A 144,179-nucleotide genomic window follows, 5' to 3' on the forward strand; every position below is an offset into this window, starting at 1 on the left:
AATTCATAAAACTTTGTTAGCATGACCAGGAAGGATTCAGGATTCACACTCATGGCAGAGGAAATTCAAAAACATAACAAAACAATTTTTTTTACATGTGACATTTCATCAGTTTTCCAGTTGGTATTAGCTGCATTTGTTTCTGTAGGTACACTTTTCTTCATAAATAAGAGAGATTTTTCGATGAATTATGCACAGCATACAAACCATGCTTACAGGTGTATGAAACTCTAGAATTTCCCAAATCTGTTAAAAACTGTGGTAAAAATTGAGATTTTTACATAAAATTCGAGTTTTCTCTAAACATAAAATTTAAAATGTAACAGCTCATTCATTTTTTCATAAATTAAATAAATTCTAGAGTTTCACACACCTGTAAATATGGTTTGTAAGCTGTGCAAAATTTATCGAAGACTCTCTCTTACTTATGAAGAAAAGTGTACCTATAGCAACAAATGCAGCCAACAGTAAGTGAAAAAAAATCATGAAATTTCACATTCAAAAAAATTTTTTTTCGTGTTTTTGAACTTCCTCTGCTATGAGTGTGAAACCTGAATCCTTCCTGGTCATGCTGACAAAGTTTTATCGATTTATTTGTAAAAGTATAGACAGAGCAAATTAAAATGTCCTGTGGTGCATCTCCTTCTCGAAGTCGGCTCGTTTGACGCCCTACCCCCCCCCCCCCCCCCCTTAAGTGATTCACATAGTATTATAACCCATTGCTTCCCTCTCTCTGAGGTCCTTAATAGCCTTCTAGTCTTAACATCTCAATATGTCCGGTCTCCGATCCATTTCATCCCATTACAATTAATGATCCAGTCCTGATTTTGTATGATCTCCATGTGCTACACTTACATCGACCTGTCACATTATCGCGAACACGTGCCAAAAGCCTGAATAACCACATTTTGCAATGTCGACTGCTGCGAGACGTGCACGAAGTCAGTTAGGTTCTGGAATGTGCCGACAGGTATGTGGAACCGTTCCGACTCCAGTGCCGTGGTCGACTGCGCTAGCTTTCTCGTTTGAGGACCCATGACGTGAACTGCCCGATCGAGATGGTCTCACAAGTTCTCGACTTTGTTTAAATCCGGGGATTCAAAATGGTTCAAATGGCTCTAAGCACTATGGAACTTAACATCTGGGCTCATCAGTCCCCCAGACTTAGAACTACTTAAATCTAACTAACCTAAGGACATCACACACATCCATGCTCGAGGCAGGATTCGAATCTGCGACAGTAGCAGCTGCGTGGTTCCGGACTGAGGCGCCTAAAACCGCTCGACCACTGCGGCCGGCCTTAAATCCGGGAAGTACGGTAAATTTGTATTGGGACCACGCATGCACACTGAGAGCTGAGTGACATGTTGCATGGTCCTGCCGGTAGATGCCATTGTGCCAAGGAAAAACAAACTGCATGGACGTGGTCCCCAAAGATAGATGCACACTTGAGTTGATCCATTGTATCTTCCAGAATGACAAGATCACCCAGGAAATGTCACGAAGATGTTCCCCAGACCATAAGATGTACACGGTGTTTGCTTCCAGACATTTCACACCGTACACGACAAAGGTCATGTGTCCCATGGAGCAAAAAACGTGATTCATCTGAAAAATTCACATGTCTCCACATAGTTGACGTCCAGTTGCGGTTTTGGAGTGCAAATTCCAGCCTTCTTTGCCGATGAACAGCTATCAGCATGCGTGCATGAACCAGCCGCATGCTGCGGAGGCCCATACACATCAACGTTTCCTTAACTGCCGTTGATGAGACTGTTTGTAGCCGCTTGGTTCATCTGGGCGGTTGCCTGTCTATTCGACCTTATATATCTTTGTAGCCGTAGTTTACCTCCGTCATCTACGGCCCATGTTGCACCACAGTCACCTAAGCACAGGTTTGGACAGTGTCATTTTGCCATACGTACTTCAACCATGGCGGCAGGCGAAAAGTTTATAGACTCAGCCGTTTCGGAAATGCCTCCACACTGCGGCAACGACTGCACTGTTTATCACTAAAAAAAAACGGAAAAAATAAAAAAGATGTGGAGCCCCTCCACACCCACACAGGCATGATGGCCAACTCAAAAGGTCTACTGCCATCTCTGCATAAGGGTTAGTTTTCACTAAAGTGCGGTGTCGCAGGATGTGGGTACTGCGATGTTTGCTTACGTCTGGTTAAGGTTAACCTCTGAAAGGCGCTCATCTGGAGATAGATTGGGTCGAAAGTCGAACGAAGAGTAGCTGTTTGAAGAGCAGAGGAAAAAAAGTGCCAAGACAAGAGCCAAGAGGAAAAAAACCTGTGTGGTAGTTAGACCGGGTGGTAAGAGCAGTAGCGGATGGTTCAAATGGTTCAAATGGCTCTGAGCACTATGGGACTTAACTTTTGAGGTCATCGGTCCCCTAGAAAGTAGAACTACTTAAACCTAACTAACCTAAGGACATCACACACATCCATGCGCGTGGCAGGATTCGAACCTGCGACCGTAGCGGTTGCGCGGTTCCAGACTGTAGCGCCTAGAAACGCTCGACCACTCCGGCCGGCAGTAGCGGAAGTCTTGCTGCCTGCGACAGGTCATGCGAGGATAGGCTTTGTTAGTAGTGGGTTGGTTTCCATTCAAACTGTTTACCGCGTTCCACAGACACGCTTTATACTGGTATACTCTCCACTGTCAGTGCAGCCACCTTCCGTCTGAGTGGTCATTGCCCGTTGACGTCGAACTTAGGCGGTCTTCCCATTAATGTGTCAGGACCTTGTCATAACTGTTGTTTTTTTGTCGTCCTGTGCTGCCTTATCGAGAATGTAAATATAGTCCCTAAATTTTAATACCATCTAGTGTTTCTTCAGTTGCCTATGTACAAAAGAGAACGAAAAACTAATCTAATCTAATCTAAAGTACAAATATCAACCAGGGTAACGTATAAATGCAACAATATACAACAAAATCAAATTTTCAAAGGTGCATGAAGTCAAGTTATTTACCATTCTTCTTGGCTCTGAGCACTATGGGACTTAACATCTATAGTCATCAGTACCCTAGAACTTAGAATTACTTAAACCTAACTAACCAAAGGACATCAAACAACACCCAGTCATCACGAGGCAGAGAAATCCCTGACCCCGCCGGGAATCGAACCCGGGAACCCGGGCGTGGGAAGCGAGAACGCTACTGTCACTTTAAAAAGATGTAAAGTGCCAAAGACTGTTGTCGATGACGCCCTATGCTTGTACTGAAATGACATTTTTCTCTATCTTCCTTGTTAGTGTTTGAACATCCACCATGAATTTACATAATGAAGAGCGAACGGCACAGAATAAGCAAGGCAGAGATTGTTGTACCATTTAGAATATCGCCGAATAATCCACAAACGATTTGGAAGCCTATCTCGTTTTGTTTTAAAATGGAATTCGAACCAAGCTGCATAAAAGCTCTCTTTTCTCGGCACAATACTATACCTTTTGTGACAAGGTAATTGTGGTAAATGGAATATTGTAGCACTGTGTTGAGAGACAGTAACAGAAATTCAAAAGTATTATAACATAAAATATTTTAATAACAAGCATCAACAAATTCAAAACAGTCTCTAACAAAATAAAAAGGGTCCAGGTGATTTGCTTACGACATTGTGCTTCTGGAGTTAACACATACTTGCAGTCAGCCACACAGTGTCTGAAGAAACTGTGACTGTCACATGTTAAGATTACAATCCCAAAACGCAAAATAACTGTAAATATTTGCTGATAAAACGCTTTGAAAACAGGTACAGGATAAGCACGTGTCACAATGACGCATGGGCTTTAGGTGCTTTGCGTAGTGACTAGACCTCGTAGCAGACAGATTATTTCAGCAAATAACAGTGCGCACACATTTCTGTCGCGAGGGCCTCGATACATAATGATGACTTTTGTGTGATAGCTACAACCCTTGTTCGTTAACTACGTTAGTGATTTCCATCACTGTTCGTGGTGTATCGTATTTTAGCATGTTATAGAATGTACCTCAGCAGCAGCAGCAAAACTCATCTTACAGAAGCCGCATACTATTATAGAGCACCATAATTTCTGTTTCTCGTGGTTCCGTTTGACCGTTAGTACGAGCATGTTTGTTTGTTATTGTTCTGTTCTTCAGTTCGCAGAATTACTCGATGCAGCTGTCCATATTAATGCATCCTACGCAAGTCGCTTCATCTCTGCATAACTACTACAACCTACATCCGGACCGTTAGTCTCCCCTAACAATTCTAAAATATTCTTCCTCTTCACCCTCACACTTCGCAAACGATTAAAAAGCCTATCTCATTTTGTTTTAAAACGGAATTCGAACCAAGTTGCATCCATTACCAAAAAGAGTATTCCTTGATGCCTAAGGAAGCGGTTTAACCTTTCCATTCCTTTAGTCAAGTTGTACCATAAAGCTTTTTCCTCGTCAATTTGATCCAGTCCTACTTCGTTATTTACTCGATCCATCCGGATCTATTATAATAGTTATATACTACATTTATGTTTGATACATAACATATGGCTGAAAGCTATTGTGGCATTACTTCAGCTTTTTGTATGCCTCGTACATATATGAAATGCATATCCACCCCACCAAAACTTTTTTCAGAATTTACAAAATACTTTTGTTTTATTTCTACATTTCTATTAGGGTACTGAGAGAAAAAATGGAAGTTTTATTTGTATCCATAGGTCATTATATTTATGCTGTAGGTTGCCCGTATAACCTCACTGAGCAGGGAAACAGTATCTTTTCTATACTCATTACTGTTAAGTGGTCTTGTGGCTAATTATAAGGTTGAAAATTCTCACTTCCTTGCGTAGCAACCAAACGGCTACTGAAAGTGAGGTCAGCCGTTTTCTCGTGATTATTTTGCAAGCGGTTATTGTGTATCCTTCCTATAAACAATTTATTTTATTTTAACGATAACCTATTTACCAAAGGAAGACAATAAGGTGCAGCCTGTAACTACAATGGCTTTCACACATGAAGTAAAGTCACGAAATTAATAATGACACGAATTATGGATAACGAGCAGCGATATATTTCCTTAGACCATCCCAAACATGCCTAATGGGATTCAGATTGGGAGAGCAAATTGTCCGCTCCATACAGCGACTTATTTAGTCCTGGAAATTCCCACACACAAGGCGACTCTAATCATTCGAGATTTGTATAAAGATATGGGTGTCTGTGGTGTCAAATAAAGATATGTTGCCGCTGAGAAGACATGTTTCAACTCTTCAGGGTCTACCGACCCATTCAAAGAGATTAGCTAGTTCGATGGCGTCTCTTGGATGGACGTTTGACTGATTTATAAGGGCTTACTACTTCGCAGAAAATTATAGCACTTCTGTCACCACCTGTGTACACAAGAACTTATTTTCAAGAGAACTGTCGTCCATTCATCTGCTGTTCAGTGTGCATTTTGACGTGCCAATTCCCAAATATCACTGCCTGTAGCGAGGATTGGCTTGAGTATGAGCAATCATTTTCAGGCCTGCCAGCTGTTGGCAGCCGTCCGTCGCTCTCTCGTCTGTGTCAACTGTTCGCGATTCGAGGTGCAACTCGTGTTGCCAGCGTCATCAGATGAGTAGAAGGAATTTAGTATCTTTATGAGCCAGTTTTTCGGAAACTTTTAAACAAAAAATTAGAAAACTAATTCAAAAACAACTATTTTCATCGGCTAAGATAGTGACCTATTACTAAAAGTAGCTTTTAGATTTCTAAGACTGGATTTCATAACTTCCCAAACATATTTTAAAATGGAAGTTCTAGTAGTGTAGTAGTCTTGCGTGCAAATATATACAGACGGACCTAAACTTCTTGACCATCTGCTGAACAGTGTGTTGGTCCACCTTTGGAACACAATACGGCAACTATTCTGCGTAGCTTGGATTAGACAAATCCTTGGTAGATTCCCGAAGGTAACTGCCGCCAGAAGACACGAAATTCCCGCAAATTACAGGATGGTGGTTTGTGGGCACGGAGCTGACGCCTGATAACGTCCCAGATAGATTCCATCGAGTTCAGGTCAGGCAAATTTGGTGGCAAAGACATCGTGAGTTGATTTCATGTTCCTCAGACTACTGTTCTGGCATTGTGACACGAACAGTTATCCTGATCGAAGACGCCTTCCCTGCCGGCGAAGACATCAAGCATAAAGGTATACAGGTGTTCCGCAATGATGTTCACGTTGTCTGCAGCTGTTGTGGTGCCTTCGATAAGTACAACAGATCCCATGAAAGCTCAGATGAATGTCGTCCGTCCAGTCGGAGTGGCCGAGCGGTTCTAGGCACTACAGCCTGGAACCGCGCGACCGCTACGGTCACAGCTTCGAATCCTGCCTGGGGCATGGATGTGTGTGATGTCCTTATGTTAGTTAAGTTTAAGTAGTTCTAAGTTCTAGGGGACTGATGACCTTAGAAGTTAAGTCCCATAGTGCTCAGAGCCATTTGAACCATTTTTTTTTAATGTCGTCCTACTATTCCAGTCGGCCTGCGTTCGTGGGGCATGTTTCAAACAGCCATTTGCTTGGATGATGGCGTGCCGAGACACGGATATCGACCTGGTGTTAAAAAAAGTGATTCATCCAATCAAGCGATTCGTATCCATTGAGCTATAGTCGAATCTCGATAACCTCGACCCCACTGCAATCACAAGCCCATCAGGCAAAAAATTAGTCACCCTGGTGCACACGCACAGATGAATCGTCAAGCCTTGACAGATGACATACTGCCTCTACATGAGCATAAGGAGATAGTGATCAGTGAGACAGCTATATTTCAAACGGACATTGTACGTAAAAAAAGGGTAGTGTAAGGACATGACAGAGTGACAAAAAGGCGCAGTCGTACTTGGCTGTGAGGGTTTTCTGGTGTTTCACGGCAGATTGTTCAACGTATCTACAGGCAGTGGTGTAACACACGTGACCACGAAACGCGAAAGCAGAAGGTGATCTGACGAATCACCTTTTTGCCTATATTCAAATGACGCACGTAGTCGAGTCCACTGAAGGTCAATTGAATCATTGCAAATTGAAAGTTTGCAAAGTCAGGTTGAAGCTGAAGGTGGGTCCTTGGTGTTCTGAGGGTGTTTTTTCTTATCATTATTGGATCCGATCACTGAGGTAACCACTAGCATGAACCACCATGTTTCTTTAAACATTCTTAGTGACAAATTATACTATTGATACCCCTATTTTTCAAGGCGATAAAAGCAGATTTCATAGGACTGGAAGTATATGTGACTGGTTTCCTGAACACTCCCTCATCCTATTACATATTAACTGACCTATCTCGAACCCCATAAACAGGGGGACATGTCGGAGCAGGGCGTAAAACGCTACCGACATCAGCAACCCCGATTATTGGTGGCACTGCGCCATCAAATTCTCGCCTGAGATCCTGGATGCCACGGACCTGCCCAACCTTGTGGACTCACGTACTTACCGAATGCCCGCTTTTATTATGTCCTGGCGCGGAGTTACACGGTATTAAATGATGCATGAAATGATTTTTCTAAGAGCTACTAATTTCTTTGTTCGGTGAACTTAACTGACCACGTCATTCAGTCAACATGGGAACATGTTTGTCGTCTGCTGCGGAGTCCCATGTTCAGGAATATGCGTGAAAGATATCCTCCGAACACTTGCGTTTGCGCCGGCCGGGGTGGCCGAGCTGTTCTAGGCGCTACAGTCTGGGACCGCGCGACCGCTACGATCGCAGGTTCGAATCCTGCCTCGGGCATGGATTTGTGTGATGTCCCTAGGTTAGTTAGGTTTAAGTAGTTCTAAGTTCTAGGGGACTGATGACCTCAGAAGTTAAAGTCCCACGGTGCTCAGAGCCATTTTTTTGAACTTGCGTTTGCACCAGTTTCTACTCTGTTGTAAGATGTGCCACTGATCGCCACAGGTCCTGCATTACGGAGATTGCAAACCTCCGAACTCCACGTCCTCTGCTGAGGGTAACGTCGAACACCTTGTTGCGTAGTCGTGGCTTCATCTCCATCGACCATTTTCCAGATCGTCACACAACACCCGACTGTCTTCGAAGTTCGCAGCATGGTCGTTCATTGACGCCGGATCATAACAGTCTGCCCAAAGTCGCTTATATCAAACTATTTAACCTGATTCATTGATTGTGATTATGACCATGGATAAAGTCACTGATGAGCCAGAACATTATGACCACCTACCTGATAGCCCGTATGTCCACATTTGACACGGATAACAGTAGCAACACATCGTGGCATGAGGCCTCAGTAGGTCGCTGGGGGGGGGGGGGGGGGGGGTTGGGGTGGCTTCACATCTGTAGACATGAGTCACTTAATTCCCGTAAATTCTGGGGAGGGGGCGATGAGCTCTGATGGCACGTTCAGTCGCATCCCAAATGTGTTCGATCGGGTTCGAACCTGACGAGATAGGGTGCCAGCACATCTATTGTAACCCCCCCACTGTGTTCCTCGAGCCATTCCATCATACTCCTGGAATTGTGACATGGCGTGTTATCTTGTTGAAAAATGCCACTACATTGTGAAACGCGATCGTCATGAAGAGGTATACGTGATCTGCAACTAGTGTACTATACTCCTTGGCTGCCATGGTGTTTTGCACGAGCTCCACTTGATCCATGAATTCCCACGTGAATGTTCCCCAGAGCATAATGGAGCCGCCGCCAGATTGTCTCTGTCCCACAGTAGAGGTGTTAAGGAGCTGTTCCCCTGGAAGACACCGCATTCGCGCCCTCCCACTGACATGATGAAGAAAGTATTGGGGTTCATCAGACCATGCAACGTTCTGCCACTGCGCCAGTGTCCAACGCCTATGGTCACGTGCTTGTTTAAGTCGTAGTTGCCGAAGTCGTGGAGTTAACATTGGAACATGCGTAAACATGCGTAAGTCGTCGGCTGTGTGGGCCTGTCGTTATTAGTGTTTGGGGCACTGTGTGCTCAGATACACTTTAACTCTGCCCATGTTTAATGTCTGATGTTAGTTCCGCCGCAGTTCGCCATCTGTCCTGTTTTACTAGTCTACCTCGCCTACGGTGTCCTACGTTTGTACTGAGGGATAGGCGCCTACGATGTCTGTACGTGGTTTACCTTGGTTTCAATACGTGTTGAAGACACTCACCACAGCAACCCTCAGACATCCGGCAAGTCGTGCAGTTTCCGAAATGCTCGTGCCGAGCCTCCGGGCCATCACAATCCGTCCTCGGTCAAACTCAAGATAGATCGCGCGCCTTCCCCATTCTACACATACTGATACTACATGCACCGTACATGTAGCTGACTAGCGGACATTCCTCTCTAGATGACGCTGCTATCGCCTTGACGGGTTCATATCGATAGTAGGTCGAGGGTCATAATGTTCTGGCTGATCAGTGTATTTTTTATTCCTCTCACTGTTTATGTCCTGCAGATCTCCAGATAAGAGCTATGTCGTAGTTTTTCAAAGGCGTTGTGAAATATTTATAATTACCTAGTGTCCAGCATAAATGACTCGTATAATACAAGAAGTGTAATCAATATCTGGCAAGAGAATTGATTTGATAATTAGGACCACCCAAGCTTCAACGGCATAATTTCTAATCATTTTTATCTGAAAATAAAATTGTACATTTACTCATCTTTTTGAGTTTCATTTCTAAATGAACCTGTAATTTTAAAGCACGCTTGTCGGTCAAGGGAGTTATATACGCTCCTCTAGTGTGGTGTTAGTATTCGGTGGTCCAATTGCCTACCCGAAAAGGTCAGATCAAAAAAAGTGATTGGCCATTTCCGTGTAACGGCCTGATATAAAGGGTATTTTAAGTGTCACATATTCATACAGGAGGGAGTATTGGCCTAGCAGAAATTCCTTGTAACGATATATCCGGAATATCTATTGAGGAATGGGCCGCTTTGCTTGTGATGAGTAATGCCTAGTATTTAATGGAGCAGACATGATTCTCAAGAGAGGGCATGGCAGGTCATTAGTCTACGCACGTCTTTTCTTGACCAGTACTACGTTCTGCAGGAATGTGTGACACTTTTTTTTTTAAAAAAAAAAAAAGCATCCGGTATATGATGCTGAACACAATTTTCGTGTACACTATCCGATTAAACGTATGCAGACAACTGTTAGTGGACATTAATGTGGGGTGTGTCCATACTTTGCCTTTATGAGGGCTTGAATTCTGCTGGGGACACTTTCAGTGAGGTGTCCTAATATCTGTGGAGGAATGACAGCCCATTATTCCTCAAGATCCGGGAGCCAGAGAAGGTAGTGATGTTGGGTGCCAGGATCTGGAATGAGGTCGACGTTCTAAGTCATTCCAAATATTATTCCATTGGGTTCGAGTGAGGAATCTGGGCAGGTCAGTCCATTTTAGGAATTTTATTGCCCACAAACCATCGTCTCATAGATAGTTTAAGGACACGATGTGTTGTCATATTGGTATGAATAATCGTGGTCTCCAAACTCTTTCTATGCTGTATGCAGCGCAATGCACAGTAAAATATGTTCATATGCTCCCGCATTTCGCGCAAGAGGATCACACCTTGACTACGAAAAAACCTCCTTATCATAACACCAACTCCTCTGTATTTCACTGTTGGCATTACAGTCAACGTTCTCCCGGCATTTGCCAAACCCAAGCCACTCCACGGGATTGCCGTAGGGTATGATTCATCGTTCCAAATCACTTGTTTCCCGTCATACACTGGCTAGTGGCATCGCTCTTTACATCAACTCAGGTGTCGCTTGGCAATGGCTACAGAAATATGTGGCTTATGAGGAGCTGCTCGACTACTGAACTCCATTCTTTTTAAATCCCATGCACACTTATTGTGGTAGCTCGACTGCAGGCAGCAAGAATCAGGAGTGACGCTTTCCGCTGATCATCCTCCACAATGCTCCTCCACAGTGCTCGATGATCCCTCACTCCCAGTGCACAAACTTTCCTTGTCTTTGTTTAGTTGCGGTTGTGCCTTCGCGTTTCCACTTTACAGTCACCAGCATTTGACTTGGGGATCCTTAGAACTTTTGATCAAATATTGTATGTCAAATGTTGAACACAAACTACTGGTGCCACAAATATTCCGATTGATTCCTATCTGTTCACCAGTGAAGTGGAATATTTGCCTGACGTTAGGAAATCTTTATGCTGTTTTCTTGCGTTCCTTGGTACTAATTATGGCTTTAGGAATTTAGGGACCTTTCGAAGGGTCTCCCTAGTTTGGCTGCGCTTGACCCTTTGCAGAGTTGCTTGTCTCTTTGCCTGTAGCTAATGACGGACCAACATTTTTCAATTAATCAAGGTGCATACTTTATTTTAAGATCACCAACAAGTTGTGACCAATCAGACATGCATTACAATTATGCCTCTGGCTGACACACGGACTGTAGGAACGTTCCCCTACTGATTTGATTCATATTGACAGAATGTGAAGAGAATGACTAGAATTGAAACATGTGTAAACAGGAACACGCAGCTCTCAACCGTTATCGAGAAAATAATGTTTGAATGTTTTAGGCGTCGTTGTATGGTTTGTATGGTCCCTAGGACTCAAGGAGTCCGCAGCCGAATGAGGCCGGCACGGTAGCTCAGCATGTTCGGTCAGAGTGTTAGGTGCCCTCTGTAATAATAATAAAAAAAACTGAGTCACTGGATCAATGATGAACTTGAACAATCGTCATGGGACGTCCGCCCCGAACAAACAGATCGAACAAAAAGAGATAAAAAAAAGAAAAAAAGAGAGTAAGCACTTGGTTTCATAAGTGCGAGGTCTCTGGATCGGCGTAATGCCAACAACAGATTTATTCCAGAATGAGATTTTCACTCTGCAGCGGAGTGTGTGCTGATATGAAACTTCCTGGCAGATTTAAAATGTGTACCGGCCCGATACTCGAACTCGGGACCTTTGCAAAGGTCCTGAGTTCGAGTCTCGGTCCGGCACACAGTTTTAATCTGCCAGGAAGTTTCAACAGATATATTATTTTCATAATCTTTACCCTGAAAAAGAGAAAAAAATTTTTGTAAGGCTATTGGGAACAAAAACATGATTCCCAAGAACTTTCAATCAAATCTGTATATTCATTTTATTTACACACGTCAAAAAAACTTTTGCATCACCTCGGTTCCGAGAGTTCCGTAACCTGTACAGAAAACTGGAATAGAGATCAACATAAATATCATTTCCGCCCTTTTTATTGCTCATGAAAACCACACATTGATTGTTGTACCACCATACAGCGAGACCTTCAGAGGTGGTGGTCCAGATTGTTGTACACACTGGTACCTCTAATACTCGTAGAACGTCCTCATGCATTGATGAATGCCTGCATTCGTCCTGGCATAATATCTACATGTTCATCAAGGCACTGTTGGTCCAGATTGTCCCACTTCTCAACGGCGATTCGGCATAGATCAGTCAGAGTGGTTGGTGGGTCACATCATCCATAAACAGCCCATTTCAATAAATCCCAGGCATGTTCGATAGGGTTCATGTCTGGAGAACATGCTGGCCACTCTAGTCGAGTGATGTCGTTATCCTGAAGGCAGTCATTCACAAGATGTGGGCGATGGTGGCGTGAATTGTCGTCCATGAAGACGAATGCCTTGCCAGCATGCTGCCGATATGGTTGCTCTATCGGTCGGAGGATGACATTCACGTATCGTACAGCCGTGACCACCAGTGGCGTACATCGGCGTCACATCATGCCACCCCAAAACAGCAGGGAACCTCCACCTTGCTGCACTCGCTATACCATGTATCATAGGCGTCCAGCCTCACCGGTTGCCTCCAAACACGTCTCTGACTATTGACTGGTTGTAGGCATATGCCACACTCATCAGTGAAGAGAACGTGATGCCAATCCTGAGCGGTCCATTTGGCTTGTTGTTGGGCTCATCTGTACCGCGCTGCATGGTGTAGTGGTTGCAAAGATTGATCTCACCATGGACGTCAGGAGTGAAGTTGCGCATCATGCAGCCTATTGTGCACAGTTTGAGTCGTAACACGAGGTCCTGTGATTGCACAAGAAGCATTATTCAACATGGTGGCGTTGCTGTCAGGGTTCCTCCGAGCCATAATCGGTAGGCAGCGGTTAGCCACTGCCGTAGTAGCCCTGGGCGACCTGAGCGAGGCATGCCATAAACAGTTCCTGTCTCTCTGTATATCCTCCATGTCCAAATAACATCGCTTTGGTTCACTCTGAGACGCCTGGACACTTCCCTTGTTGAGAGCCCTTCCTGGCACATAGTAACAATGCGGACGCGATCGAACCGCGGTATTGACCGTCTAGGCATGGTTGAACTACAGACAGCACGAGCTGTATACCTCCTTCCTGGTGGAATGACTGGAACTAATCGGCTGTCGGACCCCCTCCGTCTAAAAGGCGCTGCTCAAGCATAATTGTTTACATCTTTGGGCTAGTTTAGTGACATCTCTGAACAGCCAAAGGAACTGTGTCTGTGATACAATATCCACAGTCAACGCCCATCTTCACGAGTTCTGGGAACCGGGGTGATGCAAAACTTTTTTTGATGTGTTTATATTATTGAAGCTATTTTTTTGATAGCTATAATGCGTAACCTACAGAGCAGTAAACGAATCAGGATGGTAGTGTTCGTAGAACATGGAACCTAATACTTGCTGCGATAGTGCACATATAGTGAATGGTGAGTTTTTGCGTATGTATGGTCCTTTCAATGTGTTTATTGCAAAACAAATCTTATTTACATTCGTAAACAGTTCTGTCATCAAACTATTCTGTGGCGTACCACGCACATGTGTTGTTAGATTTAGGTGAGAATGAAAAAAAAAGAAAAAAAAAGGAAAGTAGGAACAGCGATATTCAAGCCAGAGACCTCACTCTTATGAAACTGTGCAGTTACTCGCTCGGCAGTGGACTCCTTGAACACAAGTGACAATTGTATGTATTGTATTGTATGTTAACCGAGGACCTAGTAACGATGGAGAGGCTCCGTCTCCGCCACAGTGGTCCACAACCCCACGACAACTACCACAGTCCAGGTGGCGCAGTGGTTAGCACACTGGACTCGCATTCGGGAGGACGACGGTTCAATCCCGTCTCCAGCCATCCTGATTTAGATTTTCCGTGATTTCCCTAAATCGTTTCAGGCAAATGCCGGGATGATTCCTTTGAAAGGGCACGGCCGATTTCCTTCCCAATCCTTCCCTAACCCGAGCTTGCGCTCCTTCTCTAATGACCTCGTTGTTGACGGGACGTTAAACACTAACCACAACCACAACTACCGCAGTCCACTTCACCCCTCCACCGCCCCACACCGAACCCAGGGTTATTGTGCGGTTCGGCCCCCAATGGACCCCCCAGGGAACGTCTCACACCAGACGAGTGTAACCTCTATGTTTGTGTGGTAGAGTAATCGTGGTGTACGCGTACGTGGAGAACTTGTTTGCGCAACAATCGCCGACATAGTGTAACTGAAGCGGAATAAGGGGAACCAGCCCGCATTTGCCGAGGCAGATGGAAAAAGGCCTAAAAACCATCCACAGAATGGCTGGTTCACCGGTCCCTGGCACGAATCCTTCCCACATGGAAAGCCGTGCGTTAGACCGCACGGCCAACCGGGCGGGCCAAAGTGACCATACAAAGCATACAATCATGCCAACAATTATCAAACTAGATTTTCTCGAAAACGGCTGGGAGTTGCGTCTTCCTGTTTACATATGTTGAAGTCCTAGTCATGCCCTAAACACCCTGTCAATATGAATTAGATCGGTGAGGGGACGTTCGCATGGTCCCCTAGTGTGTGAGAGAAGAGGTGGCATAATTTTAGGTAGAAGCACAGGTCGAACTCCGGAATGAGGCTCACCATACCCACACTTCTTCCTCGTCAACCCGCAGTGGTTTTCTTGGTGTCCTTACAATCTCCCCAACAAGCTAATCCCACCACGTGCTGCTCAACACATTTCCTCGCTAGGTACATGGGCTACATGCAGTAACCACAATCACTGCAAATCTTGCCCCACCGAGCAGTTCTATAACTAATTACTTCATTCTTTTCAATCGTAATACAAGTATAATAATTGAAGAGTCAATTGCAAATCAAACTCTTACTGTCGCATCCAAGTCACTTACTATTTTCACGGCAGAGTCACAAAAACAGTATAAATACAACACATGGTTGCCGCAGTGTAAGAAACAGCACTGAATATGAAGCAAAGCGGTGGCCCAGGACGTCATGTTGTACCTCTTTACTATTGTAGTATTTGGCGTAATGCCTGAGAAGAAATGAGAACCTATGTCGTTGCAGTAAAACTGGACTGTCGAAGCGCTCTGTGCAGATGCTGAGAAGAAGGCAGAGAGGTTCATATCTGTAGACACGTCGAATTAAGCAAAAACTATCATAATCCAAACTACCTAACGTCCAAGGAATTGCAATTTAAAAAAAAATTGAAAAGTATACATCGAAAAATTTGAGAAGAAGTTATGTCGCACAATTAACTTAAGACTTACAGCGGCAGCGAACTCTCATAACTTTGATGACGCCATAATTTACACAATTTAAAATCGGTGTGTGCACTAGCAATCATCAGTATTTCATGAAGCACTACGATTGTGAACACCGTTCTGTAAACTATGGCTTTACTAGTCTATAAGTGAGGAGAATGTTGTTTCTTCCAGTAGTTCCTGACTACGCACAGGAGGTTAACGTTTAAGTTGGTTATTTTTCTTACACGGGGAAGGTCTCAGACAGGGACAACCTATTTAGCTCATTATTGGAATCTCGCTTGTGCACAACGTAATGAATGACTTTTTCCATCAACAGGGTCACACTGAAAGTAGTAAGCCACAATTTTTAAATCTCTTAATATTTACTTTTTAGAGAAACCGAGTTCATCACCATCATCTATACAATTTTCTCTCACTTTTCAACATAGTCACATTTTCTATGCACACTTTTTTCCATCGTTCTGAAAGTCTGATGACAGAACTCCGTACCAGCTGCTTGAAGACACTGTCGCATTGCTCTCGGAATATCCTCCACAATATTGTAATGTTATCCTCGCATCTGTTCGTTTACAGCTTTCATTGCCTATCACAATACTCGTCAAAATATCATCACCTTCATTCCGAGGTCTCTGAAGAAGATTTTGGCTGGTGGTTCTTCTCTAAAGTTTGTGGTCATCGGTCAATAAACGTCGGACCCAACTGGCACAAACGTTTCGATCACCTAAGTTTTGAATCATTTCTTGCACTGTGCTGTGTCCTGCTGCAGGCTTAGCAGTTATTTCATCCACAGTGACAGGCCTGTCTTCTCTAATGAGTTCACCAACTCTTTCCTTGTTGCGTTCAGTGGAGGCAGTTAGCGGGCGATTGCTACGAAGCTCAGCTTGGATACTCGTTTTCCCATCATTGAAATGTTTCACCAATCTCCTTACACTGCTGATATCTGCTTAGATATCTGCATTGGTACGCTGAGGTATGAGGTGAATTTAACCATCAGAGTTTTCCTCTTTAACGATAAATTCAATAGCACGTCGTCGAAACGAAACATCGATGTCAGCCATTTTGTAAGTACTTCCTGTTATCACATAAGAGACACTAGTGACACCACAATATGGCAACATGTGACGTTAAGTCTGTAGATTACGATACCCTACTGCAGTCACTTTTGTTACGTTGCTGGAATTAGAATTTTAACAATGGGTTGCGCATGACTTTCAGTACATGGGCTGCACAAAGGCGTATTTTCCTAGAAATCGAGCAAAGAAACTCCTTCGACCGCCGCTTTGTGCCCATAAGGTACGCGCTGATAAACGGAAGCGCCACTGGCGTAGTGAACAAGGAATCTGCAGTTTTTTTTCACTTTTTCGCGCATCTAAACTGGTAGGAATGGGGAGGTTAATAAGGAGGTAAATCAATAAGGAATAATAACCAAGTAAGCAGGTAAATTTATCAAAAGACTTGGATTAGTAAAGAATTAAATTTTTCTTGCTGTAGCTAGTCTGCATTTTATATCCTTTACGTCATCCACCGTCTAGTTTTTTCTCAAACAGTATCGATTACCAACTTTGAGTGGCTCATTTACCAGCCTAGTTCTAGTACTATCACTTGACTTAATTCGACTGCATTCCATTACGTTCGTTCTACTTTTTTGATATTCATCTTATAACCTATTTCCGATATCACTCACTCTGTTCAGCTGCTCTTCCAAGTCCTTTGCCGTTTCTGACAATTACCCTACAATCTCATCTTCAAACCTCAAGGTTTTCATTTCCTCTTCTTGAACTTTAATTCCTTTTCCAAATTATTCCTTGGTTTCCTTCGCTGCTTGCTAAATGTACAAATTCAGTAACTTGGGGCGGAGGCCACAGCCATGTCTCACTCACTACACAGTTACTTTACTGATTCTCTTTCATGCCCGGCTACTTTTATAACTGATCTGCTTTCTGTACAAACTGTACGTAACTTTTAGCTCCATGTACTTTACCCCTGCTGCCTTCAGAATTTCAATGTGTGTATTCCAGTTAATATTGTCAAAAGCGTTCCTTAAATCTACAGATGCTGTAAACATCGTCTACCTTTTTTCAGTCTACCATCTAACGTAGCTTGTAGGGTCAGTATTGTCTCACATGTTCCTACATTTCTTTGAAACCCAAGCTGATCTTCCTTGAGACCAGTTTCTCCAATCTTTTGTAAATAATTTGTGTCCAGAACCAACTACATTACAAATCGACAACCGGAGTGCAATCAAGTTGTCGAAAAACCATGAATATCACAAATGCACCAAACATACAGAAGTACGTTATCATTTCTTACGTGAAAAAGTGCAGTGTAAAGAAATGAAGTTGTTTATGTGTGTATCAAAGAACAACCTGCAGATTTGTTGACCAGAGAATTAACCAAAGAAAAATTTGTATACTTGAGTTCAAAGCTCAATGTTGTTAACTGGTAAATGCAATCACTTAAACAGTGGGAGTTTTGGAAAGATTTTGCACAACTGCATTTCCGTGTGTTTGCAGTTCTTGTTTATGCTCACATTCTGACAACTAGTGCATAGAATTTATTTATGTGAGCGCAGCTATTTATCTTTGTCTTCTTTGCAGTAGTAATATGCTTTGTATTTTTTGTTGCATGTGAAAAGTCAGCCATTGTTAAGGAAGCCAGTTATTTTTACTCATAAAATAAGTTCATACATAGCTTTATTAATCTCTCTTAGTAAACCTCCACTGTCCGCATCAACATCAGTTATATTTATACAGGGTGTTACAAAAAGGTACGGCCAAACTTTCAGGAAACATTCCTCACACACGGAGAAAGAAAATATGTTATGTGGACATGTGTCCGGAAACACTTACTTTCCATGTTAGAGCTCATTTTATTACTTCTCTTCAAATCACATTAATCATGGAATGGAAACACACAGCAATAGAACGTACCAGCGTGACTTCAAACACTTTGTTACAGGAAATGTTCAAAATGTCCTCCGTTAGCGAGGATACATACATACACCCTCCGTCGCATGGAATCCTTGATGCGCTGATGCAGCCCTGGAGAATGGCGTATTGTATCATAGCCGTCCACAATACTAGCACGAAGAGTCTCTACATTTGGTACCGGGGTTGCGTAGACAAGAGCTTTCAAATGCCCCCATAAAAGAAAGGCAAGAGGATTGAGGTCAGGAGAGCGTGGAGGCCATGGAATTGGTCCGCCTCTACCAATCCATCGGTCACCGAATCTGTTGTTGAGAAGCGTACGAACACTTCGACTGAAATGTGCAGGAGCTCCATCGTGCATGAACCACATGTTGTGTCGTACTTGTAAAGGCATATGTTCTGGCAGCACAGGTAGAGTATCCCGTATGAAATCATGGCGGTGAATCGAGGAAGTGTACATGCTGCCGAAATTAAAATTAGCTCTAACATGGAAATTAAGCGTTTCCGGACACATGTCCACATAACATCTTTTCTTTATTTGTGTGTGAGGAATGTTTCCTGAAAGTTTGGCCGTACCTTTTTGTAACACCCTGTATGTGTTAATATGACATAGTGTTATGACTTGGAGAAACCTGTGGCACTATTTCCAATGGTCGCAGGGTCGTTTCTCTGTCGTAATACATCACATATAAACTGTCACATTTTGTAGACACTGTGTAAACATAGAATACTGTTAGCGATTTTTTTCTAATCAACTAATAAATTTGTTATTTCGCCCTTTTCTTTACTGGTGTGTGACCTATTAGAAGCTCTGAGTTACTCTCAATACAACTACACAATACTTTTCTTTCTCCTGGAATTATCGCAGTATCAGGCAAGCTTCTGTTTGAAGCTTGGATAGTATGAGACAGGTACTTACAGAACAGAAGTTGTGAGTCAAGGTTCTATTGCCCAGCCAGCAAGAGTATTGCCTGCCATCAAACCCTCAGCCCATCTCCCACTTTGGCACAAGCTATAATTATGTACATTTAGTCCTAAACCCCTCACCTGATCTATCTCCTACAAAGGCATTGCCTTATTGTATAGCCCTAACCTTCAGTCTCACACTAAAACTTCATCACATTGTCCTGTAGTGTGGTCTGATTGAAAGGCAGATGGTGAAGAGAAGAGTTTCGTGTGCTTTCTGAGAAGCAGAAAGGCCCCTCTGATACAAACTGCCTTAGGTCAAGTACAGCAGTAGTGCAACCTTTGTCCCCATGCAAAATAAAGATAGGGCAATATGCCTTCAGACAGCAGAGATGGCTTGGGACTCAGTTGTTGCAGGTTTCTGAGATATATTTTAGAAAGATTTGGGAAAAACTGGTGGAATTGAGGAATTCCTGAAATGATTGGAGATGAATTGATTGGGAAAGGAAAGGCAGATGTCATTCGTATTTGGATCAGAACTGTTCCAGTCACTCTAATGAAGTGAAATTTCTAGCTACAGTTACAGGTGAATGAGAAGAAACCATACTTATGTCAGCATGACTAAATGGGAAGTGTTGAATTCCTGAATGCCTGGAGGGGAAGTGTTTGAGGAAGAGGAGGAGGATCCCTTCCATATTTGGGTCAGAACTGTTCCAGTCCCTCTATTGAAGTGGAATTCATCTGGGACTACAGACGACGAGAAGATATCGTACTTACAAGGGAACCTCCCCATCGCGCCCCCCTCAGATTTAGTTATGAGTTGGCACAGTGGATAGGCCTTGAAAAACTGAACACAGATCAATCGAGAAAACTGGAAGGAGTTGTGTGAAACTATGAAAAAAATTAATAAAATATACAAACTGAGTTGTCCGTGTGAACATTGGCAACATGAAAGAGAATATGAGCTCAGGTGTGTCGTGGTCCAGTGGTTAGCGTGAGTAGAGGAGGTCCTCGGTTCAAGTCCTCCCTCGACTGAAAATTTCACTTTCTTTATTTTCGCAAAGTTATGATCTGTCCGTTCGTTCACTGACGTCTCTGTTCACTGTAATAAGTTTAGTGTCTGTGTTTTGCGACCGCACAGCAAAACCGTGCGATTAGTAGACGAAAGGACGTGCCTTTTCAATGGGAACCGAAAACATTTGATCGCAAGGTCGTAGGTCAACCGATTCCTCCATAGGAAAACTCGTCTGATATATTCTATACGACACTGGTGACGTCATGTGCGTCACATGACAGGAATATGTAGTCGGCCCACCTAACTTGTACACTTAGCGAATGGGTAAAAAGATGCTTCTACCTTGCCCGATTTAGTTTTTCTTGTGGATGTGGTAATCACTCCCAAAAAAGTGATGAAAACATAAGGGTTTGTCACATAAACTGAAAATAAAAAAATAAGCTTTTCACTAGAGGCAAGACTTGAACCTAGGACCTCTTGTTCCATAACTGCTCTCGCTTACCACGGGACCACATCGCTCCTTGCCTCCCAGTGTCCTTGTTGTTGCCTATCTTCGCATGGACTACTCTGTTTGTATATTTTACTAATTTTTTTCATAGTTTCACACAACTCCTTCCAGTTTTCTCGATTGATCTGTGTTCAGTTTTTCAAGGCCTATCCACTGTGCCAACTCATAACTAAATCTGAGGGGGGCGCGATGGGGAGGTTCCCTTGTAAGTACGATATCTTCTCGTCGTCTGTAGTCCCAGATGAATTCCACTTCAATAGAGGGACTGGAACAGTTCTGACCCAAATATGGAAGGGATCCTCCTCCTCTTCCTCAAACACTTCCCCTCCAGGCATTCAGGAATTCAACACTTCCCATTTAGTCATGCTGACATAAGTATGGTTTCTTCTCATTCACCTGTAACTGTAGCTAGAAATTTCACTTCATTAGAGTGACTGGAACAGTTCTGATCCAAATACGAATGACATCTGCCATTCCTTTCCCAATCAATTCATCTCCAATCATTTCAGGAATTCCTCAATTCCACCAGTTTTTCCCAAATCTTTCTAAAATATATCTCAGAAACCTGCAACAACTGAGTCCCAAGCCATCTCTGCTGTCTGAAGGCATATTGCCCTATCTTTATTTTGCATGGGGACAAAGGTTGCACTACTGCTGTACTTGACCTAAGGCAGTTTGTATCAGAGGGGCCTTTCTGCTTCTCAGAAAGCACACGAAACTCTTCTCTTCACCATCTGCCTTTCAATCAGACCACACTACTCACAAGGTCACAAATCTATGTTCATGGAACTCCTTGCCACTTATTATCTGTGCACCCTCTACATACTGTGGTGAACAATGACCATGATGGAGGGAGAGAGGGTGGTTTGAACAACCCTACTCTTCAGATTACCAGGATGGCATGCATCTCTCCCACCTGATTGCTGTTGCTTTGATGGGTTGGCTGAAGGAGACCATCAGAGGATTGATGTGACTGCAGCAAGACAAATGGTACACATCTTAATCCTGTATTCCTTCAACAAGCTAAACTAAAGGTAGATGCCCTCATCTGCTGGCACAGCCTGACATCTGTCCACAGTATCTATGTTCTGTGATGTGGCCAGGTATAATCTCTCTGCCCTTGGAAATGAATGTTGTCGGTAGCTACTATGTTCAGTGCAGCCTGAATGCAGAGTGAGCTTGTGTGCTAAGATACACCTGGTGCTGCTGTGCTATGTCAGCGGCAGCTGCAGGTGAATGGTGTTGTTCTGCTGCTAACAAGGTGACCAGTGATGCTGTCCCAGCCGGTGTTGCCGAGAGGTTCTAGGCGCTTCAGTCTGGAACCGCGTGAACTCTACGGTCGCAGGTTCGAATCCTGCCTCGGACATGGATGTTCGTGTGTCCTTAGGTTAGTTAGGTTTAATTAGTTATAAGTTCTAGGCGACTGATGACCTCAGCAGTTAAGTCACATATTGCTCAAAGTGATTTGAACCATTTGATGCTGTCTCAATCATGGGGCGGAGTGGCATGAACTGGCTCAAGTGCAAGAGAGACTTACTTGTTGGCAGTCGACCTGATGTGAAGTGACAGGGGCATCCAGAGCATCAAATGGCAGCTGGACTCCCTTGGTAGGAGGTCCTGTAGGATGAAAGCAGAGCAACCGCAATCTTGTGGCGGAGCCCATCATTATGACTTCACAACTCAATGACTCGTTCATTTAATTAATGACCAGCCTGGCTGGAACGACAGTGTTTATATTTGCCTATTTGCCAGAGTGGGTCTGTTGTGTTGTGGCTGCTAAAGTCATGTAAACCACATCACAAAGTGATTCTTGGTTTGGTTTTCATCTGAGCAGGCATCACCTGAAAGTTTTGGAGCAACTGCGGGTCAACATGTTGGCACAAAGTCTCCTGATTCACGGCATTGAGCCCATCTACTTATGTCTGTATCTCTACACTCTTCCCGTCTTTGAAGAATTTGGCCCACCAAATTCTGACCATTACTTAATGTCTGGTTATCTTTGGCTCACAACATCTATGAGTCCTTCTGGAACATTTTAACAGCTGACCAAGACATATTTCAAATCTCTCCACAGCTCATGTATATGGCTCGACGTCAAAGTCCAATAACTTCTCATAGATGGAAGGTAGCAACACTAGCGGTGAAGGGTGTGTTGGGGAAACATGGAAAACAGTGCAGTCACTGTCAAATGCAGAAATGGAGCAATTTACCTGATGTCCAAAAGAGCATGATCATTGGCTTTTGGGACAAGGATGGAAGCATTTCTGGAAGGCTAAGTTTGTAAACTGTTCATGTGCCACTATGGTTTAAGTATACTATAAGTGGAAAAATGACATTATCCAAAACCGGTGCTAAGGCACTGTGGTGCACCATGCGCCCTAGGAAACAGGGGTGAATGACAGCTGTGGAAATGTGTTTGGTAAGAACAGACGTACAGATTTTGAGCAACTGACCATCCAGATCAAACAAGCGCTACCAACAGCGTCTCTTCAATGGGTCAGCAAAAGTTGCTGCATATGCAGGTGCCTGTTTCATGCAACCATGTTGACTTTGTTCATCAACGACGAAGACTAGAATTTACATGCCAGTGGCGACAGGTGGCCTTTTCAGTTGATTCACGTTTTATGCTCCATCAGACTGATGGGCATTGGCATGTGCAGAACTGCAACAACTGTCGTAAGGATCCAGGATGGAGGAGAGAGTGTTATGGACTGGGGAATGTATTCATGGCATTCCCCGGGTGAAACTGTCGTTCTTGAAGACACAGTGGATCAACACAAGTGTAGATCTACCCTTGCAGACTATATCCACCCCTACATGCAGTCTGTTTTATCCTCGCATGAAGACATCTACCAGTAGAACAATACATGTTACACAGCTCACAGCGTACATTCGTTGTCTGAAGACACCAGGATGAGTTTACGATAGCACACAACCGTCAGACTCTCCGGATTTAAGCCCAGTCGAGAGTCTGGAAGACCACTTCGATCTGGCTGTTCACGCCATGCATCCTCAATCAAGAAATTTAGCGGAACTGGCCACAGAACTTGAGCCAGCATGGCTCCAGATCCCTGCCTATACCTTCCAGTACCTTATCGACTCTCTTCCGACACATCCTTAATGCAAAATATGGTTATTCATGCTTTTGACAAGAAGTCACATTAATGTGACTGGTCTGTGTAGTTCCAGTCACAAGCACTAGTTATGTGAACAACTAGCAGGGATATGTTAACAAGCTTGCACTACCAATGTTTAAGATTCCTTACATGGTTCAATCGCTGCTTCATGCACCACTCTCTGCATCACTGAGGAGTCCACAATTCCCTTTCAGTCTGTGTTGGCAGTTGCATCATAACGTCTAACAGGAACAGGATTGTGAGTATCCAGGAGGCATCCTACGATAGTACTTCCACTAACATTAAATCCTTCTCAGCCACATTTTTCCTCTTTGATTCTAAGCTCAACATTAAAAGAGTTCACTCATCTTCTTCGTTCCAATTACCTCATCTTCACATGACACGCTACCCTAACGACCTATTATGCCTTATCACTATCTTATCACTAGGTCGTAGAAATAAGAAACCGTGCCCAGAAAGAACAGCTCATGAACTATTTACAAAAATAAATCCGTGAGAAAGTCACTATAGCCACGTTTATGGTTGTAATGATCGAAAAACTGTCACTGATACCCAAACTTTTCCTCTCATCTCCGAGAGAGCCATCCAGAGTATCCAGCTTCATAAGCTCCGCAATACCACTGACGTATTTACTAAGCCACAAGATCTTGTCTGCGAAACTGATCGATGTTTTACTTTGTCAGAATTGTACCACAATTTATAAGTATGTCACTGGAAAGTGAAGGCAAGGGGAAGGGGTGCGGCACAGAAATCGGAAGTATGAAACAAGCTTCACAAGCGACTTAGGCACTCTATGGACGTTAAACCACATATCAGGCACTCTATGGACGTTAAACCACATATCTACTAGCGTAGATCGCTGGAGAACCATTAAATTCATAATTCACATATCAACACTATTTAGAAAAGAACTACGCTTACAGTCACCTAGTACCTGCATTAGCCTAACTTTCCTGGTATGCAAGGCCTTCTTTGTTTCAAGCAAGCTCTCTTCTACTCTGTATGGTGTAATGCCATTTATTCCAGCATATCCAGCGTACCCCATTGTGCGATTCTTTGCATGGGGCCACAAGGTCTGGTGTATTCACAATTTATTTACAGTGTGTATTCACAAATGATGTTATTGGTTGATCTCTTGGGTACTTCCCATGTACCATAACCGAGTCTATATCTGACATAATGATGAACAGGACGGTAGGAAGAGGACAAATGCAAGGAACAGCCATCAGTGGCTATAAAATACTCATGCTGCTAGTTATCTGCATTGCCAAAACTGTAATACCTTTGCCAATCCATCTTCTGATACCAAAATATATTAGGTTGGTGAGAAGTGATGGCTTTGGCATGGGAGGGGAGGCAGGGGAGGGGGAGGGAGTGGGGAGTGGGACAGCCTTCTTTGAGGTATCAGGATACCATGCAGAACTAATATCTGGGTTTGACGGCTTGGTGGCAGCTACCAAAGACTGTCGGATGAGTGCTGGCCGGAGTGGCCTAGTGGTTCTAGGCGCTACAGTCTGGAAACTCATGACCGCTACAGTCGCAGGTTCGAATCCTGCCTCAGGCATGGATGTGTGTGATGTCCTTAGGTTGGTTAGGTTTAAGTATTTATAAGTTCTAGGGGACTGATGACCTTAGAAGTTAAGTCCCATAGTGCCCAGAGCCATTTGAACTATCGGATATGTGAGGTGGCAGCAGCAAGACAGACAGTGTGGATCTAAACTCTTTATTCTTTCAAAAATCTTAGTGCAACTACAGGGATGTGCACTCATCCTGGTGTCAATCCACAGGGTCTGTGTTCCATGGCATCGCCAGGTGTTGATCGTGGGGCCCTCAGCAATGAGTGTTCTCAGAAGTTGCTATGGTTAGGGTGGTCTGTGTGTGGAGCATTGTTGTGTTCTAAGCATTCCCTGTGGTGCTCTGCTGCATCACAGGCTGCTGCAGGTGACTCGTATCATTATGCTGTTTGAAAGATAACCAGTTCAGTGATGCTGGTGCACCTGTAGGGTGGCATTGGGTGACTGAATTTTGCTGTGAGTGAGGCTTGCTGATGGTCAGCTGACTGGACACAAAACCTAGACCTGCATCTGGCTGGCGGCAGCTATGATGGTGGATACCTCAATGGACTGGTGGCTGGAAAGCCTCAGTTCAATCCTTGGTCCATCAGGTAGAAGCAGGAACACTTAGTAGGCTGTCCTGTCAGGTGATGACAGAGGAGCAGTGCTCTCACAGTGGAAGCCATCATTATGGTGATGACTACTGATTTAATTAATGACCAGTTTGGCCAGACAGCCAGTATTTATACATGCCCGAGTTGGTGTGTTGTGTTTTGGCTGCTAAAGTCATGTACCTTACAAGCCTTCTGGTTTTGGTCATTGTCTGGGTCAGTGCACTACTGAAAGTGATGCGCTTTATGACATTAAGCCCAGATCAGCTTGTGTCTCTTCAATACTACCCAAAATACACATCCTGACTGTTTCACTGAATCAGAGTTCCAACCAAACAGCTCAGCTCTGGTAGACAGACTCTCATCTTAGCTAAAACATACCATGCACTTGCTTGTGTGTCTCAATCCGATCTCACCCCTCTTGAAACTGAAACCTTACTTGTCACTCTTGATGTAGTTCCTTTGTATACTAACATCATACTTCCATTTGACCCTCAGCCACTGAAGAACTTACTGCATTGGGGTCAAATAGTTCAAGTCTTATCTCTCTGACAGACAACAGAAAGTACAAATATGTCATGAAGGCAAAGCGCATCTTTCAGATTAAAAAAAAAAAAAAACAAAAAAAAAAAAAAAAAAAAACACTAGCTATGGATTGCTCCAGGGTTCTGTGTGAGGCCCTCTGCTGTTCTTGGTGTACATAAACAATTTGCCAACCCATCTAAACAGTTGCAGAAACAGTACAGTGATGTTTGCTGATGACACTAGCATTTTTATAAAAGGATACACTGAGGATAATCTACAGCAGTGTGTCTCTAGGACAATAAATTAGACAGTAAAATGGTTTAGTGATAATGTTTTGATCATAAATAAGGATAAAACGGCATTGATGAATTTCAGTAATATTAAAAGTAAAGCTAGAAGAAGAGTAAAAGCAGAGTTAGAGAACTATGTCATTGCACAAGCTCCATACACAAAATTCCTCTGTATATGGGTGGATGCGCACTTGAGATGGGAAAAGCATCTAGAAGTTTTGAGTAAAAAATTAAGTAAATGTGGCTATGTGCTAAGAATGCTTCAGGAATGTTGCAACATTGAATTATTGCTGTGTGCCTATTATGCTTACATGAACAGTTTGCTTAGATGTGGTATGATCTTCTGGCGAAATACAGGTATGGCAAAACAAACTTTCAGTCTTCCAAAAAAAGGGCTATTAGAATGATGAAAGGGGTTCCCTGCATAGTGTCATGCAGGGAAATATTTAAAGAATTTAAAATAATGACTCTTCCTAGTTTATACATCTATGAATGTGTATGCTTTCTGAAAACTCACTAGGAATTTTCGACGTTAAATAATCAGCTTCATAACCGTGAAACAAGGAACAGGGATGATTTTCACAGAGACACCCACAAAGGAACACTCTGGCAAAAAAAGTGTAAACTAACAGCCCAAAATACTTTTTAGTGCATTGCCTTCTACAATAAAGAAAATTAAAGAATTTCATAAATTTGAGGTAGATCTTAAACAATTTTTACTAACACAGTTTTTATAACATTGAAGAATATCTAAATATGAAAAAGTAATATTATTTATGTGTATTAATATAAAATATTTGTATTTATTATCCAAGTTTTTGAAACAAATTAAATATAAGAATCTATAATCTACTTGACTACATCCATACAACGTATATTGTTAACAGATGAATAAAGAGATTGATTGATTGGTTATGTGCAGTATACTGCTGCTAAGCATGCTCTACAGCACGACTGAGTTGATCTCAGTGCCTGCTATACCACAGAGCCCATTTCAATTGTCTGCCATATATTACTTATATCAACTGGTTTGATCTCAGAGTAAAACCACATTAGAGTTTTGCCATCTACAACATCCTCTAGTATCAAGGAAGTTTGATGTTTCAAAACATGTACTACCTTCCTATCCCTTCTACTAATTTGGATTTTCAATACATTCCTTTCCTTGCCAATCCTCCAGCCAACCTCCTCACTTCTTAATTTACCTGCCCACTTAATTTTCAGAGTTCTTCTGCAATACTACATTTCAATGATGTGATTCTTTTTTTTTTTTTTTTACATTTTTGCCACAGTCCACAATTCACTTCAAAACATACATGCTAATGTGCTTCTTACATTCTCCTTGCTTCTTCTGTCATGTATCATTATGCATCCAAGGTAACACAATTTCTTTACTTGCTCTACTATGTGGCCACAATTTCACATTTATCACTGATTCATTTTTGATACTTCTTAATACTTTGACCTTTCTTTGGTTGACTCTCATTCCCACTCTAATCTCAACTGACTATCCATCCCATTTTGTGGGACCTGTGTTTCTTCCTCATTTTAATAGAGGCCAGGAATGTCATCAGTGACTCTTGTCATTGATATTCTTTCACCCTGAATTTTAATCCCACTTCTCAAAATTTCTTTTCATTCCAGAAAAAAACCCTAAGTGTTTGTATTTTCATCTTGGTCCATGTTCAAAAGCACATGATGTTGTCACACTGTAGTATTATCATCTAGAAATGATTGCTACCAAATAGATATCTATCACTAACATAGTTTGTGCTTTGTTCACAGAGCTGAGAACTACAGAGCTTGCTCATTTTCAGCAAGTGTGTTCTTCCTACTACTGTGCTACTATATTGTAGTATCTCGAAAGTATATGATTGGGTTCTGAGGCAAAAATTCTATTTCTCTAAATGCATCTTATTTTTTGTTGACTAAGGACTGGAAGAAGACATGGTGGTGGAGGGAGCAAACAAAAAGTTTGGGTGGGATACGTGATTTGCTTGCCCCTCCAACCACTACATTTGCTGCTTACGATTTGACTGATATGATTTGCCTTGTAAATTAAAAATAGTTTAAGAATAACCTTGAATGCCTGATTAATAATATTAAAGGAGTTGATACTTATTGTGCCTCTAGACAGCTCTGTTCTGTTCATCTATGTTGAATCCTTATGTAAATCTATGGTCTGCTAGTAGTCATTGGCTGCATTTCTCAAGCTGTTAAGCTTGATTTTGGACTTCAGTGACATAATCAGTGAGTTTGATTCACTCAGAACAAGGGAATAAAAGTAAAATTGTAATAAAAATACAATGCCTCATAGTTAAAGCAGTTTTATTCCTAATTAATGATTTTTGCAGTATTAATAATTTATGAGGATTGCATTATAATCTTTTTTTGTATCTTATTTATATAATAGTTTCCATAAATAACAGTATATAAATTTTGTTTTAATTTCACTTTCTCTAGGAAATTTGGCCAGTTTGTAATTTATTTAATACAATGCTATGTTTAATACGATGTGTGCAATATTTTTCATCAACATTGTTTCTTTAAGTATTATATTTAATAACACTTCATTTCTCTTTAACTTAATAATAATATTTGCTATATCTGCTAAAAAATAATTGCAAAATGGTCATTTTATGGTGGAGGAGCAGCTTTGACATTTATCATAGTGGCTCAGGATCATCTTGGTAATGCTCTGCCTTATGCCCTTTGTAATTCAAGCACATATTTCCATGTTCATTATTCCTTCTTGGCTCTCATACACATTGCATATTACATGCCCTTTGCTGTAGTGTGTGCCCCTAGGTATTTTCTGGTTATTTCAAACATCTTTCACCACTTGATATTGTCATAAGCTTTGTCTAGGACAATATGTTCTACAAAAGTGTCTATATTTTTCTCAGATCTTGCCCCCATTATAAAGTATATCAAGTATAATATGAGAACTGCCTCTCTGATGCCCTTACATTTCCCAAAGCTAATTTAATTGTCCTCAATTTAATTTTCCATTCGTCTGTACAATTTTTTTGTCAGCAATTTGAAAGCATGAGCTGTGAAGATCTGTGTATGATGATTCTCAAATTTCTCTGCCATTGTTATCTTTGGATTTTCTATAAGTCATATGGCATTTCTCCAGACCTATAGATCCTACATATTAAATTTAAACATTTGGCTGCCACTTTCCACAATGATTACTGAAATTCTGGAAGTATGCTATTTATGTATCCTGTATTATTTGACTGTAAGTCTTCCAGGCTCTTTCATTCTCTGACTCTACTCCTGTACATACTCCAAATAGACTCTCATTTCATCTTCTACTGTGCCATTAGATTATGTATGTCTCCTTCTCACTGTAGGTACTTTTTCCACTTATCTTCAAACTCCTTTTTGTTTAAGATGGAAATCACTTTTGCACTCTCATCGTTGGCACATTTGCCTTTATATTCTCCAAAAGCTGTAGTTGTAATGACGGAACAGAAATACCCTCAGGAATCTCGAGAAGTTAATTTGGCTTTTCTATATCCAGGATTTGTTCTTCTGACTACCATTTCCTTGTCAATTTAACATGTTTTTAGCACTCATTTTGCTTTGACAGCCTCACTCTTCCAATTGCTTTTTCTTCCTAAGTGATGTATATTGCTGTATTAGTTTCTGTTCCTGAGTATTTGTGTAATTCCTCCTTTCTCTGATCAGTTGAAGTATTTTTCCTAAGCTCAACTACTTAGTGTGATATTCAACATTGTGATAAGCACAGTGTCAGAACTTTATGCACACATCATTACTTCGTACTTTAGTTCAACACACAAGCTGCCAAAGTGGCATCAACTAAAAGCACTTGCATCAGGACACTGATCTACCCAATGGGAGTTTCTAGCCACAAACATGTAAGTATGGCAATATCCCACTTCATCATATATTGATTATTCAGATGATTCTCTTAAACTTCACCCTACTCTTCGTCATTACTAAATTGTTATATGCTCTTGATAAGCCTAACAACTGAGAATCTGGTTTTTTAATCTCTGCCTTACCATGGAGTAAGCCAGCTGGTTTCTTGCAGTACCACTTGGCCTTTTTCAGTTACACTGCTTCCTCTCATGAACACGATATTTTATATTGTAACTAAAATTTATTACAGAACTCAAGGGATCTTATTACTCTGTCATTCCTGTCACTGAGCCAATATTCTTCTATAACTTTGCTTTCTGTTCATTCCTCTACTACAATGATGCTACCCCTCACAATTATTAGACTTTTATCTCCCTTTATATTTGAAGCACTAGTGTCCCCAAACCATTGAGATGTGAACTTTTCCTCCAACATATCCTCTCATTCTGCACTGTCCCTCCTCCTTTCCCAGTTTCTGTTAGCAGTTATCCCACCTAACTTTTATATATGGTGCCTGTTGAAATGATTACAATTACTTGTTTATATACCTTTCTTTCTACCTTTTTTATGTTTCTCTTTCACGTCTCTTTCTATTCCTTAATTACATTATTTATTTCCACGTTTTATTTGCCCTTCCTCTTTAACACTGCTTTACTTTTAATTCTGCCTGTTCTATCACCTACAAACTGAAGCTGACACAGTGCTTTTATCTCCTTATTCTTACAGATACTTTTTCATTCATTCTTGCCTCTCTGCCTCCACATAACCTCCCCTGAATCACATGACCTCTCATCCCATTGCAACCTACACCAAACAATGCCTTTTACCTCTCTGAAGAAAGACAATACTGTTCTGACATTTAGAGCAGTTCTGTATTTGAAGTGTTTCTACTGGAAGTTGTTCCTACTGAAAACAATTTTTTGTAGGTTTCTAGAAATATAATTTGCAAGATATGGGCTGGATGTTATCTTTTAAAAATCAGCTTTGTGTAACTGAAATGTCAAGGAAGTCCAAGTATTCTTAACTGTATAATTTTATTTTACTTTGGGAAAATGCAGAAAACAGTTGAAAATTATTGATTAAATATAAAATATGGCTATTTTTAGGGAGCCTTCCATCATTTTCTAAGGAAAACCTATCATGTTACAGTGCTGCTAATGTGAGTACAAATGTAGGTTGATAGCCATGCTTTCCTTGTGCAGATTTTATAGTAGTCACGTGAATTAATTTGTTTTCTTCCGATGTTGTTTTCATTTTACTATTATGTACACTTGTTTTCTAGTTATACTAGAGGTAAATTTCTACCAGTGTCACAAATTGTTGCTGAAAATGAATTGAAGATAATGGAAATTGAAGTTAGTTCCTTATAGTATGATCTTTAAATACAATCTGTTTTTGTGTTCAGATGGTACTTAACAAAAACTGAGTACAGAGTGTGCATGTACCATGATAATGTAGAGCTCATCAACCATTTGTCAGCATTAAATTTCACATTTTCCTTATCTTAATCCTCTTAAATGCAAGGCAGAAAAGAATGGGTCTTATCTGAAGGACAAATCTGCTGTTGCCCTATCAGCAGGCACTATTTCTGCAACTGGGCAGTAGCTGCTCAGCTGTTGTGTAGAGCAGTCAGTTCTGTTGCCAGCACACAGCGATCCACTCCTTCCCACCATGGAGTGCACAATACCACCCCCAGACAGGCTCCGCAAACCACTGATTATCCCATACAAGTATATGATGAGTGCTGGCCCTGCAAACTGCACTCCACGTGTTCTTCATGCTCTCTCTCAGGCTACAATTGGTCCTCTTCATAAGGAAGCATATGAGGTAAGTGTAATGTACAAGACAGTAAAATTAGGCAATAGAACTGCTTATTATAGAGTAGAGTTCATGCAAATAGTATATTGTAGCTTTTTGATATATGTAACTGATAAGCAATTTAAAACTGCATCACTTTTGCTCAGTATGTCTTTTTCCATGTGTTTGACTCATTTTTAAAATGATGATAATAATCTTCATTTTCCCATAATAACATGTACAATCTTGCACTTTATCATCTTTTTTGTATATTTATGTTACTTAAATGTAAAAAATACCACATTACATACCATTAAATAAATATTTACTACCACTAATGTACTGTAACTGAATAAAATGCAAAATTAGTACTTTAGAAATGAAATTTAGAAATCTTGGAGAAATTATAAAAACCTGTCAATTAATAACTATTTCAATTTGTCCTTAAATACTTCTCTGGTCTTGCTTTCTATCATTAGGCCACCTGTTAAAGAAATGTCTTACAGAAACAAATGGGCTGTGATTTCTAGCTTTTTCATAACTCAGATATATTATGATAATCATATCTTGTTCATGTATTGTGATATTTAATGATACTATTCATTTTTTATGTGATACATTCTCTTTTATAAACATATTTATCCTAAAAACATACAAATAGTACACAGTTTGTAAATTACACTTAATCAAATAGTTCTTAGCAATTCTAACAACCATCTTTTGGGGCTTGAGACAGTAGACTGCCAGTGCCCTACCTCAAATCTTAGTCTCAAATTGCAAATGTAAGTGTGTTCTTTGGCAGTAGATTTGTTTTTGGGCAGGAAGAATTATTATGGTTGTCAGACATTTTAATAAGTAAATATTGCAGCTAATATTTTTACAGGTGCTCTGTTCATTTACTTCCTCATATGACCACACTTTCAATAACAAGTTGGAAACTGAGAAATATAGCATCTACTTGTTTGTCTTGGTCCATGGTATTCAGGTTGTAATGAGAAAAATATGCATTGTGTGTCACAAGATCTCTGTTTTTGTAATCTATGCTGGCAGGTATGAAGGGCATCATTTTGTTCAAGATATCTCATGACATCTGACCTCAGAATTTGTTCTAAGATTCTACAACAAATGGATGTCAAGGACAATGTTCAGTAGTTTTGTCTTCATAATGATGTCCTCCTGAGTAATCACCACCCAGAGGTCCGAATGAGCGACTATTTTACCTCTGGAATATTTTACTCAAGAAGATGCCATCATCATTTAACATACAGTAAAGCTGCATGCCCTTGGGAAAAATTATGGCTGTAGTTTCCCTTACTTTGAGCTGTTTGCAATAACAGCATAGCAAACCTGTTTTGGTTAATGTTACAAGGCCAGATCAGTCAACCATCCAGACTATTGCCCCTGCAACTGCTGAAAAGGCTGCTGTCCCTCTTCAGGAACCACATGTTTGTCTGGTGTCTCAACAGATACCCTTCAATTATGGTTGCACCTACAGTACTGCTATCTGTATCATTCCACTTGGGACCTGTGGAAGGTAAATTAGCTTATTTGTTTCAGTTGTAAGTATTTGTCATGTATTGTTATTTTTCTGACATGTTCTACATCATGGAGGCCTCCTCACTATGGATCAATTGGAATGAAAGTAAATCTAATCTAATATAATCTAGTCCTTTGTACACCGGTACATGTTCTACGTCCTGGAGGACCTCCTCACTACGGATCAATTGGAATGAAAGTAAATTTAATTTAATCTAATCTAGTCCTTTGGACACTGGTAAACTCTGCTGCCAGAACTGCATCATATCACTGATATCATTTTCATTGTGGGTGTCCTCAAAGAGATTATATCTTTCTGTTGCCATTAGATCTAATGTAGCTCCACGTGAGTGGGGTTCATAACTGTTCTAGGTAGTTTTCAGAGAAGGTATTTAGTAAAGTTTCGCATGATGTCTTATCACGCCTGCCACTAACAAAACTGATTTCCCCAATTAACTATTGGATGGTTAAAGTTTCTACCAATGATTACAGTATTATTGGGAAACTTTCATACAAGTGAACTGAGGTTTTCTCTAAAGTTTTTGGTTACATCAGGAGATGAGTCTGGTGGGCGATAGAAAGATCAAATTATAATTTTATGCCCACCTCTGATACTGAGTTTTGCCAAAACAATCTCATATGCAGCTTCAATCTGTACCTTGGTGGATCTGAGTTTCTGTCTACTGTGACAAATGCACCCATTTGCCTGTCCATTTGATATACACTTAAATTTCCCCAAAAAGGTCACTTGTATCAATTTCATGTTTCAGTCACCTTTCTATACCTAGATTTATGTGTATACTTTAAAGTATGCTAAAAACCAATCACAAATAGTGCTAATCTACTCACTTTGATAATTATATGTCTTTCTTGCAGATTACTTAATTAACATATGAATTACTTCAAACTAAGCATTTATCTAATTTTACATAAAACACAATCACTGTTAAACACTAACATTACTTTTAATCAGAATTTACATCCCTGAGTCCAAATAGTCTGATACATTACAAAAGGAATGATATAAAAATACTCTTTTACTTTAGTTTTGAATGACTGGTGATTTCCCACTTCCCGTTTAATTTCATGTAGCAGCTTCTTAATGACTTTTGTGCTAGAATATAGAATTTCCTTCTGGATCCAAGAGAAGAATGTATAGTTCATATGGAAATTATTTTTATTTCTAGTCTTGTGTGCTGGTGAATACGGCAGTTCATCCTAAATTCACCCTTAATGCTAACTACTGATACCATTATGGAGTAAATTATTGATATATTAGCATAAGATTCAAAAGTTCCTATAAAAGACTTCTGCAAGATGTTCCTGCCTTGCACTTTTGTAGAATAAATACTACTATGACCTGCATTGCATCAGAAGAGTATGTCATAACACTGTACTGAGTGAGAAAAATGTAAATTATGCCAACAGTTCTGCTGTAACTTAACATTTAGATTGCTAACTAGTGCAAAGCAGGCAGAACTGAGATGTTCGGTTAACTTACCTACCTTCTCTGCCCCTCAGCATGTTAACTATCCATGTAAATGACTAGAAACTTCTCATGTGAAATCTCATAAAATATTTGCTCATTGGCTGCTTGTGATACATATAAGTTATTTTCGTTTGTCTGGAATTGCATATTATGAGTCGTTATAAGAAGAGTAAGAGTTAAGCTGTTTTGGTGTGAACTTATTTCAGTCTGTCCCTGATCATATCTGGTGTGAATTCATTTTGGTCCTTTACCAATATATTTCCAGAATTAGAAAATATCACTGTCTTTTAGAGAATTATTCAATACATTTGATAATCATTTGTGTAGTTTATAAGATAATGTGAATGCTGGTGAGTTGTCAGCTGAAGCAGAATTACTGAAATACAAGTGTCACCATAGCTGGGGTTGAGATGAGGCAGGCTATGCTGGAAACTATTCAAGGGCTGGGCAGCTGCAGTTGCTGGTGAGAGGCAAGTGGAAATGAATGGTCTGAAAGCACAGATAGAGTGAGAAAATATATGTTGTATTTGTGAACTGTGTATATTTTTAATGGTGGTCACTTTCTATATTTTGTGATCCTTCTAAAAATGTGGTGGCATACAAGGGTGTGCAAAGGGCAGCTCCTGATAATTCTGCTCCAGGCTGTCATTCTATTCCAGGCAGTCATTGGGGAAATTTGAATGTTGGAGAAGGACTTGGAACTTGTAAAGTGATAGGTTCTAGGTAGCAAGTACCATGCAAATACTTTAACTTTTGTTCAAACTTAGGAGAAAAGCAAGCTAAGTTGAACTTATAATCTGTGAGCTTGTTGGGGCTTTAACATTTCAAAAGTGTCTGGCGACATGCAGCTTTGGACAGCGAGTTCTTTTTTTTCTTTTTGGTTGCATTTTAGTATCATTACTGGTTAGACTATTAATATATGTGTGATTACATGCATTTAGATATGTTAGTTGCTATATGTCCGCAGCTCGTGGTCTCGCGGTAGCGTTCTCGCTTCCCGAGCACGGGGTCCCGGGTTCGATTCCCGGCGGGGTCAGGGATTTTTCACCTGCCTCGTGATGACTGGGTGTTTGTGTCGTCTTCATCATCATCATCAATCATCCCCATTACGGTCGGAGGAAGGCAATGGCAAACCACCTCCACTAGGACCTTGCCTAGTATGGCGGCGCGGGTCTCCCGCGTCGCTCCCCTACGCTCGGTAAACGGAGTATGGGACTCATCATCATCATCATCATCAGTTGCTATATTGAAATCTAATTATTTCTGGCTCGTGAACTGTTTAGTGAAATGGGACTTAGTATTTGAGGACCACAGATGTTTCATTAACTTCTGGATGTGCATGTATCCAATCTTTTCTACTACTATTTATTATTGTTATTTTGTTTCATGGTCGCACACATATTTGCAGGACCACCATTTCCATTGTTTATGCATTTTAACTAATGAATAAATCATCCGTTAGTTAAATCTGAATTCTTTGGTGTTGCCTCCTGTCAGTTATCTGAAAGGATACAACATTTAATCAATTATTTTCTCCGTTTGTTTCACCCTACTTTTGGGTACAAAGAATCAATCAATTTTTGGTGTTCTGTACTTTTCTATTAATGCATTATTGTTTCATTCTTTCTGATATTGCTTTCCTTTCCTCTTCAGAGATTTAGATTGTTTGTTTGGTTTTCATTTTGAATTGGAACCTCTCTTTCTTGTCTTAAGTTTTTTTTTCCCCAGTTTTATCTATGAGCTTGGGGCTTTCTTAAGTCCTTCTCCATTGCCTTAAACTGATTTGATTTTTTCCCCTAAGAGGGAGTAGTCAAAATTATTTACTGATCTATCTGGGTTCATACCAAGGATGTACCCATGAAAATCAGTTCTTCTTTTCCTCAATGCATCTAAGAGTTTATTGGTCATGTGGTAAGGGCTTCATATTTGGCAACTTGGAAGGCCAGTTCAGTTTAACTTTTGCTAGATACATTGCTTTTTCTTAAGGGTATTCCAGCTGATCCATTCTCCAAGATATTTGAATTCTTTGACAATGTTTGTTGTTTGTTCTCCCACTTTACAATGTTTTGGTGTTTTTTTATGTTTTTCATCTTTTGATGCGAGATTTTGAGACCTATTGTTACAGCTTGTTTTTGAAGTTTGAGTATCTGTTCTTTGGCTTCGTCTCAGGTCTTGGCTAGAAGGGTGCAATGCCCCACTAGCTACCTTACATGGATCAGTTTTTGCCTATAAATCACTGTGGTTGGCAATCGGACTTGTAATTATAATCGGCAGACACTTGCATGCAATAGGACCTCAGTGTTCACTAATCACTCTAAGCACTGCAGAGCTAAACTCTTACCACAATCTCTAATTTTGAATAATTTGAACTGATATAATAACTTAATGAGGAAACAAGGGGGAGGAGAGCACACAATATAAGTCATAATCACTTTAAAATAGCAACATACCCTGGATATGGGCAGTATGGATCATACACATGTATTACTTTCTTTACCACACCAAAAGACACTTTCATCAGAACAGAATAAATCTATTTTAAACTTGATAAACTTTCATTCAAAATAACACTGAAATGTTGAGTGAAAAGACCCTTCTAAGCTTTGAAGACACATAGCTACTGTGGTGTTATTATTTGTGATTTTTGTAACTAGTAAACATCTTTCTTCAACACTGACTGAAAATGAGTTTTTAGACTGACGTTTCCTGATAAGTTTCAATGTGAAGAATTTTTGAACTGATAGTACCTCAATGCAACATAACAAAAACACTTTCCTCCACTTTTGTTGATACATAATTTAGTTTGTCACATGCCATGAATCAGTAAAATCATATGTCCTGAACACCACAGTAATAACCTTATTTGTAGTACTGAAAATGTGTTCAATACCCTTTGTTGTCTTCTTCCGCAACTGCTTTCACAATATGATGCTTTGCCTGATATGGCAATAATAATTTTAAGCAGTTTATATATAGGCCTACATATAACCAGCTTATGATCTGAAAATTTTGCTGATTAAATATCACAGTATGTGAAAAGGACACACTAAGTATGTACAGAAATAACAACAGTGTGATAAAGTTTGTTGCTTTTAAACACATAACTTGTACAAGAAGACAAAGAGGACAATGAGTCATGACTCTCACACTTTGAGAAATAGAATATAATGAACTTCACCATGGAAATAAATACTTCAGTCCTTTTGTGGTGCTGAGCAGCATACTGCGGCCTCTTGTGAGATTTTGCTACTGATGGATGATTTAGCAGCTTTTACAAAGTGGCTTCAAAGTTGTAATTCCCATCGTAATATTTGGCCAGGGCAGTGGATAATGCTGCAATATAATGTCTGCCTCCTTCCCAGCAAACAATTACTTCCCTCCAGCCCTTGTAATAACATTGCCACTTCTATATCTTGCTTTGTTGACAAATAGCTTCATAATACTGTAGAATTATGTTTAGCATTAATATCCCATCCATACAAGGCTGTTTAACAATGATCATGCTCATTATAATCACCACACAATACAGTATGTGGGCATTGCACCACACACTACTTCACCACCCCTCTGACTCACAAAGAGAACTGTTCTGGAACTTCCTGTTGCAATGATTCTTCCACCTTCCCCCCCCCCCCTCCCCCCCCCCCCTCCCGCCCCACGGGGAAGACCCTTTACATTTTAACTTGAGCCTAAAGCCATGACTCCTTACAGCTTGAATTATGAAGGTTCATAATACTTTTAAAACTAAGATCTGCTTAACAATATATAGAGATTAATACAAAGAACATTATTTACAGCTATACATTTAAAATACAGTTAGAGATTATTGGTTGCATACTTCACAGCATGATGGCAGCACCTTGCAGTTGCAGGCTGTCTTACTTTACCCTGTTGCCATTAGATGGCATATGGGCCCTCAGTGTTCTATCATCTCACTGCTTGCTTTATACATGTTCTTTATAACTACACTGCCACTGATCATCTTCTATGAAATGAAATAGAACAATTCCTACACTGTGTGATGTATACTTGTGTTGTCACAAGGACCATATCATCTGCAAAGCCTAGACAACTGGCTTTGATGCCTTTGTCTTTTGGTCTCAACAAGATTCCACAACAGATCTTCATGTTCCACTCTCTGACTACTTTTTCTAGGGCACAGTTAAATAGCAGTGGAGAGAATCCATCGCCTTCATACACACTAGTTTTTATCTAAAAGGGTTGGAGAATTCTCCTGTGAATATGACTCTGGAGGAGCATTTGTGCTACAGCAGCACACTGGCAAAATATTATTTCTTTATTGAACATGTAATTTTCATAGCCATTAAAGAGTGAAACCCCCTAGGGGAGACTGTAAGTAGTTATAAGAACATATGAGGCTATGGCATAGCCATTTCACAGAGTTTAGAGTCACTAATGAGTAAATACAATATCTCATTGCTTGGCATGCTCTACACCATGACAGAAATGATCTTGGTGTCTGCTTCAATGTTCTGGTATGTGGGCAGATCCTCATAGGTGGCCATTGGCACTTTTTTTCCACCACTAATATGGTCTTAACTTATATTTATCACCACTGTTGCTATCTAAATTATTTTCACTCTCATCCCTTCCTTTCATTTCTCACATAATTTCACTTTCTACTGTTCATTTGTTTATTTGGTGCTCTCTTTTACCTCTTATTACCTTGGAAGCATATTCACCAGTATCTTATTCTTTCACTTTTCTCTGATTCTGCTCGTTTTCCATCATTTTTGCATCTATTTCCCATATGGTCTAATTTATGCCCGATTTTTTGACTAAACTCTACTTAATTTCTTGTTTCCCTTATCTTCAAATTGTGCTTTTCATTGTTGACTCTGCTCTATTATGATCTGTTGTATCTTCTCTGCCATAATATCCTGCATGACTATCCTACTTATTTTCTGAACAGACTTATTTATTTCAGATACTTTCTATCTTTTGTCTGGTATATGAAAACTTGTTCTGAAGTTAATGGTTGTGTCAACTTTTGTATGTGATTCTACCCTCAATGACTTTATTTTATTATGGTGGTCATTTCTTTACAGGCATTTTAACAAAAATGCAGACAGTATATTTACTGTAATTTATCCTCATTTTAGTATGAACAGTACCCATTATACTAAAATAATTTTTCACCATCTCAAAGAGCAGATTTTTTTTAGTACAGAATTACGTACATTTCTGAGCATGACATATAATTTAATAGATCTGTTGTTCTAATTTAGGTGCTGGATGATATAAAGGCTGGTTTGCAGTATGTCTTCCAGACAAAAAATGAGATGACTTTTGCAATGTGTGGGTCAGGTACTCTGGGAATGGAGGCAGCTTTATTAAATTTGTATGAACCAGGAGATACAGTTCTTGTTGCCTGTAATGGTATATGGAGTGAAAGGGCAGCACAAGCTTCTGAAAGACATGGTAAGAATAATAATTATTCCTAGCTTATAACATACTTCTCAAAATATTCCTTCAATCTGGTCATTGCCTTCCCAATGGTAAACTATTTTTGCTAAACTAAATGACTCCGATTCCCCCTTTAGTAGAAACAGATAAGTCCAGTTTATTACAGCAGCTATTTTTTGAGAAGTTACTGAAAGATTTGGAAATTAAAAACCCATTCAGTATTCTCTACCATATCCTCATTAATTTCTTGATTAAATGAGTGCTGATATTCATTTGTAGTCATAATAACCACTCTCTACAGGTTTTAATGTTAGTAACTAACATTTTTAATTCTAGTCTCAAAAGCTTAAATATTACATGCACATAAAATTACATGGTCATGCTATGGTAAGTGGGGGGGGGATTTCAGCTTGCTAGCTATAGAGAGAAAGCCTTACATGATTAAAACAGATTCCAAGAATAGTCATTCATGTGAGAGTGTTCTACACAGATTTTTCTGAAAATTGCCTTGAGCAATTATCAAGGGAACCAACTCATGAGAGTAAAGTCTCATTGTATTCTGGTGATTAACAGACCCAAAGGGAATCTGTAGTCATAAAGCTGCTTTAAAATCAATAATCTCAAGCCACAACTGGAATGTTAAGGAAGATAGGCAAATATCCTGCTTAAGAAATGCGATAGGAAACAGACTGTAGATTACCTGAGCAGTAAACATTTAACACTCATCTCCTGAGATGAAGATATAGAGTATCAATGGACACACTTCAGGGCAATTGTGCAGTACACCTTAGACATTAAGGAACTCAGATAAGGACGGGTGTAGGATACACAATAGACAAACCATATGTAGATTAATAAAAATTTTATTGACAAAAAATTGTACAAATCATCTGGACATGACAAAGGCACAACAAGCACTGAACAGTCAGAGTCTGCACAGTCACTCCAGCTGATCAGCATGTTGTTGATCCCACAGACATGTATCATGCTGAGCGATGTGGTGTGTCACTAGAAAGCTCCACCATGCTACAAAAACAAAAAGGGATTCTTCACAGACTTAAATAAAGTAAAGACATTATTGACAAACAAAAACTGGTTGAGAGCAAAATGAACATAATAAGGGCAATACAAAAAGCAGTTCAGTAAATTCCATAAAAAAATTTATCCTACAAACCTAATGAAAAATCCTAATTAGTTTGGTTTTACATAAGCATACAACAACAGATCAGAGGCACCTACACAGTCATGCAGTGATTGAGATGACAATGAAATGAATGATAGACAGAAGGCTGAAATATTGAATTACATTTTTCAAAATATTTTCACAATAGAAGATCATAACATAGATCCTCCTTACAATCAATGCATGAATTTTAAATAGATAGATATTGAGATAATTGATTGTGGAACAGAAGATTAACTAAATTCACTCAATACAGGAAATGTAATTGCACATGATGAGGCATGTGAATGTGGTATATAGATTATGTTTAAGAACATGTTTCACTTCCAGCAACAGTTTATCATAGGCTGCTGGAGCAATAATGTAATAAACTGATATCTGTTTTGTCCCATTTAATTACAGTATGTGCAATGTATGTACTTGTACTATACAACAAGTCATCTGAATCTAACAGCTTAATATTTAGTCTATATGTGACAATTTCAATCCAAAAATTGGGAATACTGTAAAATTATTTTCACACTAAATAATCTCTAAGGACTTTTTGGATTGTCTCCTCTCTCACACTGCCTCACATTCTCTTTGGCAGCCACTTCCGTAACTGTAAACCTGAGTATTGAGGACCTTCTTCAACACCTATATGTGTGGTTGCAACTGATTTTTACTTCTTATATCTTGTTTAAGGACATTAAAATTTTTACTAGTAATGTCCTATCTTTTACTAATGAAGCTATTGTTCTGTATGTCAGCATAGATGGAAATATCATTCCTTTTGGGTTTAGGAAGAGAGCACTGCATGAAACAGTGTGTTTCTTATTCAGAGTGATTGTAAAGTCCTTCTGGTGATACAAAAATTATTTTTCCATTGTTGCTGTTGGTGTTTCCTTAATCTGTAGTTTCATAGTGTCAGTATGATTCAAGCACCCAGCACACTGAACACTTAATATGTTTGTTGGCACAATGTACCAGCTGTTTCATAATAAATAGCACAGTGTTTCACAGTGTCTATATGTTGTCTCCTTTGCAGCTTATTTTCAAACACAATTTCCCAAAAATTTGCTGATTCAACTCCTTCCAGTCTTCTTTCTTTTTTAAATTTACCTATGTGTTCTTTCTTTTCTTTGTTAGTGAACACCATGAAGATCACCATTTTTTTGACTTATAATTAAGTTTCTTTGTATGAACCACTGCATACTGTTATTTGTTGAAATAATTTCACTTCTTTTAAGAGTTTCCAGACTTTTTTCTATGTATAATAATGTACCATTATCAGCATAGAGCATTTTTTTGCTCCTTCTCATCGACTTTGATATTATTAGAAAGAAATTGAACAAATACAGATCCCTGAGATACACCACATTTAATGATTTTAATTTCAAATCTGCCTTTTGTTGCCAACATACCATATGATTTTACCCATTCCACAGCATGTCTACATAGGCCACTCCTTTGAAGTTTTTTTCCATTACAGCTGCATAGGTGATTGTGTCAGAAGCTTTAAACAGACCCAGAAACATAGTGATGCCAAATTTCTTTTGCCTAATGCAGCTATAACAGATTCTGTTGGATTAGAGATAGAAGCATATCTAGGTTTCCCTTTGAATATATGTTATGCTGGACTCAAAATACTGCAGTTCTCTGCTGTTTAAATCAGTCTTTTGTGAATTAGCATCTGTAATATTTTTGATACAGCAGATACTACTTTGAATTATTTACATGATATTTGTCACTTTTCTTGCACATGTGCATTACTTCCTTTATTTTTAATTTTCTGGAAATACTTCTTCTCTAAATGAGGTATTTCCTATATCCAACAGTGGTTCAGTAATTTCCTAAATCACATGCTTTATTAGTTGATTTTATATTGCATCATACCCTGAAGATATCTTGGATTTTATACTTTAAATGATTTTTATGAGCTTCTTTTTGTGTCCCTAGTTCCAGGAGCATTAAATGGGATTATTGTCCATGTGTTCTAGAATGCTTAGGCCCCTGATTATTTCTTTCAATATATTCAATTTTGAGTGAATTAATCTACAGTATTGAAACTGTGGTAGAAAATATTAGCAGTCTTAAGTCTGTGTGTAATAATAATAATAATAATAATAATAATCCCCGTGGAGGTCCGGGAAAAGAATAGGCCTCCGGTATGTTCTGCCAGTCGTAAAAGGCGACGAAAAGAACAAACCACTGATAGGGCTAACCCCCCTTTTAGTGTGATTACTTGGTTCAGGACACAACTAAAGAAGCCTTGGACAAGCGCCGTCATGAACCCTATGCCCGCCTACAATGGTAATGACACTGCTAGCCAAATGGAAAATGATTTAAATCCAAATAGAGGTGTTTTGCAGGATATGCTTCCTGCAACCACCCTAGAAGGAAAACAAAAACAGAAGATGAGATGGTCAGATGAAGTTAATCGACACCTCATGTTCTGTTATTACCAAGCAACAAACCTAGGAACCAACACAACTGGATACAGATCACACGTATACACACCATTATTACTAGATACCCAGAATTAAAATTTTTAACAGAACAACGACTAGCTGATCAGACCCGTGTAATAATCAAAATAAAAAATAACAGGATACCCCAGTCAGAATTAGAAAACATCAAACAACAAGTACAACAAATACTGGAACAAAATAATGTGCAATCAGAAGAAGAAGAAAATAAAGTGATGGACTCACACATCCCAGAGCAAACAAACAAAGAACAACACACATCAGTTAAACAATCAGAGGAAAACGAAATCTTAAGACTGCCACCAGAACAAGTACAAATAGAACACGAAGTGACACACATGTTAGATATAGAAGAAAAATTTCAGCTGACATATATAGAATACAAAGACACAAATACAGACATTAGACCATTCTTGCATAGACCGCCAAATAACCCACAAGTCGAAACAACAATAAAAACTATCAACACAATCATACACAACAAAATAAATGAAAACACAACTATGGAAGAGTTACAACTACTGATTTATATAGGAGCACTCACTACTCTAAATATACACACCAGGCAGAGATCAGAACCAACCAACACAGAGAAGAAACCCACAAAACCAGCATGGCAACACAGGTTACAGATCAGAATAGAAAAACTGATAAAAGACATTTGACAGCTAACACAATTTATGAGACATCAAATGTCAGAAAAAAAACTAAAAAGGTTAGGTAATATCTCACAACAAGAAGCGATAGAGCAATTAGATGAAAAGAAGCAGAAATTACAAGCATTGGCCAAACGACTTAGAAGATACAAAAAAAGTGGAAATAGAACACAAACCAAAAGAAATTCTACCAGACAATAGATAACACACACATTAAAATAGACAATCCACCAAACATAACAGACATGGAACACTTCTGGAGCAACATATGGTCAAAGCCAGTACAACATAACAGGCATGCACGGTGGATAGAAGCAGAAACAGACACATACAAGATGATACCACAAATGCCTGAAGTGATAATTTTGCAACATGAAGTCACCAAAGCAATTAATTCTACTCACAATTGGAAAGCCCCTGGAAAAGATAAAATAGCAAATTTCTGGCTAAAGAAGTTCACCTCAACACATTCACATCTAACTAAATTATTTAACATGATGTAAATAAAATAGAAAGATACTTCCACATGGGAAAAATATATTAAAAACAAAGATTCCAAGACTTACCAAGCGGGAAAGCGCCAGTAGACAGATACAGTAAATAAAACACACAAACACACACACAGAATTTCTAGCTTTCGCAACACTCTGACATTGGCCATTCACTAGGGCAGACAATTTGTTGATCATGCCCACAGAAAAGGTTGTTCAAAAGTTACATCAGATCTGGAAATGAGTATCTTACCTGCAGTCCTTCCTCTCACAAAGTGGCATGTCACTGCTGACCCAATGTACAAAATTCCCATGTCCGTCTGTACACCCAACACCCCCATTCTCTCAATCCCCAACCATGTGTACGATACACCCGTGGAAGCTCAGATGCAATACCTGTCCTATGCATCCACCAGCTCATCCTATTCCAGCCCATCAAAAAGAGCTACATGTGAAAGCAAGAATATTGTGTACCTGAACTACTGTACTTGATCTATAATTTAGTGCAATTTCGGGACACAGAGTTGTGAATTGTGCTAATACTAATGTTCATTAAACTGGTGTTTAACTTTTCCTGGATGTAGACAAATGCTAATGGTTTGTGAAATAAGTTAATTTACAAAAATGCTTAATAAGGAGTAGTTTATAAAAACAGCAGCAGTATGTTGTAACAGGAGAAGCAGCAGCTTACTTGAAAATATGTGATTTTCTTGTATTGCACATATACACATCAGTCTACAAGTAATCCCTATAATTATCAACTTGATTAGCACTAATCATAACTGTTTGTTAGTATGCCTTAAAGCAGTAATCTCCTATAGCTGCTTCCATGTGCTGATGTACAATGTGGATACTTTAAGAAGAGTAAAGGAGAAGACTCACCAAGTAGCAAAAGTATTGAGTCATCAACAAGCACCCAAAAAGGACAAAGAATATTTGCTAGCTTTCAGAAGAAATCCTTTGTCAAGTTAGAGTACAAATATACACACCATGGCAGATGGGGTGCGTTGGGCAGAGGAAGAGAGAGGCAGAAGGCAAGAAAAGGGGTTGGGAGTGGGTAACTTTCAGCTCAGAGGAGGGAGCAGGTTTGCTGAGTAGGAATGAAGGACAGGGGGATGGTAGGTGCACAGGCTGGCTTGTGATGCATGGGTCCCACAGCTAGTGGGGTGTGGTACACTATGAAAGTGAGATGGAGATGAGGACTGAGAGGAAGTGGCAAGGGAGAGGAAGGAGAACCTGTTGTGTGGAGAATGTAGGGTGAGTGAGTTAATGGAGACTGAAGCCAGAATGGTTACAGTAGTCAAGGATGTATTGCAAGGATAACCCCTGTTTGTTTAGTCAGAAAAGTTGCTTGGAGAGAAGAATACAGATGGCCTGGGTTGTGAAGCAACCACTGAAATTGAGGATGTTGTGCCACAGGTTGGTCACGTCTGTTGTTGGCCACTGTTTGGTGGTGGTCATTCATTCTGCTACAAAGCTGATTATTTGTCATATTGACACAAAAAGCTGAGCAGTAATTTGCAGCAGAGTTGGTTTATGACATGACTGTTTTCGCAGGTGGCCCTGCTTCTGATGGTGTAGGATAAAACTGTGACAGGAAAGGACTAAGAAATACTGGGTGGATGAACTGGGCAGGTCTTCCATGTAGGTCTTCCACAGGGATATGATCCCTGTGACAAGGGATTGGGAGATGGAGTGGCATGGGACTGGACCAAGATTTACAGTGGGTGGACAATAGAATACTACTTTAGACTGTGTGGGAAGGATTTTAGATAGCGTGTCCCTCATTTCTGAGTATGATAAGAGATAATGAAAGTTCTGGTGAAGGGTATGGTTCATTTTTCCAGTCCAGTGTGACATCTGATGATAAGGCAGCACACCTTTGTAACTGATTCTTGTAGGTAGTGGGAGGATTAAGTTTGTGAGTATATGGCACAGAAAATCTGTTTGTGGCCTAGGTTTCTCTATGAAGGCCTTTGCAAGACTTTCAGCATTCTGGGCCATGAAGTTCTTGTCACTGCAGACAAACTGATCATGGGTGGTCAGGCTATATGGGAGCTACTTTTTTGGTGTGGAAGGAATGACAGCTTTTGAAATGCAGGTACTGTTGGTGGGTAGTGGTTAAAGAGGAGTATGTCAAAATTCAAGAAAATGGCACATTTGGTTGAGGAGGGTCAGGCGAAGCAGGTGGGGGAGAAGATGACGAGGTTGTGGTAGAATGAGGATAGGTTGTCTGGGCCTTGGGTCTGCATTGTGAAGATACCATCATTAAACCTGAACCAGACAAAGATTTGAGATTTTGAGAGATTAGGAAGGTTTTTCTAATGGCCCATAAAAAGGCTGGCATACGAGGGTAGCATGTGGGTGCCCATGTTGTTTATATACCTTCCTCTCAAAGGAGAAGTAGGTGCATATCAGGAGCTTGATTCATTCCTCATCCTTCAAGGCTCTTCTTTATGGTGAGATTTACAGAACACAATGTGTAAATTATTAAAATGAATTAATGAATGAATACTAGCACATAGTGGCTGTATTATTACTCTGATTGATCCACTTTACATTGCCTGGCAAGTTTTAATTTGTATTCAGTATCTTAAAAACTTTCTTGTTTTCCTGTAAAATGTTTCTGTTGCTCACAGTCGTGATTCATCATTTATGAATGAGTGAACATGACTGTAGTTTCAGCAAGGTTACTCACTTCTGATTCAACATAGTTTGTAGCATTAAAGTTTCAAATTCATTTAGAATTTTCAGTGTTTTTAAATATAATTTTAACTGTAAAATTATTATAATTATTTTAAGTTTTTCCATTTTAAAAAGATTTGTTACTGGCTGTATTTTGCAGGGGCAACTGTACATGTAATAGAAACAACTCATGGGAAGACATTCACTTTGAATGAGATTGAGGAAGCATTACAAAAGTATAAACCACAGATATTTTTCATAGTACAGGCAGAGAGCTCAATTGGAGTTCTTCAGGATGTGCAGCATATTGGACCACTGTGTCATAAGTATGTGCCTGATACGTCCATTTCTTTCAGTTATATGAAATACACAAGAAGCTAAAAACAAGAGTAATGGTGAATACTAAAATAAGTATTTATTACTCCTGTCATTGTTACTGTTCCACTACAGGTGTATCATTTCAATTGCTAACTGTGGCATATATGTTTTGAAGACTGCTGTTGATTTATTTTAATATGAAATTGCTATTCAGAGAATCTGTAACAATCATGTTGACTTACACACTTTTGACACATTACTTGATTTGTGGTAACTGTACAGGAAAACAGGACAGAAGGATGGAGTGTATTCTCTATATGGTAGTTAATAATTAAAATAAATTTACAGCAGTCTTTGAGAAAGTTACAGAAATGTATGATAAGGTACACAACTTGATGACACAAATAATATGTTTCTTCATAGGGACATAACAGTAACATTTGGTGTAACACATATGGAAAAACAAGGATACAACCATGGTGTTCTGAGGTGTAGACTACAATTTCAATGTTTTTTCTGACATTGCATATATGTTTATACACTGCATCACTTAATTCTCATCTTGCATCCTTCACAATCTCACAAAAAAAGCTTCATTAGAGGGCATCTGATTTTGGGAGTCACTCATTTACACCCTCTCAGAGCTACTTTACATGAGCAAGATTGTGTTCTCAGTTCTGTACTAAGTCATGACTTTGCTAACAATCCTGCACTTCGCAGTAAGATGGAATGGGTTGACAAGGAGGAGGTAGCAACAGTGCCACCATTCTCAGCTCATCACACTTGTGGAATTGTAGTGGTTAAGAAGGAGGCCAGTATAACACTGGCATAAAAGTGGCTCCTTGATTTCAAATGAATGCAAACCTCAGACATGACTCACACTTGCTCCATTTCTGATCTCTAATGTCTGCTCTTTTCTTCCATCATCCCTTTAACTATGGCTACAGCTTTCAGCAAGCACTGGTGATATTACGTATGTCCTATCCTTCCTTCTCTTTGATACATAATGTTCTTTATTAGGCACTGTTTTTTGTTGACCTGTTGCAGAATGTATTCACTTCTTACACACTCAACCCATCTGACCATCAAGGGTCTCTGGTAAAACTACATTTTGAAGGTACTAATTGTGTAATTTCTGTCCACTTTATGCACACACAATCATGCTACAAAAACAGCTTTTCATTTATCTTTTCCTGATATCTTGGATTATGTTTCATTTTACAGAAAGCCTTTACTCTTATGCCTCTGTGCTGCTACAATTTTCTTGGATCTTATTTCTTCACTATTCAATTTCCAAGACAGCACTATTCAAACTCCTCTTTTATAGCCTCTAGCCTAAGTTCAATATTTGGCCATCCACCACACCCATCTGCAGAACACTCTTAATTTTTTTTTTAAATTTATACACATATTACACCCATAAGGTAGCACATATTTCATTTCATAAAATAATTCACTCAGTTCCTGTCCATTAGCAACTGCTACTGTGTTATGAGCAGACCATATCATGCTGATTTCCTGTCTGTGACAAACAGCTCCTGCTATGAGATAATCCTTTACATCCCTCACAGGCTCTTCAAATGCCAATCAAATACTAATGGTGACACTGGGAAAACAAATCCCACAACTTACCTGGTTTTGACATCATTTGTCATTCTATCGGTGCTGACTGCTCCAGTTTCCTATGCTTAAAGAAAATATATTACTATTCTATCCTTGTAGTTGATTCCTCATTTACAAACAATGGAAAACATTTTGAGAAGGCATTTGTTAATGTGGATAAAAAAGATTCCATTCACATTAACAAAAACCTTCTCAAAATCCACGAATGCATTGTACGCCCTAACCTTCCTTTTTTTTTAATATACACTTTTCCTTCTGTTTTCAGCCACAAAGGTAAATTTCTCCCATCAGTCTCCCATCGTTACTGAAACAAAAATGATCCTCTCATATTGTATTTACAATTCTCCCTATTGTTCTTCAATAAATTAGTTGTATGGTTATTTCTGAAGACACATAATAGTAGACTGATTGTGTATTAATTTTTTCATGCATTAATCCTTGCTTGCCTTGAAAGTATAAAAGCTACATTCTTTTCAAAATTTCATGAAACTTTCCTAGTTTCTTTTATTTCACTCTTTGATCTGATGGCTTTAGAGTTATTGTGCCTTATTTTCAACTACCTCATTTCCATACAGGTTCTCCAAGTATTGTTCCCATCTGCTTCTTATTTATGCTGCCCAGTCACCTCCTTCATCTCTTATCACTGAGCCCCTTGTCCAGTACTTCCAAAGTTATTTTTTGTTAGCCTGTGTGCAGGATTTAAATTACTGTGTAAAGTTTTGTGTACATTCTTCTCTAAATATCCTACATTCTTGGGTACTTTTACATAGAATAGAATATAATAGAATAGAATAGAGACTTTATTGTCACATAACCTGTCATATACAAACAGATGATTGGGACATAGGTGACTTGTCAGTTTAAAGCTATTTCTAATTGTAAGTATACAGAATAATTACAGGTATTTTGTAATTCTAAGTACCACAAAATGATTTAAAATAATCATGTTGAAAATAAAGTAAAATTAAGAATGAGTATTTACTTAAAGTACTTTTTTAGCATGACAGAATAAAATGTAACATCAGGCACAGTTACTTGTGACAGTCAGTCATAACTTCTTCTACACTGTAATAATATTTACTTGCTAGGTATTTTTAAATGATGTCCAAATTCTTCTGGTTCATAATTTTTAAATAATTCCCTGCCTCATGCCCATATAGTATGTTTTAGCAATTTTAGCCTTTGAATTGGTAACTTATACTGATATTTGTTTCTTGTTCCATAATCATGCTTAAACAGGTTATCCTCAAAACGTTGTGTCTTGTTTAGAACACTTAATTGTCTCATAGCTATAGAGGCCAGGAACAGTCATAAGATCAAGGGTCTTGAACAGAGGTCTGCACGATTATCTTTTTTCTGCACATGCCATGACTCTAATGATTTTTTTCTGTAGCCTAAAGATGTGAGGACAATCATGGTATAATTTTTAGGGATCAAAGTGAATGATTTGTGTCTTTCTTAGATTTAATTTCAGGCCATTATTTCTCAACCAGGTCTCACTTTCAGCCAGAGACTGCTGAAGATGACTAATTAAATTTCATATGGATGAGCCTTATTTCTGCTGTTCACTTTCAACAGTTTTACATGTTTGATGTTGCTTTATGATTTCAGTGTATCATCTATTATCCATGCCTGTCACTTTTCTGCTACTTTCAGTCCTATTATTTTTCTGCTGCCTGTACTAAATCTCTTTTAAAGTCATTACATTGCTTTCCCATACAAGTGACTATATTAAGTAACAATATTTTTTGTTATATACTCTTTCAAGGCAGTCTGAGTTTTTAGTTTCTTCACTTTTTAGGTTACAATGTTTCAGTTGATTTCACTGTAATTTCTTGGTTTTTAGTTGGCATTTCGTATGGCCATTAACAATAAATTATAGGTATTTGGAACTTGAAACTTCCTGGCAGATTAAAACTGTGTGCTGGACTGAGACTCGAACTCCGGACCTTTGCCTTTTTGCGGGCAAGTGCTCTACCAACTAAGCTACCCAAGCACGACTCACGCCCCATCCACACAGCTTTATATCTGCCAGTATCTCATCTCCTACTTCTTTGTCTAACTAATATATATATTTCTGCAATCTGTTATCCACATAATTACTTGTCAGCTACTTTCTCAGATTCCATTTTTCACTGTGTTTATGAAGCAATGCACAATACACATTGATCTAATTTTCAGATACAACTGCCTTTTGATTGTGGATGCAGTAGTAGGATTAGGTGGAGTTCCAATATTTGTTGACAAATGGGACATTGATGTTGCTTTTGCTGGGTCGCAGAAAGCACTTGGAGCACCAACTGGTACTGCACCAATTACGTTTGGTCCTCGTGCAGTGTAAGTGATTTCTGTATTTTCTTTATATTTCCTTTTTCTTTTTATTTCAGTAGACATGTACAATGAACGCAGAAAACCTCATCTGGAATCTTAAAATCAACATTGTTGGAGATGGACACAAACTGTTCTTCTTGTATGAGAATGCAAGGGAAACTGGCTGTTGTCAGGAAACAGCTAAAAGTTGCGTTGGCCACACCCAGCCTCATAACATGGAGGGCAACTGCAATGGGAGGAGGGGGCACCTACATTTAAAGATGTGGCACCTCTGGTATCTTCTATTTATAGCTTAAAATATGAAACTCACTAGAAATGAGACTGGTGACAGTTGTACTCACACTTTGTTATGTAATATCTGCTGCTGTTTAGGGGCAACATTCAAAAATCCTTGAGCACCATGGGTCTTCTGCAACTTGCAGGTCTTGCTTCTGGCTATGTTGTAGTGCTCTCCACAGCAGATGTAGGTGAGGCTGGATCACCAGCTGCCAGCAAAGGGTCTCCTTCTACTGCTGGTGACTAATCTCTGACTTCCAGTGCAAGGTCCTCAGCTGTCGGTGAAGAGTCTCCCACTGTCAGCGAACTGAGCCCGCACAAATGGTAAAATATTCTCTGTTGATGGTGAGATGTCCTCCAAAGCAGATACAAGATCCTCCACTGCCAATGTAAAGTGCATTGATGCAAATGGCTTTGATGATGAAAGCAAAGGAAAAAATTACTCCTTGATCAGGCCCAAATGTCCACAAGATGCTGACCAGCAGCCATGCCATCCTCTGCCTTATGGTGGTGTCTTGATGCTGCAGGGAGAGGCCTGCGATCAGTATACCACTCTTTCAGTTATTGCCAGGGTTTCAAATCTTGGAGTCACTAGTTTTCATTCATGTAGCACCTCACATTGTCTCATGAGGTTGAGTACACATAATTTCACTCTTCCCACTAAGAAAACATCTCATGCAGTACCGTAACTAAACGTAAGTCGCCCACATGGCAGCCAGACATGCTGACCACTAAGCTTTGGAGGTGGAGTAATGGCTAGAGCAATTTCAGTATTCTTAAGAGGTGTTCTTGGAGTCCATTCAGCAACTGAACTATGAACTCTTTGGCTGTAGACATTGTTTAATCATGAACATTAAACTCAATAAAGTCTAAATACAGTTTTCAAAAGACAGAGAAAATGATATATTTAAACAGAGGAAAACCTTCATTTCTACAGTTCATTCTATTTATTCCGAAATTACATCTTCTTTCTTCAATTTTATGTTCCCCTTATGGACTCTGCAGTGTTTGTTAAATGTACATGGATAGTGACATAATCTGTTTGTTCATTTCAGGCAGCTTCTTCATCTAAGTTATTAAGGACCTGCAGTGCCCTTTGTCTCTTTGGTTTTTCATCTAAATAATGAAAACAAAGAACTACTATGCATATTCTGCATGTACACATAACAATGGATCCTGAATAGGATTGCATCAGCTATGATTCCCTTGGCGTCAGCCTCTCAAACCTACAAAAATAATATATATCAGCAGTTCATCAATGATAGTTACCTTTGTTATTGGTATCACCATTCTGTCAGTGCCCCCAACCTACAGTCTGCATGTTCCCATTATACAGCTGATGCTTCCAATGTTTTACCCTTGTGATGGTCAACTGCAGCTACCTCATCCCCTGCACTATTCTGCCCCAATGCTCTGGCAGTTATAATTTGTTGATGACTTCCTCTCTTCATGGGGATGGATTCTGTGACTACAGACACTGGGGGCATGTTCATGTGACACTACTAACCATCTGAAGACGCTGCTTCAATGCAGTGAAAGCAGTCATTAACAAACCATCACTTAGCAGCTATTTGCAATTTATTCAAGTTCAATTTACCATGAATTCCAATGGCTGTGACTTTCCATATTATAAAGTTGTATGTTTTTATTATAAATATGAGCTGAAATCAATTGAGGAGTGGATGTCTATATCACATTCAGAACTGTAAAAATTGGATGTTTGAAGCCTTGGGGAAAAAAAAAAAAAAAAAAAAAAAAAAAAAAAAAAAAAAAAAAAAAAAAAAACTCGGCTGGTATCTATGGGGCAACCCTGAGAACTCACAATACTGAGAACTCACAAGTATTTCAGAGTACATTATTTGTCACATGACATCATTGTAACTTTATGATACATGATTAATCAGTGTACCTCTGAGTCAATAACATGAGTAAAAACGAAAACAGTGCTTGTCTGTACAGAAAATGAAACTTTTTCCCACTTTTAAAAGAAAGTTTACATTAATTAGAGCAAAAACTCCAAAACAGTTTCAATGTGTGAAGTTCCAGAACTCAACTAATACATTTCCTGTGAGACATGAACAACATAAATGTGTAATTAGACAGTAATTCAAACACACCCAACTGTGGGTGCATACCGTATGAAAAGTGCTAAAAGACTATATGTTTCTTTTTCAGAAAGAAGATGATGAATCGTAAGACCAAAGTCCAGTGTTTCTATATGGATGCTTTGGAGCATGCTAGGAACTGGAAGAGCTTGGGGCCTGAAGTTCCCAGGGGGTATGTAATTAATTTGAAATATTTTACTTTTATTTTATTCCAATTTGTTAAGGTTTTACTCAAGAATGTTTTGAGCAATGAAATGCAATTACTTCATGATTGTGTCACAGACATATGCTATGTTTATTCAGCTTAAAAAATTCCCTTTTTTCGCTACTTTCTGCCACATATGCATTGTTGACAAGTGTCTTGGAATGACATTTCAGTATAATATATTTCTACACAAATGATTAGTAAATTCAATGAAAGCACGATTTTTCACACCGAGTTCTCAGCAGAAACGACAATTTTTCCTCCCCCTTCCCTCTCCCTCCACCCACAGCCTCCCCCTCCCCCCACCCCCATCTTTCTCTTACAATTACTGAGTATGGTACCTCCTTCCACAACATGAAAACACTTTCCAGTTTTTAATGTTGTGATTTGAGAGAGTTACTTGCTCGTAAGAGCTACAGTCCATGAGCTAACAGGTATCAGATTTAAAGAACGCCACTAAGTATAAAAAAAAAATCCCCTTGTTAAAGAATGAACTGCTGACTGCCTAAAAGTTCAGTTCCTCAAAAGTATATACTGTACAGTGAGGTCTGCTTGATATTACTTGCAGTTTATGTTCAAAACTTGTGCCTATGACAGCATCCATGTCAACTAAAATACAGCAGAAATTTTATAGTGAATATATGGCTAAGATGCTATAATTAAATGAGTACAAACACACTCCTTTTCCACTTATAGTCTGTCCTTTCTGCAGTCACAAAAAGGTGGGTATTAACAAGTTGAGTGTACAGAAAGCTTCATGAAAGTGGTGAATATTTAAGGTAACCACCCACATAGGTACTCAACATTTGCAGTGAAAATGTGTACACTGTGCTGTAGATCAATGGAGAAGTCATAGCTTAGCTTGAAAAGTGACAGCAGATATGTAATGTTTCATTAATAAGTCAGAACTGAAAGGAACATTGATGGCAACAAATGATATATTTGTGTGTGAGGTGCACATGTAGATCACCATGTCATTCACTGTGTTGTGTGGAGGTGACATTCTTAATGAGTTTATTTATTTATTGATAATTTGTTGATCATCCATTTCATCATGCACAATGATATAGGACTTGTCATATGTTAACACAAAAAAACTTAAATAATAGTGTCTGTTTACAACTCGTGCAGGTAATTGTGAGGGGTGTTTGAGAAGTCTGTTCAAAGTTCAAGAGACGGCACCACTGGCATGTATCAAGGTCATGTTTAGTTGGTAGCCTCTTTGGAAAGAATGCTCACCAAAACTTTCAGCAATATTGGTCTATTTCTTTGTGTTTTCATTTGTTTGAATCAAGGAAGTTATATGACTGTCAAAAAAAGGACAAAAAAGAATTTCGTGTAGTGATTAAACATTACTTTACGAAAAGCAAAACGCCTCAGGAGACTAAAGAGAAGTTTGATAAACATTACAGTGACTCTCCACCTTTGATTTCAAAATTTTTGGAGTGTCCATATGGGCACAAGTAATGCTGAATGTTCTAGATACCCTGTGGAGATTACGACTCCAGAAATCATTGATAAATCTATGGTATAGTGATGGATGACAGAAGAGTTAAGGTGTGTGAGATTGATAGTGCTGTGGGCATCTCGAATGAATAGGTACATTATATTTTGCATAAACGTTTGGATATGAGAAAGCTATCCACAAGATGGGTTCTGCAATTGCTCATGCTTGACCAAAAACAGAATCTTGTGAAGTGTTGCAAGGATGGTTTGCAGCTGTTCAGGAAGAATCCACAGGACTTGAAGCTTCACCATTTGCACCAGAAAAGGTGAAGACCATTCCTTCATCAGGAAAGGTTATGGTGACTGTCCTTTGGGATTCACAAGGGATAGTCCTCATCGATTATCTGGAAAAGGGTAAAACTATTATAGGTGCTTTTATTAATTGTTATTGGACCGTTTGAAAACTGAGCTGCAAGAAACTACCAGTGATTGGACCCCAGAAAAGTCCTTTTCCATCATGACAATGCACCAGCACACACCTCAGCATTTGTGGTCGCAAAATTAATCGAAGTAGGATTCCAACTCACTTCGCATCCCCCCTATTCTCCAGACTTGGCTCCCTCGGACTACTATTTGTTCCCCAATTTGAAGAAATGGCTGGCAGGACAAAGATTTTATTCAAAAGAGGATGTGATTGCAGCAACTAATAGCTATTTTGCAGACTTGGACAGTTCCTATTATTCGGAAGGGATCAACAAATTAGAACAGCTTCTTCCACTTAAAGAGAGTATACCTGCATTGGCCATGTCCAGTACAGATTCTGTTGAGAGTAGTCCACCTGAGAAGGTGTTATGCAGGCTCCAATCTGTCACTGCTTCCCACCTACCTTAAAGGGGTTTGAAATCCTATGCAACCATGTCAGCAGCATCGCACAGAGTTGGATGGCATGATTTCAGTCTCCTACAATTTAAAAGTGGCAGGTTGCTATGCACAGGTAGATTAGAATTCCTGGAGATCTTGCGGAATTCCCTCATAAGGGCAGTGCATCTGCATAGATCAAGAGGCATTATACCAGTTAACAGTGGAAGCCAATAAATTAGAGTAGATCTGATTGCGCCAGATATTATGCGCATTGTCGTATTCATCTGGGTGTCAGCAAGCCTTGTGTGATGACTGTTCATCCAAACAGGTGCACATTACTCAGCACTTGAGTACACGAAGCCCAGAGAGGAAGATCGTAGGGTGGTTGCTGAAGATCGGCAGGTAGTTCCCCATAGCTTATGGAGGATGTTGTTTCAAGTCCTCAACTTTTGAACCAAGTTAAGAAGGTGTTATTTGAAGCATAGTGTACGGTCCAGGATGACACCAAGATAATTTGGGTTCCAATTATGATGAAGAATTCTGCCTCTGAAACTTACTTCCAGTTTTACATTCAACAACCGATTATTTAAATGGAAGCAACACACTTCTGTTTTACTCACACTGGATTGGAGTCTTCAGATTTTGAAGTAATTATCTAATACAGACAAGTCATTGGTTAGAATCTCTTCTGTTGTCTTCATTTCTTGGTGTTGTATGGCTAGAGCCAGGTCATCGGTATAGTAGAATTTTCTGGATGAAGTGTTAGGTAGATCAGATAGATATAGATTGAACAGTAATGGTGAGAGTACTGACCCTTGTGGCAATCCATTGTTTAGCTTCCTCTCCTTACTTATGTTGCTTCCAATGATTACCTGGAACTTCCGATTGCTTAGCATGCTGTTAATCAGTCCAGCCATTGTTCTGCAGGGTATGATGCAGAGAAATTTGTAGATAAGGCCTTCCCTCCATACAGTGTCGAAGACAGCAGTTAGATCAACAAATGCCACAGATGTTTTCTGCTTCATTTGGTATCCTGACTCTATGAAGGATGTGAGAGACAATACTTGGTTGCAGCAGTTACACCCTGGTCTGATGCCTGCTTGATCAACTGGAACATTCTCTAGGATAGCACTATATATTCTGTTATATACTAGCCTTTGAAAAAGTTTGTAGCAGCAGCTAAGTAGGGTAATGGGGCGATAGCTTTCTACCATGTTGCTGGGTTTACCAGCTTTCAGAACAGATATTATCTTTGCCTTTTTAAATTCCAATGGAAGTTGACCAGTCAGCATAATGTCAGTGAAGAATTCATAGTCATGGTAATCACTGTTCAAAGAAAAGAGCTGGGGATGGGGTTTAAAAAGCCAACTACTAAGTGGAGCATGAATTTTTAATGCTTAGGACTACCACAAGCCATGTTTACAAATATGTATGGAACAGATTGACATACCAAAAACAGCCTTGATCACCTCCTTTGGCGGTGTCAATTGCCGGCATCAGACAGTTTCACTTCAGGGTATTAAACTAGAGAATGATCAAAGAATACATCCCACAACCTCTGAAGATGAGTTCTGCACCATCATGGGATGACCCTGGACCTACACATACCACACCTCCACCTGTGCACCAACCAGATCTTGTGTGCTTTGAGCATATGCACATCAGTCACTAATTGGTTGTGTGTGATGACCCCCCTCCCTTGTCTCACTCAGGCTCTGTGTGTGATGATCTCCTGCCTCAGGTTCAGCCACACATTGCTGTGACATTACAGCATTGCAAGTGCTATTACCTGCTGTTACCCCAGTGTGTACTTGTGTTTCTCCTAAACTACAATATCCCTCTCCCCCCCATCTCCTACAATGCCAGTTATGACTACTGTTGATGAGCTCAGTTTTTCTGTCAACACTTCTGGGCATCCTTGCAATGAGCTTTCCTTCACTCTTTGTCCTTCATGCGAGGAAGGATCTGCACAAGGCCACATCCACTTCTCATGTAACCATCCTGGGCACAGTCCCCATTCCAGATGAGATGGATGCAGCTGGAATAACAGTGACACTCGGCATCAACGATATGCTCAAGATGCATGTCCCCATCTTCTGCCATTCCCCCAACATTGCCACCTTCTGTGCTGGTCCTGTTTACACATGTAGGTTGACCTGTCCATCCTCCTTACTGGATGGTGGACTATATCTTTCCCTTTCCTCTTCCCACTGTTGCGCACTCCCGGGAGTGGGGGGGCTGAGCTTTGGTTTGTTGTTTCAGATTATGTTCTATATTTTCATGTGATCATGCATGAATAAAGAGTGGTTTACTGTAAATTTTGGTTATTTCTGTCCAGTGACTTGACAGCATCAATAGAAAACTCACAATGCTAATACATCAGTTTTGCACTTTAAAACATAGTTTGTATGAAATTGTGTTTCCATGTCTTATTTTACTCACTTTTGAACACATTCTACACCCAGTGAGTAATAATCTAGTTATTATTTTTGTAAGTCATACTTGAGTCTCCCCCCCCCCCCCCCCCCCCCCTCTCATGAACCATGGACCTTGCCGTTGGTGGGGAGGGCTTACGTGCTTCAGCAATACAGATGGCCGTTCTGTAGGTGCCACCACAATGGAGGGGTATCTGTTGAGAGGCCTGACAAATGTGTGGTTCCTGAAGAGGGCAGCAGCCTTTTCAGTAGTTGCAGGGGAAACAGTCTGGATGATTGACTGATCTGGCCCTGTAACAATAACCAAAATGGCCTTGCTGTGCTGGTACTGTGAACGGCTGAAAGCAAGGGGAAACGACAGGCGTAATTTTTCCCAAGAGCATTCAGCTTTACTGTATGGCTAAATGATGATGTCGTCCTCTTGGGTAAAATATTCCGGAAGTAAAATAGTCCCCCATTTGGATCTCTGTGCGGGGACTACTCAAGAGGACGTTGTTATCAGGAGAAATAAAACTGGCGTTCTATGGATTACAGCATGGAATGTCAGATCCCTTAATCGAGCAGGTAGGTTAGAAAATTTAAAAAGGGAAATGGATATGTTAAAGTTAGATATAGTGGGAATTAGTGAAGATCGGTGGCAGGAGGAACAAGACTTTTGGTCAGGTGAATACAGGGTTATAAATACAATATCAAATAGGGATAATGCATGAGTAGGTTTAATAATGAATAGAAAAATAGGAATGCGGGTAAGCATTATTGTGGCCAAGATAGATATGAAGCCCACACCTACTACAGTAGTACAAGTTTATATGCCAACTAGCTCTGCAGATGACGAAGAAATTGTAGAAATGTGTGATCAAATAAAAGAAATTATTCAGATAGTGAAGGGAGATGAAAATTTAATAGTCATGGGTGACTGGAATTCGATAGTAGGATAAGGAAGAAAATGAAATGTAGTAAGTGAATACGGATTGGGGGTAAGAAATGAAAGAGGAAGCCATCTGGGAGAATTTAGCACAGAGCATAACTTAATCATAGCTAACACTTGATTCAAGAATCATAAAAGAAGGTTGTATACATGGAAGAATCCCGAAGATACTAAAAGGTATGAGATAGATTATGTAATGGTAAGACAGAAATTTAAGAACCAGGTTTTAAATTATAAGACATTTCCAGGGGCAGATGTGGACTCTGACCACAATCTATTGGTTATGAACTGTAGATTAAAATTAAAGAAACTGCAAAAAAAGTGGGAATTTAAGGAGATGGGACATGGATAAACTGACTAAACCAGTGGTTGTACAGAGTTTCAGGGAGAGCATAAGGGAACAATTGACAGCAATGGGGGAAAGAAGTACAGTAGAAGAAGAATGGGTAGCTCTGAGGGATGAAGTAGTGAAGGCAGAAGCGGAAGAAGTAGATAAAAAGACGAGGGCTAGTAGAAATCCTTGGGTAACAGAAGACATATTGAATTTAATTGATGAAAGGAGAAAATATAAAAATGCAGTAAATGGAGGAGGCAAAAAGGAATACAAACGTCTCAAAAATGAGGTCGAGAGGAAATGCAAAATGGCTAAGCAGGGATGGCTAGAAGACAAATGTAAGGATGTAGAGGTTTATCTCACTAGGGGTAAAGGAAAATTAAAGAGGCCTATGGAGAAAAGACAACCACTTGTATGAATATCAAGAGCTCAGATGGAAACCCAGTTCTAAGCAAAGAAGGGAAAGCAGAAAGGTGGAAAGAGTATATACAGGGTCTATACAAGGGTGGTGTACTTGAGGACAATATTATAGGAATGGAAGAGAATGTAGATGAAGATGAAATGGGAGATACGATACTGCGTGAAGAGTTTGACAGAGCACTGAAAGACCTGAGCTGAAACAAGGCTCCGGGAGTAGACAACATTCCATTAGCAGTAGTGATGGCCTAGGGGGGAGCCAGTCCTGACAAAAGTCTAGCATTTGGTGAGCAAGATGTATGAGACAGGTGAACTACCATTAGACTTCAAGAAGAATATAATAATTCCAATCCCAAAGAAAGCAGGTGTTGACAGATGTGAAAATTACCGAAATATCAGTTTAATAAGTTACAGCTGCAAAATACTAATACGAATTATTTACAGGCGAATGGAAAAACTTTTAAAAGCCAACCTTGGGGAAGATCAGTTTGGATTCTGTAGAAATATTGGAACACATGTGGCAATACTGACCTTACAACTTATCTTAGAAGAAAGGTTAAGGAAAGGCAAACTTACGTTTCTAGCATTTGTAGACTTAGAGAAAGCTTTTGACAATGTTGACTGGAATATTCTCTTTCAAATTCTGAAGGAGGCAGGGGTAAAATACAGGGAGCGAAAGGCTATTTACAAATTTGTACAGAAACCAGATGGCAGTTATAATAGTCGAGGGACATGAAAGGGAAGCAGTGGTTGGGAAGGGAGTGAGACAGGGTTGGAGCCTCTCCTCAATGTTATTCAATCTGTATATGGAGTAAGCAGTAAAGGAAACAAAAGAAAAATTCGGAGTAGGTACTAAAATCCATGGAGAAGAAATAAAAACTTTGAGGTTCACCGATGACATTATAATTCTGTCAGAGACAGCAAAGGACTTGGAAGAGCAGTTGAACAGAATGGACAGTGTCTCGAAAGGAAGATATAAGATGAACATCAACAAAAGCAAAATGAGTATAATGGAATGTAGTCAAATTAAGTCGTGTGATACTGAGGGAATTAGATTAGGAAATAAGACACTTAAAGTAGTAAATGAGTTTTGCTATTTGGGGAGTAAAATAACTGATGATGTTCGAAGTAGAGAAGATATAATATGTAGACTGGCAATGGCGAGAAAAGCGTTTCTGAAGAAGAGATATTTATTAACATCAAGTATAGATTTAAGTGTCAGAAAGTCGTTTCTGAAAGTATTTATATGGAGTGTAGCCATGTATGGAAGTGAAACATGGATGATAAATAGTTTGGACAGGAATAGAATAGAAGCTTTCGAAATATGGTGCTACAGAATAATGCTGAAGATTAGATGTGAGGGAATATCAAATAGTTGTAGGTAAACAACTAGAATTCTCTCAAATACAGATTTATTCACACTTAGCTTCTACACAGATACAAGTCCTGAGGCTAACTGCCGTTAGCGTCCAACATCCTGCCCCAAAGCCATCTCCTCAAAGATAGCCCACTTACGCACTGAACGAATATCGATTTTTATGGTGCTATACGCCGACGGCGAAGTCAGCAAGTGACGCCGGCGGCTGAAGACGACGTCCCGTCCTGGAGTGGAGGTGTAGCACTTCGTCAGCCGGCAGGTGGAGAATCACCTTGCCAGAAAGCCTAATAAAGGCACACACACCGTATCTCCATCTACGACAACCAATAATTTATGTATGTCATCAGGGTGTACAGGTGTTGTGAATTCTTGGGTGGCACCTGTACGCACAATGGTAGGGAGGCAGAGAGGTGTGGGAAAGCCATGACAGGGGGAAGCATCTGCTAAGTGGGGGGTGGCAGGTTCACTGGACTGTGCAGGAGACAACCTCGGGCGATCAGCTGACAGACGAGGGAGCGTGACCGAAGGCAACGAGGAGCCAGCGTGGATTGAATGGTGTGACAAAGAGCTGTCACACGAAGATGGTAACACTATGGTAGAATCTGAGTGGTTGGCAGTTCGACTGCGAGGACTGTGAGGAGTGAAGCCCCGAAAAGATTGGCCACTTGAATTAGGTGAATGAGGAGAAGGAGCAGTGCTCGGCAGAGAAGCATGCTGTGGAGAATCAATACCAGAATGCATGGTATGGGAAGATGGATGGCCGCTCAAAGCAGGAGTGGGAGAAATAGGGGCAGAATTAGGGAGGTTCACCTGAGGCTCAATGAAAGCTGGTTTCAATCGGTTGAGTGAGACTGTGGTTACAGAGTCTTTTATGAGGAGATCCATGTTATTCTCAGAGCGTTTGACTACCTTGTAAGGACCTGTGTAGGGCGACTGAAGTGGGGCTTTGATTGAGTCGTCTCTGAGAAACACGTACTCACAAGAGTCTAGCGTGTGTGGTACGTACATGCGCAGAGGTGTATGAGCAGCCGGAGATGGAGGCTGAATTTTGCTGCAGTGCAAGCCCACCCGCTCGAGAAGTGAAGGGAGCTCAGAGGACCATGGAAGTGGGGTGGGAGTGACTAATTCTCCAGGCAAAACCAAAGGTTGGCCATACACAAACTCGTCTACGGAACCCTTGAGGTCTTCCTTGAAAGTCGCACGGAGGCCAAGAAGCACGAAGGGCAGTGCCTCTGTCCATAGTGAGTCATGGCAACGCAGGGCAGACTTTAAGGTGTGATGCCATCGCTCAACAAGCCCATTGCTTTGGGGGTTGTATGCAGCAGTATGAATTTTGAGAATACCACACATTTTACGTAAGCCAGAGAAAACTGAAGACTCGAATTGTCGCCCCTGGTCAGTGGTGAGGTAAACAGGTGAGCCAAATCTAGAGATCCACAAATCTAAGAATGCTCGACTTACTGTCTCAGAGGTAATGTTCAGAATAGGCACAGCCTCAGCCCACCAAGTCATCCTGTCAATAGCTGTAAACAAGTAACGGAAACCCTCGGAGGGGGGCAAAGGGCCTAGGAGGTCAACATGAACATGGTGAAACCGGCCTGGCGGTTGGGCAAAACAGCCAAGGGGTGAGGAAGTGTGCCTGGAAACTTTGTTCTGTTGACACAACATGCATGCCCTTGCCCAAGACTGACAGTTGCAGCGCATGTCTCTCCAGACAAACCGTTCAGCTACCAGACGGGTGAAAGCTTTGACACCGGAGTGTGCTAATGTGTGTAGTTTGTCAGAGACCTGGCGTTGAAGGGGCTTAGGAATGAATGGCCACAATGTACCAGTCGATTCATCACACCACACTAAGTCAGATATGCCAGGGAAAGTAGAGCGTACCGGTTGGAGAGTGGAGCTGTGGTCCGAAATTAACTGCATGGTATCGGGGTCTGCCGATTGCAACCGAGGTAGGTCCGTTAAGTCAATTAAGGTTGTGACAGCACCAACACGCGAGAGAAAATCAGCAACCACAATGTCCGCTCCTCAGATGTAGCGAATGTCATTTGTAAATTGTAAGATGTAATCGATGTGACGAAAGCGTCATGGGGGCGGATCAGCCGCAGGATTTTTTATGGCAGGAAACAACGGCTTGTGATCAGTGAGCACAAAGAAATCTCGTCTCTCAACATCAGTTCTGAAGTGCCTTATGGCCTCATAAACTGCAAGCAATTCTCTGTCGAATGCTGAGTATTTCTTCTGCGCGTTGTTTAGTTTTTTGAGAAAAACTGCAGGGGGGTCGTAACATCATTGTATGTCTGACTCAGTACTGTGCCAATAGCATTGTCACTAGCATCAGTAGTGATAAACATTGTGGCGTCCGCACGTGGATGAGCAATAGTGACAGTGGAGGCCAACAGCTGTTTGAGTTTGTTAAATGCCTTGTCCATGTCTGGTGTCCATGGGACCTGGCGGGTGCCAGAAGTTAGTGAGCCAGCAAGAGCATCTGTGAGAGGAGCCTGCACCGCAGAAGTGGCTGGCAAATGTTTTCGGTAATAATTAACTGTTCCAATGAACCTGCGTAATTCCCTATAGGTCTGAGGGCATAGCATCTCGAGAACAGGCTTGATCTTGTCCTGCGGTGGTGTCAGACCGTCCGATGACACAACATAACTTAGGAATGTGACGGATGACTGGTGCAATTGAGTCTTTTTATTGTTCAGTTCAATACCAGCGGCTGCTAAAATATCTGTCATGGCTTGAACATGCTCCTCACTCTATTCCAAAGTAGAAGCAAAAACCAATATGTCGTCCATGTATACGAAACAAAAGTCTAGATGGGATAAAGTTTGATTGATGAAGTGCTTCCACGTTTGGGGGGCATTTTTTAACCCAAATGGCATAAATTTCTATTGGAACAGCCCGAAGGGGGTGGTTATGGCAGTCTTTTCAATATCCTCCAGAGCCATGGGAATCTGATGAAATGCGTGCTTACAGTCCAAAACAGAGAAGTACTTTGCACCTGCGAGCACATGATTGAAGTCTGCAATGTGTGGGACCAGATATTTATCAATGATGGTGCGGGCATTTATACGCCTATAGTCTCTGACCATATGCCAAGTACCGTCTTTCTTTTGGTCAAACAGGATAGGACTAGCGCAGCAACCGGAAGGAGGTTCAATTATTCCCTTTTATAATAGATCATCCAATTGTTCTTTTGCAATTTTCATAAATTCCGGCTTGAGGTGGCATGGGCATTGCAATATGGGTGGCCCATCGGTTAGACATAACCGATGAGCTGTGCCATTAGTGACTACCGCAATACATGACACGGAACGACAGTCACATGTCCATGAAGAGGAGCAGGCAGTGGCGGATGGGCAAAGCTGTGGCACTGAGGGCACAGAAGTACAGGTGTGCCAACCACTCGAAGGCTGCATAAAGGCCGCACTCGTGTTAACATGGGCGAGGTTGGTACACTGGTTCTTGGTAACAGGACATGCCGCTAAGAACACTGTCAGCATGAGTAGGCGTGGCCGAACAGCAGATGACCGTAGTTCATTGCCACGAGCTTGGAAAGTTAATTTTCCATTCGGAATGCAAGGAGCATGAGCACTTGGGTGTACACTACCATTACAGAACGGGGTGCTGACACAGTTTACAGAGTTCACAACTCGTGGTGTATGTCGTGGAGATGCAGCAGCATTTCCGTACGTTCCATCTGCAACTTCGAAGACTTGGCGCACTCCACTAGCCACTTGTTTGTCCAAGATTGCAGCTCCAAGAATAGGTTTACACACTTCTTAGCACAGCACACATGTTTGGTGTTAGCCGAACTGTCACTCGGCGGAGTGAAAGGAATGTGTTTGTTAAGGGGTGGGTAGAACACAGTATTTTGCACAAAATCTAGTGACAACTGATAGTGCTTGAGGAAATCAATTCCGAGAATAGGGTCTTCAATTGTTGACACTAGATACGTCCTCTCCAGCTTCCACTCGGGCGAAAGTTTCACTGTATACAAAGTGGAACCCGAACACTGTAGGGTAGACAAGTTCACTGCACGAAGTACTGTTTTGTGTGGTTGCACTTTATTGGTTGCTAGGCAAACTGGCAACAAAGAGACATCTGCGCCAGTGTCTATGAGAAAACATACACCTGATCGTAAATTGTGAACATAGACTCGACCACACTTACTGTTGTTGTCCGAAACGGAGTGCAACGTGGGATGGTGCCAGTTGCTTACATCACAGGAGGTGGCACTGTAGCCTACCTGCGGTTGGAGTTTGGTTAAGAACATGGTGGCTGGCATTTGCGAGCTTGCTCCCTGAATCTCGCTTGGAAGAAACAGTAAGGTTGGGGGGGCCTGTGCTCCTGTGGGTAGTTGCTAGGTGACAGAGTATGTGCCCCAGAGTCTTCCACAGAGGCCGATGCACTGTCATTGCAGGGGATTGAAGGTGCAGGTCGGGAGGCTAGTTTAACAAACTTGTTATTAGCAGCACCAGATAAGAGCGTGGCATCAGAAAGAAGCGTCCTAGTGCGGTCACGTCCAGAATGCAGTGCACAGAGCTCACATTGCCAGGCAGAGTATGCTCTGTCGGAGGTGTGTAAACGTTCATTTACTGGCCTATCTTCATATGCAGAGATTGCAGTCTGGACAGGCAAAGGCAGCTTTTCAGTCCAGATTTCTGCGAGCGTGTCATCAGGCATAAGTTGTTCATCGACGAGAAGACGGATGCACCGCCACAGCTGGGACGGACACCTGTCGCTGAGACGCTCTTCGTAGATGAGCTGTCGCACATTCTCTCTCTCCGGTTTTAGAGACGCGATCCAGTATCATCTGTTTCGCCACAACATACTTCCCTGCAAGGAGGGGTGCTTTGACCAGATCGTAAATTAAATCGACGCGATCGTGAAGATGGTTCATGAGGCAGGCGAAGCATGCATCATCATCCAAAGCACAGACATTGAATGTTTGTTCAACCAGGTTAAACCAGAACTCCGGGTGAGCGGGTTTGAAGTCTGGTAGTTTCGGCAGATTCGGCACTGCAATCACTGAGGAGGTGCACCTATTACTTCGGATGGAAGTAGAGCATGCAGAAGATAGCGAGTCCGAATTATTGGCGTCCCGTATTGCGGGAATCGCGAAATTCACTTGACGCCGGGGGGGCAGCTGAGAAGCAACGGACGCTCGAACGGTGTGAGGATCATAGCTCGGAGAGAAGCCCCAAGTACTTAAGTACGTCGGTGAATGTCCGTTATGCACACAGTATTCACTCGACCGTGAATGGTGGGGCTGGTTGTAGATGTCGGAGTAATTACTGTTCAGCACAAAATTGTTGAATTGATTAGAAGCAACAAAAGGATCCCACACACGTCCACTAGGATGCACACTCGGTGTGATATTTGCTGTTTGGCGAGCATTGAACACCTGTTGACTAGCTGGCGCGGAAGGATACACACTTGGCGGTAACTGATTAGAGTTTGAATTTACTACTGGACTTTCCAAAGTAGCAAAACCTCTCTCAACGCCACGAACTGTATTGAATTGTACGTTCGATACAGGAGTAGGAATGTTCTGACCAACTCTCTGTGGAGAACACGTGGGAAGGTCTAGACTAACAAAGCCAGTGTCCACGACCGTTGGCAGTTGGAAGAAACTGGCGGCACTCGATGAATTCCACTGCATGTTCTGACTGAAGGATTCCGAAGATTCTTACAGCATGTCTACTATGACGGCAGGAGTGCTGGAGAGATGTTGCTGAAATCTGGGTGGCGGTGAGTGCTGAAAAGCCATTGTCTGGAGCTGAACAAAGGCCCTCGCGGAGAAACCCGACGCGGTAGGCACGTAAATAACCGTCGGGCGGTAACTCGGACACGTATTACACAAAAAACGGGGTCACCAGTGAGGGAATATCAAATAGTTGTAGGTAAACAACTAGAATTCTCTCAAACAGAGATTTATTCACACTTAGCTTCTACACAGATACAAGTCCTGAGGCTAACTGCCGTTAGCGTCCAACATCCTGCCCCAAAGCCATCTCCTCAAAGATAGCCCACTTATGCACTGAACGAATATCGATTTTTATGGCGCTCTACACCACTAGATGAGTAGATCACATAACTAATGAGGAGGTATTGAATAGAATTGGGGAGAAGAGGAGTTTATGGCACAACTTGACAAGAAGAAGGGACAGGTTGGTAGGACATCAAGGGATCACAAATTTAGCATTGGAGGGCAGTGTGGAGGGTAAAAATTGTAGAGGGAGACCAAGAGATGAATACACTAAGCAGATTCAGAAGGATGTAGGTTGCAGTAGGTACTGGGAGATGAAGAAACTTGCACAGGATAGGGTAGAATGGAGAGCTGCATCAAACCAGTCTCAGGACTGAAGACCACAACAACAACAACAACAACATCTCGATTTATAAATCAGTTAATAAATGGGATATTAACACACTTTGCTGCAACATGCAGAAAGGTACAACATTTTATATTTGAATATTTGCTTTTCATATCACAATATAAAGGAGTGGAATATGGGAACTGTTTTTCTTTGTATATATGTTTATAATTTGATGTTGTGTTTCAGAGTATATTAGGTTCAGGGGAAGGAGGGAGTTAGACCCTCTGGATCTGTAGCAATTTCTGGTTAAAGATATGAAAGCTGTAGCTGTACGGATGATATGGGACTTTCATCAGTAGCACTAAAATAAGATATTGGATCTCTGACAGATCAAGTTGATGTGAACCTGAAATTTTGTGTATTTCATTCTGAAATTTCATTTGATCCAATCTATTGCTGTGCATATTTGGTAAATATTCACTCTTAGTTTTTGTTTCAGGTATCACTATACTTTGGCTATGAATCTTCTTTTTGGATTACGTGAAGCTCTAGCTGAAATTGTAGAGGAAGGGTTAGAAAACAGATGGAAGAGGCATCATGAAAATGCTGAGAGAGTCCGTGCTGGTGTTCGTAAGCTTGGTCTGGAATTTTTTCCTTGTGAGGGAGAAACGCTCCTAGACAGTGTGACAACTGTCCGTGCAAAGCCAGGAATTGACTGGAGGAAAGTAAGACACTATGCAATGGATGTGTGAGTATTCATTTTCTATTCTAGCATTATTATCAGAAAGGGAAGAGGAACTGTGATTATTACCTTTAAAGATGACATGTAAAATGTTTCCCTGTACCCACACACCTGATTACACATATTGAAATATTACCTCATTACAGGGTTCCAGTCTCATACTGACAACTAATAATTCTCCATTTAAATTTCGTTAATTAATATATATTTGAGAACAATCCTCAAGCTTAGGCTTAATTGAAGGAAAACTACCTTTATTGAAAATGAAGCAAATGAAGATAATTTTCTCCTTCCTCAGACTTTCTAAGTGATTCATAGCTGGAAGGATTTCTTGTATTATGTGAAACTGAGACATGTTGCATACCTATGAGCATTGCCAAGTGTGAACTTGACGCCAGTGGAATTTATGATCCTCTTCTTTCATCCTGATGGCATGACTGTATTAGCCACCCACATGTTATTTACATTTCTATAGCCCACAATACTCATTACATGGTTGACTGACTCTGGCATTATCATTACTGATAAGATGTTAAAACTTAACTTCTTTAAACTGTCATTTGGTTTTCATCTTACAAACTTGCCACTTGTTTTATTTTACAAATATTCACATCACCAAGTGCAAATTATCTTCAGAAGTTCCTGAAACTGGTATTAGATTATTTTTTTCTAGGTATGTAAATGTAATAATAATTACTGGGGATCTTAAATGGAAAGCCTTACAAGAAAGACAATGCTGGGTAAATTTAGCGAATCTGTAAATTTAAGAATGCATTGTACAGTATCTTGTGGATTATATATAGATGTCCTATTCTAAAAGTCTACATAATGTCAACAGCTAATTTTCATGAAAAAAAAGTTACTGGATGTCAACAGTGTAGGAAAAGACAGATTGATGCTTACCATAAAGAAGACATGTCAAGCTGTGGATAGGCACAATTAAAAGACACTTACATAAAGCTCTTGACCACAGCTGCCACCAGTAAAAGAAAGACATATGCCATTCACACACACAAGCTAGCACACCTCATTCACACATGACTGCCAATTCCAGCTCCAACTCCAGCATCTCAGGCCAGAATGCAAAAATCACATCGGATGCAAGCAGCAATCTGGAGGGGGCAGAAAAGGGAAGGGATAGTAGAGTATCAGTTGGAATAGAGGCCAATGCTTTCTGGTGTAGTGTACAGGGACTAGACAGCAAACAGGCATAATGTTAGGAGGTTATGGGAAAGGGAGGTGAGGAAAAATGAGCAAAAGAGGAGAGGAGCTGGGAAGGGTGGGTGAGGGCTGTGGTGACAGTATGTTACTGCAGGTTTAGGACAGAATAATTATGGCAGTGCAGAATGTGTTTAAAGGACGATTCCCATCTGTGCAGTTCAGAAAAGCTGCATTTTGACAGCTGTCATCCCTTTCACACCAAAGAATCACTGTCATTCTGCCTGGCCACCTCGGGGCACCATAGCAGTGACAAAAACTCCCTTACACAGTATGCTGAGGATCTCACCAAGGCCTTCAAAAACAGGCACAACCCTCCAGATGTAGTCCACAACAGATCTCCCATGCCATTTCTACTCACATCCCCAATCTTCCCACCACCCCCAAGAACCAGCCACAAAGGAGTGTCCCCTTCATCACCCAGTAGCACTCTGGACAGGAACATCTGAACCACATCCTTTGCCAGGCTTTGATTACCTATCATGGTGCCCTGAAATCAGGGACATCCTACCAAAGATACTTCCCACCCCTCCCTAAAATGGTGTTCCATTGCCCACCCAATCTCCACAACATCCAAGTCCATCACTATGTCACTCTCAGTCCTAGCCCCTTGCCACAAGGTTCATATCCTTGTGGAAGACCCAGGTGCAAAACCTGCTCAATCCACCCTCCCAGCACTTCCTATTCCAGTCTTGTCACAGGTTTATCCCACTCCATCAGGGGACGGACCACCTGTGAAAACAATCATGTCATTTACTAACTCTGCTGCAATCATTGCACAGCTTTTTATATTAGTACGACTGACAACCAGCTGTCCACCAGGATGAATGCCACCAAACTGTCACCCAGAACAAAGTAGACCACCTTGTGGCACAACATGAAGCTGAACATAACACACTTTATTTCAATGGCTGCTTCACTACTTGAGCCATGTCGATCCTTCTTTCCACCACCAGCTTTCCTGAACTGCACAGGTGTGAGTTATCCTTACAATACATTCTCTGCTCAAATAGTTACCCTGGCCTAAACCTATGGTAATATACTGCCCCCACACTCTCCATCCAACAGTTTCCACCCCCTCTGTCCTATCATCTACTCACTATTCTCAACTCCCAACCTGTCTTTTTGCAGCCCTCTGCCAACACATCCACCTGTCTTCTCCTGTTCCTCTCCTTTTCTGCTAACCTCCCTGCCCCTGACACTGCTCCTGTTGACAGTCTAGTCCTTCTACACTCCATCAGACAGCGTTCATCTCTCATCCCATCTGTACACTACTATCCCTTTCCCTTCCCCACCTCCTCCAGATTGCTTGCATCGCATGTGATAGTTGCATTGCAGCTGGAGATGCTAGAGTTCGCAGTCGTGTGTGCATGAGGTGTGCTTGCTTGTGTGTATGAATGGTGTGTGTCTCTCTTTTACTGATGGAGGCTGTGGCAGAAAGCTTTATGTAATTGTCTTTTAATTTCATCTGTCTGCAGCCTGATGTGTCTTCTTTATGGTAAGAAGCAATCTGTCTTTTCTTACATTGTTGATATTCCTACCTGTTGTTGACATTGTTTGGTTACCACATATATATCACTTGAATTATTTTCAATCTTGTTTACTTCCATCTCTGCTAAAATAAGTACTGGAAATCAGAGTGAAGAAATGCTTTTAGTATAAGAGATGTAATTGCATGAATAATTTTCTTTAAGTGAGATGTAACACAACAGGGCTGCATAGGGATAAAGCAGATACAAGAGGTAGGATACAAAACCCCCATTCAGCTAATGTTTGAATATTGCTCATCTGTCTGAGATCAATACCAGATGCAGGAAGTAGAGAGTATCTGAAGAAGAGCAACACATTTTGTTACAGGTTCATTTAACACACATTGAAGTGTCACAGACATGCTCAGCCAACTCATATAGTGGGTGCTACGACAGAGGCATTATGCCTCATGGTGTAGTTTAGTGTTAAAATTCTCAGAGCATACATTCCTAGCAGAATCAACCAGTATATTTCAGAATGAATTTGCCACATTGCAGCAGAGTGTGTGCAGATATGGAATTTCCTGGTAGACTAAAACTGCATGTCGAACCAGGACTCGAATCTGATACCTTTGCCTTCTGTGGGCACATGCTCTCCAACCGAGCTACCTAAGCGTGGCTCACTACCTGCCCTCACTGCTGGGGAGATGAGTACTAGCAGAAGTAAAATTGTAAGAATGAGTTGTGAGTCATGCTTGGGTAGCTCAAGAGTACTTGACTACAAAGGCAAGGATCCCAGTTTTGAGCATTGGTCTTGCACACAGTTTTAATCTACCGGGAAGTTTCCATCAACATATTGCTTTCCTCTATGTAAATCTCCTGAAAAGAACATGAAGGTAAAATTTGGGACATTTGAGCACATGTGGAGGCTTACCAACAATTGATCTTCCCCCTGACTACTCATAACTGGAACAGGAAAAGTGGGAAATGGCAGTGATAGACAAAGTATCCTTATTACTCACCATACGATGGCTTGCAGAGTATAGGTGTAGATATTGATGTGGTCTACTCAATTTCATATAACCTATAGTGTCTTTCCTAAAACTATATCCAAATTCATGATCTGAAATGACTCAGGTGTAGTATAATAGTTTTATGGACCTGGGAAATAAAGGAACCTCGGATTTCAGTTCTCACCCATATCAATCAAAACAAGTCAAAGTTTTCTGAGCCAAAAATTAAGTATATGAAATATTTTTAACATAAACTCAAGAACAGACTGCATAGGCCTGATCAAGAAAATGAGGATACTTCCCAATACATTTATTCCTTAATGAAATAAATAATATATCTCTTTTTCAGACAGATAGCTGAGCATTGATACTAGGAATAAGAACAGACTACTTGGAGATTTGAAGTCACTTTCACTGGTCCAGAAGTATGTTCATTACTCAGAAACACATTTTCATTAACTTCTCAATAACCGAAAAAAGTTTAGCTCTTAAAAAAGTTCTGTTTAAGAGGAAAATACAGGATTTATTAGTGACCAATGCCTATTCCATTGACAAATTTCTTAGCAGAACCAGTTAATTTGTATATTATTAATATCGCATAAAGTGGCGTATAAAATCAGATGTCTTCTGTATAATAATGTGATAAATATCAAGTAACAAACTGCTTTCTATTTAATGACGCATGGCTATGACAGCCCAAGAATTATTTTATGTACTTCAGTGTACATAAATTTACATGCTTATTAGTATTACTACTTAAATGAAAATATATTTCAGATTTAATGAGATATGCTCTGTCCATGAACATGTCTGTCTCAAATAACATTTACCCATTCTTTCTGGTGATATTACTGATTTGAAATCGAGCGTGATAAACTCAAAGCAATGTACACTAGTTCAACTGTTAAATGAATAACTTTGCCTCCATTGTAGACCAACATTTAATATGCAGTAAACCAACAGGTGTCAGTCCATGCACCTTCTTAGGATCGTAGCTTGTGGAAGCAAACACAACCAAGCAGCTAAGCATGCCTGAAGCAATCTGTATCATGACTTTGAATCCATGAAAATAGTAGTTATACACAAGCAGATTACTTTTCAGTACAGAATTTGAAAAAGGGTGTGCCAATTATGCTTTCCATTCAACAAATGCAACATACAATAACCGTGTTCATCTCTCCTTCACCTGTAATAATAACAGAAATCTGCATAAATTCCTGCAAAACAGGCAGCACGGTGAACATAGGGCCCAAGAAAGTAAAAATGTATAAGGTTGTCAATTACCCAACAGCAAAGCCCTACTTGCATCTTGTAATGTATCCCCCTCCATCCTATTTCCAACTACTGTCCACAATAAGCAAAGCTTCTTCTGAAGATTTGAGACGAGTAAGATTACAATAAACTTTTTATTTTACTTATCTTTTCGTGTAGAGTTGGTTCCCATTATTCTTGTCTAGGGGTCTGATTCTTGAAGCTGAAATTCTCACATTTTAGCTTACGGTTGAAATGATCTAAATAATTTTGAAGATTGTTGTTGTATAATTTTTGTTTTTATGTTAGTATATTGTGTCACATTTTATTATATCATACAATCTTTTGAATTTTCACATTAACAAAGCCGAAATTACATTGTTCACTCAAAATACAAAAATACGTCTGATCACATCAGAGGTACGCCTACTACTCCTTCACTCTGTGGTAATAACAATATTCCAAGGTTTACAATTTTTCTTGACAAATGAATTTCTATTAAGTTCAGTTACTATTCCATAATTGAGTCCCAAAATAAACATAATAAGTAGTACTAGATTGCATAATTAATAACAGAAATTTTCACTGTGTCAAATAATTCATAATTTCAAATGTTTCTTAAAACAATAATTTTAACTGTACATTGAGATCTAGTTTTTATCCAGTGCAACATAAAAAATAATGTAATCCTTTTCATAAATTTTAGCTGAAATACAATATATTGTGCACAAAATTGTATAAAATTTTTCAGAAAAGCTGCTGAGAAAATATTGTGCTCTCCAAAATTCAAAAAATAGTTCTGGTATCAACAATTACTATTGAGGAAAAGTAATGCTAGAAGAGGGTGTCTCGTTACAATATCCCCTCATATAACTTGGAAGCAATGTGTTTACAATATTTTGTGACCTATTATAAGGTTTGGCAAATGGCATACAAAATGATGTCAAAAGGTACAATACAGATCCATAGAAGTATTCCATACATAACATATTACAGAAAATACAAGAAAAATATCTACTATTCAAGTCAGGTTGTTGTTGTGGTCTTCAGTCCAGAGTCTGGTTTAATGCAGCTCTCCAAGCTACTCTATCCTGTGCAAGCTTCTTCATCCCCCAGTACCTACTGCAACCTACATCCTTCTGAATCTGTTTAGTGTATTGATCTCTTGGTCTCCCTGTATGATTTTTACCCTCCACGCTGCCCTCCAATACTAAATATTGGCGATCCCTTGATGCCTCAGAATACATCCTACCAAGTGATCCCTTCTCCTAGTCAAGTTATGCCACAAATATCTCTTCTCCCCAAATCTATTCAATACCTCTCCATTAGTAGTAGTAGTAGAGGGGTTTTGGGCGCACGCCCCCATTAGTTATGCAAATGTGAACTACACATCTAATCTTCAGCATTCTTCTGTAGTATCACATTTGAAAAGCTTCTATTCTCTTCTTGTCTAAACTATTTATCATCCATGTTTCACTTCCATGCATGGCTACACTCCATACAAATACTATCAGAAACGACTTCCTGGCACTTAAATCTATACTTGATGTTAACAAATTTCTCTTCTTCAGAAACACTTTCCTTGCCATTGTCAGTCTGCAATTTTTATCCTCTCTACTTCCACCATCACCAGTTATTTTGCTCCCCAAATAGCAAAACACCTTTATTACTTTAAGTATCTCATTTCCTAATCTAACTTCCTCAGCATCACCCAACTTAATTTGACTACATTCCATTATCATTATTTTGCTTTTGTTGATGTTCTACTTACATCCTCCTTTCAAGACACTGTCCATTCCGTTCAACTGCTCTTCCAAGTCCTTTGCTGTCTCCGACAGAATTACAATGTAATCGGCGAACCTCAAAGTTTTTATTTCTTCTCCATGGATTTTAATACCTACTCCGAATTTTTCTCTTGTTTCCTTTACAGATTGAATAACATCGGGGAGAGCCTACAACCCTGTCTTACTCCCTTCCCAACCACTGCTTCCCTTTCATGTCCTTCGACTCTTATAACTGCCATCTGGTTTCTGTACAAATTGTAAATAGCCTTTGGCTCCCTGTATTTTACCCCTGCCATCTTCAGAATTTGAAAGAGAGTATTCCAGTCAACGTTGTCAAAAGCTTTCTCTAAGTCTACAAATGCTAGAAATGTAGGTTTGCCTTTCTTTAATCAATTTTCTAAGATAAGACATAGGGTCAATATTGCCGCACATGTTCCAACATTTCTATGGAATCCAAACTGACCATCCGCAAGGTCAGCTTCTACCAGTTTTTATACTTGTCTGTAAGGAATTCGTCTTAGTATTTTGCAGCCATGGCTTATTAAACTGATAGTTCGTTAATTTTCATATCTGTCAACACTTGCTTTCTAGGGGGCTGGAATTATTACATTCTTCTTGAAGTCTGAGGGTATTTCGCCTGTCTCATACATCTTGCTCACCAGAAGGTAGAGTTTCATCATGGCTGGCTCTCCCAAGGCTATCGGTAGTTCTAATGGATTGTGTCTATTCCTGGAGACTTTTTGTTTTACTTAGGTGGTTTAGTGCTCAGTCAAATTCTTCACGCGGTACATCTCCCATTTCATCATCATCTACATCCTCTTCCATTTCCATAATGTTGTCCTCAAGTACATTGCCCTTGTGTAGGCGCTCTATATACTCCTTCCACCTTTCTGCTTTTCCTTCTTCACTTAGAACTGGTTTTCCATGTGAACTCTTGATATTTATACAAGTGGTTCTCTTTTTTCCAAAGGTATCTTTAATTTTCCTATAGGCAGTATCTATCTTACCCCTAGTGATATATGCCTCTATATCCTTACATGTGTCCTCTAGTCATCCATGCTTAGCCATTTTGCACTTAATGTCGATCTCATTTTTGAAATGTTTGTATTTATTTTTGCCTGCTTCCTTTTACTGCAGTTTCGTATTCTCTCCTTTCATCAGTTAAATTTTATATCTCTTCTATTACCCAAGGATTTCTATTAGCCCTTGTCTTTTTACCTACTTGATCCTCTGCTGCCTTCACTATTTTATTTCTCAAAGCTACCCATTCTTCTTCTACTGTATTTGTTTCCCCCATTATTCTCGATTGTTCCCGAACGCTCTCCCTGAAACTCTGCACAACCTCTGGTTCTGTCAGTTTATCCAAGTCCCATCTCCTTAAATTCCCACCTTCTTGCAGTTTCTTCAGTTTTAATCTACAGTTCATAACCAATAGGTTGTGGTCAGAGTCCACATCTGCCCCTGGAAATGTCTTAAAATTTAAAACCTCGTTCCTAAATATCTGTCTTACCATTATATAAGCTATCTGAAACCTTCCAGTATCTCTAGGCTTTTTCCATGTATACACTCTTTACACTCTTCTTCCATGATTTTTTAACCAAGTGTTAGCTATGATTAAGTTATGCTCTGTGCAAAAGTCTACCAGGCAGCTTCCTCTTTCATTCCTTACCCAATTTTCATATTCACTTACTACATTTCATTCTCTTCCTTATCCTACTATCGAATTCCAGTCTCCCATGACTATTAAATTTTCATCTCCCTTCACTATCTGGATAATTTCTTTTATCTCATCATACATTTCATCAATCTCTTCATCATCTGTGGAGTTAGTTGGCTTATAAACTTGTACTACTGTGATGGGCGTGGGCTTCGTATCTATCTTGGCTACAATAATGTGTTCACTATGCTGTTTGTAGTAGCTTACCCACATTCATATTTTTTAATTCATTATTAAACCTACTTCTGCATTACCCCTATTTGATATTGTATTTATAACCCTGTACTCACCTGAGAAGTCTTGTTCCTCCTGCCACCATATTTCACTAATTCCCACTATATCTAACTTTAACCTATCCATTTCCCTTTTCAAAGTTTCTAGCCTACCTGCCTGATTAAGGGATTTGACATTCCACACTCTGACCCATTGAATGCCAGTTTTCTTTCTCCTGATAAAATGTCCCCCTGAGTAGTCCCCACCCAGAGATCCAAATGGGGGACTATTTTACCTCCAGAATATTTCACCCAAAAGGACACCATCATCATTTAACCATACAGTAAAGCTGCATGCTCTTGGGAAAAATTACGGCTGTAGTTTCCCCTTGCTTTCAGCCTATCGCAGTACCAGCACAGGAAGGCCGTTTTGGTTAGTGTTACAAGGCCAGATCAGTCAGTCATACAGACTGTTGCCAATGCATCTACTGAAAAGGCTGGTGCCCCTCTTCAGGAGCCACAGGTTTGTCTGGCCTCTCAACAGATACCCCTCCATTGTGGTTGCACCTACAGTATGGCTATCCATATCGCTGAGGCATGTAAGACTCCCCACCAACGTCAAAGTCCATTGTTCATGGTGGAGGATTCAAGTCACAATCTGTACATGTATAAACATGGAATTCAGATTTTCAGATATGTGTAACATTCTGAAGTGATACAAAGTCAAAACTACAATATTAAAACACTAAACTATAGAGATAAGTGAAGAAGCAATGTAAATTACTAGAATTACAAATCGCGTGTTTATATCTATAACGTTACACCTTCAAAATCATTAAAAGAAAAGGAAAAATATTCTGAGCCTAAGTGTACAATGATGAGTGAAAAGACTCGAGAAACTCACAGTGACGGATACTGACCAGAAGAATATACTGAATCACAAGTAGGAGTATAGCACAAAATCAATCAGCCACATTAATCAGAGTTTGTGAGGATATGCTGGTCATGATGACCAGGAGTAGCCAAAACAGAGTTAAGTAAGAGTTTGCACACAATCCAATTTTCAATGAGATGCAATAATGCAGTACTTAGGATAAATACAGGTAATCAGAGCCATAGATAGCTTTGAATGATGATATAATCGATTAGGTTTAGGACCAACATCAGTGTGTGCAGTCAAAAATATGTACATGGTGTTATACAGTCTATACATGATTTACAATCACAATCATAAGTGTCTTCCACACTATTTGCTGATTGTACACCCTAACTAACCTACGTACATAAAACCCTAGAAGATTCATTTGCTACTAATAAAAAAAAAATAATAATTACATACTGAGTGTTGAGATACAAAAATTCTTTGAAATGTATGACTACTAACCTAACAGAGCCTAATTTTATCAGATTCTGATAATTATTTACAACATGGTTCATAGAATGTACTCTTGAATTTTTTAAGTTTTCACATATCAACCTTCTATGGCATTACGTAAAGTTACATGATGTACTGGGAAGTTAATCCCCCCACTTGAAAATACATACATGTATGTTGAATAAGACTGTCCAGAGTAGTGACTACTTTTCTAAACAAATAGTTCCAAGGATTTTTCTTATAATGTAATTCTCAGCTAACAATTTACAAATTTCAGTCTGATGTAGTTGACAGATGTTTGAGTACATTACCCAGCACCTAAGACCTCTTGTAAGTCAACTGGACCAACAAGGGTGCAGCCATACAGGAATGTGGAAGTGGATCCACCCATATCTTTCAGTTTCCTCCCTAGATTTCTCATCACACGCTCCAACAAAAAGGTAACTTACTCCCTAGCTTTCACATTGAATACTGAAACATTGTTTAGTGTACTAAGTATGCTGTTCAACACCTCCCTCACATCACACGGCATTGTTTTGCCTATCTATATTGCAAAATAAGTACACAGGGTTCACACCAGAATGGATTAAAAAGTGTTCACATATATGGTATGTGGTCATATCGACCATGAAAAACATGAGATCGGACATTCGAGCCACCATGTATTTCCGAAGAGTCTGCATTGATGTCTCTTGCTGTGTACTGTGTATGACTACTTTGGAAATTTATATTTTTGTGCAGATATTTGTGGGACAGTTTGTTCAGTATACCTCTACATGCACCTCATTCCAATACTCGTGACCCCGAAGTTTGCACGTCTTCTGCAACTACTGCACCAGGTGTTGTAGCACCAACGTGTTATGTGCATGCCACCATGCACCAAACACTTTGTTCGAAGATTTGGAAGCTCAACAACAATCGCTGAACCTCTTCATTCCTTCACCAATGACCAGTTCTAGATTAATTCACAGCAATTAGTGATCTCCAGCCATGTTAACCTCAAACTTTGTCGCTTTATAACGGTCAAGTGCTCCACAACTAACACAAGCAATGGACTCAGGTTTCATGTTGCCAGACTGTGTTCACCAACATGTCAAGTTTAAAGTGAACAATATTCAGAACTATGTACCTACTGACCGACTGTATAATGCTCAAAGTGATCTGCACCTGTACAAGTAGTTTGACTCTCCATGGGCTGTAACGACAGTTACTGTGGTGCCATGTGCAGCGCTGCCATTACCGCAAAATGCACCCGGCCACTATCAACCATGACCTGGTCCAGTATTGCCTCATTTGCAAACTAATCAAGGATATTTTAGTGTACAAAACTCTCCATACTCACCCCCCCCCCCCTTCCCCCCCTCCCCAGACTGGTCGCTCAAGTTTTTGACCACGTTGGGTCGAATGCATCATTTGGTGCTTCGCCTTCCAACGGCGTTGTACCACACTAAAGTGACTTTCCGCAAGTTCCACCAGTCATTTACAGTCTGACCTCATGGGGTGTATCTTCAACGTGTGCAGAGAACTCAAACTTTTGTCGTACAAGTTACCAACGCACACCCTCCCGCCTCCCCCCCCCCCCACCCCCCCTTCCCCCAGCACTTGCAGGGGGCCCCAGTTCCGGCCACTCAGCTGTGTTCCAGTGTCCCACAGCACTGCCTGTGTGTGCTGTGCTGGACTCCCATGTTATTTTTGAGATGGGTCAATTCAAATCAGTGCCTGTAGCCTACGGCCCAGTTTACGGGATCCCAACACCTACTGCACAGCTGCCCATTCCCACAGTACCGATCGTGTCAGCAGTGTGGTGTTTTTGCGACACATCAAGGACAATGCAGCCCGTGGCTGGTATGGACATTTTTGCCAGAAACACACCCGCACCTACCATGCTGGCCTGCTGTATAGCCTCTCCTGTCACAGACCAGACAGTTTTCCAAGAGACACCAAAGCTACCTTCGTCCCCACCTCCAAGTCATCTGCCAAAGCTGCCGCCCTTATACAAGTACAACCCGGTGTCATGGTTTGTGCTTGTAGAGCATCTTTTTGAGTTGCATCGCCTACCCGATGACAACTCTAAATTCCTGTGTCTCGTCATGCACCTCTTTGATATTTCAGACTTAACTTGCGATCTACTCCTCTCGCCACTGCCTCCACCAAAATATGAGTTCACAAAGAAGATGATCATTGGATGACTCGCCTGCTCACCACAAGAAATAATCATCAAGATCTTGTACAAGGAATACCTGGGGAACTGAACCCCATCACAATTCTGGCTTCCCTTCGGTTACTTGTGAGTGAACATACCATGCCGGATGTCACTCTGCGGGCAGTGTGGTCTGCCAAGCCGCCTACTGACCTGCAGATCCACCTGCTACCACACTCCTTTGAGTCAATTGGCTCTCGTCTCTGCATCACAGACCAACTGTATTCATTGCTATGACAACACCTGCCAGCTCACCACTCACCGTCAGTTGGCACAACTGCTCCCACTTACCGGCTGGCTGCTGGCAGAGACAGGGCTCGCTCTGCCTCCACACCTTCTACATCACCTGGGAGCATCCACTTGCTCTCTCCACCATCTGAACACTCCAGGATTGCCCACACACCATATGTGCTGGTATGCATGCCAGAACAAATTGACAAGGACAAGCCTCCTCAGCTGCCTCAGTCACCACCACCACCACCACCACCACCACCACCACCACCACCACCACCACATCCAGCTCATCCACACAGCTGGTACCACAAGGTTTTTGGCAAGGATGCTAAGAAGTGCTGGTTACCTTGCCAGCTTCCAAACGCCAAACTGCAGGACCTCAAAGTATTCGAGTCCTGTGGGGAACTTCACGGGCATCCTCATACATTGCACTCTGTCCACTCGTGCGCCCTGCTGAGCGGTCGTTTGTATGTGACTGACATTTCATCATGACTCACTTTCCTAGTTGACACTGGTTCTGATGTGTCTATCACCTACATCGATGGATCCTTCCGTTTTCTCACCGAGGTCACTTCTACGAGCTGTCAACACATCAACATTACAATACTCAGGTGGTGTCAAAGTTACAGTGCACCTATCTCATTATCTGTGTTTTACGTGGACTTTCTACATTGCCGACATTGATGAACAAGTTCTCAGTATGGATTTTTTGTCCCATTACAAGCTCTCTCCGAACGTAGTTCAGGGCTTAGTGTTACACCATCCCACTAACACTCAGATACTGTGCTCCCACACTTATGTTACCCACTCTTCTTCTCTCATGACATGTGAGTTAGTATGTGAGTGCTTCACCCTCATGGATGGCATTGTGACCTATGTAACTAATCTGCTGTCAGAATATGACTCGGAGGCACAACTCCACTGGGACAATGATGAGCTGAAACATTGCATTGCACACACCTACAAAGAGCTCGTCACAGCTCGTAACTCGCTGCTAAAACTGCAGTCCACAGTTCTGCCACCTAATCGAGCTTCTCCAGCTGACACCAGCCATGGCACTCATCAGATTATTCCAACACATTAATTATGTGTGACAATTCGTGTCCGGTAGACTCCGCAGCCCTGACATGCTCACTATTTTCAGTGCCATGTGTTTCAAACAGTGCTTCTAATGACAGTCACATGCATGACATGACCATGCACACTGCGCAAACAACTGCCCTGTGTGCCAGCCATGTGACTCAGAGACCATCGCTGTTCCACGCGCGATGCCAATGCCGCTCTCGTCTGTGCCAATTATCAAGTGCAGGTTGACAGCAAACACTCACTGCTCTTTCTGACACACTCTGCACTGCGCACACAGGTGCCCTCTCCACACAAGCACACAGCACACTCACGTACTAGGCATGTGACTTTCGGGCTGCCCTTTCCCACTTGCGCTAACGGCTGCATCTCATAGTGCCCTACTCGTCCAAAAACTTTGCATCAGGACAATGATCAGTCTCGTGCAGTTCTCAGTTTCTTCTGTCACTGACAGAATGATGCACAAGATAGTTACCACTGCCAGCTCTCCTATTAGGCACAAAGCTAGATGCCTCAACCCTATTGAGCTGCCTGCGGCTCGGCAGCAAATCAATGAACTTTGGGAGGCAGATATCCTGCAACCATCAGGCAGCAACTGGTCTTCACCGATTCACCTCACCCTCAAACACGATGGTTCTTTCCACATGTGCGGTGATTACAGATGTCTAAATGCTCGTACCCTAATGGACCATTACCCTGTGCCTAACATACATGATTTCCCTCATATGTTATCAGGCTCTACAATCTTCAGTGTTATTGACTGTAAAAGTGCCTACCATGAGATTGCCGTAGCGCCGGAAGACATCCCTAAAACAGTTATTATCACACCGCTTGGTTTGTTCCAATACAACTTCATGCCATTTGGCCTGAAAAATGCGGCGCAAACATGGCAGTGGCTCATTGACTCCATCTTATGACAGTTTGAGATTTGCTTTGCATATCTGGCTGACACACTCATTTTCAACAAGTGAGCTGAATAATATAAACATCATTTATCCATGGTCCTCCAGACCTTGAACTCCAATGGCATTGAGGTCAACAAAGACAAATTCCAATTGCACCAGCCTTCCATCACTTTCCTGGGTTACACCATCTCCACTGACAGAATACAGCCCCCCAAATCTCGCGTGCAGCCCATCACATCAATGCCGCCCTCTTCTACTTACAAAGAACTCTGACATTTCCTGGGCACCATAAATTACTATTGCCCACACATGCCCTCTTCCACTGCCGTGCAGGCCACACTGAAAGATTCACTCTCTGGTAAAGAGACTTCAAGACTCAAACCCATTCATTGGACTGCACCTATTCTGGAGGCCTTCAGTGCACTAAAGACTTTTTTAGCTCATGTCGCGTGCTCGCCTACCCTGACCCCTCGGCCGAGTTGTTCATCACTGCAGATGCCAGTGACGTTGCAGTGGGAGTGACACTACCGCAATGCAAGGCAGACATGGTTTCCTCTCTTCATTTCTTCTCTAAAAAAACTATCAGCAGCTCAGAAGAAATACTCCGCTTTCAGTAGAGAATTCCTTGCGGCCTAGAAGGCCATCAAACACTTCTGCCTCAATGTGGAGGGTCGCTTGTGCTTCATCCTCATGGATCATGAACCACTCACAGACACTTTGAGCAACCCCCCCCCCCCTCCCCCCCTTCCCTCCTCCCCCGAGGACCCACCCCCATGGGGTTTCCACCACTTTGATGTAGTCTCCCAATTCCCAACCCACGTTTGCTACATCAAAGGCATGGATAACATTGCCACAGATTTTTTCTTGTGGATCAATACTATTTTGTGCATCATAGACCTATCCAACCTGGCCGCCCTACAAGCCTCCGATGAAGAATCTAATCTCAAGCTCTCCTCACGGACTCTCAAACATCCCTTCACTCTTTGACATCCGTCACAGCTGACATTCTTCTTCTTGACTCTCCTTCCTGTATTATAAAAATAGATGTTTTTCTGAATCTTTTGTGTACAGCTGGTTGATCCTCAATTACAAAAACTCTCATGTGTTTACGTAATTAAAGTATCAATACATTGTTCCGACCAACATAGTTTCCAGTCATCTGAATCAGTCTTGTGATCCAGAATAAAATACCTTTGTGTATCTTACAAATTGTTCTATTGTTCTGTCTTTTCTCCTCCTTTCTTAACCAACATGTCTTAACCAGTTGCCAGTACTGGTCATGATTTTGATACTTGCGCATGCCTTCACAAATTTTCAAGTTCTCTTTTTCCTCTTTCACTCCTCTCAGGTACATAATTTTAAACTCTTTCTCTCCTTCTCCAAAGTTGTTTGATGGTTCACTCCCTAAAGGTAGCCTAGACAAAGCATTGGCAAATGCATTGTGCCCTTAGTGTATCTGATTTTGTAATTGAACTGCTGTAAAAACAATGCCCAGCAAGTAATTCTATTATGATACAGCTTATACACCTGGAGATAACATAATGCTTTGTGATCAGCACAGATGAAGACTTTGTGACCTAGTAAATAATTCTGAAACTTGAACGCACAGTGTACAGCCAAAAGTTCTTTCACAGTTACAGTGTATGTCTTTTCATGTTTCTGCAAAACTCAACTAGTCAATGCAAGAGACCTATGCTCAAAAACACCTTCAACCTCCGGAAATAATGAGTAGCCAAACCAACATCACTACTGTCTGTCATAACACAAAAAGGAAGGGACAAACCTGGTCTGAACAATATCTGACTTTGACATAACTGTCCTTTGATCTCATGAAGAGCATCCTGCCATTGCTGATTCCAATCCCAAACAGTATTCATCTTCAAAAGTTCACACAGGCATGAAGAATTCAAAGCTTGGCTGCTACAAAATTTTCTGTAGGGTCCCTTTAACCAAAAACTAGATTGTGTAATTAATAATAGAAATATTAAGCATGCTAAATAATTTGTAGTTTCAAATGTAAAAAAAAAAAAAAAAAATCGATTGTAACATCAAAAATAAATTAATTCATTTTCATAAATTTTAGCTTGAAATATAACATGTTGTGTAAAAATTATATGAAATTTTCCACAAAAGTAGCTGAGATAATATTGACCTGTGCAAAATTCTAAAAATAATTACTGGCATTGACCATTACTGTTGAGAAAAAGTAATGCTAGAGGAGGGTGTCTCATTAGACTCTGCAGCATAGGTGACCAACAAATGCCTGTGTTGCAGTGCTCAGCTCATAAATAAACTTGTTTGAATCCTGGTGGTAGATGAAGTTTTCACTGCCAGTATTTGGCTGGCAGAGGGGGTCATAAAGTTCCTGATCACCAATCTTTTCACCAATATCCTGGATTAAATTTCAAACTTCTCTGCAGTGTCTCATGAAGTGAGAGCATGTCTACAACCACTTGACTACTCTGCAATTCACAATCAAGTGCCTGGCAGACAGTCTGATATGATCTGTTGATATGATGAGATTGTTAAGTTTGGCAGATCTGTTAGTGCTATTCAAGAGGTGTAGGCTATGTGCTGGCACCAGGTTTCACTCACTCCCCTCTCTCATCTCCATTGTACAACACAAACATAATACTGCACTATCACACATCCATTAAATTAACATACTCTCTATGGTCATGTACACAATGCAGCTTTCACATATCCACAAGGAAAGGGGCCAATGTGTGCAGGGGAAGAAAACTCTTTCTGACAGTTGGCTGAACACACCTCATGTGATATCTCAGGCTACAATGTCATATGACATACAATACAATTACATACATATACCTTCTATTTATCCAATGATGTAAACATTTGCAGCTATATGATAACTTTCAGAAAAAATGCATGAAATTATTAACTTTCATTAGACACATGTAACATTTAGTTTTTTAGATGGGAAATTAGTAACTGTCTTCATCATAATCTTGTCACATATGTGATTGCAATAGTAGTGTTTGGAACTTAGTCTAATGCATTTTGGTATTTGTCGTTATCTCTTAACTGTGTGGTTCCACAAGTAAAGAAGTAGTTGTGCCATTGACATTTTACTGCTTAACTATTTTAGAACAGGTTTTTTTCTGATGGAAAGAAAATTTTTCTTTATGTTGTGATGCTGCATTGATTTGCTGATATTTCCATAGTGATGCCCAACAGTTGGAACACTTGCACATGATGAGAAGGTTGAACGTTCACAAATGTGTACTTCAGGTTTCCATTGGGAAAAATACTTGTGTTACAGCTACGACATGGTAAAAATTAATGTACACAATTGTAACCAGAGGGTCTGAAAGGGTTAACATGGATGGCATATTCTTGATAGTTTTGCATTATATTGGTATAATTAAAAGTGGTTTCTTGTCCAACATACCTGAAATTTGCTATGTTGCTGTTGTTACTGATAAAGGCAGCAAGGATATTTTGCAGTTTACTACAACACACACTCCTCATAATGACAACTTAAACCAAGTTAATATCATATACAAAGGCACTTTAAAATTTTGTGGTTAACACTTCATAGCTTACTGGTAACTTAATACTGCTGTGCCCCAACGGAGTAAGCTATTCCATCTTTGTTGCAGCTTGACAACGAGAAGGCTTCTTGATGTTGTGAAGTATTGTTTTTCATTGTTAGCTCTAGGATACAGGGGGACTTACTGTTTAGACTGAGTCCCGATTTGCATTGTTGCAGCTATCTATGTTTGTAAATATAACTGTTTCATCCTTCATTTTTAAGAGCTACTTTGGATAAGATCCTAGTCTTGTCAGGAAGTAAACTAAGTGAAAGATGGGAAAAGGAAGTGCAACTTGGTATAACGCAAATTGTGAAAAATATTTATCCTTACACAAGATGCAACATCGTCGCGAAAAAACACAGTGACCCATATATGTAATAAGTTTCCTTTAATTTCCGTCTGTGGTCACAATTTTTTTGTTTAACAGATTACTGGTTTTGGTCTTTGATGACCATCATCAGATTTTTTTTCTTTTCTTTTCTTTTTTTTTTTTTTCTTTCATGGTGGCTGTGTTGATCTAGTGGGTAGTGCACTGAGCCCTGACTCTGGAGGTCATGGGAATACAGGGTAAATGTGGGCATTTTTCCTCATTCCAATCCCTACACAATAGTCCCAGGTTAACTCAGCCTGCTGTCCATATGATTACCGAATATCATCAACACCATCAACATTTGTCTTCAAATAACACCCACAGTCTCCAAGCATGTTATCATATGACAAAATTGCATACCATAGCATTTCTGGGGCTAATAGGCTGCTGTGCTGAAGGATTCCTCACCTCTCTCCCCCTAGTGCTACAGTGAATAGTCAGGACAACAGTCCAGTCATGGGCTTTTGCCACAGATTTTACTGTTCTTACTGTTTCAAAGAATTTCTCATTTACACTACCACAGTCATTGACAATGGGTTGTACTTTCTGTACTAGGAAGAGATGAGCCACATGCTCTATCCTATATCAAGGGTTCAGACAGTTTTGAAGGATTAACTCCAGACTGGAATTTTCTCTGCATAACCCAACATTTTAAATCAAATACGAAAGAAAATGTTGTTATAATACTGAAACAAGGAGAAGAAACTTACTGTCTGTGAAATGATTCTTGGCCTTAATTGACCTAGCATTCACACTCTTCTGCAATCTCACATTAAAGGTTTTTCATTATATAGACACACACTGAAGCAGAAAAGAAACTGGTATAGGCATGCATATTCAAATACAGAGAGGTGTAAACATGCAGAATATGGCACTGTGATTGGCAACGCTTATATAAGACAACAAATGTCTGGTGCAGTTGTTAGATCAGTTACTGCTAGGTCATCAAGATTTAATTGAGTTTGAATGTGGTGCTCCCCCCCCCCATGAACCATGGACCTTGCCGTTGGTGGGGAGGCTTGCGTGCCTCAGCGATACAGATGGCCGTACCGTAGGTGCAACCACAACGGAGGGGTATCTGTTGAGAGGCCAGACAAACGTGTGGTTCCTGAAGAGGGGCAGCAGCCTTTTCAGTAGTTGCAGGGGCAACAGTCTGGATGATTGACTGATCTGGCCTTGCAACATTAACCAAAACGGCCTTGCTGTGCTGGTACTGCGAACGGCTGAAAGCAAGGGGAAACTACAGCCGTAATTTTTCCCGAGGACATGCAGCTTTACTGTATGATTAAATGATGATGGCATCCTCTTGGGTAAAATATTCCGGAGGTAAAATAGTCCCCCATTCGGATCTCCGGGCGGGGACTACTCAGGAGGATATCGTTATCAGGAGAAAGAAAACTGGCGTTCTACGGATCGGAGTGTGGAATGTCAGATCCCTTAATCGGGCAGGTAGGTTAGAAAATTTAAAAAGGGAAATGGATAGGTTAAAGTTAGATATAGTGGGAATTAGTGAAGTTCGGTGGCAGGAGGAACAAGACTTCTGGTCAGGTGATTACAGGGTTATAAACACAAAATCAAATAGGGATAATGCAGGAGTAGGATTAATAATGAATAGGAAAATAGGAATGCGGGTAAGCTACTACAAACAGCATAGTGAACGCATTATTGTGGCCAAGATAGATACGAAGCCCACACCTACTACAGTAGTACAAGTTTATATGCCAACTAGCTCTGCAGATGATGAAGAAATTGAAGAAATGTACGATGAAATAAAAGAAATTATTCAGATAGTGAAGGGAGACGAAAATTTAATAGTAATGGGTGACTGGAATTCGAGTGTAGGAAAAGGGAGAGAAGGAAACATAGTAGGTGAATATGGATTGGGGCTAAGAAATGAAAGAGGAAGCCGCCTAGTAGAATTTTGCACAGAGCACAACTTAATCATAGCTAACACTTGGTTTAAGAATCATGAAAGAAGGTTGTATACGTGGAAGAACCCTGGCGATACTAAAAGGTATCAGATAGATTATATAATGGTAAGACAGAGATTTAGGAACCAGGTTTTAAGTTGTAAGACATTTCCAGGGGCAGATGTGGACTCTGACCACAATCTACTGGTTATGACCTGTAGATTAAAACTGAAGAAACTGCAAAAATGTGGAAAATTAAGGAGATGGGACCTGGATAAACTGAAAGAACCAGAGGTTGTACAGAGATTCAGGGAGAGCATAAGGGAACAATTGACAGGAATAGGGGAAAGAAATACAGTAGAAGAAGAATGGGTAGCTCTGAGGGATGTAGGAGTGAAGGCAGCAGAGGATAAAGTAGGTACTAAGACGAGGGCTGCTAGAAATCCTTGGGTAACAGAAGAAATATTGAATTTAATTGATGAAAGGAGAAAATATAAAAATGCAGTAAATGAAGCAGGCAAAAAGGAATACAAACGTCTCAAAAATGAGATCGACAGGAAGTGCAAAATGGCTAAACAGGGATGGCTAGAGGACAAATGTAAGGATGTAGAAGCTTATCTCACTAGGGGTAAGATAGATACTGCCTACAGGAAAATTAAAGAGTCCTTTGGAGAGAAGAGAACCAAGTGTATGAATATCAAGAGCTCAGATGGCAGCCCAGTTCTAAGCAAAGAAGGGAAGGCAGAAAGGTGGAAGGAGTATATAGAAGGTTTATACAAGGGCGATGTACTTGAGGACAATATTATGGAAATGGAAGAGGATGTAGATGAAGACAAAATGGGAGATACGATACTGCGTGAAGAGTTTGACAGAGCACTGAAAGACCTGAGTCAAAACAAGGCCCCCGGAGTAGACAACATTCCATTAGAACTACTGACGGCCTTGGGACAACCAGCCCTGACAAAACTCTACCAGCTGGTGAGCAAGATGTATGAGACAGGCGAAATACCCTCAGACTTCAAGAAGAATATAATAATTCCAATCCCAAAGAAAGCAGGTGCTGACAGATGTGAAAATTACCGAACTATCAGTTTAATAAGCACGGCTGCAAAATACTAACGTGAATTCTTTACAGACGAATGGAAAAACTGGTAGATGCAGACCTCGGGGAGGATCAGTTTGGATTCCGTCAAAATGTTGGAACACGTGAGGCAATACTGACCTTACGACTTATCTTAGAAGAAAGATTAAGGAAGGGCAAACCTACGTTTCTAGCATTTGTAGACTTAGAGAAAGCTTTTGACAATGTTGACTGGAATACTCTTTTTCAAATTCTAAAGGTGGCAGGGGTAAAATACAGGGAGCGAAAGGCTATTTATAATTTGTACAGAAACCAGATGGCAGTCATAAGAGTCGAGGGGCATGAAAGGGAAGCAGTGGTTGGGAAAGGAGTGAGACAGGGTTGTAGCCTCTCCCCGATGTTATTCAATCTGTATATTGAGCAAGCAGTAAAGGAAACAAAATAAAAATTCGGGATAGGTATTAAAATTCATGGAGACGAAGTAAAAACTTTGAGGTTCGCCGATGACATTGTAATTCTGTCAGAGACGGCAAAGGACTTGGAAGAGCAGTTGAACGGAATGGACAGTGTCTTGAAAGGAGGATATAAGATGAACATTAACAAAAGCAAAACGAGGATAATGGAATGTAGTCAAATTAAATCGGGTGATGCTGAGGGAATTAGATTAGGAAATGAGACACTTAAAGTAGTAAAGGAGTTTTGCTATTTAGGAAGTAAAATAACTGATGATGGTCGAAGTAGAGAGGATATAAAATGTAGACTGGCAATGGCAAGGAAAGCGTTTCTGAAGAAGAGAAATTTGTTAACATCGAATATAGATTTATGGATCAGGAAGTCGTTTCTGAAAGTATTTGTTTGGAGTGTAGCCATGTATGGAAGTGAAACATGGACGATAACTAGTTTGGACAAGAAGAGAATAGAAGCTTTCGAAATGTGGTGCTACAGAAGAATACTGAAGATAAGGTGGATAGATCACGTAACTAATGAGGAGGTATTGAATAGGATTGGGGAGAAGAGAAGTTTGTGGCACAACTTGACTAGAAGAAGGGATCGGTTGGTAGGACATGTTTTGAGGCATCAAGGGATCACAAATTTAGCATTGGAGGGCAGCGTGGAGGGTAAAAATCGTAGAGGGAGACCGAGAGATGAGTACACTAAGCAGATTCAGAAGGATGTAGGTTGCAGTAGGTACTGGGAGATGAAGCAGCTTGCACAGGATAGAGTAGCATGGAGAGCTGCATCAAACCAGTCTCAGGACTGAAGACAACAACAACAACATGTGGTGCTATAGTCGGTACCCAGGCAATGGGACACAGCATCTCTGAGGTGGTGATGAAGTTGGGATTTTCCCATGTGACCATTTCACGAGCATACCGTGAATATTAGGAATCCAATAAAACATTAAATCTCTGAAATCGCTGCTGCTGGAGAAAGGTCCTGCAAGAACAGGACCAATGGCAATTGAAGATAATCATTCAAAATGACAGGAGTGCAACCGTTCAGCAAGTTGCTGCAGATTTCAACTCTGTGCCATCAACAAGTGTCAGCTTGTGAACCATTCAATGGAAAATCATCGATAAGGGCTTCCCGAGCCGAAGGCCTACTGACGTCCCATTGATGACACAAAGCTTTATGCCTTGCCTGGGCCCATCAACACCAGCATTGAACTATTAATGTCTGGAAACACATTGCCCCTTTGGACAAGTCTCGATTCAAATTGCGTCGAGCAGATGGGTACATACGGGTATGGAGACAACCTCATAAATTTATGGATCCTGCATGTCAGCAGGGGAGTGTTGAGGCTGGTGGAGGCTCTGTAATGGTGAGGGACTTGTGCAGTTGTAGTGATATGGGATCCCTGATATGTCTAGAAATGACTGTGACAGGTGACTTGTACATTAGCATCCTGTCTGGTCACTTGCATCCATTCATGCTCATTGTGCATTCTGAAGGACTTGGGCAATTCCAGCAGGGCAATGTAACACCCCACGAGTCCAGAATTGCTACAGAGTGGCTCCAGGAACATTCTTCTGAGTTTAAACACTTCCACTGGCCACCAAACTCCCCAGACATGAACATTATTGAGCATATCTGGGATGCCTTGCAACATGCTGTTCGGAAGAGATCTCCACCCTCGCATACTCTTACGGATTTATGGACAGCCCTGCAGGATTCATGGTGTCACTTCCCTACAGCACTACTTCAGACATTAGTCGAGTCCATGCCATGTCATGTTGTGGCACTTCTGCATGCTCTGGGGGTCCCTACACGATATTAGGCAGGTGTACCCATTTCTTTGGTTCTTCAGTGTGTGTGTGTGTGTGTGTGTGTGTGTGTGTGTGTGTGTGTGTGTGTGTGTGTATGTGTACACCTTTCTTTTTGTTCCTTTAGTAATAATAGTCATCTTACATCATTTTTGTTATGTTACAGTTATAAAATGGATCTGCCTGGAGGAGCTGGCAAAACTGCAAGACAGCTACACAGAATTGGTCATATGGGAAGCAATGCAAACTCATACACTGCTGATTTCACTCTGGAAGTCCTGAAGGATGCAATAGAACATTGCAAAATAAATGAATGATTTCAGCAACGAAAGCCTTCTTGGGGGCAAGAGCCTTTTCACATGCCAGTTTCAAATGATATCAGTGCAACAGCATGCCTTTTTGCCCATACTTTGCATCCATCTTCCTGACAGTAAAATAAAGCAAATACAAACCCACAGTTCCAACAGCAGCTGATGAATGCCAAAATTGAAGAGAGATCTGTCTAGCACGTTTAATGTTTACATTTGGAAAGCACTTACTTAACTTTTCCCTTGCTATTTACATCAAAGACATCAAAGAATGTGTAAAAAAGCTGTGTGCCACCAAAGGAAAAACTTAACCAGAACACTAAAATTATTTGTTTCCCATCATAATGTTGTGGAACAATTTTCAATCTTTGAGATTATTCCTCATTTACTCTGGCATGATGTTAAAATAGATTTTAAAAGTAATGCTGTAGTACAAAATAAAAAATCAAATAAATCATTTTACAAAAAATATTCATCTCTTTGAAATACAAAAATTCCTCTACTACCACTACCATGATATAATTGCAGTTTGATCAGTGAAGTGATCTAACTTAAAAAGAAAATGAACATATTACACTGAATGAAACTATATGTCAGAGAACTTGTGCAAGCTAGATCATGACACCTGTTTCAAAAAGTATTTACTGTTGCCATGTTGTAAACATAATTGTCATATTCATATCTGGGCTGGAAGATACTGAGTTAGTTACCTGTTAAAAAATAGAAAATCCAGGGTGAAATAACAAGTATATGAAGAGGATATGTTGCAACTCGTCTCTTAATGTAGGTTTTGAGAGGCAGACAGGCACACTGAAAAACACTACTAGATGTTATCCAGTCCTTAATCAAATGCAAACAAAACAAAACTAGCACACACTCACAGAAGCACCATTCATGACGACAGTATGAGAAGATAGATTGCTAATCCCCACATAGAGGAGAGGTTGAATGGCAGATAAGCAAAACAACAATGTGAGGAAGATGCCTGTGCTTGTGTAAATTTGTGTGAGTTTTGTTCTCTGTGTGTCTGATGAAGGATTTTGTCTGATAGCTAAATAATATTACCATAACCTGTGGTGCTAGCTGTTTAGTATAGTGGTCAATATGACTGGCTGTTGTGCTGTGGATCACTGTATCATATCCAGCAAAACTGAAATTATTTGTTATTTACAATTTATGATTTCTAGAATGTTCTTAACACATCCTCTGCTTCTAAAGTTTGTATATTCTGGAATATTCAATGTCTGCATATATAATGACATTCTTGAATATTCAGAGATTGTATAATTAACCGGATTTGCCACCCAGGAGGTTAGTCATGTTCTGGATCTACATTAGTGTCAGTGACAAAAACGCTTTCAGTATTAAGTGCTGAACTTCACTGATGACCCTGCCTTCAGATTTGGACTTGATTGTGGTTTTCATATGATACTGGCGGAGACACTGGGTATTTCAAAACATGTTATTCACTGTGGCTCCAATTAGCCAATGTAAAAACCAAAACCTAGATGTACAGGAACCAGAATACAAGCAGTGCATCATTTCTAAGATCTGCATATACAAGAAACAGAAGGAGTCCAAAATGGCACCAAGACAGCTGTACTTCTAGCTTCCATTGGTGCTTTCTGGAGATGTTGGTCAGGAGCCCCACACCTGCACAGACTTGACAAATAGATCAGGTGGGATGACACAATGTGTTTGGCAAATGTGTACTTTTACTTGGACTGCACAGTCCAGCAGTGTTTTCAGAACAACAAAAAGAAGATCAATAACTGCGACAAACTCCAGGACAAACTGGAGAAAACATTTCATGATAATCAGCAGAAAGTCTAGTTATTGGAAGAATAATTCAAGAACAAGGCCTGACATCATGGGAAAATGATATGCTCATAAATACAGAATGTTTTAGAACTGGGTGACATCATGAATGCTGACATGACAGAAGCTGACTAAATCTCATACTTGATGAAAAGAGCCAAAGAGGACATGTACCTAGTTCCTCTCATGAAGGATTTCAGAGTTCAACAAAAAATGTATGACTGACTGCTGAACATAGTCCCTGTGGGAGTTATGAAAGACTAACATGAACTCGTCTCATATGCTACACTGTAAGGGAAAAGTTACAGGGATGTATGGTAGCCAGAAATGGTGCACTGAGTACCCAAGATATAGCAGCCTTGAACGTCCACCTAATACGTCAGGAGGTAACAGAGAATCTTGAAGAATAGGTGTATCAGTCTTTAGCACCCATCTCCAAAATTTGTTGCATTGAAACTAAGAATTTATTCATGTATTCTGCAGAAAACCAATATTAAAGACAATGGTCTGTAATTTTCTGGATCCATCATTTTAAGCTTCTTATTACAGCAGTTACTTACACTTTTTTCTAGTCGCTTGGGACATACCTCTGGGCAAGAGATTCACGATAAATGCAAGCTAAGTAAGTGGCAAATGCAGCAGACTGTAAAACCAAACTGGGATTTCATCTGGACCTGGTGACTTACTATTCTCAACTCTTTCAGTTGCTTCTCTTCAGCATGGATGCCTATTACTATATCCTACATAATGGAGTCTGTATGACGGTCAAATCACGGTATGTTTGTATGATCCTCCTGCATGAATGGTTTCTTAAATACAAGGTTTAAAATTTCAGCTTTGTTTTGCTGATTTCTTTTGTCACAGCAGACTTGTCAACGAATAGTTGGACAGAAGATGTAGGTCCGTTTAGCGATTTTACGTAGGACCAGAATTTCCTTGGGTTCTCGGACAGATCTTTTGTTAATATATAACGGTGATAGCTGTATGCTTTGTGCATCGATCTTTTTACAGACTCACGAATGTATACTAACTTCTATCTGTTGTCATCCATTCATTCTTTTTTGAACTAAGACTGCAACAGTCTCTGCTTCCTCAGCAGTTTCTGAATTTTGTTATTAAACCAGGATGGATCTTTTCCATCCTTAATCCACATACTCAGCCCAAACTTCTTCTTGGTGTGATTTACAATCTGTTTACACTGAACCCATAATTCCTTTACGTCCATCATATTGAAACTAAATGATATACATTCATTTCCTAAGCAGTGTGCTAACAACTGCTTATCTGCTCGTCTTAACAAAAATATTATCCTAGTCTTCTTGATGCATTTATGAATTTTAGTAACCATGGTGACATAATGCTCACTAATCCCTGCCTCTATACTGACACCATTGATTACGCCAGGCCTGTATGAAGCTACAAGGTCAAAATTATTTCCAAAGCGTGTGGGCTGTCAAACTAGCTAGTCAACACAGTTTTCGGAAATCTTATTCAAAGGTACTACACCAAACCACCTGCACTGAATCCACAAACGTCTCGATCTATACAGTGTAGGTTAAAACAGTCTCCAACTAACACTGCATAGTCAGGGTGTTTCCACACTACTGTGAGTAGAATTTCTTTGAATGATTTTAAAACTTGCTAGCAGCAACTTCAACAGTGCCGATTGAAACAACTGAGATGAAATGCTATAATGGAAATGATTGTTCATGGGGGCTAAGGGGAGGGGGGGCTAATAAGTGACTCCGAATTGCTTCAAAAATGGTTCAAATGGCTCTAGATAGAAAAGTGGGAACCCCACATAAAGACTATTTTCATCTGATGGGGAAGTTGTGTGGCGCAGTTGCAAGCTCACAACACTTGCTACTTGAAGTTCCAACAGCCACAGGGGGCACATGACTTCTTTGACAATTTGAATGGGTATTGTGCCCACTTTCTTTTTGAGAATGTGGGCGATTTTGGCTTGAAATATGATAAGGTCAGTGTCATTCCTGATACCACTGAAAAGCACATTTCTTTTCCCTAGTGAATCACATTAAAAATACTGTTCTGCTTCCTGGCATTACTACATTTCATGCACACATCTCTTCAGAAGCTTGCTGAGAGAATGCATCAGCAGGACAGGTGTATCACCAGAGCCGCATATCCTAAGTTTCAACTCATGGTGACGAAGAGGGTGTTTCCAGATGAATACCTGGATTTGATGGAGAGACCCCATAAAACCACACTGCCTGACATGACCGCATTCTCCAGTTAATTAACACACACTGGCATAATGGAAGCTGACTATAAGAACACGGCAAATGTTTGACGGGAGTTCGACATCTCTGATTTAGGAGAAATTTGTTAAGATTATGCAGGAAGAATGATGTGCACTTCCTCGCAGACACCATTTTTGAGAAATTCAGGAGTGCAAGCCTGAGGCATACTTCCGGGATCCTGCCTACTATTACAGCACGTCAGGGGATTCGTGGGACAGGAAAATGTTATTTTCAGGATAGGGTTTCAGTAATCAGTGTCAGGAAGAGGGAAAGGGGGGGGGGGACTAAGTCGACAGGTAGATGTGTGAGTGTGTTCTTAATGTTGACGTGACTTTCATATTCTTGCTATCCGTGTAAACTGTAACTGAGGTGGAAATGCTTATCCAGCCCACCAGTGGCTAGAAAAGCATGGGTAACCTCCTGAATATCACACTGACACAGTGATGCTGATTGACAGAAGCAACTTTGAATGGCCTGGTTCGAATAAAGACAGTATTCGCCTCCATGTTCTGGATTTTGACACGTTCAAGCACAGGAATGTTACGAGGTTAAGAATGTTCTTATTGCAAGGGATCACTAAGTTCGAGATGTCATCAATTTATTACGCCAAAAACTAAAAACCAAACTCTGTCCGAACAGGTCTTGGAAGGCCCAACGGTACTGACCGTCCGCCATGTCATCCTCAGCCCACAGGCGTCACTGGATGCGGATATGGAGGGGCATGTGGTCAGCACACCGCTCTCCCTGCCGTATTCATTTCACAAGACCGGAGCCGCTACTTCTCAATCAAGTGGCTCCTCAGTTTGCCTCACAAGGGCTGAGTGCACCCCCCTGGCCAACAGCGCTCGGCAGGCCAGATGGTCACCCATCCAAGTGCTAGCGTCCGCAGCTCGTAGTCGTGCGGTAGCGTTCTCGCTTCCCGCGCCCGGGTTCCCGGCTTCGATTCCCGGCGGGGTCAGGAAATTTCTCTGTCTCTTGATGACTGGGTGTTGTTAGTTAGGTTTAAGTAGTTCTAAGTTCTAGGGGACTGATGACCATAGTTGTTAAGTCTCATAGTGCTCAGAGCCATTTGGACATTTGAACCAAGTGCTAGCCCAACCCGACAGTGCTTAACTTAGCTGATCTGACAAGAATTTATTGGGCCAAGTAAGTGTTGTTCCTTGCTGTGTCAAAGGAATCTAGCAGAGCAACTGTGATGGGTAGTTTTAATGACCGATATAACGTTTATTACGTTAGTCAGGTAACAGTTAAAAATATATAATTGCTGTAAGTGCTTAAATCAGTAAAATAAAATATTATCAGACATTATCTTCACATATTACATGGAAGAAAAAATCGTAAATATAAAAAACTATTTATACATGTTGCTGAATGAGCTTCGCCTGAGACACTAAGGTTTTACAGAACAACACCAAAACTTTATTAAGAAGTGTACGAACACTATTTAAATAATCAGTGAGGTATATGCACAATATCTGTGTTTTTAATATTCTAAATTTCCACATTAGCATGTGAGCTTCCAAAACCTCCTCACTGTACTAAACCGATATAAAAGTTTCTCAGTTTAGTCGCAATTCCGTAGAAAGCATACAGGTCACGTACAGTATAATTGGAAATGCCTTCCTAACCGAGACTACGCTAATTTCGCTAATCCTTTTGTGGATTATCTTAATGGATCGGTGCATAGGATTTTCTCCAAGTTGTTTTCTGTTAACCTCTCTTAGATGTAGGGCCTCGAAGCACCTCTTGTAAGGTGCTGGACTCTTCAGAAGTGCAAGCAGGCTGCCTGTGATTATAAGTGGACGAGCAGGTAGATAATATACTTGAAATAAGTCCTGGATGCCATTTTGATAGTTGTATTAACATATATCATCAAACAGTAACGATTTAATATTTTCAAAAGAGTCCTCTCAAAACGTTAATACTCGTAAAATTCAAGACAATGGTGTGACCACTATGACACAAGAACAGGCTCTGAGTACACCCTATCAACGACTGGCGAGGTTGGTGTGCAGCTGAAATTTCTTGCTTACATGGTAACACTTCGTAGTTCTTTGTACATCTTCGTTAAGTTAACAATATTCATTTGTCTACTGAATCAACTGGTAACTGCATACTGACGTTATTGCCTTACAGTCCTGATGACCTATACGCTCTTCCTAGTATTTGCTATGTCAAAAATATTAAATAATAATCCCTATACATAAAAGGCAATGTCCTGACTGACTGACTCACTCATCATCGCTCAGCCCAACCTGCTAAGGACAGAAACCTGAAATTTGGAGATGTGGATTTTGTACTGCGGGCGTCGTTTAAGTAGGGATTTTTTGAAATTCCAACCGTAAGGGGGTGAAATAAGAGGTGAAGGGTTTTTTTGAAAAATGTTTCTATGAAGGCAGTTTTGAACGTAGACCTACGAAAATTTCTATTTTTTTCTCGGTCAGAAATAAAGAAATATAGGTTTCAACATTTTTGGAAATTTAACGCTGTGGGGGTGAGGCAGTGGTTGAAAGACTTTTTTTATAATTATATTATTATTAAAGGATTGATACGGTATCTTTAAAGCTACATCTATGAACAGTGACATATGACAAATAAAAAAATACGTGTTTCAATGTTTTTGGAAATTAACCCCTTAGGGAGTGAAATAATGGATGAGGTTTTTATGAAATATTTTATTTTCAAAGCATTTTTAAGCTAAATCTATGAAAATTTAAATTTGGCTTCTCAGTTAGAAATAAAAAATACATATTTCACTGTTTTTGGAAATTCACCACCAAGGGGAGTAAAATGGGGGACGAAAGTTTTTATGGAAATATTTCATCGTGCAAGCATTTTTGAAGCTAAATGCATGAAAATTTGCATTTGACTTTTCTATTGGAAATGAAACGTATAAATGTCACTGTTTTTGGAAATTCAGCTCCTAATGGGGTGAAACACGGAGTGAAACGATTTATGAAAATATTTCATTTTGAAAGAATTTTAAAAGCTAAATCTCTGCAAATTGGTGTTTGGCTTCTCGGCTAGAGATGATGAAATACGTGTTTCACTGTTTTTAGAAATTCAACCCCTAAGCGGTGAAATAGCGTAAGACTGATTCACTGTCTGGCCATTGCCCAGCCCAAACTACTAAGGACAGAAACTTGAATATGGAAAGGGTGTGGATCTTATACTGTAGGCATCATTTAAGAAGGGATTGTCAGAAATTCCACTCCTAAGGAGGTGAAACAGGGGATGAAAGGCTTTCTGAATGAATGTCGCTAGTAAGAGAATTATGAAGCTAGAACTACTAACACTGGTACTGGTTTCTAAGTGAGAAAATAAAAAAAAGGCGTTTCAGAATTTTTGGAATTCAACCACTAAGAAGGTAAAATAGTGGCTGAAAGTTCTTTTTGAAAGTAAATAATTAGTAGTAAAGGAATTTAAGAGCTACATCTTTGACAATTGGTATTTGACCTCTCTGTTATAAATAAAAAAATAGGTGTCCAGCGTTTCTGGGAATTCGACCCCTAAGGGAGTGCAGCAGGGATGACAATTTTTAAGAAAATATTTCGTTACATTACAGAAATTTTAAAGTAAAATTTATGAAAATTAATATTTCACTTCTCGGCTAGATATAAAGAAATATTTGTTAAGGGATGAATGTTGCCATAGAAATATCTCCACAAGAACGCAATGGCACTTTTAACAAAAACTTTGGACTCCAGCTAACAGAATCGCTTTTTGGTAGAAGTACATTTGGGAAAGACCATGTTTCTGTGGCCTTAATTAACGTGAAAAGCTTAGAAGGTGCTGCAATTTGATAACAACATAAAAATACGATTAAATAAAAACAAAAAAATCTCTGCAAGCCGTACAGGCGACGCTAGCGACGCAGCGGACACTGAGCTATGTAGTATTTAATAAAGAAAATTCTGAGTTTCGTGCCAGAGTAGTTGTGGTTCCTCTACGTATTGACTGCTCTCAAGGCTGGCGTACTTCTCCTCGATACCACGATTCATTACCGCGTTGTATAGTGCTGTCGTCACCACTACCTTCGAGGGAAGCAACTTCCTACTCGCTGCCATCGTGTTCTGCAACACTGCTTAAGGCGGCGAATTGCTTCTGCTCTCTGCTGACTTGTAGTAAAAGTTTAAATTTAGAAAGTAAAATGCTTTCCAAAACAGGGGGAACCTCACAACCTTCATTGCAATTTAATTGTTGTGCTCCCAATTTCAAAAGAACATTTTACTTATTTTTGCGGCTTCTGCAACGTTTTTCTACCGGAATGTAAGGTCTAATCATTATACACATACTACCTTATGACGTATTTCATCCAACAATGAATCGGTACCCCAACAAATATGATTAAGGTAAAATTGTCACTCAAACTGTATACCATTAGCGAGATAAATATTGGAAATTAGAATAATTCCAGAGTTAAAGCTGCACTATCATTTTGAATTTATTTTGTAAACACCAATAATTGTTCCTTGAACAATTGAAGTTCGAAGTCATTGCCAGTGTTCGTTTATATTTTAAATTATCTTGTTGTGATCTTCAGCTCAGAGAAGTCCCCGACTTGTTAAATATTCTTCTTATCTGTAGAATAATTTAATTTTTACTAAAAATCAGGATATGGCAGCTCTGACCTTTTAAGGCATTAATGGTGCCTATAAATGCAGCACGTGTTAGATGATCAGTTGTTACTGAAGACCTTCTGAGTAACGAATAATAAGCGTTTTTTCATTACATGCATACATATATTATTGATATAAACTTCTGGTGACTGATATTCCTTGACAGCGTTGCTCGAGCATAAGACTCTTTGCAGCGCGTGACTACTTTGCCCGTCAATACTCCAAGAACGTTTTCAACTGCCTCGGAACGGCACGGAGACGAGGCGGAATATCTCATGCAAATAATGAAGTATACAAAACAGAACTTGCCTCCTAATAAATATTCTTATATTATAATTAAAACTTTATATTTTGAACGATTATCTTGGGAAGCGAAAATGCATATAATTCTACTAAAAAAGATTGTTCATTTATATTCAAAATTAGTACCAGATTTAACTTTCTCTCAAGGAAATTATTTATTCCCAAACTTTGGCTACAAAATATCTGGGAAATCTCGTACCCTCACATCATACACATTCACTTTAAATTTCGCAATCAAGTCTTTTTGTGTGAATACGTCGATTGCCAGAGTCAAGAGTACTTCAGTTGTCTCAAATATATTAGTATTCGTTCAGTAGCCTGAACAGCGGCAAAATTTTTGAGCCGTGTGCACGAAAAAATATATAGATTCTTTCACTCACGAAACTTCTTTGGGTTTCATTATTTAGCACCTCAGTAGGTGGCAGCTTCAGACGTGATTTATGCACATGGATGACATATGTTTCTTTGGGGAGAGTGCCTGTGCCTACTGGAGAGTCGCTGCTTCCTTCTGCCTTTGCGGTACTGGGTCGTGATTTGAAGTTCGACTAAGCATGTTTCTTGCTGCCTTAGGCACATGCACTGTCCTTGATTCTCCCAGGTATCACACAGGAATAAATGGAGAACACGGTGTCTCTTGCGCAGCAAAGTGTCTGTCATGGTTCCTGGAAACCCCTTGTGCTTTTGTTATTTACTTTCGTGTTGTCACCTTTAGGTGTCTGGCTAATACTTCTGGCCCTGAATGTAGCCAGTGCCCTCACGTGGATCAGCATCCTGGTAATAACATCATGGCCAAATTAAACTGATTCAATTGTAAGAGGGCTTACATTTTACCTATTTGTGTGTTGCGAGTATCTGATCTAGAAAGATTTGTTTTTATCTGCGCTACTGGTATATATATATATATATATATATATATATATATATATATATATATATATATATATATATATATATATATATATAATTTTTTTCACTGTCAGTTAACTTTAAGTACTTGAGGGTCAACTTATCTTAGTTATTTTCTTTGGATTCCTCAGTTAGACTCAAAAGGCGCATGTGCATGTTTGAATTTATTTTGTAGGTCAAACGGGCTGAATTGTCCACCCAGATTTTCTCTGTCGTGGTTAGAGGCCAGTGTGCTATTTGGCATATATTTGTTATGTAAGTTTAATGTATATTCTAGGTGTGTGTTTTGGAATGTATGCTGAATTGAGCAACATTTGGGTCATGGGTAGACTTCAAGCCGATTATTGTGCATTGGGTCATCTGTGTGTTTCACGCCCTTTATTTACTTTGAATTTGTCCTTGTTTGTTCCTCTGAATAACTGTTCATGTTTATTGATATACCAATGCTCGTTTTCTTATTTTAAACTCAATGCAGAAATCACATATTTTCTATCTTGCAAATTTTTAAGTGTTTTAAGTGTTATTCACAGTATGATTATTATAATATTGATCTTCAGAGAGCCAAAATAGTTGTGAAATCCATTAAGTGCCCCTGGGGGCAATTTTCTAACGTTTATCAAGTTCAAACTTTTGCGTTGCTAAAAATTAACTTCAGTAAGGGTGAATCGTTGGACGGATTCTGTGGAAAATTGCTAGAGGAAAATTTGTTAAGAGGAGTAAAATATGGGTTGGCCAATCAACATTTATGTTGTGATCAAAGCCACAGCAAGCCACTTATCCGATGCACCGGGGATGTCAGCTCTTTGCCTTAGGGTTACCGCAGTACATAATTTTGTAGGAGGTGTGCGTCAGAAAACCGGTCGCGCGTTCATATAACTCATAAACTGGATATCTTTGCCGAGTTAGATAAGGCAGCGGTGAGTATAAAAAACATCTGGTTTTTCGATAAAAGGCGTGACATTCGCGGATGTAGCTTGGAAACCTTTTCGGCTAAGAACACACCCATAGGCTGTTTTTTTCGGGGTGGGGTGGGGGGTCATCAGTCTTCTGACTGGTTAGATACGGCCGGCCATGAATTCCTCCCTTCCACCAACCTCTTCATCTCAGCGTAGCACTTGCAACCTACGTCTTCAGTTATTTACTGCGTGTATTCCAATCTCTGTATTCCTCTACAGGTTTTACCCTCCACAGCTCACTCTAGTACTATGAAAGTTATTCCGTGACGTCTTAACAGATGTCCTACCATTCTGTCTCTTCTTCTAGTCCACATATTCCTTTCTTCGCCGATCTGTGGAGAACCTCCGCCTTCCTTACCTTATCAGTCCAACAAATTTTCAACATTCTTCTGTAACACCACATCACAAATGCTTCGATTCTCTTCTATTCTGTTTTTGTTTCACAACCATACAACGCTGTGCTCGAAACGTACACTCTAAGAAATGTCTTTCTCAAATTAAAGCCTACGTTTGATATTAGCAGATTTCTCATGGTCAGGAATGCTCTTTTTGTCAGTGCTGGCTGCTTTTCATGTCCTCCGACAATTATGGGGTATTTTGCTACCTAGATAGCAAAATTCCTTTACGCCATCTACTTCGTGATCACCAAGCTTGATGTTAAATTTCTCACTATTATTTCTGCTACTTCTCATTTCTTTCGTCTATCTCCGATCTGCTCTCAGTCCATATTTTACACTCATTAGACTGTTCATTCCATTCAGCAGATCCTGTAATTCTCCTTCACTTTCACCGAGGATAGTAACGTCATCGTTGTTGTTGTTGTTGTTGCTGTCTTCAGTCCTGAGACTGGTTTGATGCAGCTCTCCACGCTACTCTATCCTGTGCAAGCATCTTCATCTCCCAGTACCTACTGCAACCTACATCCTTCTGAATCTGCTTAGTGTGTTCATCTCTTGGTCTCCCTCTACGATTTTTACCCTCCACGCTGCCCTCCAATACTAAATTTGTGATCCCTTGATGCCTCAGAACATGTCCTACCAATCGGTCCCTGCTTCTAGTCAAGTTGTGCCACAAACTTCTCTTCTCCCCAATCCTATTCAATACCTCCTTATTAGTTATGTGATCTACCCATCTAATCTTCAGCATTCTTCTGTAGCACCACATTTCAAAAGCTTCTATTCTCTTCTTGTCCAAACTATTTATAGTACATGTTTCACTTCCATACATGGCTACACTCCATACAAATACTTTCAGAAACGACTTCCTGGTACTTAAATCTATACTCGATGTTAATAAATTTCTCATTTTCAGAAACGCTTTCCTTGCCATTGCCAGTCAACAATTTATATCCTCTCTACTGCGGCCATCATCAGTTATTTTGCTTCCCTAATAGCAAAACTCCTTTATTAATTTAAGTGTCTCATTTCCTAATCTCTCTCCCTCAGCATCACCCGACTTAATTCGACTACGTTCCATTATCCTCGTTTTGCTTTTGTTGATGTTCATCAAATATCCTCCTTTCAAGACACTGTCCATTCCGTTCAACTGCTCTTCCAAGTCCTTTGCTGTCTCTGACAGAATTACAATGTCATCAGCGAACCTCGAAGTTTTTATTTCTTCTCCTTGGATTTTAATACCTACTCCCAATTTTTCTTTTGTTTCCTTTACTGCTTGCTCAATATACAGATTGAATAACATCGGGGATAGGCTGCAACCCTGTCTCACTCCCTTCCCAACCATTGCTTCCCTTTCATGCCCCTCGACTCTTATAGCTACCATCTGGTTTCTCAGCGAATCTAATTATTGATATCCTTTCACCTTAAAGTTTAATTCCTCTGTTAAACTATTATTTCCGTAATTCTTCATTGTACAGATTGAAGAGTAGGAGAGAAAGACTACATATTGTCTTACCTCTAGGTAATAAATGCAAATAGGCGACTTCTGATAGGAGATGTTTCCAGTATAATCAGCCATGTCCTCTAGTACAAGACCGTCGGGTACCCTGAGACAGGGTAAAACGCAACTGATGGCATAGGGTAGCGGCTCAAAGTAAGAAGTGCTGAACGTAAAGGCCATATCAAGCTCAAGTTCACCGTTCCGTTTGTTTTTTTTTTTTTTTTTTTTTTTTTTTGGTATCACCTTAAATCATAAACAAATATGCGCTTTGCCTGACTCGGGAAGTAATCTCCCTTTGCTTGATTATCATTGGTATAGGAAGCATTTTTACATTTGTAAACTTCTTCCTTTACATGAAGTTATCAAACAGTGTCATTTGCTTAATGGCGAGTTGTTGCCTGTGCTGGACGAGATACGTGATAATTTAGAGATTCGTGGGCTCTCTCGGCAAGTACGTTTTACTGTTGTCAATGGTTAGTCGACTAATGTATTGTTTGGCCGTAATTTTTTTAAGAAGACAGAGTGCATTTAAGATTATGTAAGTACAGAGTTCCTTTTCAAATTTCAGCCTAACTAAAAGTATTTGCTGTGTGACCATAAGTATATTAAAAGGGTGTGCAATGTTCCGACAAGTTTCCCTTGTCATGTTGCTCATCTGAGCAAAATTGAGCCCCAGCAGTCGCCTGAAGTACTTAGTGAATTTTTTGACGGCCTGAGTAATTAGGTGCGCGGATAAAACTCAGCTCACCAATCAAATTCCTGAAGCTTTATAAGATTATGAGTCAGCTTTTGACGGATGGTGTTATTAGGCTATCAGAGTCGCAATATGCCTCGCTTGTTTTTCTTGTTCGTGAGCTCAGCAGAAATGGTTATCGACCAATGGCTGATTACCCATAATGAAAAGGTGGTATTAGAACTGGCGCCATTACCCGACCTTCATAACTATTATACGTGGTTTTCAGGAGCTCGGTATTTTACCAGTCTGAATCACGCCTATCGTACGGCGTCATGCCCCACCCCCTTTTCCTTTAAAGGAAAACTGGGGGCGAGGGGGGGGGGGGGGGGTTGAGGGTGGGGGGTGGGGGGAACTGAGCCATGAATGTACACTCATACTGATTCTTTTGTTCGCAGAATTTCTTTGGATTCTGTTAACCAGCTGTCGCCTCTCTGGTGTCTCAATATGTGGCAGCCTTGCAGCACATGCACAGCTCATACTTGGTGTCTGCTGGGGGTTGGCTGTTAGTGAAGGAGTTTGTCAGGATGGTGGCCTGAAATTGCTAGCCGTGCAAGTTCGTTCGTTGCATTTGGATGGCGCCTATTGGACAGTCGCCGCTTCCTTGCGCTTTAGCGGTACTGGGTGCTACTTTGGAGTGTGACTAAAACTGCTTCTTGCTGCCGTGGTTGGTGGAATAACCACTTACACCATCCTTAATTCTCCCAGGCGCAACACAGGAATTTAAGCACCGTGTGCGGTAAAGAGACTGTCACAGTTTGTCAATTGCCCTGAGCTTTTGCTACTGAGTTTATTTCGGCGTCATTACCGTAAGCTGCCCTAGCTTACACAGCTGGCTCTTATTTTGACCAATGCTCTTAAAATGGACCAGCATCCAACCAATAAGAAGATGCCAGAATCAAACAGCAACTCTGTTGTAAGAGGGCTTCGTTTTACCTAGTCCTGTTTTGTGAGTACCTGAACTAGATGGATTAGCTTTTATCTGCACTACTGGTGTTTGTACTTTCCAGGTTTAGATTTTTAATATTTTTCATTATCAGTTAATTTTAAGTCTTAAGGGTCAAATAGACTCAGTTATTTGCTTTGGGTTCCTCAATCAGGATTAAAAGGCCTATGTGAGTGTTGTAATTTATTTTGTTACGTAAATTTTACTCTAACCTTAAATACTTGCAGGTCAAATGGACTCAGTGTCTGCCCGAATTTTCTCTCCCATGGATGGAGGTCTACGTGCTCTTTACCATTTATTTTTAATGCAAATTTAATGCATATTCTATATGCGTGTTTTAGAATCTGCACTGAATCAAGCAACCATCAGGGGCATGGTCCAGGCTCCAGCTGATTACCGAACATTGGCTAATCCATGTGTTTCAGTTCCTCTACCTGCCTTGTATTGTGGTTACTGATATTTTGATTTTCAAGTAGCCATAGTAATTGTTAAATCCCTTGAGCGCGTCTGTGGTGCTCCGCTACTAGTCTAGTGCATGTTTGCTGGCATTTGAGGGGTGTCGAAGGAGTTGCTTGCCGTCAGGCGCTATAACGGCAGCAGAGAGTGCCTCTTAGCGAATGGTTGTCGAAGTTTTAATGTGGTCAACAAATAAGTTTATTGGAGAATTGAGGTTTCTTAGAAGGACCCTTTGCCGTTGAATTCGCGCACTTGTCAATGTTGCAGCCCTCCCCCCTCCCCTCTCCCACCCGCGCGACCACGACACGGGAAGGCTGAAAAAGCACACACACCCTTTGCTGCTTCGAATTACATTGGAATTTCGTCGAACGGTTTTGAACTGTCCCTAGGGATTCCACCCCGTTTACCAGAGCAACAACTGCAATAGGGCAAGTGTCCAAAGGGGTCAAATCATATTCGATGGGGCTGCAACTCTACAATGTCGTTAGAGAAGGGTTGAATCATCCGAGGTGTGTCATCAGTGTCGTACGTTGTCAATAACGTCGTCCTTTTGCTCATAACACTGGGAACGTTTGTTTCTAGCTGAAAAATGTGTGGGAATCAATGCCCCAAGGGTAGCGCTGGCTTTATTGAGGCCTTTTAAGCTAACTTTTGATACCTTTTCGTGCCAATTTTGAACGGCGGGACGTCTGAAAGAAGAGAACCGCGTGGTTTGAACTCTGGGCGTCGCAGTTCTGATCTCCACCGTTTAGGGTTCAAAAGAAAGGGTGAAAAGTGGGTGAGGAGGTGTGTGGTGTGTGATGACCTTTCTATGACGTCGCATGTCCAGGATGGGGTGGGGCAGAACTGTAATGAAATTTGTTAATAATGTGACATCATTAACGCGTCTTACATCTCACATCAACTTCTGAACTCTGGCCTTATTTTCCGCTTGTGGCGACACCTTGCTGCTTGAAGCTTCCCCGAGCTGGAGGGTGGCATCTCAGGGCGTCACACTTTTGTACCATTATAGAAGAAGGTGGTAGGAATTTCTGAGCCAAATTTCAAACTTACGTGCTGCAATAGGAGAAAATTCCTGAGTTTCGAAAAAGAGATCGTTTAACTGTGTTGCAAAATGTAAATACTAGTCACAGTACTGCCCGAAAAAAGTATTGTGAATAGTTACTGGTAAAGCAGTAACAAATTAAAACGTCATGCCTGTTGTTGAAGTTCTACTGCGAGCGATTGTAATCTCTTTTTAAATCTCTCGTGAATCTAAAAGTCTACGACGTCATATCTCCTGGATTGTGTGTCGTACAACGAAACAATTTTGTAGGTACAGGTTGACAATTATTGAAATACATGAAAAAATGTAAATCATATACAAATTACGGCGTGCATAGACTTTATTCAACGTGTAAACGTTACTACGTTGGATTTAAGTCATAACAAGCTCGATATGCTTGCCATCAATGGCGATAGTGTGACGCAGGCAAACAGCGAAATTGTGCAAGACCCGCTGAAGTATCGGAACATCGATGCTGTCGACGACCTCCTGAATGGCTGTCTTCAGCTCAGAAATGGTTTTGGGGTTATTGCTGTACACCTCTTATATAATATAGTCCCACAAAAAGGAATCGCTTATGTTCAGATCGCAGCCAATGGAGGCCCATGCCAGTGGCCTTTGGGTACCCCAGAGCCAGAATGCGGTTCCTAAAGTCTTCCTCTAGGAATCAAACACTCTCCCGCTTCGATGGGGTCGAGCTCCGTCTTGCGTGAATAGCATATTGTCTAAGTCAGGGTCACTTTAGATAATGGGAGTGAAATCATCTTCAAAAACCTTTACGTAGCGTTCGGTAATCACCGTGCCATCAAGAAATATAGCACTGATTATTCCGTGACTGGACATTGCACACCACACAGTGACCCGTTGAGGGTGAAGAGACTTCTCGATCGCGAAATACGAATTCTCAGTCCCCCAAATGCGCCAATTTTACTTGTTGACGAACCCATCCAAATGAAAGTGGACTTCTTCGCTAAATCAAGACATGCATGCGTATACTAATTCCCATGATGCCCCTCTGCCAACCGCGCAGTTTGAACGTCCTAACGCAAACCGTTCAGAAGTTACGATGATTTTATTTCATATAGTTCAATAATTGTCACCCTGTACATTCAGTGGCATAAGTGGGTACTGTCTGAAAATTGTGTTGCGAACGGGGTCGGTAGTAAAGAAGTAATAAATCGAAACGTCATGTCTCACTATGAAGTTTAACTGCATGAACGGCGAAAATGCAGTAAGCGATAAGACTCTTTCGTTTCGTTTCATTATTTTGTGTGTATGTGTGTGTGTGTGTGTGGAGAGGGGGGGGAGGAGGGTCAGCGAGAAAATGTTTCTTAAGAGTTTGACACTGTGTGTAAAATTTACTGAAAGCCACTAAGTGCTATCTATCTCAAATATTGGATGAATGAAGTGTTGGGATCTGTCCGCTGTCAGTTACGATTCATCAAGACAAACACACAGTTTATTGTATCAAATTCTTAACGTAAAATTATACCTCTTTATGGATAGGTTATGACAGCGGTTTAAAGTTTTACTTTCGGTCAATATTCACGCGAAATACCAAAATCAAATTTTTGTTGACCCATCTGTAACTGGTACTGGGTTCCAGATTGCGGGATAGTCGCTTAGTAATATAGGCACCTGGAATAAGTATGTGAACAAAGAAGAAGAAGATTAAAACCAAATTATGGTACTATACATGCTTTAAACAACAAAAATAAGAATAATAATATATTACATTCAGACTAAAAACTATGAAGTTCTAAACCGGAAGCAAAACAAGATGCTTGAAGAAAAGTGTAATGAAATGACCTTGAAGCAAAAATATTGGTTAAATTTGTCACAAATAAATGGTTATTGACTACCTCGTTCACTCATTTATTCATTAATATGTAGTGATCCGTTAAACTCTTCAGGATGGATAGTATTCAGAGATGTGGAACGAGTCAGTTTACATTAAAATTCAGGAGCTGTTTCTGTGAAATACACTAACAACTATCAGTGACAAGTGGAAACCTACTGGCTATGGGAATCACTCATATGTGTATAAAGAACTGGCTTCAGTTCGAAGTTGATTTGTGAACTGAACACTATTATGTTTTAGTAGGTGCGGACCTATTGGTATTTTACTGCCTTCTTCTTATCACTATACTGCCGTAACAATACACTTTTAGGGAGACATGCAGCTTAATGTTGACTCAGAACCAAGGCGCATCCTTTTTATGGGCTCTTACCAGCCTCAGGATTAGCTATAATTGTCACCAAATGGCCCACCAGAACCTGAGCGCGCTTCGATCACTTTGAAGTCGCCAGAGGTACGGGGTACTGGAGTGGAGGCTGTGGGGCGGAGCACAGGGCAGCTCATGGCTGCAGAGATATTCTGCGACAATCTGTAAACATTTTATTTTTATTTGCCTCAGGCGGTACAGGAGTCCGTCGTCTCCCACACCTCGAATTCCGCTTATTCGACGGTTTCGTCGCTCTGCTTTTATGAGCAATCACGTTGCCCTTGGCCCAGTTGCGACAGCCGTGGGGAGGCACGCTAACCCCAGCAACGAACTCTTCGATGATGGCCGCGTGCCGGCCTCCGGTGACAAGTGACACTCGCGCCACGCCGACCTGGTCTCTCCGAAGTTGGATGCTGGTGGGTGGATGTCCTCTGCAGCAGCCGGGATGCGACCCCCCTGCCTCCGGGCAGGAGTCGACCGTGTTGCTTGACGGCCTGGTCTGGCTCGCTGCTACCTGGCTCCGAGTCCTTTGCATACTCAGGGGATTGAACCTGTGTCCCGCCACTGACGGGAACAGTGATACTCCGTCGGAAGCTTCTTGTGGCCGCCCGAGTAGCACACTACCGTCGTCCAAGAGAGCCGTGACGCTAAGGACTTTGGTATTACCAGACTACTCCCTACTTCTGCTCGGCATTACACATATGTTTTGCAAGTGCGCCACTTCAAGTCAAATATTGATACACATTAGAACAGCGTCACTGCACAGGCCGACCGGAGTGGCCGTGCGGTTCTAGGCGCTACAGTCAGGAGCCGAGCGACCGCTACGGTCGCAGGTTCGAATCATGCCTCGGGCATGGATGTATGTGATGTCCTTAGGTTAGTTAGGTTTAATTAGTTCTAAGTTCTAGGCGACTGATGGCTCAGAAGTTAAGTCACGTAGTGCTCAGAGCCATTTGAACCATTAGCCATCAGTGCACAGGTTTCGATGGCGTTTTGCGGCAAGCAATCCTGCTGATCCCGCCGTTTCAGCAATTCTTGCGCCCATATCGGCCCGACATACTTTGTTACTTCGCGTTGCACAAAGTTATTATCAACAAGCCCGCGCTTGACTTATGAGCATGGCTGCAATCAACTGCCGGTGACGCCGCTACAACGTTATCGTCTCAGGGAAATGCCATTCGTTATGGGCTAAAATTAACCCACCCAAAATTATTGCTGCTCTTAAACTGAAGTCAGGCCCTGAAATAATTATTAGAATTTGACTAATTGGAAGAAAGCTATTGTGGTAGGAGCTATGAAGGCGTGGTAAGGTGCCACAGTTTTTTAAGAGATATTGTCCTACCCCTTTTATTTTCTTCTTTTAACGAGTAACCATTACAAGGCGTACTCTTAATTGGTATCTGCACTGATCCAATATCAGGGGTAAAATACCGATGACGCAGTAGTGTCAAATTTGAGCCCAAAACAATTGTAACATCAATTCAAAGTTTCAACTCAAACTCCATAACAACTTGTAATAAAAAAAATTAAAGTCCCCAAAGCTGTCTTAATAATGCATGTAGTAACCCTTAAACAAATTTATAACAATAACCTGACAGTAATTCAAACCTAAAACAATATTCAGATAAATCTAATTGAGCGAAATCACTTGAAATATACAACAACAAATTACAGCGGGACCTCCTTATCACAAGTTTTGTACACACCGTTTTTCTCGTCCACAATTTAAAATTTGCTCATTTACTAAAAAGTAGTACCGAGCAATTTCAAAACAAATTTAGGTGTAAAATTCCTTCAGGTGAAGGCCAAATTAAGAGACGTGAACTGTTCAATTACAAAAGATAATTACTTAACTCAAGAACAAACCTACAGCATTAGAATTCATCCGTTGCTACCTCAGCAGGTTTACGGGGCCGTAATCTTCCAATCTTATTTTATTTAACAAGTGAGTTTTACGCACACTTCTGAAAATACGTTACACATGTCATAAACTTAGCGTGATAAGACCTGAAACATATATCAGTTATTACAGCATAGAAAAAAAGGGCATCTCACCAGGGCAATCTCAATGACTATCTTGTAACATGAGCAGATGACCAATCACGAAATAGTGGAACTAATGGCCTCCCACAAGGGCAGACTCAGTTACAATATTGCAAGACGAACAACTAAGGCACGCAGATGGGATAGTTTTTTTTTTTTTTTTTGTCATCAGTCTACTGACTGGTTTGATGCGGCCCGCCACAAATTCGTTTCCTGTGCTAACCTCTTCATCTCAGAGTAGCACTTGCAACCTACGTCCTCAGTTGTTTGCTTGACGTATTCCAGTCTCTGTCTTCCTCTACAGTTTTTGCCCTCTATAGCTCCCTCTAGTACCATGGGAGTCATTCCCTCATGTCTTAGCAGATGTCCTATCATCCTGTCCCTTTTCCTTATCAGTGTTTTCCACATATTCCTTTCCTCTCCGATTCTGCGTAGAACCTCCTCATTCCTTACCTTATCAGTCCACCTAATTTTCAACATTCGTGTATAGCACCACATCTCAAATGCTTCGATTCTCTTCTGTTCCGGTTTTCCCACAGTCCATGTTTCACTACCATATAATGCTGTACTCCAGACGTACATCTTCCTCAAATTAAGGCCGGTATTTGATATTAGTAGACTTCTCTTTGCCAGAAATGACTTTTTTGCCATAGCGAGTCTGCTTTTGATGTCCTCCTTGCTCCGTCCGTCATTGGTTATTTTACTGCCTAGGTAGCAGAATTCCTCAACTTCACTGACTTCGTTACCATCAATCCTGATGTTAAGTTTCTCGTTGTTCTCATTTCTACTACTTCTCATTACCTTCGTCTTTCTCCAATTTACTCCTAAACCATACTGTGTACTCATTAGACTGTTCATTCCGTTCAGCAGATCATTTAATTCTTCTTCACTTTCACTCAGGATAGCAACGTCATCAGCGAATCGTAACATTGATATCCTTTCACCTTGTATTTTAATTCCACTCCTGAACCTTTCTTTTATTTCCATCATTGCTTCCTCGATGTACAGATTGAAGAGTAGGGGCGAAAGGCTACAGCCTTATCTTACTCCGTTCTTAATACGAGCACTTCGTTCTTGATCGTCCACTCTTATTATTCTCTCTTGGTTGTTGTACATATTGTATATGACCTGTCTCTCCATCTAGCTCACCCCTAGGTTTTTCAGAATCTTGAACAGCTTGCACCATTTTATATTGTCGAACGCTTTTTCCAGGTCGACAAATCCTATGAACGTGTCTTGATTTTTCTTTAGCCTTGCTTCCATTATTAGCCGTAACATCAGAATTGCCTCTTTCGTGCCTTTACTTTTCCTAAAGCCGAACTGATCGTCACCTAACGCATTCTCAATTTTCTTTTCCATACTTCTGTATATTATTATTGTAAGCAGCTTCGATGCATGAGGTGTTAAGCTGATTGTGCGATAATTCTAGCACTTGTCAGTTCTTGCCGTCTTCGGAATTGTGTGGATGATGCTTTTCCGAAAGTCAGATGGTATGTCGTCATTTATTCTACACACCAACGTGAATAGTCGTTTTGTTGCCACTTCCCCTAATGATTTTAGAAATTCTGATGGAATGTTTTCTATCCCCTCTGCCTTATTTGACCGTAAGTCCTCTAAAGCTCTTTTAAATTCTGATTCTAATACTGGATCCCCTAACTCTTCTAAATCGACTCCTGTTTCTTCTTCTATCACATCGGACAAATCTTCACCCTCATAGAGGCTTTCAATGTATTCTTTCCACCTATCTACTCTCTCCCCTGCGTTTAACAGTGGAATTCCCGTTGCACTCTTAATGTTACCTCCGTTGCTTTTAATGTCACCAAAGGTTGTTTTGACTTTCCTGTATGCTGAGTCTGTCCTTCCGACAACCATATCTTTTTCGATGTCTCCACATTTTTCCTGCAGCCATTTCGTCTTAGCTTCCCTGCACTTCCTATTTATTTCATTCCTCAGCGACTTGTATTTCTGTATTCCCGATTTTCCCATAACATGTCTGTACTTCCTCCTTTCATCAATGAATTGAAGTATTTCTTCTGTTACCCATGGTTTCTTCGCAGCTACCTTCTTTGTACCTATGTTTTCCTTCCCAACTTCTGTGATGGCCCTTTTTAGAGATGTCCATTCCTCTTCAACTGTGTTGCTTTCTGCGCTATTCCTTATTGCTGTATCTATAGCGTTAGAGAACTTCAAACGTATCTCGTCATTCCTTAGAACTTCCGTATCCCACTTCTAAGCGTATTGATTCTTCCTGACTAATGTCTTGAACTTCAGCCTAGTCTTCATCACTACTATATTGTGATCTGAGTTTATGTCTGCTCCTGGGTGCCTTACAATCCAGTATCTGATTTCGGATGGGATAGTACTCAACAATAAAGTTCAAAAAATGGCTCTGAGCACTATGGGACTCAACTGCTGTGGTCATCAGTCCCCTAGAACTTAGAACTACTTAAACCTAACTAACCTAAGGACATCACACACATCCATGCCCGAGGCAGGATTCGAACCTGCAACCGCAGCAGTCGCGCGGTTCCGGACTGCGCGTCTAGCAACTATAAAGGTACTCAGCTTTACGTGGAGTTACCCAATACTTGTGTGTAATGCAACCAGGGTGCAATGACGATATAGCGACGGCTGTACAGACCTCCAACCGTTGTTGTCCTTCGGACAACACCAGTACTGTGCAACCTAAGCGCTCTTGCATGCAAAACTTTTCTCCTAACTATTTTCCCCGAAATAAAAACTTTTCTTTCCAGGTAATAAATCTTTAACATAAACTCAAACAGCACTCATCATCCTCATTTTTCTGTACTGGGGCAAGTCCTTACATGTAGCATACAATCCTCTCATCTCCTACCCTCTTCGTTTCCGACCCTTATACTACCCAACATCTGGTACCTTCTGATTCCTATTCTTCTTCACCCATTAACGTTCCTTCCGTAGCATCCATTAGTAAACAATTTCTTCTCATCCTATGTCCAAGCCAACTGTGTTTTCTCTTCTTGATTACCTCTAAAATTACTCTATTTTCCCCCACTCTCCCGCCGGAGGTTCGGATCCTCCCTCGGGCATGGGTGAGTGTGTTGTCCACAGTGAAAATCGGATGAAGTTTTGCACAGGTGTGTTGATCAGTGTCTCTAGTATGCCCGTCGATCGCGTTACGTCATTTTTTTTAGTTCTGAGCACACACAGAACACATAAAGATCCTTAGAACAATAGCGTCTCCCGCCAAATACGAGGGCCTGGTGAGAAATCTCGCCTGAAGCGATGCAGCCAACATTAAATAACTCTAGATCGAACATAAAACAGAAGTAAAGGTGTGAGGACGGGGCGTGAGTCGTGCTTGGGTAGCTCAATTGGCAGAGCACTTACGTGCGAAAGGCAAAGATCCCGAGTTCGAGTCTCGGTCCGGCACACAGTTTTAATCTGCCAGGAAGTTTCATATCAGCGCACACTCCACTGTAGACTGAAAATATCATTCTGGAAACATCCCCCATGCTTTGGCTAAGCCATGTCTCCACAGTATCCTTTCTTTCAGGAGTGCTAGTTCTGCAGGGTTCGCAGGAGAGCTTCTGTAAAGTTTGGAAGGTAGGAGACGAGGTACTGGCAGAAGTAAAGCTGTGAGGAAGGGGGGTGAGCCGTGCTTGGGGCAAAGGTCCGGAGTTCGAGTCTCGGTCAAACACAGTGTTTTAATTGTCAGGAAGTTTCATTAAACAAATATCTTTTTCTAGCTGTTTTTTCATGTGACGATTTGTAGTAGCGAAATGATTAACAGCCACTTGTTATTGGTTTCAGTTTAGGGATTATTATCTTGGAGTTTGAACAAAAATTGAAAAAAAATCTAATATTTAAAGCAACTTTTAGCTATCGAATTTAGTCTTGTCATATTAAATGTAAGCAACATTACAGATGTGTGCATTAGGATCAAATCATTTGGTGTTGTATTTTAACTATAATAAGTCTCATCTTCACATTTAATATGATGCGGGTCAGACAGAAAGTCACGAAGAAAAATGAAAATAAAACGGATTGACAAGTGTTATAAGAAGTAGGAGAGAGTTAACACATTGAAAACACTCCCTCCAATGATGCACTCGATTACACCAACCTTACTGCTCAGAGGGTGGATTGTAAGTGGAATGAGAGTTCGATCTCTTTAGTTTGACTGTTTTACAACAATATCTTCTTTTCTCTCGTTAAACCCTCAACGTACGGAAACTGTGTTTAGAAACAGTTGCGGCATGTAATTCCGCTTTAGGCGGACCTACTCGATGCGTCGCAGCAAAAGATCACGTGTGGATGGCCGTGGAGACTGAATCGACAATGCGTGATTCATTGTTGAATCTTCTATACGTCGATTCTTAAATACAGCACTGTCTTCATGACCAGCACCCTGAATTGGAACTCTGATCGTATGTGCTGCATTTAAGGTGCTCTTGGTTTTGTTCTTTGGAACTCACGTTAGTTGTATTCGTAATCTTCGCTCCCTACCACATTTTCGTCAGTTGACTTAGTCTGAGTTTCTACACTGGCGAAACAAATCGCAACACCAAAAAGTAATCAATGTAGAGAGAGCAATGAAATTCCGGGATCACAGGTTAATGTAACCGAGAGAGAAGCCATTGCAAATGTGAAATGCTGGTACTTTAATACAAGGAGACAAACGTTTATGCATTGTGTTGTATAGATGCCGGATGTCAGTTTGTGGGATGGACTTCTATGCCTGTTGCCAGCTGCACTTGGTCAGTCAGTACAGGGACGGTTAATGCTGGTTGTGGATGACGCTGGAGTAGTCAACTGATGATGCCCCGTATGTGCTTAACTGAAGAGATTTTGGAATCGAGCAAGCCAAGGCAACATGTCGACACTCTGTAGAGCACGTCTGGTTGCAACCCGGTTGTGGACGGGCGTTAACCTGCTGGAAATCATACTCTGGAGTGCCGTTCATTAAACCAGCAAAACAGGTCGAATCACCAGATTAACCTACAAGTCTAGGCGCGCAGTCCGGAACCGCGCGACTGCTACGGTCGCAGGTTCGAATCCTACCTCGGGCATGGATGTGTGTGATGTCTTTAGGTTAGTTAGGTTTAAGTAGTTCTAAGTTCTAGGGGACTGATGACCACAGATGTTAAGTCCCTTAGTGCTCAGAGCCATTTGAACAATTTTTTTAACCCACAAATTTACAGTCAGGGTACATGGGGTCACCACGAGAGTATTCATGCTGTCACACAGGTGTAAATACAGCGTGTCTAGCACGCAGACAGGTTGTTTGTAGGCCCACAAGCGGCCTCTTTCTATCCAACACGCGGCCATCACTGGCACCGAGGCAGAACTAGTTTTCATCAGAAAACACAACAGACCTCCATCCTGCCCTCCTATGAACTCTCGCTTGACACCACTGAAGCCGTAAATGGCGGTGGTCTGGCGACGTCAGGACCTCGATATTCTTGGAACCGTACATTCTCGTGATCACCGCTGCCAGCGATCACGTACAGTGGCTACATTCCTGCTAAGTTTTTCTGCAGTACTACGGAAGGAACATCCAACATCTCGTAGTCCTATTTAGCGACCTCGTTCAAACTCAGTGAGCTGTTGATAATGGCGAATTTGTCGCCTTAAAGTCATTCTTGTCTAACATTACTGACCACGTCCAGTCTCAAAGGTATCTACCGCTAACGACCGTTACAGTGTGTTTTTAAAACAAATCTGACTGCATCCTCATAGTGGCACTACTAGCGCCATTCTTATGCGACTATTGCGAAATTCGAATAGACATCATATTTCAGATGTAGAAACACACCTGGCAACTTTCGTTTATGTCGCCCAACTCTTGCATGATGTTGCAATTTTTTTCCGTCAGTGTATATACTACCTGGTTCGTGCCCAGTTTGTGTCAAGCTAAGACATAAAATTTACCAGCTACAACTACGATTATGGCTCCTAAATCTTCGACGCCTCTGGATTTTAGATTGTCTGCTAAATTAGTACTCCACACTGTTTGGTAAATTTGGCTTTTGCAGCTACACGCTTTCACCGCACCAATTGACAATCAAAAATGTGCACTGGGGCCGTTAAAATTACAACAGCAAAAACAGATAGAAAATAACGAATTTTATTTAGTACATATGCAGCATGGTAGGAAGAATACATGGTTAAACTTGTAGGTGATTCTGGTGTACACAAAACAGCAGTAGCTCTAATCAGGTTGCGAGTCGAGAAATGTGAGCTCGTGTGCCATCTAAATGTTCGCCTTTTCATGGTATTGCAAGTCTCTGCCATGGTTCATGTATTGTGGTCGCTGATGAGCGGTGGCGTGTTCTTGGTAAATGGTTCAAATGACTTTGAGCATTATGGGACTTAATTTCTGAGGTCATCAGTCCCCTAGAACTTACAACTACTTAAACCTAACTAACCTAAGGACATCACACACATCCATGCCCGAGGTAGGATTCGAACCTGCGATCGTAGCGGTCACGCGGTTCCAGACTGTAGCGCCTAGAACCGCTCGGCCACCGCGGCTGGCGTCCTTGGTAACCACGATCACATATTTTCAATGGTTTAGAGGTTCTGAGTACGTGCTGACCTGGTCAAACGAACACTTTCTTCATTATGACAGGTCACGGCAGAACCAGAAACATGTATCTCGTTAAAAGACACCATCACGGAGACCTCGAAGTTAGGGCAGAGCCATAGGCTCTAACATGTCACATACGTAAAGCTGTTGCCCATATTATCTGGTATGCGTAACTGAGATGATGGTACAGATTGACTCTTACATAGAAGATAACAGCAACCAGCCACTTTTTATTTATTTAAATAGCGTCGTTAGCGTTTTCAAGTTCACAAATTCATCATCAGACGGCTAGGTCACGGTAAGAAACATTTTACATTACCTTTCACTATTTTTTTGTTTCCCAAATGATGAAATTTTCTTGAGGCGTTCATGTCCTACAACTAAAATAACATGTGAGACAATGTCTTTTTATGAGATAAGATACAAATAGCGTTATAAAAAGTGGCTGGCTGCTGTTACCTTCTATGTATGAGTCAACCTATATTTTGTACATAGCCACGTACTCAGAATGTCGATTTTCGACGAAATACCATTTAGATGATCGTGCTGGATATGCAGAGTTGTGGGCCCACATGACGATGACGAATGCAAAGCTTCCACACAAAGCTTCCGTAACAACAATGTAAGCAGAAACGGCACTCTTCTGAAACGACGATGTTGTGTAGCTCCTGTGTTGTCATTGGCCATACCGCGTCGGCGCACTTCTCTTTAAAGAATAATATGAACGTAACTGGGATCTCTTGGGATCCACGGTCCTGAAAATGGTAAACGTGTTAGGATACGCCGAAAACAACAGACTGGACTCGAAGAGATGGCATCATCGTACCGCTACTTAAGCAGGGTAACAGCAAGATTATTAGTAAAATGATGTCCATCATTCTCTTAAATGCTGACTAGAAGGTCATGGCTATGGCAGGTGAAGTGCGAATACAACCAGTGTTAACGAAAGTCACATATAGTGTAAACGATGAAGGAGAAGGAAGAGATTACAAGGAAAAATAAGAAGAAAGGAGAGGAGGAGAAGGAAAACAGTAAGAAGTTGGAGGTGGAGGCGGAGGGAAAACTGAAGAGTAAGAAGTTGGAGGAGGTAGAGGCAGATGAAAAAATGAAGTAGAAGAAGAAGAAGAAGACAGACAAGGGAAAAAGGAAGCAGAAACAATGGTCGGTTAAGACTAGAGCATTCCAAACCGACAAGATTTACTCATACGTTGGAAAAAACCCTAGATATCACACAAGGCAAATTTTGTGTTATATTTCTAAATATTAATTTCTGTTGTAATACCGTTATGAATAAGAATTTTGCGAAGTTTCATTTTCTGAAAAGATACGGGAAGCCCAAAAATGATCACAATACTGACAGTCCAACGCACTGTCCACGTGAATACTTGTATTGCTGCCAACAGTTCCACTTCCAGACTCAAGGTACGATCCTGCTTGGCCGAGCAAGAGGTGTTAGAGGTATATGTGCCCACTTCAGCGTGTTAGTTGCTTTCTGTGTGGGTCTAACAGTCTTTCTATAAACATCTCACATAATTTGCTACCTGGCGGTTTCTGTACAGTTGTAAATGCACCTCTAAATGGACTAAGCCCGTCAATATAGACTAACCGTTTTGCGTCCACGTGTCTGCACATCAACACCTGACTTGCTGCCCAGGGGAAAGTAAGCATTAATGGCTTTCTCTTGCCGCTTGTGCTTGGGGCCAGTAACCAATCTCCAAACACAGTTATCCTAATAGCTATAATTATTAGTCTGCAAATGAAGTAAATACTGGTGTGATGTTGTTCAGTACATTGTCCTCAGTCACCAATAAAAGTGTATGTACTTATACCACTGAAATCTTGTATGTGTCCTCTCAGGCGCTACTCGTGTGGGGCCATTGAGGGCTTGCATGACGCAGACTGTGGCTCTCCTGAACACACCGTTTCCATACTAGGATGAGGGTTGTATGATCCCGACCAACGCAGGCTAAAAACATATACTGAATGTAGATGCTGTTACTCCCACTTTGCGCTATTATGCTGAAATTCTAATCATCTGCATATCGAAGCACGTAGTACATTTTATGACAGTTTGAGGTTTATTGCATGCTGCGATCATGGTTTTGCAACATTGTAGATGTGTGCTCCCGAAAGATGACTCAAGTGGTTTGCCCATTTGACTTAAATTTTGTGTCATTCTCTCTTCATTTTCCCGATGTTTTGCTTATTTATCTGCGTCATGGGAGGCAGCACTTATTGCACGATGACGGTGATGTTAATAACAAGCAGTCCCAGGGAAGCTTTTTTCAGGAAATAGATTAACTGTCACTAATCATTTTCACTGGAAACGATCACCTGCCTGTGGACCTCGGTGGGTGGGTCGAGGCGTTTCGGAATGCAGGTAAACGACAACGCGGGACTTGTGCTCTGGCTGCCTGGTTATCTGGCGCACCCCATTCCGCCACCCCCGCCTCCGCCGCCACCGCCACCGCCTCTTCATTTTCTCGGCCGCTCCCCTCCTGAGAACAATGACGCGCCGGGCCGCCCCGCGTAACGACCCGACGCCGGAATGAAAATGTCAGTCACGACGCGAGTAATCAGCTGTAATAGGCCCCAGAGACGTCTGAAATGTGATCTTAAAGGTTAGGTTCCGCGCCGCGCTCCGCACTACCAACTTCGGCATCGGCAGCTGCCAGACACTACGCCCGTCCCACAATAAAATTAAGTGCTGCGGCACTGAATCGGAGCTAGCCAAGAAAAATAATTTAGGTAGCACTTCTGTAGTCGGAAAGAGAGTACAATCTGTGTCCTTTATATGCATTTTTTAGTTTATTTCCATTCGTTGTACCCAACTAACGGGTGTGTTTGAACTCATTTAGCGCTTTTTTCTTCTTTTTCTCCCAGTATTTCTTCATTCCTTCACTTTTTATTTTCACATTCTTCTGTCAATTTCGTCTCGTAGGCCTCTCAGTAAATTTGTATTTGATTAGGATTCTAAATTTCGTTCCGTCTTGAATAATTTCCTCACGAATTTCAAATTCATTTAGATCTCCATTAACTTATGTCAGCCATTTGTTGTGGTTTATATCCATCAGTTTAACAAAGGGGCCGCGCTTCTAGTCGTCACCCATTTCGTCCAAATTTACAGCATATTCAGGGCTTGGCCTGGGATGATAGTGACAGGATTGAGAGCTCGAGATGACCACGAATTTAGAAAAAAAAGAAGTGTTTTATGTGAGGATCAGGCGTGGCATCCGATCTTTATGTTAGCGTAGCCTGCAGACAGCAGTTATCGCATTGAGTAGAGTATAGAACGCTAACCCGAGGATTGTGGGTGCGAGTACCTATGGAGAAACGTTTTGTATTTACATCTTTTACGTTACTTGCATTGAAAATAAAATCGAAATAGCGTTCAATATGTTGCATTTCGTAAGATTCTTCGTAAAAGGCATGTAAAGAAAAGACAAAGGAAAATTTGGAATTGCAGATAAATTTCCGAGAGAGGAGTCCCATCAAATGTACTCTACTAGTGCAATACTGCGATGGCAAAGAATTTGATTAGCAGGCTTAATAACTTCTCTTACCTCATCGAGAGCGAAAAATAAAAGCGCACCTCGGGAAGGCTATGTCAAAATACATTATGTTGTACATCAGCAGCTATCCTCGCCAATATTTAGTAAATGTAACTCCATCTAGGGCTCAGGAGCGTGGGACAGCTGCTGGTCGATGAAATATAATAATACCGTACCAACAGCCATTATTCTGATGTTGTTTAATTAGGCAACCAGTTTCGACGTTCAGATCACGTCAGCTTCAGGGCAGCCCCATGAATGATACGAGTACCATTCGCGCATGTATAAAACAACGCACCAATATTCGTATCTGGTTCCGTAGACATCCGAACTTCATGAGCATGTGTACTCCTCACACATTTGACAAATACGAATATTGGTGCTTTCTCTTATCATGCACGATTGGTACATAGTGCCATTCATGCAACAGACCTAACGTGAACGTTGAAATTGGTTTCCTAATAAAACAATATCAAAATAACGGCTGTTGGTACAGTATTACTACTTTTCGCCAATATTTGGTGAAACGACGCGTTACACGTGGTTTTCCGTCAAACTGTTCGACGAGAGAGAACCATCAGTGAATGTAAATTATTTTGGTTTTCCATAGAAATTTTAAAACAATCATCTAATTGCGAAAATGCAGCATTTATGATACTTTCAAGATGCCGAAAAAATTACTGCTTCTCCTGTTTTACGATAATATCACCCCAGTACGTGTAAATGACCAAATGTAAAAGAATAAAAGTATCTTACTTCATATAATAAGTTTTCGTGTATGCCTTGCAGTCCCTCCCTAGAAATATATATGCAATCCTTAATTTTCCCTTGCTTTCCATTTTCATGGTTTTTATGAAAATCATGATAAACACGATGTACTGAGCGTTATTTCGATTTATTTACTCTGCAAGTAACAAATATTGAAAAGAAGAAGAGTTCCTGCATAGGGACTCGAACCCATGCCCCTCAGATTACCTTCCTGTATTCATGCCGGTGCCCTTATCGCAGCGGAGAGTGTGTATAACGTAAACGATTGATGCCTGGCCCGACCCTCGCCAAAAATGCCATTTTGCTTTTCTAAACGCTTGGCCATCTGGAGCTCCTACTTCTGTCACTTTCATTTCTGATCAGGCCCATAACTGTGGACGTAATCGTCGATAATGAGTAGGCGTTCTCCATTGTAAATTTAAAATTTATGTTGTGAGACTGCTACTGTCCTTTCTACCCACACGAAGCGAAATGTTAGTCACAACCATAAAAGAGCACAATTGAGCGCTTAGGACCACAGTGCAAGATGTTGGACTCTTGTCAGGCGGTTGTGTTGACATCCACAACTGACGTAAATTACGATAGTTAAGTCATGTTTGTGTGCCAGTCGTTTGTATGGAATCAGGACAGTCAGATGACAAGGCGTAAAATGAAGCTGCCCGATTTGTTGGTATATCAAAGCAGACTGTTCGAGTCACTACAGTGAGTGGTGTACCAACCGCAGCCATATAAGAATGGTAGTATAAGAACGTTGATCGTAAAAAGATGCTAACCGACTGAAACTGGAGGCGAATGACTGACCATGCCAATGACATCGGCTTGTATCCCGACAGGAACTGCTGCTGTCTGTGGATGTAGGTCCATTAAAACCAGTTTGCGAGAGAACATTCCGCTGGGAACTGCACGCAATGGTTCTTTTGGAGTCCCCTCGAAAATAGCATTACACACAGCGACACATTAACCTGTGCCTCTTCAATGGATCTCAAAACACAGAGTAACTAACTGGGCGCATGTCGTACTGTGCGACAAGTTCACTTCACCACAGGGCTTTAAGTCTACGCTCCTGGTCTGATGACACGTTATATATCCTATCGCACCACGAATGTCCACCTAAATCACAAGATTTTAATCCCACAGAAAATGGAGAAAATAGAAGTCGGCGGAACTTATTTTGAGGCAGAAATTTTTGAGAATGTTTTACGTCTGGAGTACAGCGTTGTATGGTAATGAAGCATGGATAGTGGAAAAGCTAAACAGAAGAGAATGGAAGCGTTTGAGATGTGGTCCTATAGATATATGTTGAGAATTAAGCGGACTTGAATTTGACTTATTGGGAAATTTTAACGAATTCTGTGGTTAAATGTGTAACATCCCCTTAGAAAAATTTATGAATGACAGTGCTGGAAAACCTCTACGTTATTTGATTTTCAAATAGCTGAGCAAAATTGAACATACTCAGACATTTCTCTCTTTACTTATTCTGATCAACACTAAACTGACACACAATATTTTTAGCGCAACGCAATCTGACTTTCAATAATCCCTGCAAAAGAATGGTCCTGACTAACAATAACCTATACCTAGCATGAATGACTTACCTCACAGAAATCTTCGTTACTCAAACTACTGCAGTACAGTGAGCGCCAATATTGCCATCTAAATAAAAGATTCTAACTAATGAAGGCACTAACTACTGATAGGCATAGTTAGCAAATGAAAGATTTTGATGAAGAACAAATAATGTATTTACGTAAATAGTGTTCAAAAGTCATAATAAACATGTTCATGACATCCAGTCTTACAAATTTCCTTTTTTCTGACGGACACACGTCTAGATCATCCGCTCTCAAAACTCTGCCATCTCTCTCCCCACATCCACCAATACTGGCGGCTCACCTCCAACTGCGCAACGCTACGCGCTGTTTCCATCCAACTGCCAAAAACTACAATAGCAAATATTCCAACAATGCAAACCAGCCACAGACTACACACAGCACAGTCAGTGATTTTCATACAGAGCGCTATGTGGCGTTACCAACATAAAAACCTACACAGCCTACTTACAAATGTTGATGTTGAAATATTTATCTGATCTTTTCCATATCACTGAGGAAGTTCTCCGCAGAATCTGCGAGGAAAGGAACAAGTGGGAAACACTGACAAGAAGGGACAGGATGATACGACTTGTATTAGGACATTAGCGAATAATATCCATGGTACTAGAAGGAGCAGTAGCGCGTGAATATTGTGGGAGAAGACCGAGATTGCAACATATCCAACAAATAATTATCCAACAAATAATTGAGGTCGTAGGGTGCAACTGCTTTTCTGAGGTGAGGAGTCTAGCGCAGGACAGGAACAAAACATTTCTGTGAGTATTTGGAACGGCAGGTGATAACATAACACTGAGCATCTTAGCAATTTGGTAGCTCAACGGGATCTGGTCATCCACGGGCGGCTTAAGCTGAATGTAGCGTAGGTGAGTAGACTTGTAGATTCTCTTCCTCGCTGAATTGTGTCCATTACCAAAGTTTGAGACAGTGTTTCGTGGTATTACCATGATATCTCGTTAGAAGTGACTAATTATTTCTTCGGTGTGCTTATACAGGTGACGGTAAAACCGTAGTCACTGTTTCCTAATGGTGTCAGATTTTTTCCTGTAACTTGACAGTTTACTTGTGATTTCTTCTTCATTCGAATTTCATTTTTACATTTTCGTTCTAAGATTATTCTGAGAACTTCCTTTAATTTTTTTCAAAGACTTTTTATTTGGGATCTGTCAGCAGTTTTCGTGGTTTATTATGTGTGATGAGCTTCTATTTTAACAACTGGTGTTTAATGTTCCCTTCTGTGATATAGAGTTTTTATTGTGTCTCTTCCAGGTGACTTTGTAAGCTCTTTGTTAGCTTCACGCTTTAGCTCTGTCGTTTCAATAACTTTTCCTACATACTTGAATTTGACTACTTGGGAAATTTTGACGAATATTGTGGTTAAATGTTGATTGTTGAAATATTTATCTCATCTTTTCCATATAGTGTGTCTCTCACAGGAAAGTTAGACCACAATTTTTGCTACTGATTCATGGAATTTCTATAAAGATTGTATTGCCCCTACATTTACATTGTTAGTGGAATAAATTGGAATGTCATCAACAGCTGCTAGACAATGAAGATGAATCTGATTGTAGAGATTTTAACTGAAAAAGTAGGGAGCCTGCTTACACCAAAACACACAGAAAATATCCCTGGAAAACTTCCGAAATTTTGTTTGTTTAGTTCAGGTTCTAGCTGGTTAGGTCTGAAATATTGATCTGGAACAGAGGATTAAGATTATTAAACAATATACTAGGATCACTACGAAAACAATACCTCCTATTTTTATTCATGGAAACTACAGGAAATACATAAATCTCGACAGAACAGCTAAATAGAGCAATATTTCAGCTACAGATTGTCAGTTTTCCATATAGACACACCATTCGTTGCACACCTTTGCGAATGATGAACCAGAGCCTGCATGTCACTCTTGTAAAAATCACAACCAGCTGAGGCTAACCACTTCCTTACAGCTTTGACAAAAGATCCGAGTATTGAAAATATTGGCCACGTAGTCCCTCTTTCAGAGGCCTAAAGAGATGGAAGTCTGAAAGTGGGACTGTACGGTGGATTTGTTAATATAGTCCAGCCAAATTCTGCAATGATTTGCTTGGTCACAAAACTGGTGTCGGGTATAATATTGTGCCCTGTCCACGACGTAATAACATACTATTTTCTTTTTCTATCGAAACATTGAGGTTTACAGATATTATTTAACCAATAAGTCAATGAACTGATCTCCAAGTCAGCGAATATGTACGCCCAGAATAATGAGAGCGGCGTATCATTATCTTCTGTATAAGAATGCTCGCTAATCTTTTTTTCTCTTCTTTAATCATGCGCCTTCCGACAGCATCTTACGCTATCAGACTCCTATTTTCTTCCATTTTGTTCGAATGAACTAAACTTGTATTCCTGCTGGGAATTTATTTAATCATTCTATTATTATCACCAAATGCTTATTATGAACGCTTTCTTTTTTCACTCCAGAGCTGAGCTAAGATTATTGTAATTTCCAAGTATTTGATTGAGAAACGGAACTATTCTTTGTTATGTTCAAAGCTGTGAGAATTATTCACAAAATGATAGATTTCTGTACAAATTATTTACTTCGTTAAATAATAATTGTTTAAATGTTTCTGCTTACATTTCGTAACAGCAGTCCCAAATTTCCAATTTATAGATCTTATAGATATTTATTTACTAAATTTTTTTCTTACGGTGCCAATGCGAAACTCATGAGGTACAACAAATTATTCTGAATTTCTCGCGAGGCGAGAAGACAGTTAGAAAAATCCCTGAGATTACAAAAAACACAAATTAACTGTTTTTCAGTTCAGTTCAGTAATATTCATCCATATTTATAAAAATATCATAGTCATAAAGATTCAACATATTTGGCACTCAAAAAGAATGGCCGCAACGTTAAGAATAAGTGTACGTAAATAAAAAAAAATTAAATTCCAATTTCTAATATAAAATATGTATTTCTATTTCATACATCCATCCTATGTACTGTACCAAGACGTGGATAAAGATCAACCAACCCTGTTAACGAGAAATCGTACATCTCTAAGACAAAAACTCATTGAAATGAATTTTTTTGCTCTATCAAGGTCGTAACTTTCTTCTATAGCATTTTTTCCCTTTGGTTCTCTACAAAAAGTAAAATCGTAGTTGGTTGTAGTTTAGCTCAGTGATTTTAGAAGAGTGTATTAAGAAAAATCCAATTTTGCAAAAATCGACGTAAGATTGTTTCGTGTATGAAGATAGAGAACACAAAATGTACGATTTGGCCGCACAATGATAAAAGAGCATCGAAGTCAGGAAAATTATTTATTGTATTAACATTATTTGTTCTTATTTATATATGTGTGTTACTGTTAAATATTAACATTCGTGTGACGAATTTTTCCCAATTTTCCGCAATTTAATATTATGGTCAAAGTCGGTAAAAAAGATAATTTACCAACTGAAACAATGGCTTCACCATCAGATTTCGAAAATGGAGCGCTAAATCTAAATGTATCACTCATAGATTTCACTGCAAGTGAGTTAGAAAACCAAACCCCGGACTTGAACACGTCCACCGCGAATTCGGAGATCGCACAAAATAACGAAAATGGACGTCCGACCACTGCAGTTAATAAAACTGCAGCGGGTACGGATCAATTTAATGAGACGATTGAAGACAGTATTGCGCTTGACCCGCTAACTGCTTCCTTGGAAAAGTTGGAATTACGCGATTGCGAACGCGATCAGCGGAAAAAAGAGAAGGAAGATTTACGCAATCAGTGGCAAAAGAAACAGGAACAAAGAAACAAAGAATTAAGAAATGAAATAAAAACCGAATTAGCCAACGTCAGGTGCGAGCTAATGAATATGAAGCAAGCGTATGCAACAATTTTGAGTCAAGTCAATAAACTGGACTTCGCATTCCGCAATAATGGCCGCCCGATATGACCGAGCGGTTCTAGGCTCTTCAGTCCGGAATTGCGCGACTGCTACGGTCGCAGGTTCGAATCCTGCCTCGGGAATAGATGTGTGTGATGTCCTTAGGTTAGTTAGGTTTGAGTAGTTCTAAGTTCTAGTAGACTGATGACCTCAGATGTTAAGTCCCATAGTGCTCAGGGCCATTTGAACCATTTTTTTCCGCAATGAAGTTGAATGTGAAACACTTAACATCTGCCGTTACGAATCTCAATATAAATAACCTAGGGATTTCGTATGTACAGCTAGAATCTCAGAAAAGGCAAATACATATTGTAATATACAATTGGATAACCACTACAGAGACTGAACTTGATGCAAAAATTAATGTTGCCGTCGACAAAGCTGTGCAGCGCGTGTGGGAAGAAATATGTTCTGCAGTACAAGCGAATTTACAATGCGCGAGGCAAACAAAAAGAACCAAACGAAGAAATGCGTATGTGGAGGCGGGAAATGAACGCTCGCGTCCTAAATTTGGAGAAAGTCGTTTCGACGGACAGCAGAACGGAAATGAATTTTCCTATGTAACTGCCGAACGACGACAATGCACGAAAGAAGACATTCGGGAATGATAGAACTTTCCAAACGTCCGACTTGTCGCTAGCAAAATGTAATTACGAAGACGAATGTATAATGAATTCAACGAAAATTGAGCAAAGTCTACTTAAGCATCGCCATTTTTAAACATTTGCAAAGGACAAGAAGTCCATTCATCCAATTGTACTTATACGAGAATTCAGGAATGTCTTACCCAGGTACTAGTCCATTCATCCAACTGTACTTATACGAGCATTCAGGAATGTCTTACCCAGGTACTAGTCTGAATATCAAAAAATTCAGTTCGTGATATCACACATGTCACTATGGGCCAGCGAAACAGCCGAACTATGTAATACGCTCACTGAATTCGAGAAAGCTATCCTTGCAAAATATTGGTCCACAGGAATCCAAGAACGTTTGCCCAAAGAAGTTTATACCCCGGAACTATACAATCCGAAGAAAGGGAGCTTGCGCAAGCATTTTGAACGATGCATTGCGAAAACGAGATACTGGTCTGAGCCTATCTTACACAAAGAAGTGCTACCCATATTAAAGACAAAATTACTATCAACCTTAGGGAGAAGTTAATAAATGTACCTGATGAAGATATGGAGTATTTCCTTTCGGTGATCGACTCCTTAGACCTAATCCAAAAATATGCAAAGTCCTACCAATCATTCACGAATAACTGAAACAATTGTCACAGTGTTGATATACCGAGTAGTAATAAACAGAGTAAACGTAATCAGCTCAGAAAATGTCAATACGACAAAACGAATGTGCCTGGTTACAATAATAATCCAAACCATGCTTTGAATGACGCAAATACCGGTTACGTAGCCAGTAAACAGAATTATGGCGACAGTAACTCGGGAAACGGTACCAATCATAAGCGCAAATTCGGAGATGGAAATAATTGCCATGACGCTAACCACGATAAAAAGGCACCGTGGAAAAGGCGGAATGGAAATCAATGGAGCAACGACAACAATCCTCCGAATAAGTCAAACTCAAATGAAGGGAACAAGAACCAATACCCGAATAGAATTAATGGCACTCAGTGGTCAAAACAGCAACCAGTTTTATGGTTCGGTAACCAGACACCGAATATAATGCAAGCTGTGCCCGTCTTTCCAAACAGGAACAGTCAAAATCATACCGACAAATGTCGTTCTACTGCAGCGCGAATATGCGAAGTTGTAGAACAATCCGGCCAACACCAACAGTCAAACTAGAGCCGACCGTTCTGAACGGTCTCCCGTGTATGGTCGGATGTATAAGTGGAGGCGACCCCACAATCAGCCTGAAAGCACTACGTTACATCAAGGATCAATTATTAGAAGAAGCTAATGTATGTAACATGGCAAGCTTCAATTATGGTCACTATTAAGGGTGTTAGTGTGGAAGCAGTCATTGATACTGGTGCCACTACAAGTTTCATAAATCAGACCTTGTTTGACCAAATTAATCGCATAAAGAAATTCCCTATATTGCCCGTGCAAAATTGTCGAGTTGGATCTTTCGTAATATCAGAAATTCCTCATGAAGGAAGCTATTTATTGAAAATACCGTTTAGTGACAAAATCAAGGGACTATACAACCAGATAGATTTAAATAAGTATTATGGATGATCAAACGTTAGTAGACAAAGTGCTACTTGCCTACTTGAAGTAATGACCTTTATTTAAGGAGTACAAGTATTTATACGTGAACAACCTTACCATATATCTGACCTGTATATAGATTTCATGACATATGTATAACAAATGTGAATTTTTTTCAGTATTTAGCTTAAACGTTTTTCCTTCTGGATTAGTTAAGTAGATAACTTCTTTCAATAATCAAGGATAATTTTTGAAACAGAACTTTTTCCAACGTTATTTATTGCTTCCTGGATATGAATAAAGTCATGTCATAAATAAAGTTGATAAAACTTTTTGGACTTTCTTTACAAAGTCAATGAGTAAATACAAACTTTGAATCGCTTGATGAATAATAAATTCCATTTTTCTCATTATGCAATAATTTAAATTTTTGTGCTTATGTGTTATTTGCAATGTATGTTACAAAACACTATGATAGTCAGTCTCTAGAGAATCAAAGGTGTTACCTTGCTTAAACCATTAGAGCACACATCCTTCTAGTGTATATGTGGTAGTCTTTTGGCTAAATTACGTTGCAATTTTAAATTCGTAAGTAGGACACAGAATCGCGTGATTTTCTGTACTTGGCCGGGCAACGAGTATCATTTGAATGAGAAAAGAAGTCATGCTTTCTTTCCTGTGAATATGTAAATGATTACGAGTAACTGAATTTTGGGTAAACTTCTAATTTCATTGTAATTCTTTATGGACAGTAATGATGATCTTCTGGTCAGTGACCGTTACTGTGAAATTCAGTATATGGACCTGCAACGCGAGTATAAATAAATGTAGGCAGCAATGAACTTTCACAGAACTGTGTTTCAAAGAATACTTAGATATAGAAACTATAAAACTTGCCCACGGTGAATACGTTGACTGAGACTTTTAAAGTAAAACGTCATCATATTTTTCACTGAACAGTGATGTGATTTACTGGAACATATATAAAAACCGTAGGTTGTCACAGGCTGACTGTGAGTAAAGTAGTCTTATTTAAAGAACAGTGATATCATGTCAGGTTTTGTTTTCTCCAAGATATGGCAACTGGTGAATTTCCACATACATCACTGCGTGTGAAGTGCTTCATTCAGTGACCATAAACTGCGACCAGACAGAAAGCGATCTCCCAAAACCGAAAACAAGATTGATCAATAGGACAGAATCCGCCCGGGAACTGAAAATCTGATCGACTAGTTAAAGATTATGCTTCATATGTGTTGTCGGACATTGAGTCAACGTTCTTGCATTGGCATGAACATTTCCTCGCCAGTCTGAACCATTGTTGAAAAAGTTTACGAAGCGCCCTGCGAAGCCAGCTAATGTTTGCCGAACCGCCTGCAGAGAGACTTCGAAGGCAACGGCTATTAAGCGCGCTCCGCGTACAGTAAAACATTATGAAAGAACGTCAAGATTCAGGACTCGGCACCTGCCTAATAAAACAACTTACCTTACAGGGCGATAAGCTAGCATCTACAAATACAACTATTACACGTACTTGGTTTTTTTTCATGACCACCTACACCGAGCTGCCATCCATTCACAACGGGTCACGATCCAGAGAAATGCAAGTGCTCCTGCCCGAGAGGAAGGGAGAATGAAAGTCGCAGCCAGCAGCCGGACCTAATACTTTCCCCCGCGGGGGAGGGGGGGGGGGGGGGGGGGGGAGAGCTGTTCCTGACAGTCCCCGCCTGTCGCCGTTCCATTTCGACGAAATTTTTTTTCGTCACATCAGTCAGCTCTCAATCAAGTCACTCCACTCGTCATTTCAGCACATGAAGGTTTAAACAGAAAGCTGTTATGAAAGATAAAAGACCCACAATAATACACTACACACACACCAACGTTTTAAAGTACACCGTTATTAAAACCTGGTTAATTTATAGTAACACAAATTTTTATGCAACCGTATTGTGAAATATTTAAGATTTTTTCCTTTTTACAAATTATGATGTATTGTGTAATCATAATCAGAGGAATGTCCGTTCCCATACTAATATGACGTTAACAATAAAAAGTATATTTGTTGTTCTATGATAACGTAATTGATTTAGATTTAAGTTCAAAAAATGGCTCTGAGCACTATGGGACTCAACATCTTAGGTCATAAGTCCCCTAGAACTTAGAACTACTTAAACCTAACTAACCTAAGGACATCACACACCCATGCCCGAGGCAGGATTCGAACCTGCGACCGTAGCAGTCCCGCGGTTCCGGACTGCAGCGCTAGAACCAGTAGAAATATCTAATGATTCATAAGAAATCAAAATAGTCGAACGCTAGGTCGGTCATTCACTGCAGTAGCAGCCCCTGGGCGACCTGAGCGAGGCATGTCATCGATAGTTCCTGTCTATGTATCTCCTCCATGTCCGAACAACATCACTTTGGTTAACTTCGAGACGCCTGCACACTTCCCTTGTTGAGAGCCTTTCTTGGCATAAAGTAACAATGCGGACGCGATCGACCCGCCGTCTAGGCATGGTTGAACTACAGACAACACGAGCCGTGTACCTTCTTCCTGGTGGTATAACTGGAACTGATCGGCTGTCGGACCCCCTCCGTCCAATAGGCGCTGCTCATGCATGGTTGTTTACACCTTTGGGCGGGTTTGGTGACATCTTTGAACAGTCAAAGGGACTGAGTCTGTGCTTCAATGTCCACAATCAACGTCTATCTTCAAGAGTTCTGGGAACCAGGGTGATGCAAAACTTTTTCTAATGTGTGTACATTGTGTTCCAAAATTGAGCAAGTGGTCATAACTGTTTCGTCCATCAGCATTCATAGCTAGATCGACTCATCTAGAGTCCGCAGCTCTTGGTCTAGTTGATAGCATTGCTGCCCATGTTTGATTCCCAGCGGGGACTGGGTGGTTGTGTTGCCCTCATCATCGTTCGGGTAGCGGTGAGACTGGAAATGGAAAGATTGGAACTTGTACGGGCGCTGATGACCACATGTTTAGCACTCCACAAACCAATATCATCATTGTCTAGAGCAGTGGTTCCCAACAGACGGGTTGCTATGCCAGAGGGGTCCGCAAGAGGCTATTACAATAAAAAATGTCTTAAATATATTTCGTATCATAACAGATCATTTGTTTCGGCCGCTTCCAGCACGAGCAGTTTTAATCTCAATATGTTTTGAATAATGAATATGTCCATGATTTTTCTAAGTACCAAAAATAGATAACGTATAAAAAGACTCTTAATTTGGCTTTTTTAGGTACTTGATACTGTGATATGACAAGGTACCAATCACGCTCGATGAGGGGGTCCTCGAGAAAATTTTGTGGGGAATCGCTGGTCTAGAGATTTTACAACTTGTCCCTTAGTGGGATACATTACAAAATCAAAAATTTAGCAGCAGTGTTGTTTCATTTGAGATGGAAAATTTTTCCAGAGATTTCGGATTGCATATTCGTAATAGAAAGCCTATTTGTCACTCACTAGTGTGGCAGCTGCAGCAGAACAAAATTTTTCTGTAATGATAGCCACTCTCCATCTCGCTCAACACGCAGTTGATCGAATCATACAGTTTTTCGCTATAGTTTTTGTCAAGAATCAGGTAAACAGCTTGTATCAGGAAGAAGACTAAACTTGACACGCACGCACATCCACCGGCCGCATCGGTCCCTATGCAAACTAGGCAAGATTGGTGGCGTTCCCTCCCAACGAAATTAGCAAAGAGTAGAGGGGAGGCGTGTTGTCGATTCTTTCTCAACGTCGCTCTGAGAGACGAGCGCGACAAAGGGAATTTTAGGACGGAGCAGACGCTGTACGCGCGCCGCAGTAAACAGAGGCTAATTCGCCACCTCCTGGAGGCCCTAATACCTCTGCGTCTGTCCCACCTTTCCGACTACCTCCCCCACACCCCGCACCCCCTCGTCGCGCCGTGTCCTGTTCCTCCTCCTCCTCTTCTTGCTCCACCCTTTTCAACCTAGTTAACAAAGTCTCGTGATTCTAAACTCATTTGCATAAATTAAACATTTCCTTTAATTGCTTCAGCAGTCCGGGAGCTCACGGCTTCTCCCTCCGCTGGAACACCCTCTCCCCCCCCCCCTCCTCCCGTCGCGCCCTCATTCCCCGCTCCTCGTTGCTCCTCACGGGTGGTGTTCCCGGCTAATTAGGTAACAAATCTTTAACAACTTTCCGGCAATGAAGATCTCCCCACCCGGCCGGGCGCAGCCACTAACGAAACTTGCTCCGCAAGAATAGGAATAATAAAGTATGTGGTTCGAGCGGAATAGAGGAGGAGAAGAATGGCGCGTGTTGGCTTGCGAGCCGGCCGCAGAGCCCCGCGATGGCGCTTCTGCTGCCTCGCCGCCCATCCAAGATGGGAAGCAGCGCTCCCGCCGGTAGCTGCACGGCGCGGTCACCCCCAGGACCGGTAGGTTGTCGCTTCGGACAACTCCGTGGCCGTCACTGCTGATGAAGCTGCTGTGGCACTGTTGATTGTTGAAGCGGGCGTATCTCATTCCAAACTTGAAATGGATTTCTCATACTATGATGCATCTACATCAATATCCATATTTCGCAAACCACTGTTCTTCTAATTCAGTTCGGTCGTGGACTGTGGCAAGAATGATTACTTGAAAGCATCTTTGTCTGCTGTAATCATTGTCTTCGCAGTGGTACATAGAGGACTTTTCTTTAAAATATGGACTAAGGGCCCTTGGTGAGATGTGGTGGCCCACCCCACCCCAATTTCCCCTCACATTATCGGGTAGAAATACGTAAAGATGATTTTAAAAAATTTCCTTCAAAAATTGATGAAAACACTTTAATAAGACCATGATTCATTGATAAAGTGTTTGAAAAGTGTTTTCAATACGTGATTAAAACATTATTTTAAACATGCCAACCCCGACAGACAGACAGACAGACAGAGGACGGAAGAAATGCTCCACGAATACACACTACTGGCCATTAAAATTGCAATACCAAGAAGAAATGCAGATGATAATCGTGTATTCATTGGACAAATGTATTATACTAGAACTGACATGTGATTACAATTTCACGCAATTTGGGTGCATAGATCCTGAGAAATCAGTAACCAGAACAAACACCTCTGGCCGTAATAACGGCCTTTATATGCTTGGCCATTGAGTCAAACAGAGCTTGGATGTCTTGTACAAGTACAGCTGCCCATGCAGCTTCAACACGATACCACAGTTCATCAAGAGTAGTGACTGGCGTATTGTGACGAGCCAGTTGCTCGGCCACCATCGACCAGACGTTTTCAATTGGTGAGAGATCTGGAGAATGTGCTGGCCAGGGCACCAGTTGAACATTTCCTGTATGCAAAAAGGCCCGTACAGGACCTGCAACATGCAGTCGTGCATTATCCTGCTGAAAGGTAGGGTATTGTTGCTCGGCCACCATCGACCAGACGTTTTCAATTGGTGAGAGATCTGGAGAATGTGCTGGCCAGGGCACCAGTCGAACATTTCCTGTATGCAAAAAGGCCCGTACAGGACCTGCAACATGCAGTCGTGCATTATCCTGCTGAAAGGTAGGGTTTCACAGGGATCGAATGAAGGGTAGAGCCACGGGTCGTAACACATTTGAAAAGTAACGTCCACTGTTCAAAGAGCCGTCAATGCAAACAAGAGGTGACCGAGACGTGTAACCAATGGCACCCCATACCATCACGCCGGGTGATACGCTAGTATGGCGATGACGAATACACGCTTCCAATGTGCGTTCATCGCGACGTCGCCAAACACGGATGCGACCATCATGATGCTGTAAACAGGACCTGGAGGCATCCGAAAAATGACATTTTGCCTTTCGTGCACCCAGGTCCGTCGTTGAGTACCCCATCGCAGGCGCTCCTGTCTGTGATGCAGCGTCAAGGGTAACCGCAGCCATGCTGCAAACGTCGTCGAACTGTTCGTGCAGATGGTTGTTGTATTGCAAACGTCCCCATCTGTTGACTCAGGGATCGAGACGTGGCTGCACGTTTCGTTACAGCCATGCGGATAAGATGCCTGTCACCTCGACTGCTAGTGATACGAGGCCGTTGGGATCCAGCACGGCGTTCCGTATTACCCTCGTGAACCCACCGATTCCATATCCTGCCAGCAGTCATTGGATCTCGACCAACGCGAGCAGCAATATGGAAATACGATAAACTGCAATAGCGATAGGCTGCAATCCGACCTTTATCAAAGTCGAAAACGTGATGGTACGCATTTCTCCTCCTTACACGAGGCATCACAACAACGTTTCACCAGGCAACGCCGGTCAACTGCTGTTTGTGTATGAGAAATCGGTTGGAAACTTTCCTCATGTCAGCACATTGTAGGTGTCGCCACCGGCACCAACCTTGTGTGAATGTTCTGTAAAGCTAACCATTTGCGTATCACAGCATCTTCATCCTGTCGGTTAAATTTCGCGTCTGTACCACGTCATCTTCGTGGTGTAGCAATTTTAATGACCAGTAGTGTAGTATTAGCTCATCTGACGGATCCCTAAAAATCTGACCTTTTATGGTGCGCTATATACATTAAATGCCATTGAACCTTTACTTACCTTGCAGATGAAAGACAACATTACCAGAAGAAAAAAATTAAAGTAATATTAATTCTCCTGTATAAAATGTACTATATTAGTTTTATTGTTTATAATATACCATATAATCTAAACCCACTTATTTAGTCAAGGAGTTTTATATTGAGCACATTCATGTTAAACAATTTCAGTTCTCATTTTTATATGAATCAAGAAATACCACTCTAGCTGTGGGATATTAAAACCATGGCTGGTTTCACGCCGGTTTAGGCACATACTCATTTGGTATAAATTGTGTCTACAGCATTATTTTGCGATTTTTTGATGCCTCTCCCCGTCCTTCACATTGCTGATAAATTCAATCCCGCCAGAAGCGTTTGTCAAATTGATAAAAATGTGAGTGTCTCTTAATATCATCTGCAGGCGATGCGGGCGAGGCCGTAAGGAACACTGAACTGGCTATTGCACTATGCCCTGTGAAGGACGGGGAGAGGCTACGGAAAAGCGTTAGACAATGTTGTAGATGCAATTTATATCACCTGAGGATGAGCCAAAACTGGCGTCGAACTGGTCGTGGTTTAATAAGCTTTCTACAGTCTGAGCGGGGTCCTTTGCCTTCATATAGAAATGTCGACGCTTGGATTCGCTTGCCGGCAGTTCAAGGTAACATGTACAATTTCAGTTCTTTTTAGTGATATGGGAACTGTAAGCAAAATATAACTAACTTTCACTATGGCAGAACCTGTAGGAAAAATGTAATCTTTTATCAGAGATGTTCTTTCGGATAAAACAACGGTGTCAGTCGCCAACATGGCGGATACTGGGCTGTTTTTGTACAAAATGCAGTAAAAAAAGTGCTGTGCAATTTCCATGAGGGCGGAAATCAGAATAACAAGCAGAGTAGAAAGTAGGTACACCTAAATAGCAATTAATCGTAATGTTATAGCTAGCGAAGCATAGCAGCTAAACAAAATTGTTATTTTGCTCAGGGTCTCTGCAACACCCTATTTGTTGTCGACGTTGTAACTATGTACTGACTGAATGCTCAAATACGTAATACGGTACTGAAGATAGGTGAAAGCCCGAAATGCATATTAGCTTAAATAAAAATGCGTAACAAAGTGGCTGGTTATTGTATTTATTAAAGTAACAACATTCCTTGTACCTTCCTTTGAACCATATCAGTATGCACTTTTTCAATCTCTCGATTTATGTGATGAGTTGCAGAACTGTTCTCGGTGAATTTCAGCTTAGCTTCCTTCCACAAACGGCTAGCTTCCTGCTCTCATGTGTGTTTCTAGCTGAAGGCATGCCACTTAACATACACGTTGTAAAAATTTTGATACAAATTCATGTTTAACACAGTAACAGCGGGTTTATATGCTTCCAGAATATCACGTCTGACTCACTGACTGACACGCAGTGATACTTACCGGCAAGACAGAGAACTCCCCGAATGAAATCTGACACTTGTGCGGCACTTGTTGCAAGTCAGTTAATGTCTGACCTGCACACTTGTAAAGCATTCAGTTCAGAAAGGCATTTTAAAATCGTCTATTATATTAATGCATATTTTCTGAATTAAGAAGTTGATGTGAGATTTTCATTGCTCCTCCTTCTTTAAATGAGGTTTGGTGACATTTTGCCGGGACACTCCCTCCCAATTTGAGCTCACATAATTAATGGACGTTCAATAGGGGGTTGAAGTAGATTCCTAGATTGTACACACAATGTTAGTGAAGGGGAGCAAGCAGGCAGAGTGTTAAGGTGCTGGACCATGAACAAGCACAATTCTTAAGCAGGGTATTTGGGCAAACAATTTTATTAAATGAAATTAACTTGGCCTTCTGCAAAATAACAAAATTTTTCTTGTCAGTGTTTTCCATATGTTCCTTCCTTCGTCGATTATGCGGAGAACCTCCCTATTCTTTATCTTATCAGTCCATCTAATTTTCAATATTCTTCTGTAGCACCCCTCCTCAAACGCTTCGATTCTCTTCTGTTCTGGTCTTTCTGCTATCCATGTTCCACTACCATACAATGCTGTCGTCCAAACGTAGATTATCAGAAATTTCTTCCCCAAATTAAAGCCTCTGTTTGATACCAGTCGAATTCTCTGGCCAGGAATGCCCTCTTTGCCTGTTCTAATCTGCTTTTTATGCCCTCCTGGTTTCGTCCATCATGGGTTGTTTTACTTCCAAGGTAGCAGAATTCGTTAACTGCCTCTACGTCATGAGCACCTATTTTGATGTTATATTTTACTCTATTCTCATTTCTGCTGCTTCTCATTACTTTCATCTTCTTCTGGTTTACTCTCAATCCGTATTCTGTAGCCATTAGACCGTTCATTCAATTCAACTCGTGTAATTCGTCTTCACTTTGACTGAGGACACGCGTGTTATCAGCGGATCTCATAACTGACATTCTTTCACCCTCAATTTTATCCCACACTTGAGCCTTTCTTTTATTTCAGTCATTGCCTCTTTGATGTATAGATTGAAAGGGCGAAGGCTGCAGCCCTTTCTTACATATTTGTAATCCGAGCATTTTGTTCTTGGTCATCCAGCATGTTGTTCCTTCTTGGTTCCTGTACGCACTGTATATTACCCATCTTGCCCTGCAGCTTACTGCTGTTTTTATCGGGATTTCGAACATCTTGCCGCAATTTACATTGTCCAACGCTTACTATCATCGGAAGTGGGTGTGTGATGTTTCTCCGAAAGTCTGATGTTATATCACCAGTAATATAGTGCTCGCTCATTTTACAGCAAAGAAATATTAAATAAACGTTCATGATGTTTTGTTCTACAAGAGGTGTACCAATGATACACAATAATTCTACTACTATCAGCTGAGTTCTACTTTGATCACCAAGAAATCTTCATTTCAGTCAAATGTTTGCTTGGATACCCCATGCGATCGTACCTTCGTTTACAAGTGATTGTGTCTTTCTGGGTCAAATGCTTTACGGACGAAAAGAAATACGATATTTGTTTTGATCAATGATTTTCAAGATGTAATGTGTGAAAAACCCGAGTACGGTTTTTGATAAGCGACGTTTTCAGAATACGTACTGGTTGACATGGAGGTCACTCTGATCGAAGTACCTCATTACGAGCGAGCTCTGAATAATATACTGTATCTAACGAGAATATTTAAGCAATATCTGTGTAACTGAATTCCGGCTGATAAATTAAAAAATTAATTGAAACCTATAAAAGTTACTGGTCTAGGTGGCATTTGTGCTCATAGTTTTTTTTTTGTCATCAGTCTACTGACTGGTTTAATACGGCCCGCCACGAATTCCTTTCCTGTGCTAACCTCTTCATCTCAGAGTAGCACTTGCAACCTACGTCCTCAATTATTTGCTTGACGTATTCCAAACTCTGTCTTCCTCTACAGCTTTTGCCCTCTACAGCTCCCTCTAATACCATGGAAGTCATTCCCTCATGTCTTAGCAGATGTCCTATCATCCTGTCCCTTCTCCTTATCAGTGTTTTCCACATATTCCTTTCCTCTCCGATTCTGCGTAGAACCTCCTCATTCCTTACCTTATCAGTCCACCTAATTTTCAACATTCGTGTATAGCACCACATCTCAAATGCTTCGATTCTCTTCTGTTCCGATTTTCCCACAGTCCATGTTCCACTACCATACAATGCTGTACTCCAGACGTACATTCTCAGAAATTTCTTCCTCAAATTAAGGCTGGTATTTGATATTAGTAGAGTTCTCTTGGCCAGAAATGCCTTTTTAGCCATAGCGAGTCTGCTTTTGATGTCCTTGCTCCGTCCGTCATTGGTTATTTTACTGCCTAGGTAGCAGAATTCCTTAACTGCATTGACTTCGTGACCATCAATCCTGATGTTAAGTTTCTCGCAGTTCTCATTTCTGCTACTTCTCATTACCTTCGTCTTTCTCCGATTTACTCTCAAACAATACTGTGTACTCATTAGACTGTTCATTCCGTTCAGCAGGTCATTTAATTCTTCTTCGCTTTCACTCAGGATAGCAATGTCACCAGCGAATCGTATCATTGATATACTTTCACCTTGTATTTTAATTCCACTCCTGAACCTTTCTGTTATTTCCATCATTGCTTCCTCGATGTACAGATTGAAGAGTAGGGGCGAAAGGCTACAGCCTTGTCTTACTCCCTTCTTAATACGAGCACTTCGTTCTTGATCGTCCACTCTTGTTGTTCCCTCTTGGTTGTTGTACATATTGTATATGACCCGTCTCTCCCTATAGCTTACCCCTACTTTTTTCAGAATCTTGAACAGCTTGCACCATTTTATATTGTCGAACGCTTTTTCAGGGCGACAAATCCTATGAACGTGTCTTGATTTTTCCTTAGCCTTGCTTCCATTATTAGCCGTATCGTCAGAATTGCCTCTCTCCTGCCTTTACTTTTCCTAAAGCCAAACTGATCGTCACCTAGCGCATTCTCAATTTTCTTTTCAATTCTTCTGTATATTATTCTTGTAAGCTGCTTCGATGCATGAGCTGTTAAGCTAATTGTGCGATAATTCTCGCACTTGTCAGCTCTTGCCG

General features: G+C 40.7%; 1 protein-coding gene across 1 annotated transcript; it reads left to right on the plus strand.

The window, feature by feature from the left end:
• Positions 1–32,125: 32,125 nt before the first annotated feature.
• On the plus strand, positions 32,126–94,722 carry LOC126355964 (alanine--glyoxylate aminotransferase-like). Its single transcript, XM_050006570.1, has 7 exons — positions 32,126–32,670; positions 40,915–41,107; positions 48,736–48,901; positions 52,698–52,853; positions 55,299–55,400; positions 70,058–70,306; positions 94,110–94,722. Exons 1-7 carry the CDS (start codon positions 32,515–32,517, stop codon positions 94,258–94,260), a joined length of 1,173 nt encoding a protein of 390 aa, XP_049862527.1. The 5' UTR covers positions 32,126–32,514; the 3' UTR covers positions 94,261–94,722.
• The last annotated feature ends 49,457 nt before the right edge of the window (positions 94,723–144,179 follow it).

The sequence above is a fragment of the Schistocerca gregaria genome, chromosome 3, assembly GCF_023897955.1.
Source record: "Schistocerca gregaria isolate iqSchGreg1 chromosome 3, iqSchGreg1.2, whole genome shotgun sequence".
Lineage (NCBI taxonomy): Eukaryota > Metazoa > Arthropoda > Insecta > Orthoptera > Acrididae > Schistocerca > Schistocerca gregaria.

Bases quoted from the DNA above. Each gene is read 5' to 3' on its own strand.
- LOC126355964 (XM_050006570.1), top strand. From the start codon at position 32,515: ATGGAGTGCACAATACCACCCCCAGACAGGCTCCGCAAACCACTGATT. The intron at 32,671-40,914 runs GTAAGTGTAATG...GTTCTAATTTAG, and splicing joins TTCATAAGGAAGCATATGAG to GTGCTGGATGATATAAAGGC. The intron at 55,401-70,057 runs GTATGTAATTAA...TTTTTGTTTCAG, and splicing joins GGGCCTGAAGTTCCCAGGGG to GTATCACTATACTTTGGCTA.